Here is a 144,179-nt window from a genome sequence, read left to right as displayed (position 1 = left end):
CAAAGATCATGGCGGGAACACGACCTGCAACATGCCACTCTGTGTCCAACAATTGGGGGCGTAGCAGCATGTACCTGTGATTACACCGGCAACCACGCCCTCCAGACTGGAACACAGTATTGCGACAATGTTGCTTCGCGGCAGAATGAAGCCTGCGGTAGTGCTGTCATAAAAAGCTATACTATCACTATACGAATGGTTCCAAAGGGAGATTTGAATAAATATTCTTCAACGCTCCCCGCTCCGCTCATAGCTCGGGCCACACAAGAGCGGCGGTCAAAGTTGTCTGTCCGTGCTGCTGACAACGGGTCCGCTTTATTACTTCTATCTTTTATCTTTTATCCGACATCGATCGGCTGATAAAGGGAGTCTGTGCGAATTGGAAATCTGTATAGCAAATTACAGACGGTGGGGAAAGGTGTTTTGCGGTCACTTTAGCACTGGGTATTCTGTATTATTTGAGGCAAATGTTTAATTTTGACTGGATATAAAAAACCATATTTTATGTGAATCAAAGTTTACGAAAATTCACTAAAACTAATGATCTCGAGAAAATAGTAGAGTACCCGTATGTAAGTTTGCAACGTTCTGCAAATAGTTCCCTGTCACACAGAACATTTGTCATAAAACCAGTGAAGTGAGAGTTCCACTAGCGGAAGAGGGTTCCTTGGAATTGGGATTTCCTCATTTTTGATTCTTAAATACAAAAGCAGGCGTTGTTTTAAGTTTTGGTAAATCTGGAAAAACCAGACATATCTGTGACAGGATTATCAAAATCATCACTTCAACCGATTGAAGTCCGCTGCTGGAGGTAGGTCTTTTGAATGAAGTGCTAAGGTCCACGGACCTGGGTTGCTTGTTCCTAGCGACTCGTTTAATGTCGTCTGTCCATCTCGTTGGGGGTCGACCTACGCTGCGTTTACCTGTGCGGGTTGACATTCCAGCACGTTGGACATATAAGGCATAATCTATAAATGTATAAATAAATAAACTCGCAATAATCTGTTGTATTTGAATTTGAGCTAAATTATATAATATATAACTGACATTAAACCAACATCGAACGAATTTTAAGGTCTCAGTTTTTCAGTTCCGGCGCGGAACCCTAATAAATACAAACAAATGTCACGAGCGGGATAGATTACTGCGAAAACTTACAAAGTGCGTTCAGACATAATCCATTTTTCATGAGCCAAATTCCGGTTCAAGAACACGCTGTAAATAAATGTGCTGCCCGTGACTTCGCCTAAGTACTTCCAAAACTCTGAAACTTGCTGCGTGAAGAATTGACCATCACATTACAGCATCATGATCAATGTCATCATGAAAAGCCGCGATAGCCCAGTAGGTAGTCGACTCCACTTTGGGCGGCCGAGTTTGAATCCCACGACGCACTTCTATAACTTTTATTTAGTTATTTATTCTCTTTATTTGTACACTACATCAAATTCAGCAAAACAAAAAAAATAATTCAACGGTAAAAGAAAACATCGTGAGGAAAACGGCATGCCTGAGAGTTCTCCATGATGTTCTCAAAGTTGTTTGGAGTCCACCTCACAGGCCAGTGTTGTGGAATTAAGGCCTTAATCCTTTCTCACTGTGGGACACCATGACACGATTTTGCAAACAACCTGTAAACAATTTATTTTTTATAATATCCGTTTAGTTATTTAAATGTACATGTCATAATAAAATTGCGCTCTAGATCTATCTCATGCGAATCGTCCATTTTTCCTGAATTAAAAGTTGACCTATTCCACTCTATGCCGCATAAAGTATTTCTATGTATCCCGTGAAACCATTGCTCTATTATTGCGTGAAAAAAAAATAAAAAACCAACTCTCGCATTTATTAGGCCGTAGTCCACAAGCCAAGGGCAGATAAGTCGACTTCATATATGCTTTATTGAACATTATGTAGAACTCTTAGGCATGTTGGTTTCCACACCATTTTTTGATCACCATTTAAGCAAGTTATATTTAATTATTTAAAACGAATAAACTCCGTAAAGTAAGAGGTACCCCCGAAAAGTAAATTGAAGCTTTGGTCGCTAGGCTATTGTATTTATTAAGGTTAAAAGAACACTTAACAAACAATTTTTTTTTTTAAGCACAACTACTCATTATAAACTAGTTTCACTACACTTTTAATGACAGTCAAATCAAAACTACAGTCAATTCACTATAACTTGTCTCTTAGATGCTCGTAATATCTTAGTGAATGTGGTGTCAAGATGCATAATACGCATACTTATAACGTAGTGTTTACATACTCTTTGTTTTTTTTATTTACGTTTAGTAGGCATGGCCTCTTATCTTAACTATGGATGGAACTACCCGAATTAATAAATATCACATTAAACATTATAAGAGATAATATAATATAGTCTTGTAGTGGAAATGTGAGAAAGAAGACTGAGTGTTTGCATATTCATTGGATTTGCTCTATGATTTTAATCTCGGTCTTGTATCTGACGTTTACACTGCTATCACCGCATATTTAGAACAACAATTTGAAACACAAAGCAATTATTTTCATGCCTTTTCTTTCTGATAACGGATTTTTGGCGGAAAACTTTTTTCCCCAATATCATCAGCTGTATGATTTACACGGGCACGGGGTGAGCCAGCGCCCCCTCGCGGGATCGGGGTGTTGAAACTTTGTTGATGAATTTCACTTTTATGCGTTGATATCAAAAACTTGAGATGCACCCTTTTTTGACAAATTTTTGGCGCAGCGGTGAGCGCTTTGAATTTAAGTGTCCTAGGCACACGATAAAATATTTGATTATTTCAATCAAATTATTAAGCTGGCTAACTATTCCACATGTTTAGGGAAATTATATTTATATTATTTTTTAAGTGTTTCTTTTTTGTTTCAATTTAATTCCAAGTTGTGTACACATACTTTGGGTTGTAGCTTAGAACAAAACTTGTTGTTACTTATATTTAGATGTAATTTTAGTTATTACCTGTTTTGTGTACCTAATAACATTAAATAAACAACAATAGATTTATAATATCTGATTTTCAGGTGGATAGCTTCTGCCGAGGCTAGTTACCATCCTACCGAAAGACATGTGCCGCTAAGCGATTGTACGTCTACTAATCGGTTTCACCTTTTTAAGCATAGCACACACACAAAAACATGGACTGATATGCACGTCAATGACAAGTGCACATAACATTGACGTCATACATGACGTAACATAATTTGACGAAAAATGTAACTGCCGATAAGTGTTCGGTGAGTTTTTTCCTAAAAGCTATTGGTGAGTCACGGAAGATATCGATGCCAGGTATCTTTTTAGATAACTCGTTCCGTCTATCCTGAATGTATCAAAGTATATCAACGGTGTATTTACGTTTATTTATACAAGTTGTAAAACTTTCCGAATTTGGCTCATGAAAAATGTATTACGTCTCAAGTCGACGGCACTTTGTAAGTTTGGCGACAATTTATCTTGCTTCCTGACGGCGCGCTTGTTTCGAAGTGGCACACATACGTGTCGCGTGCCACACATACGTGTCGCGTGCCACACATACGTGCCGCGTGCCGCACATACGTGCCGCGTGCCGCACATACGTGCCGCGTGACACTCGCAGCCAGCGTACACCACATGGAGTCTATTATTATTATAACAACTCATCATCATTATTATTCCACTTTAACTTATTGACGGCCGATTGGCGCAGTTTGCAGCGATGCTGCTTTCTGAGCCCTAGGCCGTTGGTTCGATTCCCACTACTGGAAAATGTTTGTGTGATGAGCATGAATGTTTTTCAATGTCTGGGTGCTACGCTTACTTTGGGGCTAGATGGCGATGTGTGTATTGTCGTAGTATATTTATTTATTTATTTATTGACGTCGTCTACTGCTGGATATATATTTTGTAGAGGCAATAACGCGTTTGAGGTACTGAGTACTACTGAATGAGGCTGAAAGTAACTGTGAATGGTGTAGCCCGTAGTCCACTGCGCTGGCCAAGTGCAGATAGGTAGACTTCTATTAATAATATAATATACTAGCGGACCCGCTCGACTTTGTCCGCGAATGAGTCAACTTCAAAAAGTAGTAGTATGTTGTCGCGGACTGTTTTATAGATTTAAATAAATAATTCCGATATACTTAATACATATTTCCGTCGTTTGGCGTAACGTTTACCGTTCACGCATCGCACGCATCGGAATCTCTCAAAAAAGATATTTTTTGCCGTAGCGTCCAATCCAAAAAAATAATTGAAATCGAAACAGCACTTTCTGAGATTAGCGCGTTCAACCAAACAAACTCAAAAGCTTGATAATATTTTAACTTTGCCTATCTAAAAAAACCTATGAGCTATTCCAGGATGATACGCATGCATTCGATCGTTGTCCCATATTGCCTTGCAACGTGCTGTCATCTGTGAAGAGTTCTGTCCTTTATCTCCGACAATATTTATCGAATCTACATTAAAATTAGACAATACATGCTTCATAGTATACACTTTCAAATAAAAAAAGGTATGTAGTAATATTGATAAAAAATTTCATCCCATTTCCCGGAGGAAACTTGCTGTTTATCGGGATAAAAAGTATCCTATATGTTGACCCGGAATATCAGATATAACTATGCTAAATTTTATTTGAATCCGTTTAATAGTTTTCACGTGATGCTCGGACAGACAGACAGACAAAAATTAAATCAAAATCTGTTTTGGACTCAGTAGCGATTATAAAGCATCCCCCGGTCAAAATTTTCTAAATATATTAAATGTACAGAAATCTTCCAGTAACAGATTTATTATATTCGTAAGTATAGATGTTGTTCTTAACAGCGAAAATGTTCTTCTTGACCATATTTCTGACTAAATGGTGGTAGGTTTTATACGATACAGTTTTGTTGTAATTTCCTCCAAGTGGATATTCAAATCAACAAATAAAAAATAGAAAATAATTGTATAATGAAATTGAAACCGACGCGGTTTTTTTTTAATTTTAATAAATGCTGCGGGAATCTTACATTCTCCCGGGATAAAAGTCAGCCTATGTGTGAATCCAGGATATAATCTATCTGCATTCCAAAATTCAGTCAAATTGGTTCAGTAGGTTTTGCGTGAAAGGGTAACAAACATTCACCCATCCATCCAGCCATCCTTACAAACTTTCTTGTTTATAATATTAGTATGATATGATTTTTTGGAGTGAAGGCTTTAGGGGTAATGTAAGGTAATCAAGTTAGGTGTAGTATATTAATTTTCATTGGGACATTTACAGTCTAGTAATGTGAGAGGAAGTTCTAGAATAAAAACAACGCATAAATAGTGTCACTGACCTCTATAGTCGTAACTAATATTATATATGCGAAAGTGGGATTGTTTATTTGTTTGTACTTTCTTTACGCCTTAACAAAGCAATTAATTAAATTGATTTTATAATTTAATTAGGGTTTTTACCTACACTTGGAGAAATTTTCAATTTTATAAAAAAATCTTAAATGTTATTTTGTTTTAAACGTGTCTCATTGTAATATGGATCTTTGAAAGAGTAGATCGAAACTGCTGTTTCCTACTAGATGGCGCTACAGTCGCTATAAGACTGATGTAAAAGGCATATACTAATTTTGGTATCGACGGTAGGAGAGCCGTAGCTCTATTGGTTAAAGCGCTCAGGCCGCGATTGCCAGATAGTCGCAGGTTCAAATCCTGCCTAAAAATTAATTAACTTGATTTCGAATGGACAAGGAGTACCATAGGCTTTTTATTCCAGGAAGATATACAGTTCCCACGGAATTTGTAAAAACCGTAATAAATTCGGATGAAGAACGCGGGCAATAGCTATTAGTATATAAACTCTGAAAAAATAACACGCCTTTCTGGACAGTCGGGTGTTAAGTATACAGTCGACAACACAGTTTTTATGTTAGCGTTATATGTTCTTTCGATTACAACTTCACTAACAACCTAGAGATCTGTATAATCATAATTCTTAGACAACATTACCAGAGCACAACAATGCAGACATCCGACGTACATTCGCAAAGAGAACCCCACAAAGCGTGGTTCCGCAGCTCAAGACATAGCTTTGTGCAAATCGGCAACTTTGGGCAACTTTAAACTTCGTTATACGGACTCGTGCCATTGTCTGCTGAGATGTTTATGGGCATTACACAAAGTGTTCTGTCTTGTACGTAACTATAACTCTTTCTTCGGTACACAATACTATACCATATTTTTGGTACAAAGATTTTTCAAGTGAGACTTCTAATATGAAAATTAATTTCGACAAGTATTGGACATAGTTAAGCTGAAAGTAAAGAAGGAAGTAAGAGTTTAGTTTTGGTCTTATAAAACCCTTTTGTGACAGAGCTCATCCGGGGAAGTACTTTTGTCATGTTGATTTCTAGACGACCGATTGGCGCAGTTTGCAGCGACCCTGCTTTCTGAGTCCAAGGCCGTGGGTTCGATTCTCACAACTGAAAAATGTTTGTGTGATGAACATGAATGTTTTCCAGTGTCTGGGAGTTTATCTGTATATTTTAAGTATTTATGTATATTATTCATAAAAATATTCATCAGTCATCTCAGTACCCATAACACAAGCTACGCTTACTTTGGGGCTAGATGGCGATGTGTGCGTTTTCTTAGTATATAAATTATTTATTTAATATATAATTTATAAATTATTTCTGCCAATAAGCAACGTTGTTGCAATGCTGTATTCCGGTCTGTAGGGCGTGGTTACCGGCGTCATATCAGTCACATGAGGCTGAACTCCTACGCCTCCAATTGATGGGCACAGGGTGGCATGTTGCAGGACGTGCTCCTTGCATGCCCTGCGAAGTGTTGCTATGTTTATAGGCAATTTTAGTTTTTTAGTTATTGCTTGGTCAGTCAAAGATTACTATATAAACAAAAGAACTTAACCCGCCCTAAGGGATTTTTGAGCAACTAACATTTCAGTATTTAGTCCAGTGGTTGGGACTTCGGATTCACTTTCGGGCGGGGCGAGTTTGAACCCCGGCACGCCTTTAACTTTTCTTAGTTATTGCGTTCTCAGCAATAACTAAGAAAAGTCACTGCCACTTGCTGCAACTTTGATGGAAAACTTCGTGAGGAAACCTGCGTCCCAGAGAGCCCTTCATAATGTTCTCAAAGTCGTTCGTAGTTCACCAATCCGCTCTTGCCCAGCGTGGTGGGCTACGGCCTAAATCTACAGAATTAAGAATATACAGAACCCTCATTCAGTCATTATTACACACAGTGCATTGTGTCTAAAAACAGTGAAAACGCCCCGCGCATATCTTAATTCACACCCGCAGAATGTTGCTAGCTCACAAACTTTTTTCCATTTTCCCATTTTTTGGTAAATGTTTAGAACATTAGAGGTAAAATAATTGTAACCACGTTTTCGAGAAACACACAGTAAAATGGTTTTTGATTCTTCGTGCACGGTTTCTGTAAGTTATTAATAAAAAAAAAAACTAAAAAAAAAAAATTCATTTACTAGCACTTTTGAAACGTTAAGTCAGTCTGTTTGTAGTGACTCTACCACCGGTTCGGAAGGCAGATTCAAAGGCAAGGCAAGAAACTCTGCAAAGATTCTGTGCCAAAACCCTTCAAATTTTGAGAGGAGACTCGTGTCCTGTAGTGGGATGCCATCTTTTCTAAAGATTCAAAATTTATCTATTTCAAGTAGGCATAATATAAGCACTATTGAAACGTCAAGTCAATCTGTTTGTAGTGACTCTACCACATATATATATATAGGAACGCTTATCGAAAGTGTTCGCGATATAAAAAAAAAAAAGTTACAACATTTTTATATACATGAAGGCTTTAGGGGTAATGCAAGGAGGCCAAGTTTGTTGTTAAAATTTTATTAAAATTTTCATTGGGACATAATTATATAATCAGGCGACCCACTTACAGTAGTGGACATACGAAAACTATTTATATAAAAAAAAATACAATAGCATATATTCAAAGAAATACTGAAGAAAAAAAGCGACAAATGAATTTCATACATTACTCTCCGAGCTTTTTATATGCAATCGTAAAGTTATTATTTTATGTCACTTTTTATGAGGCATTTATCGGTTCTTCGATATTTTATTAGTTTTATGGGGATTAATGTTAGACAAGCAGTTTTGAAGAGCTATTTTCAAAGAAGTTGGGAGCAAAATAGACAGTCTAGGATATAATTTAGCGCCAAACCACTGTGGAGCACATAGCAGGTGCGTGGAATACTACCATCTACTACCATCGCTTAAAGCATTAACATTTTAACATTGTAGACGCGTTTCAGAAGTATAGATTATAATTACTCAAATAGTTCCCGTGGTAGGATTAAGAATTGTTAACGAGCGAAGCTTAAGACCCAATTCTGAAGTCTACGCAGACGAAATCGCGGGCAGAAGCTAGTAATATTATAACTGCGAGAGTTTAGAGGGATGTTTGTTATTCGATTACTCCAGAACGGCTTAACGGATCTGGATGAAAATTAGCTCAGAGATAGATTATAGTTACGAATAGTTATATCACTTACTTTATATCTCAGAACACAACGGTCCCCACGGAATTTGTTAAAACACGATGTTTTCCTTCACTGTTTAAGCAAGTGATATTTTAATTGCTTAAAACTCTCCAGATTTTGAGAGATTAAATAAGCGCGGAAAAAGTCGCGTTTAACACAACAGCTAGTAAATAATAAAGTCGAAAAGGTCGTCAAAACTTATTTGCGTCGATATCTTGAAAGAAATACGGCGATATCGGAAAAGAATTTTCGGGGATAAAATTTCTCCGGAAATAACTTATAGGATTACGTACGTTCGCGGCGCGGCCCGGTATTTACGTCGGAGGCGTCTTACGTTTCTTATCATTTCACTTTCCGTGTATTTCTGTTCTTCATATTATTCGAGTACTAAATAATATCTTGTTTTTATTTTCCAGTTGGAATTTAGTTCCAATATTTAGTTAAATATTGGAACTAAATTTTCATATGTTGTTGTGCATTTTTCTACACATTCATGTAAAACGATAATATGACATTCAATGAAGAACATATAGAATCCTCATTCAGTCATTATTGTATGCATTGTGTCCTAAAACCACTCATTTTATACCCGCGGAATTTTGCTAGCTCACAATTTTTTTCCCATTTCCCTATCGGTGTACACTTAGAACATTAGAGGTAAATTAATTACTGTCAACTGCTAAATGGTATGAAGTGACTAACCGTCTGTTCGAGAAACACTACTAAAGTGGAGTGGTATTTGATGCTCCAATATTAGTCGTCTACACGGTTTCCGTATGTTGTTAATTCTGTGGATATATAGTATAGAGATATTGTTTAAGGAGTACTACTAGCTCTTGACTGTAATCTCGTCTGGTTAAGTCCCTCTGCTGGGCATAGACCTACTCAATCATATGAGAGATGGTTAAAAAGCATAGACCCACCATGCTGCTCCAATGCGGGTTTGTGGGAATTTGACGACTGATTTGATTATCGATTTCCAACCATGCTTACGTACTTTTAGTGGAATAAGATATATTTATGTATCTATATTTTGACCTAATTCCATTTAAATGTTTAAACTTTGAAACTTTGAATACCTAGTTAAATAGGTAAACAATGTGTAATCTAATTTCGCGGCCCACTGGGAAAGAAAGTCCCTTTGATAAATGGTGGTCGCCGCAATCTCTCCGGTACATTAATTTTCAAAACCATTATCGTCAGCTACGGCGCTCCTCGCTAATTGTGGTTCTTTATGCTAATTTGATTGGCTGCTGGCTCTGCTGCTTCGGATTTATGAGTCCCTGGTACCTATCTCAATAAATAACTACACATTTAGCAATAAAAACATAAAATAGCAATGCAAAAACTGTGTATCTTACAAAATAAATAAGAAAATTACCCGAATTTCATTACTTGAGTAGGCTTGACTAGTAGAATAATGTACTAATGTACAATCCCTTTCAACCGATTTTCATCAAGCATAGCTAAAACAAATAACAAATGAAAAACAATTCATCCGGGAGCCACGATGCCACAGACCGACTGACACACACTCACACACAGCCACGTATTATTCATGTATTGTTTCATGTAGGTTTATTACAGGCACTTATTAAGCGTTCATACATGTATTATGGTACCATTATTGTTAGGTGATTGTGATCACAACATTCGTTAACTTGAAACCAGAGTTATTACGGTTATAATTGCGTCCCAACCTAAGAAAGAGCCAACAAGAAACTAAGATATATATATATAGAAACTAAGATACATAGTTTGTAGCTATGAAGTTAAAACAATCTATACAAAAGCGTTAAAATAATTTATGCGTATCATATCGGCCCATTGCAGGCACGGGTCCCACAATGAGAACGGGTTAAGGCTGTAGTCCACGCTGGCCCAATGCGAATTGGTGAACTCCACATATCTTTGAGAACATAACGACATTTAACGAACGACACGATGACAGCGGCAAACCCCTCATTTAAGACTTAGAGATACTGAATACTTTTTAGAACTACAACTAAATTTAATGTCACGTCAAAAACAAAATCAAACGCAGACGAAGTCGCAGGCAACAGCTAGTTTGTTATAAAATAATATTCAATTCACGTTGCATGAATTATCATTTAATAACCGTGTGGTGACAGATCAAAATACAGTTGTCACCACCCCTCGTCCAGCGAATCTCGTTTGTGGTGACTATAAGAACATAACGGAGCAGCAGTGTTCTCTGTGCTACTACTGCGATTGTGCACAAACTTGACTATTATAGTAAACTGCACAACAAGTTATATATTGCAAGAACAGCCCTCTTTTGCAGTACGAAAACAGAAGTACCGTTTGCCTGGTACATTTATCTGGTAACATACGGTTTCTACAAAAAGGGCCTACATAACAAAAACATCCGCTTTTATGGGGTGACCGATAGATACCTCACGCCATTGTCCGTTTTTCTATTCCGCAAGCCTATTGTTAGTTTCCCCGAAAGCAAGTAAATGCACAAGTAAAATTAAAAACAGATAATCTTTTCATTACCACAAATAGTTCTGGTGAAATGAGTTTTTATGCCAGGACACTGCTGTCTAAGCACTTCTTAGTTTTATTCACCACAATTGATATTGAACTTAAACTATCAAACAATAAAGTACAATTCCCTTTAACATAGTCTTGGTTTTGTATTGATTTTATAAATTAAAGTCACATGGAAATCGAATCTTATAGTTCAGGTAATAAGGTAGGTTTTTGTGTTAGCGATGTTTATAAGCATTGCGTGCAATATATCACGCTTTAGTGATAAGGAGATGAACATACAGATTAATTTGAGTTACTGTTCCCTCAATTTCAAGCTTTTCACAGGAAAAGTAAACCGGATATGATGAAAATTGCGTGCTTTCTGTAACCGTGGCGATCTACTACGTCTCCATGCCATAACAGGAATCTCTGAGAGCCTAGTGGTTAGAGCTACGGACTCCCTTTCGGGGGACCGAATTCGACCCCCGACAGTACCGCTAGCTTTTCCGAGTTAAGTCCGGGTTACATACATGCAGATAATATGAACAAAATGTATTTTTGTAAAATTTATAGCAGATAAATGAAATGATAATAGCACAAGGTTCTTATCGTTGGATTGGTTTTAACCTTGAAAGTGTCTGACGTCACGAAAATAAAAATATGGCGGATTATAGTCATCACCAACAGATTAACGTCCAATGCTGGAGATAGGTCTTTTGTAGGGATTTCCATAATCCAGGGTTTTGCGCCGCTTACGACTTGCTTTGCGTCGTCTTCCCACCGTGGGGAGCCGACCTTCGCTGCGTTTACCGGTGTGGGGTCGCCATTCCAGCACCTTGGGACCCCAACGTGTGCCCCACTCATTGCCACTTAAGGTTTGCGACTCGCTGAGCTATGACGGTAACTCTAGTTCTTCTACGGATTTCCTCATTTCTGATTTGATCACGTTGAGATACTCCCCTCTTCCTCGCCCTCTGAGTGACTCTGAGCCTTCTTATGAGACCTATAAACAGCGATCACGTTTCGGATCCATAAGTCATCACTGGCAACACGCACTGTTCGAAGACTGTTGTCTTGAGGCACAGAGTTAATTTGGATAAAAAGATGTCACGGAGTTTCTCAAACGCTAACCATCAGAGTTGAATTCGGCGGTTCACCTCTTTCTCAAAATTGGACTTAAGTGCCTAACTGGATCGTGTGACCTAATTACACGTATTCGTCAACAATTCCGAGCGCAGTGCTCTCAACGATTACTGGGTGAAGCGGAACATGAGCATCAATAATCTTCGTCATGTTCATTCGTAGAAACTTCATTGAGCATCGTAATAATGTCATCCAGAATCTCTGCCATTATGACATATAGTCATAATGGCGTCGGCCAACCATACGTCATACGTTACAAAAAAACAACATGGCGGATATTTATACCTTATTCCTCAAGAACATAAAACCTACAAAACTTATTTGGAATAAGTATTTAGTCTTTTTTTTTCATCTATGTTTAAAGCGTATCAAAATTCCTAGTTAAAGTAATAGAATAGTACTTTTGAAACTTCAAGTCTATCTTTTTTGTAGTATTAATTAAAGGGCCAAGCGTTTGGCCCTCCTGAACGTAAGGAAACCCATGGCCTACATTCAGAACACTTCACAGGGCATGCAAAAATGCCCCGTGTCCATAAACCTTCCTTGACATTTGTCCTTGACATTTGCCTTTAACCACACTAGCAACCCAGAACCAAGCATTGCAACCAACATTGTATTACTGCTGTGCTCCACTTTCCAGGAGAAAAAAGCATGACAGCATTACTTGCCCAGGCGAGGCTGTTACAAAAAGCTATTTTTTTTATTCCAATACAAGTTAGCCCTTGACTGCAATAACATCTGATGGTATGCGATGATGCAGTCTCAGATGGTAACGGGCTAAACTGTGATGAAGTATGACGGTTATATAAAACAGTTCCTAATCGGTTTTTACGAGTAGATACTACGTTAAATGGCTTTGTCGGTACTAGCTACGGCTGAAGGCTCCAGACCAGACCAGAGATAATTCAGAAAGTAAGAATTCCCAAAGTACCCCGGGACCTCCAACTTAAAACCATAGTGCTGGCCGCTGCGTCACGGAGGTGGTCTGTCTGCCAATCAATCTGTAAATTATCTCTGTTTGCGGCAAGGATTTCCAAACTCACCTTTCACAGTCGGTTAATGAGGCCCGAGACACTCATATTACAGCAGGCTCCGGGAAAAATGTTATCCGTAATATTTCCCGATAAACCCCGCGCGATAAGCGTATGAAAATGATATTCGCTCGCTCCCGGGGAAGGACAATTTGTAACTTCGCCGAGTTAAAACGAGCTCACGTGGAGCGATTCCGCTACACGCTAATATTTTTTATCTTTGACAAGTTTGGAATTGACTGAATCTCATCACACTTTTTTCTCCTTCGAGAAGGAAAATTGTCTATGGATTCCTTTAGACAAAGTATTTCGAACTAGGACGATGCCAATAACAATACACCTGGTGAAAAGTGACTATGCAGTCTAAATGGTAGTGGACTAACCTGTTAGGGTTAGAGCAGTTATTAGGTCAAAGTCAAAAATATCTTTATTCAAGTAGGCCCATAGATGGCACTTATGATGCGTACATTATATCCAAAATGTCTAGTGAGATGATGGCGATAGCCATATTCGTAAACTTAGAACTAAAGCTACAACGGTTCCACAATACGCTAGAATATTTCTATATGCTTATGAACAAACTTTTTAAGAGACATCTCGAAGATGTCTTTTAAGCAAATTACTAATTTTATGTAGCCCTAGTAACATTGTAGTGCATGTTTATTGTTACTTCTTATATTAACCTCATACCTACCCCTAATCGGTTACTACGAACATCGTACCGGAACTTTGAATCGCTTGGCGGTACGTCTTTGTGGGTGGGGTGGTAAGTAGCCATGGCCGAAGCCTCCCACTAAACCAGACCAGATAAAATTCTGCCGGGAATTGAACTCGGGACCTTCCTGGTATAAGACCAATTCTCGAACCACTGCACCAACCAGTTAGGAAGTCAAAACTCGGTGGCTGATTGAAATAACCTTCCTGTTTTCTTCCAGTCAACGTGGAACCATTTTATGCTGTTTTTGATGAATTAAGAAATCGCTATATTTGGGGGGGCCCCTTTGGGATGAAATGAGCGTCAACTTGTCATGTAATTTAAAAACAAATGATAAGTACACACTGGACATATTTTGTGACAACTATTTCGGCAGGGCCTTTAATTTCGCTTCCCTCAATTTATTACATTGTTTTGTACACCCCCACCCCCTATCACCCCCTAGGTGGGCACACGGAACGTACAATCTGGCTGCAATCCAGAAAGAGTCACAATCTATTTAACTTTTGTTTAATTTCCACTGTCCCGGGCTTTTGTTATATTAGCCGAGCACTTGTATAAATTGTATAGTTCTTACTTGTCTAAATGTCGCAGGGAAGTTAAGGAATCGGGGATTTACTCAAAAGCCTAAAGATATCAGAAATATAGAAGAAGAAATTGCGTAAAACTCCGCAATGAACGCGACTTTGAAATAATGTTTTTTTTTTAGTGGTAATGACCTACTACCAGATAGGAATATCTTTTCGCACTGCTTCCGTCAGCATTCTGAGATGTAGCTGTTATAGTGTTTTTATTATTACGTGGAAAAGGACGAGGTAATGAATTAGGCTAGTTTTTTAAGTGTACTTATATTTGGTCGGCTTGGGTTTGGGTTTGGTGAAGTGAAAAAGTTATTTCGACTTTCAGGCGTTATCCACATCCTACTCTTTTATCTAGACTTGTCAATCTTTTTTTTATATTTATTTTTGACTATTTCAATAAAAGCTTCCATATTTTTGACTATTTAAACAAAAGTTTCCATAAAGCATATTGCCTATTTTATTCTCTTCATATTTAGTTCTGTTTTTCATAGTTATATAATCAACATACACATCAAGATGGCCCGCCTGGTCCATATTTTTGACTATTTAAATAAAAGCATCCATAGAGCATTAGTTAGAAGATTTATTGCCTTCGTCATTTATAGACGGATTTGTATTCTTTTTAGTTCGAAAGGGGTTTATTGCTTCGCTCCCATTTAAATTTAGTTAAAATCAGATGAATAATAAATAATAAACAACGGAACTCTTCAAAAAATTACAGACAAACAACCGCGACTGCTATAAATATGCATTGTTTACGCAATCACATAACATCACGCCTGTAAACTTCAAAGAAAGGTGTAGTCGGTATATCGGGGGGGGGTACACCCACATTTCTTATAAAAAGTTATTAGAGAAAGTAGTTGCATATTTTTTCGCCGATGGAAGCTAGTTGTTGTAAAAAGCTTGATTTATTAAAAAGGTCAATTTTTTTATTAAAAAAATTACGATCTTGTTTTGTAAACTAGATTTGTCTAGAACTCTAGACCCTAAGAATTTGACGAAATCCCTGTTTTCATACTTATCCTGCGACATAAACACTGTCTGAGGAAGCAGCTCAATTTAACTAAATGCACAATTTAAATTATCGTAACATCACTTTAATCAACTCCACTTTAATATTACTCGATGAAATTAAAACAAACTCTTTGTTAAATAATAACTTAGCTATTATCGGTACGAAGTTCAATTAATAACGCATATTCGAAATTACGCCTTAACAATGTACATTAGTTATGAAACCTATTTACATTATGATGTTGAGGTAATTTTGGACAATAGTCGTTCAAGCCCACCAACAGGCATTAGAATAGCGTTGTGTGTCCATTCTCTACGACCGTCTCTCTATTAAAAGAGCAGAGGCGTGTTCTCAGCAATGCAGCGTTAATTGCCAAAACGGCTGGCATGGGCACGAGACAACTATGTCCCCGGGGAAAGGATAAATATTTACCTACTCCCACAGCTTTACCAACTCTCAGAGCATTCGCGCACAAGTGGAAATAAAATCCAAATAATATATGCGGGGTGTATAAACGGGGGTTAATAATAACGTAATAATAACTTAACATTACAATTCCACATGACGATAATCTGGGGAAAGCTGAAAAGGAAAAAGTATCTAAATACTTGGACCTTGCTCACGAGATTACCGCCATATGGAACGTTGAGTCGACAGTTATTGTTCCGATCGTCGTTTCAGTCAATGGTCTTCGCGCGTAAAGCTTCGACCAACATCTCAAGAAGCTTTCGCTTGGATGTTGGATCAAGGGTCGGATACAGAAGGCAGTAGTCCTTGAAACGGCGCGTATTGTGAGGAGGTTCCCACTCTGGAGCCCTGACCGCCGGTTGCTTGGGAATTCAAAAGCCCCGCAAGCGGAGGGTGGATGTGTTTTTTATTTAATTTTTAAGCATTTTTTAAGCATCAAGAAAATGGGGTTAAACTTCTCCAATACCCGTGTTTCCGTGCTTTAGCAGGTGGACACGTTAATTATATCCCCCGTCAGGGGATATAATCGGTGGATATAATTTTCGTCTCCTGCCTGTGCTAGCCCTACTGGGGATGATTAAGAGAGATGTCTTCGAGTCGCGAAGCTGAAGTGGCAATGGGCGGGGGACAAAGCTCGGAAAACTGAAGGACGTTGATGTCCCAAGGTGCTGGAGTGGACCCCGCACTGGATAGTGTACCTAATGTTAGTATATCCCCCACGAGGACAGATGACAAAAAAAGAGTCGTACGGAGTCGCTGGATACAAGTCGCACCAAATTGGTAGTAGCAGTAGAGTTTATTACGACGCAGGACGTGTTCCTTGCATACCCTGCGAAGTACTCTAAATAGAGAAATCATGATAGACCTACGCAATTGCGTAAGTCCAAAATTATAACTTAAAAAAATTTAGTATCTTTAACATGATTTCTAAGGCTTTCTTTGGCCAATACACTGTGACTACGTAATTGATATTTTAATGACATCTTTGTAAACGTGTGTATTGTGCAAAAATAAAGATCTATGTAGCTATGTAAGGTAGTTTTGGACCTACCAATGCATAATTTTAATCAATCTGTTAGTTAAAACACATTTATTACAGCTAGATCCATCTACAATAGATGAATGAAACGTTGCTTGGAAGTATGACGCGCCGCTTTCATCCTTCGCAAGACCGAATAATAAATGTTTATGTTGAAAAAGAGCAAGTTGTTTCGGAGTTCCTTCGCCGGGTTCTTCAGCCTTCTGAACCGGTGGTAAAGTCAATACAAACAGACAGACTTAAGATTATACAACTGTTACGGATCATTTTTAAACCCTAACGCAAAAACGACGGGGTTTCAGAAGTTTGAAATTCAAAAAATTCAAAATTCAAAAAAAAAATTCAAAATTCAAAATTCAAGATGGCCGCCACCGCGAAATAGTGAATTGCATTTTTTCCACATCCGGTATCAAATGAAAAGGCCTCACTAGTAGAATTATGTACAGTAAAGAGGCTGGGTTCAAAATAAAATTTGAATTGTACTAGTTAGAGTCATGGTAAAGAGGGTCTTTTGAACCACGTCTGTTTTGATCCTTGTAACTTTGTGTTAAATAAGAATCCGAATCAGGAATACTTTGTTTGCGCGAAACGTTACAGTTACAAAGTTTGTAATATTCTTACTTACTGCATTGCGATACGCTGCGCATACACATGTCAACTCCGCTTTAAACAAATCTCTCTTATTTTTTTTACCAATGAAGTTTTTGCTTTTACTAACACAGGCAAAACCACGGACAATGCTAGATATGGGATGTTTCATGTATATCTAGATTGTTCAACAAGGAGTAAAGCAATGTCTTACGGGCGCCGGGATAAATCAAAAGCAAACGAGGAAGTTTAGGGTAACTCCCGAGCGTAGCGAGGGTGTTGTACAAAGATTCCTGAGTGTAACGAGGGTTTTAGGGCAGCCAAATTTACGAATATGGTTATCGCCATCATCTCACTACCGTGTAATTCTCATCTAATGTACGCATCAAAAGTGCCACCTATGGGCCTACTTGAATAAAGATATTTTTGACTTCGACGGCAGCTTTCAACTCTACTTTTCACACCTCGCGCTGCAATAAAGTCTTGGAGGGTGTTTTTTACAATCTATACTCTATAGTATGCGTTTCAAAGGCTCCAGTGAGTGACAGAGACGCCATCATAAGTTAGAGCGAGACAGATATATAAGAATGAACAGATTTCATTCCGATACGCCGTGCGCGATGTTCTTTATTCAAATCTTAAGAAGCCTCCTAGGGACTCCAGTAGAACATTACTTACCTGCGAAGCCTATTGGATGTATTGTTGCACTTGACCTAGCCATATTCAGCCATATAGCCTTGTATTTAGGCTATGGAATACGGCATTATCCAGCGAGTGGTTTGAATAATAAACAACACACAAATTTTGTATCATTTATTTATCTGGTATAGGAGTCCTCGTAAACACGTTGCAATGAATACACGGATATACAAAGTAAACGATAAAATGTATATAATTAATAATTAAAATGTAAATATATATGTATGTATTATTATTAATTATGATCTATTATGTATTGGCACCGATGCGACACTTGTAATGTATCGAATAATGGACGCTAATGATAAGGGATGACTTGCCGTAAGCGTGCCGTGTACGGTTCTGTTAGTTTACGGTAACATGCGGCTTGAGCAGTATTTGCCTCGGCGCGCCAGCTCGGGGCGAGGCAGCATACGGCTACGGATAATTACATTTATGTGACCTCATTCAGGTTCAGCTGACAATCAGTCAGTATAAGCAACTTTTGCCTCGGCATATATGTTCGGAGCGAGCCAATTTTTTGTGTGTTTTATGGGCCTCATAAAAAGGCTCAGAGTCACTCAGCGGGCGATGGAGACTTCTGAATCAGAAATGAGGAGATCAGTAGAAGAACCAGAGCAAACAACATAGCTTAAGTCGCCATGGGCGGGGCACCTAGCTCGGAGGACGGATGGACGTTGGGGTCCCAAGGTGCTGTAATGCAGCGTTGGTCGACCACCAACGAAGTTAACAGACGACATTAAGCGCGTCGTGGGGAGCCGCTGGACAAGCGGCAGAAAACCATGAAATTCTGAACTCCCTTCAAAAGATCTATGTCCAGCAGTGGACGTCTATCGGTTATAATGATGATTATGATACGTGTTTCGTCTTTAAATCAACGTCATTCCTTTTATTTGTAAATAAAACACAACGTACCTACTAGTGACATACCCCGAGTCTGTGCGGTTTTACAAATAGACTTAGTGTTTCTACAATAGTAAAAGTCCAGCTTATGTTTTATGTAACAAGCCAGACATAAATATATTCACTTACTACACTTTCTATACTGAAACTACGCTGCCTCACCCCAAGAAGTGGTCGCGATCGTTTGGAATTGCGTGCGGCGCATGCCTCGCTACACATTTTCATGTCACACAAAAAATGCTTATTTATGTAAACGAACGTACGAGTCGTGACATATTTTCTATATATAAAAATGTTTCGAGGTTCGTCCGTGTACACTTTGCAAGCGCGAACAGACGCATGTAACAGACCGTACAAGACACGGTGTCAAATACCAACTCTCTCTATCATGTGCGAAAATCCGATATAGGCAAGATGCAATTGTATGGCCGGCAACTTGCCATATTTATGCGACTAAAAATATCATTGCTTTCGAATATTGCTGGGCTGTAGTTGCCGGCAGATTAATAATAATAACAATACATTTCGGTTATTCCGATCGGACTTTTGCAGACATGTGAGAGAGGTAAATCATCCATAACTTTGCCTTTTGATTAAATTATGAACCATCGACCAATTTAAACCGCTAGCTCTCGGCCTAGAGGTATGCCCGGGCCGATACCCTATTAAGCTAACAGCATAACGATATAGTCCAAGAGATATCCGTATGATTTCCTTTGTAACATGTACTATAAAAAGTTACATAACTTTTCATCTACGAAATTAAACGGTGGACTCTTGTACTACATTGGCCGATGGGTAATTGATACAATAACCGTCTATGTTTACAGTATACACAATTTTATAGAGGCGCGGTGCCGCGGCTGCGTCTAATTTGAAAAGGGGGGGAGGGGGAAAGACACTATCAGGACCCTGGATCACTATGAAATTAAAACTTTAACGAAATTAAAAAATTAACAGTTCATGTATAAAGTGAATTTACGTCACAAAATACTTGCTTTTGTCCTTAGTGAGGGTAAATTGGACACCTGTCGAGAACCGTCAAGATTAAAATGACACTTCGCAATTAAGACTGTGCTGTAATTTGAGTATTTAAATGGCTGAAAAAATACAACTGACGTGAGACGTGTATTTAGAGAATGATTTATCAGTGTTGAAAATATGTTGGCATGTCACTTGTTTTCGATGAGCATTGTTTATCATAACGTTAAACGAACTAAGATGTTGAAATTGACTTCACAACGTATTTCACCAGTTGTCTTAATAAGATTTCGCCGCTAGCTTGAGTCATTTTCGAGTACCGACATGCTATAACGTCAAACTGAAATGGCCCATATGATATTTAGTTTAGAGTTGCATTTCTGTTATTCAGAGATTCTACTCTGAGCGCATAATTGATGTTTAAACATTCTGGGAGTGCATAGCATTTTAAGTTTTAATACATACTTAATATGCAAGGTTCATTTCACTTTAAAATGTGTTTCAAAGCCAAACAAAATCAAAATTCATTTATTTCAAGTAACCCCAGTTTATAAACACTTTTAAAACTTCAAGTCAGTCTGTTAGTAGTGACTGTACCACCGGTTCAGAAGGCCATCACCGAGAAGAGCCGGCAAGAAACTCAGCAGATTGCTCTGAAGTCGCAAAGGACTCATCACTTTATTTTTATTTACAAATGTCAAACTTGACAGATTTGACAAGTGCCAAATTTCCTAGATATGTCATAGCGGCCGAGGGTCCTGATACAGAAAAGTTTACAGTTTGAAGGCAATTTTCAAATCTGTCAATAGTTTTAGATTTATCTATCTATGTCGATCTATTAAAGAAGTGTATGTCTGTCACCATAACGCCTTGTTAAACCAATGTTTGGGTAAAGACTGTTGACTGATCTTAGTTTATTTTCATAGCAAAATGAATAGTAAATTAAATGAAAAAAAAAACAGAAATTAATTATTAATTGGGTGAGTTTAGAAACTCCTTACAATAAGTACGAACGAGATAATGCATCAGGCATTTGGGTAAAATTTTCATTTAAAACTGCCCAGAGATACTTGATTGGAAACACTTAAAGGTTTATAAATGATGATGACGGAAAAACCATATTTATTACTTTTTAGTGTAACTTTAAACTTTTTTTTGTAACTTTTTAATTTTAAAACTTAAAGATTAATAAAAATATTGTGTACATTATACAACAAGTGAGAAAATTGAGTGCATACTGTCATTTTTCACCGAACGGTTTTCCGTCTTTCGTCAAAACTGTTTCCAAGGCGTTACAGCGTTGACAAGGACAAGTGGACAGGACAGGGACCTACGTAGCTCCTTACACTAACTATAAAGTTCCACTCCGCAATGATGGACGGATCGTACTCCAAATCCAGGTACTTTGATAACACAAATTTGTTTGTTCCATTCATACAAGGTGATTGAAAAAGAACATACAAGCGCTTAACAGTGATTTAAAATGCATGGTTTGAAAAACCTCTACAACTTCTCAAGAATGGAGCTATTTTTTTATATTTCTGTGATACATTTTGTTAGCTGTACGATATAGAGATAAAAAATAATTACACATTCTTACCAACTACCAAGTTATTATGTGATAATACTGAAACCAGAAAAAAGGTGGTACAGAAAAAGTCATTGCGTTAAGTTATTTAAAATCACTGTTGAACTCGTGTCATTACTTTATAAAATAACCTTGTATATATTTTGTTACAAATCAACGTCAATTGACCCCAACTTTGTCGAGACGGTACAAAAATACATCTCACTACAATCTAACTTAACTAAACTAACCAGTTTCCTTCATTAAATATCTCTTTTTGATAACATCGTAGATAGGTGTTAGCTCGCGAGCCGCGCGCGCCTCTTTAGATATCACAATTCTTTACGACATTAACGATGATTAAACTTTGAGGCTGAACGACTGCTGGGGGAATGGCTCGACGAGATTAATGTCACAGCTGAATATTCGCGAAAAAAAATTGTAGTTAAACACTTTATTAGCAAACAACCTGTAAACACTACTACTGTTACAATATCAAGTTTATTATATAGGTCTTCATTCTGATCATTCTGAATCTTAATTATTAATTGAACAGTTAAGCGTCGCAGTTGATCGAACGTGTCTACTGTTTCATAACTCAATTTCATTCGTTTTCTTTTTACGTTAAAAACAGTCGCTCCAGTGTTACAAATTGCTAGTTGTGTGTTTCTTAGAGGAGATTCTAGATAACACATGGCGTTGGTAGATACTAGAAACAGTTGGAACGATGGTAGAAGTATATAAATGTGAAGCAGTCTAGTAAAACTACAAAGAAATTGTTTACAATAGAATGGAGAATGAGACAAAAATTCTACTCGTTTAGAAATCAGCGTATCCACATCGCGTGTTTTGCCTTTAGGTTTGAATCTTTAAATTGTTCGTGTGGTCTAAATTCAATTTTATGTATGTGTTATACTTTTATTTCAGATCCTTAAGCTCGCAATCAGTTGATTAGGCTACAAGTATACTTTATAATGCCGGTGTTTCTGTAAGTATTGTTCAGTGAAGCACACTTCTTAGAAATGTTTGTGTTTATATCTAAATTGCTATCTCACGTGCCATTCCCCGCAGCCGCTCAACCTTATAAGAAAGAAAGACAATACACCGCTCGCTAATAAGCGGAAAAGTTGAGCTAAGAAGTGTTGAAGAGAGACAGACAGACAGAAACAAGAACGCAATCTAATCAAACTAACCATCGAACAACAATTCAACATCGAACATCTGATAAAAACTTTTTTTCTCTTACACTTACATTACGTTTTGTGTTAACGATTTGTTGCGATAAGTAGGGAAATATTCAAGTATCTTTAGTCGGTTGTCAACGTTTTAAAAGTATCACTTAAAGAGTTGGTCGCAAGTTAACGTGATTACGCGATAGCCGAGCGAATACGTGATTTTATAGATCAGCGTACGTTTGTGCGACAAGAAGATTCAGTAGCAGTATGGACTTTCGTACTATATAAGGTTTTCACGATCATCAACCGAATCTGTTAGTTCACCAAATCAGGATCATTAAAAGTATTGCGATTTTGTAAAGTTGTCGTAAACCATGATCCCACATATGAATTGATTTTAGGTCAACTGTCTTACTATTTCAAACTGAAGACTCAGTCAAAGTCAAATACTCGAATCAGGTACTCTCAGGCTGACTTTCTCCAGATTTTTTTTTATCTCACGGATTTTCTCTTGAAAAGTTGTGTCAATAGCTCAACAACAACACGCAAAAAGTATCACGCAAAAGTCACACAGTTGACACAATCTACCATTGGGGATTTTGCGTTCACAAAAAAATGCATCGGATCGCATCAAATCGCTTACGCAGAACGAAAGCTTTACGCTATATTTAAGATTGTTGCAAAAATTGTGGTAGCAAATGTTACTCCATACAAAATCGTCCGCACTACGCCGACTTCTAAAATTGACATCGAAATTTACATGATTTTCATTTTTAAGCTATGATACACAATGTATTAAGCATCGAGAACGACATACTAATCTACTTGAGGCGACATTCCATTCCATTTCCATCATAATCCAAGGTTAAATTATATTGTATTGGTTAAAAATCGATTGTTGTACAAAAACCATAGACACATACGTTGATAAAACTTTTGTCAAACACCATCCTTAACTTACCGATGTCGCCACGTTTAACATTTTTGACATTCATGCCTTTTTATGTCATCCTAGTACATTAGTATATCGAAACTTCAATGTGTATAAGTTTAATTATAATTATGAATTTGACATCTATATAAAATATAATGTAGATATATGCCGGTACGGCGTTAATACTTCTAGAAATTTCACACTTTAACCCGTCGCGATTCGAAATTCCGGCCGAAATACTAGATGATACGAGATATATGTACAGATGCATTTTAGTTTTGCGTAAATTCAGAGCGGAATTTCGTACTTATGCAACAACTATAAATGTTCGTGTTAAACTGGAAATCTTTAAAAGTTACCTTAAATACTAACAAATACATATTACTTATAAAATCTAATTTCATTTGGTATTGGTGTTCACATTTCCTCTAAACATTCAGATTTATTTTGTTATTTAAACACTTTATAAGCGAATCGACACAGTGTGATAAATCCAGCTCAACTAGCTCGAATAGAATAGCAATATATGACATTATCAATCGCTCAAAATATTTCTTATTACAATAGGTAAGTATGTTACGATTTTTAATATCATAAAGAGTAGGGATAAATGTCAATTTAATATCATTTTTTTTTGCAATACTTACCTGGTATTTTTAGCAGCTAAATACCGAGACCAAATTTTCATAAACGAAATTCTTAGCATATAAATCGTTCCATAGAGTTATAAATAATTCACACTGTATCAAAACACTCTTTATAAAACAAACAAAAAATATATTAATTCACAATTTAGCCCGTCTTCCATATAAGAAAAATCTATTTATTAAATATAACAACAATTTGGCACATTACTTTCCTGTTTCCAACAGTCACTAAAACTAAAGTAACAATGCAAGAGGAACTAATCGTAAAAAAGTTATTTTAAAATAAAAAAAATTTATAGAGATAAGATAGTACTGGAATCGACAGTACGTTTGTTGCAATGCACCTAGTTCTATTTTTATAAGTTTTGTCCCGACCTTCATATATCTTGTCCTTCACTACTACATTTTTTCTAATAGCTGTATGAAAATTCATTCTGTATAATAAATAAAGTAATTAACTAAGCTATAAATGCAGCAAAAATAAGTTTTAATATCTTAATACATATATATCTTCGTCATAATACGCATCCGAAATATATATGGCTGTTATAAACAAAGAGAAATAACAAGAAATAGAAGTAAAAGTAAAACGTAAAGAGGCGTCAAGAAATTATTACAACTGTACTGAAATAAGAGACTTAATGTCTTTAGATTTGAAACTGTTTTGACAAAAGGACAGCGTCCACAGTCCAAGGTTTATTCAATTTCCTCGAAATGCAACGCTCACAGAGTACATTGCAACGGACGTGCCACGAATCCAAGATGGCGAAAGTTTTGGAGTTAGGAGCGCTATAATACGTAACAAATTATCATTACAGGATCACTACAGTAACTAGAAACGCTAGGATACAACATACATTTCATCTACAGATAGTGCGTGTTGGTTCAGTCTTCGACAGTGCCTTTTGTACCTTTCCTTTCTTTACCTTGGTTAGTTCTTTCATTAGGTATATTCTTTGAGTTCAAACACCACACTTAGATTTTAAATTTAACAAAGCTATGCCATGAAGTATTGCATTTTCCCAATATCAGATCTGCCAATACTTCAGTTCAAATTTGGTACATATAATTGTTCAATTGATGACATGTTTTTGGAAGCAATGGCTCCGCTTTCATCTGCTGAAGATACAATTATGATAAAATGTGCTGATAAAAAAAAATTGTTTAGAAGTTATGAAAGCAACTGTTTAGTTTTAAGCACCTTTTTGAAAATAGATGTTAAATTTCAAACCGGTGATAAAGTCACTCAAAAGAAATACTTGATGATTTAAAGTGCCTGTAAAATAAGAAATAATCGATTCCGTTTTCATTGGCTATAATCGCAGTGTTCGTAAAGCTGGAAGAATGGGTACTGTATGATAAGGGCCCTCGAGGACTAAACCTCACGAAGGCTATTATTTCCGTGTGGAACTACTAATACAATTCTACACAGGACGAAGAGCTTAGTAAATATCATGTAATGTGTTTTACTAAGAGCATAAGGGCATTTACTTAATACAGTATAGTTAGTCATAGTTATAGAAGACCTTAAAATAATTCTTTGGTTAATATTTTATAACTTGCTATGATCAGCTTCTTGATTTATAATAGTAACTTGGTTTTAGGTAACAGTGTTTTAAAATTTTGCCATTCGACTGTCATTTACTAAAGCATTATAAAAATTATGATCTTGAAGTTTAGTTAGTAGTAGAAATCATAGAATTACTTTGACTTACAAAGTTTTGAAAGACAAAATGTCTTAATTTAAATTTTGCTTTTCAGTTGTAGTTTATCCGATAATTATACTATACAAGACGTAGATAATGAAAATAAAATATTTCAAACTACACGATTCTGAGATAAATTACTTCTAGTCTAGCTTTTGGAACAGGAATAGCGAACTCGGTACTAAAACTTTCTCATAAACGAAGAAACTGGTCATATAAGTTGCATCACATCTAACAAATTAATATACTCACACATTCATTATAGCTTGACGTGTTGTCTAAACATTTGGAGAGAACTTATTATTAATTCCATTATTTTCTTTATAAATTACAAAAATAACACATAAACATAACACTGCCCCAATGTTATGTTTTGTTCAGTCAGTTTTTTGTCATTTAAGGAGTCGAGCAGGGCTTTTATAGAATTATTATGGGGATAGTTACTACAATGAAAACTTCTGCTGCGAATTTATTTTTTTCCTTTTTAACAGAATATAACATTCACTATAAATAATTGCTACTTAATTAATATTAAATTGAGCATCAAAAGACTTAGTAGACACATAGTAGAACCATAAATAGGTACAAAAAGCAAACCTTGAGGGACACAACGCCACGTTGTAGAAAGTGATCTGTATTGGGGATGGATGTACTTGCAAACGAACGGAGTCAGAGAACGGCAGATTACTTTATTTACTGCTTTTGCAGCTTTAAATAGATTGTTATGTGAGCACTATTATATCTGTCACAGGCAATATACGCAAAAATGTGTATTTTATAAAACATTTTCAGCACTCGCAGCAGAAGGCCAATCAATTACTAACCAGGGCCCTGTATCTCACGCTAAAACATTTTTCGTGATAGTTGGGTGTCGATTCTCCATGACATTGAAATCGCAATACCAATCGCAATACGAGTTAATTTTATTAACTTACCCAGTTCAAGTATCTAAATAGAAAAACTTGATGTAAGATACAAGAATTAATCTGGAAAGTTAGATACTTAGGGAATAACAATTTTTTTTTTAAATTATGATTCATTTGATTTGTTTAAACATTTCGTGCTTTTTTTGGTGTACTGTTTTCGAATGTCATAGAGAACCAGAATACAGGGCTCAGGTTTAAGAAACTCAAACGAATCCAGCCAAGAGTCCAATCAAAACTGTCATACGAACAGCGCGCACGTGCCCCGCACCGGCCTGCAGAGCGCGCACCGCGTGGCGCGCGGGGGACGGGGACGCCTCCACCGTCCGGCGCGGGAACACCGCCACCGCCCCCCCACTCGACGATACCACTATGCACCACACCTACAGGGAATAAAAGAGTATGACGCAACTGTTTGATGATTTATGGCTCCAAAACGTGGTCGATGCCTGCGTGTCTCTAAAGAAGACTCAGATACTTGGAGTATCTCTACGTGATTGAGCAGAAATGAGGAGATTCGTAGAAGAGGCAGAGTTTCCGAAATAGCTCAACGGGTCATAAAGCTTAAATACGCTGGGGACCATAGCTCGGAGAAATAATGGACGTTGGGGTCCCAACGCGAATGATGACCTCACACCACTACATAGAGTGTTGACAGACCCCCCGCGAGGTGGACGGATGACATCAAACGAGTTGCAGGAAGTCGCTGGTCGCACAAGACGGACAGACGTATTTGGAACTCCCCACAAAAAATATGTCCAGCCGTGGAAGGATGATGGTGACCCAATTATTGCATACAAAACAAACTGAGAATAATTGCTAAGTTACATATATTATTAAGTTATATATATTTATTTCTGGCATGGACCGGTTTTGTTAAATGATTATTTCTAAGTCTGTTAAATTCAAATTCAAATTCAAATCTTTATTTGCGTGATTGCAGGTTAACAAAGGAAGGTGTTCTAGTGGGAGGCTTTAGTCTTCTAAGATTCTGACAGATCACGCACAGGAAGTATTACAAGTATTGATGTATATGTATGGATTGCATTTCATCGTGTTAGCCGCGCCATTTTATTAAAAACCATATTATTAAATATTTAAGTTATGTGATGGTTAACTACGGGCCTTATAAGAAGGCTCAGATTCACTCAGCGGGCGATGGAAAGAACTACGCTACGAGTATCTCTACGTGATCAAATCAGAAATGAAGAGATCCATAGGAGAACTAAAGTTACCGACATAGCTCGGCGAGTCTCGATGCTGAAGTGGCAATGGGCGGGGCGCATAGCTCGGAGAACAGATGAACGTTGATGACAGATGACATCAAGCCAGTCGCTGGAGGCAAGTGGCCCAGGTCCAGCGGTGGACGTCAATTGGTTGAATGATGGTTCCAATCTTGAGTTGCGTGGCTTATACACACATTAAAATAATATAATGCTACCCGTACCTACAATATCACACCGTCATCACACACACAGTATATTTAGATATAAACTGAGGACCATTGAGTCATAACTTTTTTGGGTACATCCATACAAACCTCATCAGGCTCTGGCACCAGTAGTATCGCCTTCCAGCAATGTTGCGCGAGATCCGGCGTCAATATGGCGGGCATCGATTGACCATCGCGTAGCCACATAACGCGCAGGTTTCGGCCACACGCGCCGCACTCCAGCCGCCAGCCACTAGGCGTGTAGTCAGCGCTTATGGCAGTTGCTGTTGCACCACCTAAGTTGAGCTTTTGTAAATAAATTTCGCCGCTATGTCGGACACTTTTTTTTTTTTAATATATAGACAAGTGCTTGACTGCAATCTCACCTGATGGTAAGTGATGATGCAGCCTAAGATGAAGCGCGCTTGCCTAGAAGATGCCAATTCACTCTTGATTTGAAGGTACCCAGATTATAGGTAGCGGGGAAGACGGAAGATAGAAGGATTCCAGGCCTTTGCGGTGCGGATCAGAAAGGAAGAAGCAAAACGCTTCGTACGTGTTGATGGTATTTCAACAACGTAACGGTGCAGATTCTTACTCTGTGGTGTCCAACGTATATGACTCTTTTTAACAATTGTGAGTATTAGAAAAGACAGGCTTAATGTAAGCTTATTTGCGTTAAGAAGTTCAGGGAAAGCTCTAAATTAGTCTACAGAATTTCCTCATTTAAGAAATCATAGTTTTTTTCTCTTTACAAAGCAAGTAATCAATTTTATTCTTGGATTAATTTAGTTGAAAGGACGGAGAGTGAGAGATAAGTTGCTTTAAGTCCTGGAAAAAATCAAATCCCCAAGTGTTGTTCACAGGAGCATTCGTATTTTGACATTTTACATTAGTAATACCACGGGTACAATACATGGGTACTTCTATACACTCGTAGTATAGAAGAAACCAAAATTACATAACTTTGTTAATTTTCAAGTTTTTAAAAGAGAAAAAGAAAGAATATAGTATGTTTTTAAAGAGTCCACCAGCACAACCCGGCAAAAAACAAGACTAACCAAACAGTCTTACGCTAATAAGCTGAAGTTGCTGACGATGATGACGTTTATGTGTTACCTGTCACTCTGAGAGTGACGCGCTTCAGTTCACGAAGTCGCTTCAGATCAGGCGCCCGAGCTCCCACGCAGCGGTACTCGCCTCCTTCCTCGTACATAGCTTCCTTTATACCTGGTCACAGATAACAAAATGTAAACCTCCACTTTGCGAAGTTTACCCCCTGTGATACCAGTTTCGCGATATAATACAGCGACTGACCGCGCGTAACATTTAACAGTATTAATATATATAATAAAATAATAATGTTATTACGTTACAATACGTACATGTCTTTAAGACCATTTCTTATGTGTAACTATATTAAAAACTATCACAAACATACATTATATGTATAAGTGTGTGTATAATCTATATCTATACTAATATATAAATCTATAGAGTTTTTTACGATTGTTCTGTTAGAACTATTAAACTATACATCTGATTGAATTGAAATTTTGCATCCATGTAGAGGATACGTTAAATCTCCAAAGTGTATAGCGAAAATTATTAGAAAAAATCATAAAAAACTAAATTTTGAATTTTAACTCTTTTAGACATGAAATTTGGACAGAATTTTTTTGGGCTATGTTACGAGCAAACAAGAATGTATTGAATGAAGTTTAAATCACAAAATCGGTTACGGGGGTTGCCCAAATGGAATGGAATTTTAGTATAAAATTTTCATTTTAATGAAAAAAAATTAAAATTTTATATTAAAATTCCCACAGACTTAAAATTTAATAAAATTTCATGTTTGTTAAATTAAGGTCACTTACTATCAGATTTCGAAAAATTTTAGCCCTAGAGGAGATTGTGGGGGCGTTAAAGTTATTTATATCATTATAATTATATAATTATATATAGTAATAAATGATGAACCAAGCTGTGGTAACCTAATGGTTAGTGAATAACATAATTTGTTACATAAACAGAGGAACACTTTGAATGCCATGCAAGGAACACTTCCTATGAAATGACACCCTTCGGACTGGAACGCAGCTTAGCAGCTTAAATAGACATGGGGGTAGTAGGGACTTCTCTGGACAAGCTTGGCCACAAAATGCTTTAATAGGTGCTACTAAAACTTTAAGTGCCGAAGAGTCTATGTAAGATTTGCAGTCAATGATTGCAACTATGAATGAATGAATGAATGAATGAATGAATGAATAATATCATCAAGGATTGTTTTTATCTATTTTTCTCAACCAATCAATCACAATGTGCCACAGCGAAGCGTGGCAGGGTACAACTAGTATAACATATAATATTATAGTATACCACCATCCATCTATAGCATTTTCTTTCACGCCATTGGTTTGCTGGGAGAGATCACAATGTAGCGATAAATACAATATTTATTATTTGTGTATTTTCTCTGTGGTTTACAGTAAAAATGTATTCATTCATTGCATGAAGCAGGCTTTCATTAGCCTAGCCTATAACAGCCCACAGCTGGACTTAGGGCCTCTCCCAACGTAACGTTGGGCAGACGGGACCGCAGTAGGTGGTAGTAGTAGCACATAGGACGCTGCTGGCCGTTCTCCGTAATATTCCTTAAGTCAACTCGTACGACGCCCGCGATAAGACGATACAACTGTATTCTGATATGCCGTCACGACAACGCCAGTTAATTCATTAATTCACAGTTTAAAGCTAGGGTAAAGTTTCAGAGTGCATACCCAACACGCCGTGTGCGTGGTGCGAGCCCGCCGGCGCCCACGCGTCGGACGCGTTGCCCACCACGCGCCGCCACCAGCAGCCCACGCTGCCTGCACCACACCACGTGACACCAAATTCAAAATTAAAATATGTTGTATTCATGTGAACCTATCACAGGCACTTATGAAGGTTATACTCACGTAGGTATATTTTTCCATTATCTTGAGGTGATAGTTATATTGTTAAACGAGTATCTACCAATCAGATTTAAACTGAAATAAATATTCAATGTAAAACCTAAAAAAGGGTACTCTTGAATCACATTATTTTTTTAAATAGGCTTGTTACAGCCTAGAATTATTTACGTGCTTCTTTCATTGATTTTGATGGCTTGACTCAAAGCCAAGTTGGCCTTATTACAGACGAATAAAGGGTGATTAGTTATTCAGCGATTTGCTGTCCGTCCGTCAGTCTGTTGTCAGTCATCAGTCATTAGTCATTCAGTCTATCGTCAGTCGTCAGTCGTCAGTTTATGTGGTAACCAGTAGCGTGTACACAGGGTATGTACTAAGCGGCCAAATGATATAAAAAGGAAAAACCCTCCAGTACGAGTTTTAAAAAGGCTACCCTTTATGTTATTGTATTGTTGTAACTCGTAGAGGAGATTTTCTCCATTTTATATCATCTGTCCGCTTAGTGCATGCCGCTGGTGTAAAGTTAGATTCGCAATCTGTTTTACACTGTTAATTAATAAGAAACTAATATTAGCTTCTTATTACGAGTAGATTAACAGACCATTTTTTTTTTTTAAATGTCCGTAAATTTTTTTGTTAAATTTTGTGCCTTATTTCCAAGTATGTATTGGTGCAATGACGTTATTCTGACTTCTTTTTATCTGTTGCCCTCATGGTGAGTTATTGTCAGCAAGCAACAATATATTTTGGCATCTTAATATTTGAGAAATAAATTTGATCAGTGCTGAATTAAAAAACAGAAAAAAATACATTGTTTAAATTACGTTATGATTAAAGTTAAAAGTATAAATTCTCAAATTGTAATACTAACTTAACTTAGTTTAAAGTTAAGATATTCATACACTAAATTGTAAAATGTACCTTCTAGGCTATAACTAGATCTGAATGTACGAGTACCTACATTTAAGTGAATTAATTATTATCTTGTGATGGTAGTCAGCAAGTGTTACTAGGACACCGGCAGCACTCACCCTTGGGACAGTGCAGCTGAACGTTGCCGCCCAGCGGCACCTCCACCTTCTGGTGGTCGGGCTCTTCATCCTTCTCGCCGGGCTCCGTCGCCGACTGCGTGTTCTCGTCCGACGCTGACAATTATCGATAAACATTACGAACATTCCACATCGAGTCAGGAGATCCAGTTCTTAGTGCAATGTCGTAAGCCTTTATAGTTTCAAATTCGAACTAACCTTTCTTAATTAGGGAAACACACTCTCTTTTGAAATGTCTACGTTTGGACATTTGTCAATCACACAAAACGGTCAAACGCGGAGCAAAATGGACGTGAATTATTCGAAAGCCAACGTCAAGATTTACTCTTTTTATCAGTTCAAAGTGGACACTGGTTTTTCAAATCATGTTTCACACAGTTCTCGTTAGCTTCAATGGCTACCGACTGGAGGAGAGGAGGACGAGGAGATTAAACATTAATACTAATTAAGATTATTTTTCATCATGCTTAGACGGTTTTATGTTAGAATGCCTCTGTTGGCTTCTCCTAGCATCCAGCCAATGATGATAGAATCACTATACCATAAGTATTAAATGGATCTAAATTTCCAGGCCTCTAAGTCAATCATACCTTCCATACTGCTAAATTATTGAGAAAAATATGGCAAAGTCCACTAATCCGCACTGGGCCACCGTGCTAAACTAAGGCCTTATCTCCTTGTGGGAAACCCGTGCCCAACAGTGGGCCGGTAATGGGTTGATATGATGATGATGACTTTAGTAAATTGCACCTAATTTTCCAGTCTTTAAAGTCGTTCCTTACATACGGCTGATTATATTTTACAAGCTATGCATAAAGTATAGATATAGTTTAAAGCGTGATAAGAAGGTTCACTTCCGCCCAGCTGTCGTCGAGGCCAGTTTCTTTTTGCCCAGATGATCAACGTTTCAGCAGATGAGCAACGCACCCAGCACGTTGAGGTAGTACCCGATGGACGAGTACTCGATGTCCATCCAGCGCGCCCGGCAGCGGTACCAGCCGGCGTGCGATTCGCTGAGCCGCACCCAGCGCAGCGTGGCCGAGCCCAGCGCGGCCCCGTCCTCCGCACCCGTCTCCAGCGGCGTTGGCGAGCTGGAGACACACTTACAGTTACCATTTTCTTTTTTTTTGGTGATTTTTCTTAACCCGACCTTAACTAACCACTTTTATGTATGTCCGAACATAACTCCGTCATCTATAGACGGATTTGCAAATTGCATTGCATGTAAGATTTTTCGAAATGGCCCCATTTTTTATGACGCTCGATTGGCGCATATGGTAGGCACCCTGCTTTCCAAATCAAAGCTGTAGGTTCGATTCCCACAACTCAAAAATGTTTGTGTTATGAACATGAATGTTTTTCACTGTCTGTGCGTTTATTTGTTGATTATAAATATTTATGTGTATGATTCATAAAGATATTCATCACTCATCTTAGTACCCAAAACACAAGCTACGCTTACTTTGGGGCGATGTGTGTATTGCCGTAGTATATTTATTATTATTATTGTTTATTTAAATATCAATAGATCTGATGATAGGATTCGGAGACGACCGAAGTCTTCAAAAGTTGCAGCAAATCAACCGCGATTTCTGCTAACGCATAAATATGCATTGTTTACGCCATCACCGCAACTGTTTTTACTTACGTTTCATGTGAGTGCTGATAGCCTAGTGATTAGGGATTTCAGGACCCTATTACGTTAACCTACCGTTAACTTTTTAGAGCTCTGTGCGTTCTAAGCAATTAAATACCACGATGGAGAGATATCACGAGGAAACCTGTATATTGTATACTTTGTATACAAAACTACTCTCAGACAAGGCTTGAAACCGATTTCAAAACCACTACTAGTATTTCGTCATTATATTTCCTTAGAGAAACTGCTCTCAAACCGTTTTATTGCACGGATACACGGGTTCAAAGAATTTAAGAAATAACGTCCGAAACTCTATGCTGCGCTACCTGAAAAGGTGAGATCGAATATGAGCGGTCAATCACCCCAGTCAGCACTTAAACAAGTAATTATCTTATTAACTGGTTCATTCATTACGTTCTCAACTATAGACCGGTAAGCAAACCTTTTAACTTACGAAACCGCAATTAATAATAAAACCGCTCATATAAGTATATTTATAAAGCAAACTCCTCAAGCATCGCGAGTTATATTCCCAAAGTTGCAATACCGGGAGCAGGTAATTCTGGCGCGACGCTTCTACTTCCCCACCTAATTAAACTTAATTTCTTAATTACGAATTTTCATAAGAAATAAAATGAAACACGGCGAAAGTTTTCACTTTTAAAACTCCGGCCGAGGGAGATTGTGATAATACTGTGCTTCAACTTATATTTCGATATAACTTTGTTTGGGGACTGCTTACTCGCTCAATTCCTATTATAAATAGCTTTAAAGCGCTCATATTAAGTTCGCCAACCCTTATTTTGCCCTTTTATGGAAATAATTTGTAGCAGATCTCTTCGAGAGCTGTTTATATGCAAAATTTCAATCAAAAATAATTCATAATAATTAAGTTAATTCAATTTAACATTTATACATACATATTAAATTAAAAACAATACAAAATTAGGTAAACATAAGATATTCTCTGGAGCGAGAACCAAACCCGTTTTTATTTGAAAATTTGCCCTATTATTTTCCTATTGTTTTTTATATACAAACAGACATACACCCAAAAAATTATCTAACCATTAGGTAACATTGGATGTCGGTTGCCAAAAGATCATTGGACACGTCATAGTAGATTATGCATCAAGTAATGTTACATTGCATTTTACAGATAATGCGGTACGGTATTACCAAGTTAGGCGCGTGAGCTAAAGGCGAACTCGGTTCAAACCGACACACACACACAGGACTTCCCGGACGGGCTCACCTGGAGACGCGGTCGGTGTCGCGCATCCAGGCGGCGCGCGCGGGCGGGTTGGCGTCCACGTCGCAGCGCAGCGCCGCGGCGCCGCCCGCCCACAGCGACACGCCGAAGCCGGGCCAGCGCGAGATCACGAACGACGGCGGGTCTGCGGGCGGCGCGTGCCGTGAGCGTACGGAGTACCATATATCGAAATCGAATGATCGTTTTGGCATATCAAATTCTGTATCGACGAAATGAAATGGTCGTAATTAAACTCAATTTAGAGTTGCAAATCCTGTAATCTGATTTTTAATTTACAATAGTCCTGTTAAAAGCATGAGCTAATTGATGATATGCATGAGAAAGAGATACCATACTGGGAAACCGCACCATCACTTGGAGTGGTGATAGCTTCTCCATAAGACGGAGCGAGTAGGACCACCAATAAGAAGTTATAACTTTTCGGAGCCATGTACGTTTCAAGCATGGAGAACTTCATGAGGAAACCTGTGTTGTGTACACTCCATTACACCTGACACTATTTTGGTACCCTATAAATCGAATGAATAAGTAAATGAACATCTTCTTCTTAGGGTGCCGTCTCCTTACAAAGGTTGGCAATCATTAGGGCTTGCTCTACTTTGGACACCGCTGCTCTAAATAATGATTTGGTGCTTTTTCCAAACCATTGTCGTAGGTTTTTGAGCCATAATATTCTTCTACGGCCAGGACTTCTGCTGCCTGCCACTTTACCTTGTATGATAAGTTGAAGAAGTTCATGTTTTTTGGCGTTCGTTTACACGTTAGAACGTTTGTAACAAAAATTAAAAGTAAGTACACGATATGCAACTCTGAAACGACTGACATTTAGATAATTTTACTTTTACATTTTACAATTACATGCACTGTATTACTGGCTTCTGTACCCTTAGTACAATAATCAAAAAGGTGCAGAAATGGAACGTATGTTGCCGGTTGCATACTACATTGTGACAGCACTGGTTCTTATTTTGACCGCCAACCGCTACACACATTCCGCTAGCTGCTGGTACCATATACATGCGGGTGCTCACAAGTCACGTGTATCTCCAGCTTGGCCGTGAGCGCGTCGGGCGGGCGAGCCGACGGCGCCGGCGCGTCGGGCCTCCGCTGTCGCGCCGCGCACTGCAGCGTGCCGTTGTGCAGCTCTCGCGCCGCCGTCACCACCGCGCGCGACCACCACACGCCCTCTGGAGATTCCCATACACTATACCAGCCGGCTCCCCGACAGCCACGGTGGACCATCTCGAGAAAGTATTTTGTTTTTTATCGTAATAGTCGACCGACCAAGCAGATAGCCGCAAGGCATGCAAGGAACACGAGACAGCAAATCTTACAAAGCGAAGCCCTGTTTCCATCAATCTGACGCGTAGGTGTTAAGCCTCACTCCTAACTACATGGGAGATATTACAATGCACAAAATATGTGTGCGCAAACACAGGTACACTTTCTCTCATAGTCAATTGAAACCGCAGTTCCAACACAACCAGAAAGAGATCAGGAGCGGTAGCGACAGCTTAACATGCTTTCCAAAGCACGAGGGAGAATACTGCCAATTTCCAAACTCCAGAGATTTCTATTCTATAATATCTTTTAGGAAATATTAGTTCTGCCAAAACCGGGGATCAAACCCCGGACCTCGTGATCTGCAGCTGAACATGCGTACCACTAGACCGACGACACAGTTAAAAACACATCACCAAAGGATGTGGATGAATCCATGTTACCTATGCAGTGACATAGCCGCGGCTCGCGTCAGCAGTTGACCGTCGATATGATTTTGATGCGATGGCGCTTCAAAACTACCCACTTATAATTTACAATTTATTTATTGTGCGCTCGAAGATACAATTTTATATAATTACCCTCTTTTTGTAAATTAGCATGTAAGTTCTATTTAAGTGGAAATTCCTTTATGGAACAATATCTTAAACCAGAAAGGAGTATCCGATGGTAAATAATGGGTATCCAAAATGGCGTCAATTGGAGACAAAAACAAACCGACAGCAATCATTCATCCCCACAATGGTGAAATTGTTTCTTACTTGCTATGAAAACATTCATTAACGAAAAAATCTAAAAAAATATAGTTTTTTTTTTATGGGAATAGGTGGAACAAAGCACACCGTGTCACTTAGTCCTTTATAAATAACTATATAGCATATATAGCATAACTCAAAACCAAGTTTCATGTCAGAGAACGAACTAAGCCAATACCCACGTTATTATATTGAAACTATTTAATTAAATGTTTTTATACATTTTTTTAATAATTAATATTGATATGATTTTTTTAGATTTCGTTACCCAGGAATAATATAATAACTTTTCTTAATCACGAGTCAAACTGTGTTAGTACTTGTGAAATTTTGTTTTTAAAAAATAAATTGGGATTTCTGCTTAAACGTTTGGTACGCTTTTAATTACAGGAATGAATGAATGAATAAACATACATTTATTGCAGATCACAAAAAGTACATAAAAAAAAACTATAACAAAACAACGTATACAATTTGGCGGCCTTTTCGCTTCATAGCGATTTCTTCCAGGCAACCAATGGCGAAGAAAACAAATACAGATAATACAGATAATGGTGCACATACGCATAAATTACATATTCCATTACTTAAATAAATATATATAATATATATAAAACAATATTTGTAGCTTTGTAGCAAGACAAACAAATAAGTAACTACCAATATAAATATGCTTGATGTCGTTCTCACCGACAGAATAATTAGTGTGGTGTATACGCAGGTATGGCCGGTGATCCAGGGCAGGCTCCAGGGCCAGCAGACGCCATGACAGCTCGGGTGGAGGGACGCCACCTGGGAAGATCGGAAGCTTCACAACACTAACTCAAAATAAGCTGTGTTCAAAATAAAATTAGTCTACATCAATTATAACAGAGTACCTACTGTTATTTAAAGTTAAAAGTATAAAGTCATATATTTATATATTAAAATAGAGTACTGCTAATACATAAATACAATTTCTTACGTGCTAGAGGTAGGAATTCGTTATTAAAACTAAACTAAAACTCTTAAACAAAAGCTACGAGTATTTCAAACGCACCCTGTTCTATGCATAGGCTAACAAAAACGTAATCGGACATTATTTTTGTAAGAACCTCTTCACATTGTCAATATAAACTATAAAAAGATCAGATTAGTTAGAAATGAAAAAGCAATTTATTATAAGGGCCTCATGTTCACATTATTGCAGTCACATTTTTTGGGCTCTGAACAAAAATCTCCTTTCAGAGACTTTTTTTATACATGTTACTCGTTTAGTCAGCCTATTATAAACCGATTTTGATGATTCTTTTAAGAGGTGGTCTCATTTTAATTTAGTGAAGTTTTATTGGTGGGATTTTGGAGAAATCGAGAGAACTCTTCAAATATTATAGACACACCTATAGCAATTTGAGTGTTTTTTAAAGGAACTCGTGCATTTTCTTTCGAAACGCACCATAAATCCTCCAGTTGAACTGATAATGAAGGCCATGGATTGTCACCGGAACAATACAATAATAATAATCACACGAGTAGTTTTGATTATGGTATATAGCTGCTAAGCATTTTATGCTCGTCAAAAAAAAAAAGCTGATGGTGAAGTGCTGGGAGACCACCTCAACCATTAAACTCTTGTTATTTAGTTATTTACCGTCGGGTTTGTTTTATAAAAAAAATAATTCAAGAAAGTAATACAGACCTTCCATCGTAGACCAAGGTAACGCAACAAGTAATTAATAATTATAACCGGGTTAAAAGATTATGACCGAGCTGACTACAGACTTCACGATGAAAGATTACCAAACTTGGCCTTAGAACCGAAATATGGCAGATATTCCCCCAACAAAGACATTGCAAAAGAGGTTAGGGTAATGGCAAAACTCTGCCAAAACTAAAACAACAAGCCCGTCTTCGAATCTGAAACAGACATATTTTTCTAGCCCACATGTAGGATAAAGAAGAAGAAGAAGAAGGGACAGTTTTACCTGATGGTCAAATTCGCAAGCCCCGAAGTCGCCCATGTTACATACACTTGGAACAACTAAGATTGACCATCGTAATCAACTCATTTGCTCTGTCCAATTAGGCCGCACCGCTCTTGAAACCAACAACAACTAGTAATTTCATATCCCGAAAATGTTTCCAACGATTTTCATTTGCGGCTTCGCAACGTTGCAATCTGGGTTACGTTTCCGAAAGCTGGCAGCGCGCGAACTTTCAAAAACACTAATGGGGTTTTATAATGGCGTATTTTGAAAGCCCTCCCATCGAAGCTAGTAGATATTCGAGCTGAACGCTATTCACTCAGCACACGATCGGAAACAAATTAAGCGAAATATCGGTCAACCTGGGCTGCGAATTGCATAGGTTTGAATGGGCTAAAGAATTTTAAACGATTCGTGCGGTAAATTCCGACCATATTTTGAACAACCTCTCTGACACTACGGCTGGTTTAATTTTGGAAATTGCATTTTTAGTATGGAGAGGAAACGTGGACACTGGCAGTTTCCCAAAAAGTACGATTACTTATTCATTAATTTCATCCATCCAATCATTTATGTGACATTGGATATATGTATATAGCCAAGTTTTACCACACGTAATGTATTTTATTCATCGTCATTATGTATAGAGTATTAATGTCCCATTACGTAATGTAATATGTAGTAAAAACGTGGACACTGGCAGTTCATCTGTGCCACAAATACGCAGAGCGAGCTATGTTGGGAGTGTTTCTTCGGGAAATAAATCGCTACTAGGAAATCCGTAGGAGAACCAAAGTCGCAGATAAAGACAAAGGATTAGCAAGTTGAGTCACAGTGGGGCAGACGCGTTCTCGAGTGGAGACCACGAATCAGTAAACCTAATTTGGGACCGCCTCCAGCCCGTTGGACGGATGATCGTATGTGAAGGCGCGCTCTTGGCAAGGCCTGTCTTATGCAGTGGACACGAGTAGGCTTTCACTGATGGTGATGTACGCTACACTGTCGGGTACAGCTCTCCTCTCCAATTATTAGGGAAGAAGGAATTTTGGGAGTTTAGACAATACCAACTTCTTCACTCCAAGCTTAACTGATAATGACTAGGGACCCAAACATGCTAACTCCTTGACCTACTTAATTATTTAATTAGTATGTTTAACATACAACAATAATCCAAATATTTTATGTAAACAATAAAACTCATGCAATCGCTAATTATTTATTTTTATTTTTTGTAAGTATATAGACAAGTGCTTGACTGCAATCACACCTGATGGTAAATGATGATGCAGCCTAAGATGAAGCGCGCTTGCCTAGAAGATGCCTATTCACTCTTGATATGAAGGTACCCAGATTATAGGTATTAGGGAAGACGGAAGATGGGAGGGCATTCCAGGCCTTTGCGGTGCGGATCAGAAAGGAAGAAGCAAAACGCTTCGTACGTGTTGATGGTATTTCAACCACGTAACGGTGCAGATTCTTTCGGTGCCTCGCAGTTCGATGGTAGAAAGGAGATGGTTTGACCAAATCGAATAGCTCCTGAGCACACTCTCCGAAATGTATCTTGTAGAAAACGGCCAGACAAGCAACCTTGCGCCGGTGTTCAAGGCTTTGAAGTCTACTGACTACAAGGTCGTTGCCAATGAGTCTCCTAGCACGACGATCCACCGAATCCAAAGCATCGAGCTGGTACTTGGCAGAGCCATCCCATAAATGGCTGCAGTACTCCATGCACGACCGAACCTGAGCTTGGTGCAGGGTAAGAAGCTGTTCTGGCGTGAAGTAGCGCTTAACTTTGTTGAGGATGCCAAGTTTTTTGCCAGCAGTTTTAGCTTTGGACTCGATGCATTGTCCAAAGCTTAGATTGGACGAAATGCTGATACCTAGGAGCTCAATACTATTCGTGATTGGCACAGATACATTTCGGAAAGTCGGAGTTAGGGGGAACGGACTCCGTTTGGCGGAAAACAAACACGCTTGGGTTTTGGAAGCATTAAACTGTACCAGATTAGTGTCACCCCAATCGGACACCTCGCTTAAGGCCAGATTAACGCGTTCCACCAAGGCTTCTCTGAACACAAGAGTTTCGTCTCTACTAGCTCGTGGACTGGACATGTATCTAACCGTCACAGTGCTGTCATCTGCATACCCAAAGATGCCGGGTTTTAACAGATCATTTATATGCAGCAGGAAGAGCGTAGCGGAAAGAACCGATCCCTGAGGGACACCAGCGTTGATGGCCATTAGGTCAGACGAGGACCCATCGACGACAACCCGAAAAAATCGTCCACTCAAGAAATCAGCGATCCAGTTGCAAAAACTAATGGGTAACCCGTAGGCTGGAAGCTTGTGCAGAAGACTTTCATGCCAGACTCGGTCAAAAGCTTTCGATACATCGAGTGAAACAGCGAGCGCTTCACCGTGCTTATCCATGGCTTCACCCCAGATGTGCGTGGCATACACTAAAAGATCCCCTGTTGACCGATTTCGTCGAAAATTAAATTTCCTGTTCAAATATTCACACATTGTAAAAATCAATATATTAAATCGTTGGTCAAAAAACTTATATAACATATAATAGTCTGCGTTCCAGTAAGTTCAAAGGTTTTGCAAGTTCACGTTGTTCGCGGACCACAGTCAAATATGGGCAGTGAATTGTTATATTCTATTACTTTGTAATAGCTGTTGATTAGCGGTCCATCGAATTTAACGGTTAACCGTTTAATGTTATTAACTTACCTTCAGCAACGCATCTCACTTCAAGGACAGTCTTGTCTCTGACAGGCACCCAGGTGTTCCCCGCGTCCAGGCGTCTTCCGTCCACCGCTAGATACACTGACCGAACTGGCTCTGGTAACCAAATATCTAATTTAAGTAATGATCTACATAAATTCAATAATATAAACGATGCTTTGGATTTTAATCCATAACAAAGTAAACATGAGAATTTTGAGAAAGTCTTGGATATTTTTTTTAGTAGACCCCTGACAGTGGGTAGGTAACCCACAGTGGGTTAAGGGTCAAGGGTCTAATGATAGTTTACATACATTTATCATATCAGCTATACGGTAATTTCGTTTCTCCGGTTAATATCCGTCTGACAGCCGGTTGGCGCAGTGGGCGGCGACCCTGCCTTCTGAGTCCAAGGCTGAGGGTTCGATTCCCACAGTTGGACAAAGTTTGTGTGATGAACATGAATGATTTTCAGTGTCTAGGTGTTTATCTGTATATTATTAGTATTTATGTGTATTATATTCATAAAGATATTCCACAGCTATCTTAGTACCCATAACACAAGCTTCGCTTACCTTGGGGCTAGATGGCGATGTGTGTATTGTCGTAGTATATTTATTTATAAAAAAAATATATGGCAGATGTAAATCAAACATAGATTGAGAAACAATATTTCGAAGTAACTTTACAGTAATCAATTTAATTAATTTTTTATACCAACATTAAGTATAGTGGCAGGCGTATTAACTTTTCATAACTATGTATACGTCACTAAAGTACCAACTTATAACAATTTTTTCTGCACAAGCTTCATTTTCCTATCCCACAATTAAATTTGTCCGGTATGAAACCTGAGATTAGTCCTTATCGTGCTTTTTGTAATTTGGTGTACCTACTTGGGCGCATAGGCAAAAACTGCATTTGCATCATATGGTATTTTTTCTCTCTTTTCAGAGACAGTAGCTGATAACCATCTAAAGGGTTGCAACAGCGTCACTGGGGAGATGGAAAACTCATCAAAAGAAGATGCCTAGAGCTCAACGACACTGGAGGACCGACAATAGAGACTCAGACCACGGCTCGGGTGGACGTTTCGGAATGGGTGGGCTCTGGACAAGGGTTTACTCATAAGCATCACATGGTGCACCTACTCACCGTATATAAGCAGTCTGGTGGGCTCGCCGGTAACCGTGCGGCCGGCTTTGTCGCGGCCTGAGCAGCGCCAGCGGGCAGCGTGGCCACGGGATGCGCGTGCGATCTCTACGGCGTCTCCCTGACGCCACGCCGACTCCCCACCGCCGGGAGATGACGGCAGGTTAACTTGCTAGATACAAAATACATATAATATCAATCAAAGAACTCAAACGTTTAAGATATTGTGTTAACTTCTAAGCTGTTGTGAAGAAGAAGACGTCATCCCTTCCAGCAACACTGCGACCAAGCTCTAAGAGTATCTAGAATGTGTTAGTGAGAAAGCTAGATTCACTGCTTCTTATTAGCTTATTTAGTGATTACAGAATAGAAAATTTATGAATTACGTTATACACAACTATACTTTACTACTATACTACTCCTATACTGTATTACTTTTGATGGCTGAGTAATCTGTTTCTACAAGTTTGGAGAGCTGGTTTTATATTATTTGATAAGACTGGTAACTATTATCACTAACATGTTATATAGTTCGTTATAGTTATTTCTTTATGACCCTTGTCTCACGAATGTCCTCACCTCACTGTCCTTGTACCAGCGCAGGTTGGTGACGTTGACGAGGTCACACACGATGCGCGCGTGCGCGTGCGGCTCCACTAAGAGCTCTTTCTCCTGCTTCTGAGGCTGCACAGGAGCAAGAATATAAAGCTAAATTAATTTATTGCTAACATCATGCTGGGGGAAAACTGGACGGATGAGATATTCATCTACGACTTTTTGGATCTCAATTTATTATGTGCTATGCATCGGTTGACCTACAGTCCGCACATATTTAGGCTAATGAGGTGTCTAAACATTAATCAAAAACAACAGCTTTATTTGACTACAATACCTATATCTTCACTTATGTACCACATCTGCAGGAAATTTACTGTACCTACTTAAAAGGTACTTGACCTTGACCAGGCAATTTACATTTTTTCTAATAAAAACTTATTACAAATCACTCCTTAGAATTTTTTTAAATATATTACGATGAAATAAAACGAGTGTTTTAGCACGTACCGCTTCACAATAATTGCTAATGCTCTAATTTCGCAAGAGTTGTTGCTATTACTTTTTAACAGGCATTTTTAGTATTCCAAAACAATGTTGCATGATACAAACTGTTTTTACTTTGTAAACGTACACCTGATCTTAGCAATAGATTCATTACAAAAATTCAAGAAATGCATTGAAGAACGTCAAATAAATGTCTTACACTAGTTCACTGAAATCAGCTTTAAATACTATTAGAGTTGAAAATGAATTTGCACAAACATATTTGCCTAAATACGTAATTATGTCTCACCGCTACGCTGCAAACAACTCCGGCGCGGTAGCCCTCGACTCAGTCGCGATGTCAACGTTATAACAAACCCAATTAGCTACCCGGCAGGGCTGCCAGCTCTCAAACAACCTAATGAGCTCAGAATGGAAAGAAACACTTTAAAGGTAGTGTTTTTTCCTTTATACAGTTTAAAGAAAACTATATTTAAAAACCACTAAGTTGCCCGCCAAACTACACAGCAGGTGGTGGATCTGGGCACAGACCACCTCCCATAGATGCAAACACTCCCTACGGTGCTCTAATACGGATTTACGGGGTTTTAGTTTTATAACGACGTTGAAGTTCGACGGTTAATTTTGCTCTCCGAGGTACGGGGTAGACGCTGGATGCTAATAACCTAATTTCGGGCGGGTAGCTGAGAAGACACTTACAGAAAAATCTAATACAAAATTTTGGCGCACCACGTAACATTCTATCCCCAAGACCAACACAGCTGTTTGTATTATGTTCGCACATAAAGTTAATTTAACGAGAAACAATCCTAACAAACAAACAATTTATTATAGGCCAGTATAATCCCACAGCCTGGCACAGATTCTTTCAAAGTATAAATGAAAGCCAAACTCATATATATCCTGAATCATATAGTAGACATACTATTTTAAAGATAATAGTGAGATTATGGTGATAACTAACTAATAAATAAATAAATTCGTAAACATAAACCGAAAGCTGCGAGGGTTCCAATCTCGCCGAGAAGCAGCTCACAATAAACTTATCTGCATGATTAGGACAGAGGGATTTAGAACATAAACCCAACACGCTTCTCCAATTGCGGTCAGTGAAACATTTTGTTTTTTTTTTACACTAAAAATTTATAAAGTAGGTAAATAATTAAACTTTTGATACTTATAATTCACATTTGCCAGATATGAATTTATAAGTATTGAATAGTTAATAGATAGTTGTCAAGAAACAATTAAAATTATATTTGATAAACAACCAATGTTTATGACATTATTTAAATAGTCTAGTATTTTTAAATAGTCTTAAATCTGCACAATTAAAATAAAGTTAAGAGCAGAGGTGGCAGCCCGGGCCCGCCACGCGCGTCTGTTACGTAATATTATATTTTAATTCAGAGCCTCCTTTTTCTTACGCGGCGAAATTATTTTGAATTTTCCTTGGTAAATACAGTACACAGTTTAGAAAGAGCACAGTTGGCAACTGAGAAAAACAACACAGGCCCGATATGCAACAGTATACGTTCATTTGAATTTATTAATGAATGAATATACTTTTATTGAACACCACAAAAAGTAAGCATAAAACAAAGAAGCAATAATAAAACATAGTATATAATTTAAGTACCAAGTTTACCGCTATATAGTGATGTAAATTCATTTGTACCTAAAAACCGAGTGGACAACCGATCCCGTAGGAGGTATGATAAAAAACGCTGAAGAGATGATGCGAAGTGGATGGTTTAGATAAGTTGGAGAAGCAAATATAACATACGAAACAGGATAATATAATATATAAATAATGCTTAATAACCCATAAAAATCTTCAAGAATTGAGCTTTTAAATTGAAAAATGGTTTGTGTAATCCAACTAAAAAACAAACTATTCATAATAACAAACTATTCATCGTACTAGCGGTTCTTTGCGATTCTATCATTATTACAACTTCTGATAAATACTTTTTTTTATGGGAATAATTGCGGTTCCAAGCAGATGGGCCACCTAATTGTGAATGCAACATCGCCTATAAATAGAGCAACACTTCACAAGGGATGAAAAAAACACATCCTGCAAAGTGCTACCCTATGTACTTGACGGCCGATTGGCGCAGTGGGCAGCGACCCTGCTTTCTGAGTCCAAGGCCGTGGGTTCGATTCCCACAACTGGAAAATGTTTGTGTGAAGAACATGAATGTTTTTCAGTGTCTGGGTGGTTTATATGTATATTACAAGTATTTATGTATATTATTCATAAAAATATGCATCAGTTATTTTAGTACCCATAACGCAAGCTACGCTTACTTTAGGGCTAGATGGCGATGTGTGTATTGTCATAGTATATTTATTATTATTTATAATTCATTAAATTCCCATGTAAACTCATCTGCTTCATCAACATTTTCAGAACCTGCACAGCATTCTGAACACGGGTTTTCCTAGGTTTAGGGAGTATTAAAAGTATAACCCCTCCACGCTGCTTCAATACGAGGTTAAAAGCAAATGCGAGGCACAGCCAACTGTATGATTGCTAACCTGCGCTATAGCCTATATGTATAGAAGCGGCGGATTTAATTATGCCTCTTCTTGTCGCTTCTGCGGCCGCGGAGCGCTTCTGAGAGGATTCATTGTTTGCGGAACAAATTGTTTTGTTGTTCAATCTCGCACATTTTGAAATTTCTATTTCAAATATATCCTGTGTCTATATTAAATTTGATTCATCTTGGAATTTCTGATTAGTTGTCTCAGCTACTCTAAGAGTGCCGGTTTATCATACCATCTTCATAGCTGTTCACCCGCTTTTTACTCGAAAAAGGTCGTAACGTATTGCCCACTTCTTAAATCTGCTTTTGTAGCTTAACTATTATTGTGGCATTATCTATTATGGTGGCAAAAATATAATATCTCGGCGGAGTTTTTGTAGTTAATAATGAGTTCCTAGAAGCTCTTATCGAATTCGCTATTCATAGATACCTGAGGTGGCGGTGAAGCTACGCGATCCCTCCTCGCTTCCCTCATCTGTTCCCTTGGCTCGTCCCTCATCACCGGCGCTGGCCTGATGACGAAGGCGTCGACCCTCGAAGATGCTCTCATGCCAGGAGCCGCCCCTGCGTCTCCGATAGCATCCCGCACAGCTCCACGTATGTTTAGGATCGTATCACCAGTTTTGACTCGACGTGACTGTGGAAATTTATGAACGATGTAGCATGACAAATCTATGTATCTATATATCAAATACCCTAAAACGAGCAATTCTTCTATATAATCTCAATCTCGAAAACGGCTCTGATGATTTTTGGGAGCAACAAATCGATCTAACTAGGTATAATTTTTTTACAAAAAGTAGTTTTATTCGTGTTTTCAGGCAAAAAAAAACTGCTAAAAAATCATTAGGATACGAAAGTAAACATCGCCATCATCTACAAGGTTATCATTGATCAGGTGGCAAGTCACGTGGTCCTAAAACCAGGACATCCCGGGTCGAATCAGAAGATTCTGTTTTTTCCTTTTTTTAACCAAACCAGAAACCTAGGTTCGAGTTCATATGAATTTTTTCCCCTTAACCATCAGTAAATGTTTTAAATAATATAATATCATAATGAAAAAAATACTTTAGATTACCTTTGTCGGTTTCTCCCAATCCGTACTGCTTCTTTTCTTGCGTTCAAAGTTTTCTTCCGTAACAAAAGCTTCACTCGAATCATCTTCTGCCACAGACGCTTTAGTAACATTCCCCGTGGTAGATTCAGAATCACCTGATAACTTTTTGTTTTCGGCATCAACTCTTGCTTCTTCAGCCATCAGAATTCTATTCAATTCATCGATATTCGATCCCGGGGCTACTATGAAACCGCTATCGGATGCATTCAAATCTTCGCTTTCCAACATTTCATTAGTATTTTTAATATTATCTAAAGGCTTTTCATTATTTTCTTGGTTTATAGTTTCCAAAACTTGAGGTACATTTTGTATATCATTGTAATCTTCAGGCGTTATATTGCTTTTACTTATGATATTTGTTTCAAATATATTTTCTTCATTAACATTTATAGTTTCATCTTTTGTAATACTAGTGGCTTGGACAGTTTCATCAAAATCCGTGACTTTACCTTTAGAATCGTTCAAAATTTCAAATATATTATTATGAGATTGAAGAACATTGTCGTCTGGCGTTACTAGTATGCTGCTATCCTCGATACTGGTTTCTGTTTCATCATAATTGACACCAGTTAGTTCGTTGACGTCTGTATTATCTATTGAATCTTCATCAAACTCGTTAGTATCGAAAAAAGGTTGGAAATTTTTGCTAAAAGGGCTTAAGTCACTTGTTTTGTCGTTGTTTTCTTCGTTGAGAGTTTCGGGGGTTTCATCTAGAGTTCTAGAGTTGTCGCGTAGAGGGGGGTAGAGGGGGGCGTCTCGGAGGAGTTCTGCCGCGTCGAGGGGGGAGTGCTCGGAGCTACTTCTCTCGGAGCGAGCGGGGAGGAAGCCTGAGGACAAATACTTTAATTAGATATAGATAGAGATTAAAGTAATCTATTTTTTAAACATATAGGGCCTGCATTCTGGATGTAGACATAAGATGATATATATACCACACTTGAAGAATCAAAAAAATTGTATATTATTGCTACCTATGCATGGCTTCAAAGTTAGAAGGACTTTTACCCACAGATTTTTAAATGCCTAGAAAAATAACAGAACTTGCTGGATTTGAACCCGCGTCTCCCTCGCGATATTAAATATAAAAATGCATCTGTCAATGTGTCTGTGTCTATCGTTTAAAGCACCTGATTTCACCTTTCAGCTGATACAGTCACTATGAAACTGATAAAAACGGCATCTTATAAGTTCACATTGGTGGCTTGATTGGCAATGCAGTGGGAGAAACGCAGGTTCTATGCCGGTTCCGGCATTTTAAAGTGCATTTTATACATTTGATGTTTCCACCAAGGATTAGTATACGCTAATAAAAATGGTACTAGAATGTACCATTTTGGAGCCGTGTAAGCTCTCCCCGCCACGTTGCCATTAAATGCGTTAACAAACACTAATAGCTCTCAACTATAAATAGAAATGGAAATATAACGCTTAAAAGGTTTTAACTTTTTCCTTACAACCAGTCCGTAGGTCAAGGTGACCCACTAGTTTGAAGTAGAAGCTATTTCTTTAGCTGAGTCAGCGCAATCATCCAAATGAATCAAACCATTACTTCAAAGGGGCGTAATAAAGGGACTGCGAGTAAGTCGGTAAGCTACTTATAGGCACCGGAAAGCTGCGCGGATGAACGACTTCCAAGCTCCTAAGATCACCTGCAAACTAAACTATCAAATGCAATTTTTTTTTTTTATTTAGACCAATCACAAGCTCTGATCAAGTGTAATTTTAGATGATGGTGTTAACAACATTCGTTAACTTTAAACTTAAGATACGAGGGGAAGAACACGCCTGGTCTTAGAAGAGCCCACAACAAATTAAGCCAGGGTTTTTTTTGTTATCACCATCTCACAGTCAAATTAATTTTCATGTAAATTGATGAATCCATAATATTCTAATATGATTTTTCTGTATGCTTAAAATACTTCATCTCGTAATTTGTTATAAAATGATATACAATTACCCTTGAATTAATAACTTTTTTTTTCATTCCACTATGTGCAAGTTAGCCCTTGACTGCAATCTCACCTGGTGGTAAGTGATGATGCAGTTTAAGATGCTAACAGGCTAATTTGTTTGGGCATATGATAGTCACACCCCTAATCGGTTTCTAAGCGACATCGCACCGCAATTCGAAGTCGCTTAGCGGTACGTTTTTGTCCAAGACCAGAGAAAATTCGGAAATTATACATTCCCATTAAATAAAAAAAATTGAAATGTTTCAAAACGAAGGTAAAAAAGTCTGCAAGGGCCCTAAATCCTTCTCAAATAAAGTACCGGCGATTTTAAAATCCTTCCGACCTCTTCCCGCTCCCACGGAGCGCCGTTACTCATAAAAGTGTCTTTGAAACCTCTTAATCTTGAGGACGTGGAATTATTTATAAGAGGGATTAGCCTCTTCGTACGATAAGTTGAGGATAAAAGTCTTTGGCTTCGGCGCTGATGAATAATATCGTTATTTAAAGTTCTATCGAACGTTAAATTATACGACGCGCACCGCCTGATCATTTTTGCCAACTAATTTCCACGCGATGCTATTATTTTTTAACATGCGTTCTAATTTTTATGTTTTGAATGTTTTATTTTTATTTTGACTACACAGTTTTTCTTAAGATTCGCATGTCATCAGAAATTATATACTAGTCAAACAGTTCAAACGCAAAACACGTTCAGTTTTATATTAAATTTTCTAAATTATTAGTGTCTATAGATCATCTCAGATTACCTACTGTTTATAATTTTATGCACAGGATGAAACCTAAGACCTTCCGAGTTTTAGTCCACCCCTAAGTCGTTGAGTTATATTTGAAACTTTTTAGAAACTAAATATTGAGACAAAAGAAATAATTAAATCAGTCAAACTTCGGAGTTCTAGCGACATGAACGAATTAATTATTTAAAATCTTGCGAAATCCATCTGTTTCCCTGAAGGTCGCATTCCTATGCAATTTGTGTCCTTAAAATCTGTTGATTGCTTGAACAACGGGATATTCCAAATGTATATATATTATATGGACAGTACAAGGCTTTATGCGTACGACTATAATATCGTAGGGTGTAAAGCCGGTCTTATTTATAAGTGTCGTTAGTCTCGCAATGAGCGGCGGCCCGCGCTGAAATATTAATGAGACCGCGACTCTGCTTGTAGTTAGGGCTCGGTTAAAGTGGCTTTATTTTTGTCCCGTTTTACACAATTTATAGCTCGAGACAATAGGCAGGTTGTGCGGGCCAGGTTCCGCGGGGAAGCGACTCCGTAGACTTTGTTTATTCTTTATAGTTATAACTAGCGTTTGCCCGCGTTCCCGTCCGTGTTTCTTAGGCAATTTCACAAAAACCTTTGTTTCCCTGGGATAAAAAGAAGCCTATGTTACTCTCCAGATTCTACCTTGAAGCTGTCAAGAAACTCGGCAGATGCTTCTTTCGAATGATATAGCCCTTGTTTAGACTTTAACCTAAAAATGGGGAAAGGTTACTTTTTCATCCCGGAAAAGCATCCGTGAAACATGCCCGGGGAATTTAAAAAGATGCCTTAAATTAGCAAACTTTTCCTTGGCTTCATTCGGACAGCAGACTCTTAAGTTTTGGATATTCGTCAACAGACAACGTTAGTGAAAAGGGTAATCTCGCTAAGGGCGCTGATAAGGGTTAGCGACTGTCGAGTCGAAACGGAATTTCCAATAAAAGTTTTCTTTAGCATTTGAATGGCGCGCAAATTGTTAAATCACAATTTCGGGAGTAACTTTTTGTTCATTAAGGGCGCAGATCTATTCAAAGCCCACGTTAGTGATAGATAGGACAAAGCCGTTATATAAGATATTCACCATTGCACATCCGTCGTCAGTATGCAACATACCATCGTATATATAAACAGCCTATGACAGTCCACTACTGGACTGTGATAGGCTGTTGACCACGCCGATATGTTATACCTGCCACGCTGGGCAGTCGTTTTGGTAATCGCAGTAGATGGTATTGGTTGCACAGAGCACGCTGCTGCTCGAAGAGTGGTGGTGACCACTTTATTCTGATCTGCCGTCACCACTCGAGATACATATGTCTGTGCCTAATTTCATCACGATCATTGCAGGTGCATTTGAGCAATTGAGACTGATAGAAACAGTTTTTTAGAAAAAAAGTTAGAAAACAAGGTTAAAAAAGCAAAGGTGAATCGAGCCGATCACATTTTCACATTTACTTATTACTAGCACGCGAATACTCCGACTTTATTTAATATCTCGCGAGACCTGTCGGTTTTCCTGGAATTAAAAGCACCCTAAGACGTTTAGAAGCCGTACATATTGTGCAAGTTGTGTTTTGTGAATCCCGCGGAAACGTTTCTTGGTTGCTTTTCCGGGGTGACCAGTCACTTATGTGCATCGTCAGGATAAAAGCCACATATGTGTCATTTAATCAAGATCAGTGCAACACTTGAGCGAAACAATTAAGTTAACAAACAAACAGATACACTTCCGTATTTCTAATATTAACATCGAAGATAGATTTGGGCTCCAGTTATACACAATAAGCCCAGTTTTCGATTATAACAAACGAATCGAGTCGTCGAGTGTTCTTATTAAAACGCTTCGAGTTATAACCACAATGCAGCGAGTGTCCAGTGGTAGCACCTGTAGCTTTTCGAAGTTAGGAGCGTTTTTAAGTTTAACCAAGCTGTGGTAACCTAATGGTTAGTGAATAACCATAATTTGTTACATAAACAGAGGAACACTTTGAATGCCATGCAAGGAACACTTCCTATGAAATGACACCCTTTGGACTGGAACGCAGCTTAGCAGCTTAAATAGGCATGGGGGTAGTAGGGACTTCCCTGGACAAGCTTGGCCACAAAATGCTTTAATAGGTGCTACTAAAACTTTAAGTGCGAAAGAGTCTATGTAAGATTTGCAGTCAATGATTGCAACTATCTATAATTTCCAAATAATACTGGTGGCCTCTGGAAGTAGGAGCGACATCTTTAGTACTAAAACACTTATCTATATATAAAACTGTTATGTTGGTTTGTGTACGCTTCAAAAACTCAAAAAGTTCTGCAATGATCGGGCTGAAATTTTAGCATGATATATAAAACGCATCAAGGATTGTTTTTTTCTATTTGTCTCAACCATTCAATCACAATGTGCCACAGCGAAGCGTGGCAGGGTACAACTAGTGGGTTAATAATGTCAATGAGTGAGTGACTCCTGGTCGACTGAATACATTCAGGAATACTCAACACTTTTGCAGCAATAGAATAGTGATGTAAGCTGCCAGACCAACCATCATCTTATGAAACTGTTGTCATTAGCCTCTCTGAACATTTTGGTAAATATCTTTGCTGGAAGGCGTCTAAAGCATTTTGTTGGCAGTTCGAAGAAGAAGCTTGATTACAATTTAACACTTTCTACTTTCAAAGGGCTTCGCTATTTTAGGAGGGAATTCAATTTGATATACAATAAGATACCCTGAGGAGGGTACAGCGAATATATTAGCGTTTGATCTGATGTCTGTGATATTCATCACAATGTAATGTAATAAGATAATGTAATCTTAACTCATCACTTTCAGTGGGAATACCTAACTTATATCTACCGTAAATTCACTCTCAGTGGAACTGTATTCCACTGAGAGTGAATTTACGGTAGTGATGAGTTAAGATTACATTATCTTAATATATTCTATATCTTATTATAGTCAAGATAAATAAATAATAATATATACTACCCACATCGTCATCTAGCCCCAAAATAAGCGTATACTTATTGTTTTATGGGTACTAAGATGACTGATGAATATTTTTATGAATAATATACATAAATACTTATTATATAGATATAAACACCCAGACACTGAAAAACATTAATGTTCGTCACACAAACATTTTCCAGTTGTGGGAATCGAACCCACGGCTTTAGACACAGAATGTAGGGTCGCGGCCCACTGCGCCAATCGGCCGTTTGAAAAACATCGTAAAATTTACTGTTAATTTATATTTAATACAACTAAGCAAAAAAATATATTTTAATCCACTTCTAATTACCCCCTACACTGCCATCTCATCTGTTGGTACGTAGATGCAGCTCAACATGTTATCGAGCTAACCTTTGAAATTTTGGCTGGTATAAAATTCAAAATTCAAAATTCAAAATTCATTTATTTCAAGTAGGCCTAATATAAGCACTTTGGAAACGTCAAGTCTGTCTGTGTGTAGTGACTCTACCACCGGTTCGGAAGGCAGATTCTACCGAGAAGAAGCCGGCAAGAAACTCAGCAGTTGCTCTTTTCCAACATTAACAATTTACATTTTACATTTCAAAATTCATTTTTCTATCTTGTGAGAGATGAAAGCGGAGCCGGATGCTTCCAAGCAACCTTGTCATTAAGAAATTCATCAATTGTATAATAACCTCGCTGTAATAAATGTGTTTTAACACATTCTTTAAACTTATGCATTGGTAGGTCCAAAATTACCTTAGGAATCATATTATAAAAGCGTAAACTCAGTCCCACAAATGAGTTCTGCACCTTTCGCAGACGATATGCAGATGTCACTAATTTATGACCATTCCTTGTAAGTCGACTGTTTATATCCACTTTTTGTTTATATAGACTAATATGTTGTCTGTCTGTATACTGAACCCAAACGCTTAATCTCTTAGCGGTACATAAGCCTAGACCAGAAAACCTGCCGGGGATCGTACCTTAGACCTTCCACTTAAAACCACATCGGAAGGTTCAAGTAGGCTTACTTTAGAAGCACAAATGGGGTGTCAAAAAGACAGACTTGACGTGACTCTACGGTCTACCACCGATTCAGAAGGAAAATTTAAAAAAATTTAATCCTTCTTTTCCTTTTTGGCCTCTATATGACATATAGGTATGTATTGTATATATTCTATTATATATATTTTTTTTATGGAGTATGTATATTTTTGTAATTTATGTTTATCATTCAAGTTTTACTTTGTGCACACCTTAACCCTTCTTCACAACTTCATGTATTCAATTTGATTTCGTAGGTTCCCTGGTAGAGATCGCTTTTAATGATAAGGCCGCCTATTGTATGTACCTTTTCTCCTTTTTTATCTAATGCTTTTTTTTTAATTTGGTGTACAACAAAGTGTATTTAATTTCATTCAAAATTCTACCGAGAATTAGCTGGCGAACTCAGGACAAACTCTTAAATAAAATGCTAATTCCGTATTAAAAGAATCATCGTATTTCCTAATTAACTTTGCATCAAACTTCCGCCTCAATATTATTACAAATTATAACGTAGCTTTTATCCATATTTACTAATATTAAACATGCAAAAGTATGTATCTTTGATCGTCTGTTTCATATGTTCCTACCACAGGATTTATAATATTAAAAAAAATGGCGGACAACACACGTGGGCAACATCTAATAAATAATATTTAAAGACAGAGTTCGTAGCTAAGCCCACCAATATTCATAAGAATGGTGTACTGGGTTGCAGCTGTCTTTTATATGAGAGGAAACTTACAGAGTGACGATAATTTGCATACAATTCTAAATTACGCCAATCGCAAGATGACGGTTGGTACCCTTTTAAGTGTCACCTACTATACTATAATAACTTCAGCCTTGAATCTAGTTAAGACTTACAATTTAAGCTTTAATTACGCGCAAGATTTCACAAATTAGTTTAAGACATCAAAAAGGGGGAACATAAAAGCCCGGGCAAGGTCCGTAAGTCTCTGGTTCGGGGAACCCGTAAAATAGCAACATGATTTTATGTTCAAAGCTATAACAATAGCAGTGAGACCCTTGTCTTAATTAATCTATCTACGCCCTACAACGTACGTAACCGAGGTTTACCTACTTGTATTACAATACAAGCGTTTCCCCGCCACATCGACGGTGCACAGCTCTGCTCTCTGCATCAAAGACCGTGGGTTCGATTCTCATAATAATGAGATAATGATGAACATACATTTTATTGTGTACATAGTGTCTGGGTGTTTTTCTGTTTATTATAAGTATTTATGTGTATTATATTTATTCATTTATTTATTTATTTGTTGGTGCGTGAAGGAAGGCCAAACAAACAAACTTTCGCGTTTATATTAAAGTATGGATGATATTAATAAAGGAAAATCAGTCATATCTCACAATTATTGTAACATTATAATAAAAATAAATAGTTGTTCTTGCCCTTATCCCATGTTTTGTTTGCCGGCACGGCGGGAAGACAGGCTTATTGTTTTGATTTTGGCATATTTTCTAAGACCGAACTCCTGCCTGACGTCAACTCTTCTTGGCTAAGAAAAAATGATAAAATACACGCCACCTTCCGGTTCAAACAGGGTAGTTTGTAAACTACTATCAATCGGAAAGTAAGTCTACGTGAGCATCCATAAGACTTTGAAAATTAATCACAAACATGTTCAATGAAAGCTTGTTGAAGAACTAAAACCGAACTAAACTCTGGATACGCAAACTCTAAAAGGTTGATTAAAAATGCATCACGTTCCTAATGAAGCACAACATTGCATCAACTGCCAGTTACTTCGACGTCTGCTGTTGCCAAGTCGCGGTTTGTTTGGAGGGCACTTACAAAGTGCTGCATTCGACGAACTTTGTAACATAGCGGCCTACATCACGGGAGGTCATCCGTTATTTTGTCAAGTAATCCACCTAAGCTACGTTTACGTATAGGGTCGCGTGAACACTAACTAAAAAATTAATAAAATTAAAAAATTAACATTCTTTTATTTCAGATAGACCATCTGAAATAAAAGAATGTTAATTTTTTAATTTTATATGCACTTTTGTGACGTCAAATTAGTCTGTTTGTAGTGACTCTATTACCGGAAATCAGATTCAACCAATAAAAGCTGGCTAAATCTCAGCAGATTGCTTTTTTCAACTTATTTTTACAGTTTTTGAAGTAAAACTTCTTTAGGCGCGACTAGGGAGTAACTCAGATTTTTTGTAGAACTTGTCCTAGATAGTACAAAAATTATTGGTATCGAAAAGGCACCATCTACTGACAGTACAGTATCCCAGCTTTGTCACTAGGTGGCACTCCTACGGAGCCATATAAATCGTATATAACTTTGACGCGATCGAATAAGCAAACGTAAGCAGAAAATTTCAAAGTGGAAAAGGATGAGAGAATAAAATTGGAAGTAAGGCGTTCATTGAAAATTAGTAGAATTTTTCGCGTGTAGAGACGGGGTCAAGAAAGTGTCACGAAGTTTGTAATTTATTTTTCTATAAATCTTTGTTTGTAAATCTCTATTGTACCTTTGCCACATAAAGACGTCTATTTTAAGCATCTGGAAAATTTCTATCTCGCAAAAGTATTACGTTCGGGCCGAAAGAACTGTTATGTAAGTACACGGGATTTGTAACGAAATAGTTATTTTTGAAAGAGGGGCTAAGACCTTAAGCCTTTACTTACTGGAGTCTCTCTCACGTCTCTCCGTACCTTCGCGAGAGCACGTGGCATTATGACTGAAACGTGCTATATATTTAAACGTTTGCCGCCAAGATAAAAAAAATAACCACTAATTTTCTTCAAAGTATACTACTAAGATGATCTTAATCATTTTTTTTTCTAGATTTAAAAAGAGCGCGAGTTAGTGAGTTGAGTGACTAGCTAAATAAAGGATATTATATGCTTTTTATGTAAGCGGTGACATCCTAGCCGGTTAGTCTTCAGCTTCCCTTTTGCAATTAAATATAGCTGGCTTCGGGGGAGAAGTAAAACATCGCAAGGAAACCTGCTTGCCCCAGAGTTGTCAATATGTTATCAAAGGCATGTAAAGTAGATCCACACTACGGCCTAAAACACTTCTTATTCGACGAAGAGCCCCGCAGTGGGCCGGTAGAGGTAATGGGACGATGGTGAAATTTTTTATTAGGGATTTTTTTCAGCAGGATGAAAAAGAGATTTATAGCCATATAGGTAGTAGCTGAACCAATCTTGATGAAATTTGGCATTAAGACATCCTGCATCGTGCAGACACACGTAGGATATTTCTATGTCACGAAAAATAAGCGGAGATAATTTAAAACAACCGGAACAGACGCTAACGAAATCGCAGGCTAGAGCTTTACATATTTAGTCGTTGAAAGTTTAAAAATAGTATGTAAAAAAAACAGAAGTCCAGTCGGTCTCAAAGTGAGGACTCTGCAGGTTTCGTGCCAAGATTCTCGACATTATCATGTCTGTTGCGGAGGATAACGCTACGGGATGTTTTCTCTCTAAACTGTATCGATTATTCGCTATCTCTCCAGCCTACCTGATGCTAAAAGAGCTCTGTATATTTGTACGGGCGAAGTGCTTTTAGGTACATTATTTCCCTCAACACGTTCACTATATAGAAAATGCAATACCTGACTTTAGCCTGACCTGTGAATCGAAAAATGGCCTCGTGATCTGTAGTCCAACTCTAAACCCCACCGACACAGCCGCTTAAAGCTCGCTTTTTTTACAAAAGAAGAACTCTCGAAGCGGTGATTGCCAAAGGTATAGGTACATTTTCGGAGTTAGGTGCGTTTAAACAATTATCATTTGCTTGAAAAGGGAAGGAAACATCGCGAGGAAACCTGCAAGCCTGTGAGTATTCCATAATATTCTCAAAGGCATGTGCAGTCTACTCCGGACAGGACCAGCGTGGTGGACTACGGCCTAAGCCGTCCTCATTCTGAGAGAAGTCCCGTGTCCTCTGGGTGTTGCGCTGATGATCGAAAGTGTTTCTGTGACCAAGTCTCCAATGGGTGAACTGGAAAACCGTGGGGTTTCATTCGGTAGACGTCCGATATAACCTCCCCGTGGCGTGGCCAGATATCAACGATAAAATATCGCAAGAATAAAGGGTCGGCATACTATCTAATCTCCTTAGTACACCAATCCGCACTGGGCCAGCGTGGTGGACTACGGCCTTAACCCCTTCTGATTGTGGAAAAAGACACGTGCACTGGAATGGGTCGGTAATGTGTTGATTAGATGATGATGATGATCTAACCTTGCCAAATGCATCAAAGCCAGGTCTGCTATTGGAATTGTCTCCACGGTCCAACAATGACGTCAAAGAATGAAAAATAGTTAAAGAAAATAAATTGTGTGCAAAAAATAGCAAAAGAAGTTTGCTAGCAATCAGCAGTGCATGCATTTTTCTTAAATAGTTCATTGTGCGAAAAGTTAGTGCAACCGAGCGAAATATAAACGCAACAGAAATATAAGATACAGGTTTTCCTAGTACGGTTACCAACCGAACGGATTTTTTTTTAAACAGTTTTTCTTAAATAAATATAATATTGGATAGAGGCAGGCGTAACTTTGTGGAAATCCATGATATATTATGAAAATTAAGCTTTATTGCCGGCCGCATCCTCAGGAGATGTTGACTTACTGGTTTCGGAGCGAAAGGTGCGTAGAGGGTACATTGCAAAATATCTGTTCGCTGTCGAGTATAAGGATTGGAGCAATTATAAATTACACCATACAGATTCTCCTGATTTTCGCGGAGTATAGCAAATTATCATCTGAGATAATCGGTTTGGTAGGTATTTGTAGAGCTTTTTGTGGCCGAAGGTCTGTAGGGCGTGGGTTCTTAACACCGCCGCATCAAATTGATAGACACATGCATGCCCTGTGAAGTATTCAGACCTGAGTCAATGGAAATTAATATTAGTCTTCACCATACTATGTTCATTGCTTTGTCCTTTTTTTACGGGCGGCCTTAATATTTTTTAATGAGTGAAATTTATTTTTTAAATCCCGAGGGAACAGTTTTTTTCTGGAATAAAAATTATCCTATGCTACTATTCGTCCCTTCGACTAACTCTCTGCCAAAAATCAAGTTAATTGGTTGTTAGGGCGTGGAGGAAGGACAAATAAACAAACTCACTTTCGCGTTCATACTTCATAATATTGGTAATGATTATATTATAATTCTTTAGTCTAAATTCGCAAAACAACTTACGCAACGACAAAAGTATATTCGTATTTAGAGAGCCCTTATTTAGAGAGAGGCTTCAAGATGTGAGGAGCGCCTTCTTTGAGTCCTTCAGTTAAATATTAATGAGCGAGGAGTTTACGAGAGATGCTTATGTTTCATTTGAGGTTTCACTGAGTACAACTTATCTATACACACAAAGGAATTTCGTGTGAAAGGCTTTGCCATTAAAACCATTGTCATATTTCAGTTTATCTATCCTTAATAACTTTTTAATCCTAACTAACTATAATTCTCGTAATTTCGTCAATGTTTGTTTCGGCGATGTCATTATAATGTACGATGTGTGAGCATTGCATTTTGCAATTTGCATTTTGTAGACTTTTCTGTGTGACGCACTAGAAAAGTGAATTCATTTATTCCCACATCGTGTAGCAAGCGAGCTTTCTCCATCAAATATTTAGCCATGATCGATTTAGGTGGGAATCAATAAATTAAAGATAATATCAAAATTAACGGCCGATTGGCGCAGTGGGCAGCGACCCTACTTTCAGAGTCCAAGGCCGTAGGTTCGATTCCCATAACTGTAATTTCTTTTGTGATGAACGTAAACGTTTTTCAGTCCCTGGGTGTTTATCTGTATATTATAAGTATTTTCGTATATTATTCATTAAAATATTCATCAGTCCTCTAAGTACCCATAACACAAGATGCGCTTACATTGGGGCTAGATGGTGATGTGTGTATATTGTCGTAGTATATTTATTTATTTAATGAAAAAAAGGTAGTTTTCACAGGCGATTTATCGGAATAACAAGATGTCCATGAATCTACAGCCAACAATCTAAACCAAATATGCTGAGATAAGCTATATAGCTTGAATACTTGTGATGGACAAAGGATACATTTTATCCCCAAAGAAATAACCGGATAATATTTCCGTGGTATTTGGAAGAATAGCGGTTTTTACTTATGCAAGATGTTACAGGTAAATCTTGACCCAGTTGCGCATTAAGTTATTTTGCTTCCTGAAGACGAAGAGCCAAAGATACTAACAGTTCGCGTGGAATAAAAAAAAACTGATACATACGTTTCAAGCAGAAGTGAATTTTTTTGGGACAGAGCTATTATTATTTATTTTCGCCTCCAAGTAGCATTGCTGTGTTCCGATCTGAGGGGTCTGATTGCTGGTGTGACTGCAGGCTTTTGTGGCTTAACACCTACGCTTCAGGGGGTCACTTTGCAGGACGCGTTCCTGCCTTGCCCTGAGAAGTGTTGCTCGTTTGTTGGCGTGGTCGTCCGCTTAATCCGTATTATTTATTACAATACAAAAAAATCGGGACTAAGCAAGTATAATATAATACAGCTAAGATATGGCGTTCCAAGAAAAGAAATCTGCAGCGATAGAACTTCATGTGGGTCGTCCGTCCGAACTACAAAGTTGCGGTTTGTGTGTAGCGCGGGGAAGTGCAAATCAAGTGCTTTCGCGAAACTTTCTAGTTTTGGCTTTAAAATGTCTTGAAATACAACTTCGGAACTTAAATTTTTCCTTACAAAGATCCCGGTCGGAGAAAACTGAATTTTATGTCAACTTTTATTTTCTGTTGCGGAGTTTTTAAAAGATTTAAAATAAATCTTCCGCGAATCCTATTTTTTGATTGGCGTACTTTTAAATTCCCGTACTAACTTTACAAATGTGAATTGAGAATGCATTTGCTTATTTGTCTACCGCATTAGGGGATAAAAGGAACTTAGTCTGTAAGGAATTTCTATAATACCGTGAAATTATCATTATCAGAAAGAAAGAAAATACCAAAATGGATACAATTACAACGGTTTCACACTTTTCAACATTGTGTTACGTAATTTTTTACCTAAAGCTTAAATACCAAGCTTGATGGATTTAAATTGACAAATAGACAGACTTTCTTAAAACTCTTAAGGGAAGAATAATAAAAAATCCCATCTTATAAAAAGTCCCGGTAAGTACTTTTCGGAGTTATGTGTGTTTTTAATTTAAGCAATTAAATATCACTTGTTTTAACGTAACCAAAAAGGTAAGGAAACCTGTATGCGTGAGAGTTCTGCATAATGTGTTCACAGGCAAGAAGTTTACCAGTCTGCATTTGGCCAGCGTGATGGGCTACGGCCTAAACCGATCTCATACTGAGCGGAGAGCGCTCTGTGAGAGCATGCTAAACCGTCGAAACCACTTATTATTATAAACCTTTTTATCACGTTTTAGCGCGACGTGGTAGGTCCATGTTCTAAAACCATATCTTCTATGATGGAGGATAAAAGCAGTAGGACGATAAAAAGCCGAGTATCATAAAGAATATATACATTATACACTGATAAAAAACTAAACAATGAATCTTACAAACGAATATCAAGCAAAGGCAAAGCAGTAACGCCCCTATTAGTAGTACAATAAGGACCATTAACAATATCCGTTGGGAACATGAATAATTCATGCGCAAATGAGCTCTATCATAAAGGCAATAAAGCTTATATTGATGAGGTCAAGCACGCGGGTGCTAATGGCGCAGAAATCAAGAAAACTGACTCGAGAATTGGTGAAACTCTGGGGGAGGTGTGTTGACATCATTCACCCTATGTTATACCATGATTACTAAATTTATAGTCCATGCTTATGTGTCCATGCTTTAATTATTATTTGGTTTAACCAATGCACAAATTTTGATGTTTAGGATATTTACAACGTGTAAATGAAAACAGATATTTTACTTCACAGACTTTAGAAGCACATTTTTTACTGTCTCTGAGACTTCTTTGTGAAGCCGAAACTCTATTAAAAAGGTAGGCCTGTCGCGTAGCGTAGGTACGATGCGCGTTTCGGTCTAAGTAAAAACTAAAAAGGTTTAGTTTGTATGAAAAAATAAATTTGCTGCTAATGTTTTTACCGGGTGATTCTTTATAAAATATACTTATGCATCTTTCAACGGTATTTCCTCATACGGTTACATTTTGTAAAGCTTGCACCGTTACATTGAAATAGGATACTTCTTATCCCGGAAAAACTAACGGTTCGCGCAGGTTAAAAAAAAAACAAAATAAGCACGTAATAAGTCACAGGCAGAAGTTTTGAGAGAATATCCTTTGTGTCCGAAGTGTTACATACTTTTTTTTTTTCATTTTTTGCACTGTGAAACTCAATACTTAACTATTTGTGAGACCCTGGTATCAAACCCGTGATCTGTAATCGAACCAAAAAGTAAATAAATTTTTACATAAATCAAGTTTGAATACCATGTGCTAGCTAACGTTACTAGCTTCGTTCAGGATGAATTTAGAATGTAGAATGCATCTTTATGTTATGTAGTGCAGGTAATTGCGTAAACAATGCATATTGATGCAATAACAGCATTCGCGGTTGTTTTGCTGTAATTTGTTGAGGAGTTCCGTTGTCTGTAAAAAAATAAAAAATTAACCCAAACTAAAACAAACCAAAACCTAATAATAAATGAAAAAACATGTAGATTGATAATCTCCTCCTTGAAGGAAGTCGGTTAAAATCAACACGTTTACTTCTAATCACATTGAAAACTAAAACTCTCGTTAAGTTATGAAGCTCAGCTGAAGATGAAGTTGGAAGACATCATTAAGTCGCACTCAGACGCAGTGAGTCCGGGGACATTTTTGCAAATCTGTTCCCATCCACCACGTAACTTCTGAACGGCAAATGTCCGCCCCCTGACTCGTGCCGGAGTGTCGTGGCGCGGTAATCGCCGGACATTAGCATCAGGTCTCCACGTACCGACAATTTGCGGTACGACCTTATCATTTCAAGCTCCTTTATTGTCTTTGTCATAGAGTTCATGATAGCTGAAATTTGTCAGGTTTATATCTGTAGTTACCTTTATTGTGTCAGGTGAAGGTATCATAATTACTCGCTTTTCTTCTGCTGGTAGTTTTCAGCCATCAAGGTTGCGTTATGGATCCTATTTTATGACTGCGTTTTACAGGTTTACGTGTCTGCCTGTGGGTGTTTGTGTGTGTCTTTGTCTGTGGCATCATAGCTGTCAAAAGGAAGCACCGATTTAGATTTGTTTTGTTTAAAAGGTGAATTAGTTGGGAGTGTTCTTAGCTTTGTTTGACGAAAATCGGTCCAAGATGAACGCCGGCACAAAATGGCGAAATACACTTTTCACAATTTCCTCAGTGAAAGGGCTTGACTGGTATAGTGCGGATTGGTGGACTCCAAACACCTTTCAGAAGATGATGTAGAACTCTCAGGCATGCAGGTTTCCTCACAATGTTTTCCTTCACCGTTGGATCAAGTGATATTTTAATTGCTTAAAATGCACATACTTGTAACTTAAAAAAGTCAGAGGTGCTGGGATTCGAACTCGGCCCCGAAGGAGCCAAGTCAACTCGAGGCTTCGGAGTCCAAGTTCCACCCACAGGGCTAACACCGCTTTTGTACTCTATTCGTATATAACTTTAAATTGGATATTGAATAGGAAAAACCATAAAACATACGTCCATAAAACAAACGTGAACATCGCATCTTTTTAATTTTTGTGAAAATTTATCACTTCTTAGTAGTTGGGACTGAAACATCCATCCTTTTATATAATATTTGCCATCCCTGCATACCCCATGCTGTAGACATTGTATTATATCTATATACTTATACGTGTCTGGATATGACTGAGTTTGCTTCCTGGATCTTATAGGACGTCCTGTCAAGAGCTATTGTTGGCTACGGAACGTCATGGGACGTCCATTGTTCAGAAATCGATGGACTAGAAATTCTATATCAAATTCTTTTGTTCTGTGAAGTAACACTCGACTTAAGATATTTTAACCGACTGCAGAGAGGAGCTTCTTTATTCTTTCGGTATAATCTTCCCACAAAGAAGTAAAGAGCGAGCGAGCCAGCTTTCAATGTTAAAATAAATAAATTTCAACTAATTTGAAAATTTCTTACACTAGTAGCGAAATGGAGCTTATACATGGTGTATGCAGATAGTGATTCATGAATGATAATACTAATAAATAATAAATACACTACGACAATACAAACATCGCCATCTAGCAAAAAGTAAGCGTGTTATGGGTACTAAGATGACTGATAAATATTTAGTATGAATAATATATATAAATATTTATAATATACATATAAACACTGAAAAACATTCGTGCTCATCACATGAAACATTTTCCAGTTGTGGGAATCCAACTCCGCAAGCAGGTTCAGTGACCACTGCGCCAATGGGCCGTCAAATGATAATCCTTACTTCCTCATTCATATTATAAATGCGAAAGTCTGTTTGTCTGTTTGTGTTTTTTGTCGCTACTTTACGCACAAACTCCGCCATTAATTAATTTGATATTTGCCATTTTTTATTTAAAAAGGCGGAGTGTATTAGCTTACTAAAGCTATACTTTTTATCCCGGAAAAACCAACGGTTCCCACGGGAATTTTAAAATACACTTAATATAAATAATACTTGTTCTATCGAAATGGAAATATAACTCTCATGTAATCTACTTATACTGAAGATACTTTTCAAATATCATCTGTGCGCTGCAAATGTACGCTGTATAGTTGGCACTACCAGGACGATTGAAAAAACTTTAAGTTTAGTATAAGCAACAGTACGCTGCGTCCCGCTATATATTAATACATATTTTATTATTTATTTGTTATCCTTGTGAATATATAAATAAATATATATATATAATTAATATATATATATATATATATTAATTATTATATATATATATATATATATATAATCCAAAACATTTAGTCAAAATCCTTTTTGGGGCTCAAAAAGCAACACGAAATGTCCCTCCAAAATTAATGTAAATCCCCGAAAGGGGTTCAGCCTAACAAACGTATTTTTTATGCCATCCCGACCCTTATTACAAACGCTTTAAATACCAATTTGGCTGAATTGAATGACCTAATTACTTCGCCTTTGAACTGCTGTTATTATTTTCTAGTTGGTTTAACTGAGCCCTGTTTACTGTTGCAGGCCGCGCTGTGAACACACAAATGTAAATAGCAATAAATTCAATTCATTCTTACAAACACGACTTTTATTCCCAAAATATGGTGTTACGTTTTTTTTTAAAAGTTGTTTTCAATTGAAACGTTTGTCTATTTTCGATAGCCAGTTTGCATTTATTAAAGCCGAATCTGCCCCGGGAATATATGCTTGTGATTTTATTACAAATTACTTTTACAAAACTCAATACCTAATAATTTGATGGCTGATTGGCGCAGTGAGCAGTGCATTCTGAGTCCAAGGATGTGGGTTCGATTCCTACAACTGGAAAATAAATATTGTGTGATGAACATGAATGTTTATCAGTAGCTGGATGATATCTGTATATTAAAAGTATTAATGTATATTATTCATACAAATTATTCATCAGTTATCTTAGTAAATGGCAACGTGTGTATAGTCTTAATATTCATTTATTTTTATTTCTGCCCCGACCCGGAACTCGAAACCACTATCTAATACTAGACCAACGAGGTGGTTCAGCAAAAATTTAAGCAAACCAATTCACATTAGAGAAGTAGGTAGAAGCCCTAAAATTCTTCTCTCGAATGAGAAAGGCATGTCCCGCAGCAATAGAACATGACTGCCATCTCACCAGGTTGTCTATTAAACCCATTTGAAGCGGTTATAGCCTAATGGTTAGAATTTCGGCCAAACTAATGGGGTGGCCGAGTTCAATCCCCGGAGTTACGGAATTACCGGAGTTTTGTGTGTTTTAAGGATCACTTGCTTTGATGGTAAAGGAAAAAACCGTGGAGAAAGCTGGATGTCTGAGTGTTCTGCACAATGTTCACAAAGGAATTCTACCACTCCGCACATGGCCAGCATGGTGGACTACAACCCCTATCATTTGGCAACCTCCATGTCACAGCGGTGAGCGCTGTTGCTTTATACATGGGAGGTCCCAGGTTCGACTCCCGGCAAAGGCAATTTGAAATTTATAATTTTTGTATTTTCTCTGGTCTAGTCAGGTGCCAGTCGTACCTACCGTGGCTAGTTACTACCTTCCCGACAAACACGTGTGCCGCTTTTGGCTTTTGCTAGAAATCGATTCGGAGTGTTGGTTAAATATAATTGCCGTACCCCTAACAGGTAAGCCCGTTAACATATTAAACTGCATCATTACTTACATCACTTCAGATTTCAGTTAAAGGCTAACTTGTAGTGGAGGAAAAAAAAGAAGAAAACTCGCGAGACCCCTGTAGTGGGCCGATAATGGGTTGATAGAAATGACGAATACAGAAAGTTAGAATGCAATGTAGCCCAAAGCCAGTAGTTATATGGATCGCTGTAAATCGAACGTCAACAATCAACATTTGCATCACAAACACGGCGCAACAACAGTCGCTCGTAAATCACGAGCAAACAATGTCGCTACAATTTATATTATTTACTCGGTTTTCCAACAACACGGGTGACGGAGACCAGAGATGTGGTCGCTAAAAACGGTTAAATACTTTAACTATTGGACTTAAAAAAATTGAATAAGTCTCTCTGCACGGCTAGCATGGGCAGAGGACAATAGAGTTCAAAAATGTTTTGCTGTACAATTTAAAAAGCCTTTTTTTCACACCTCTTCCGGTTTTGATAATGATCTTTATAGATAATTGATCTCGTATGTGTTAATGGGTTTGTTTAACTTTTTTTTACCGAGTTATTGTTCGTTTAGTTTGGTTTGTTTGTTATTGTATAGTCACGATTGTTAATAATAATAATAATAATCTCTTTATTAAGACAACTAAGGTCCACCTTTGTTAGTAATACAACTTAAACGACTATGTTAGTATTAATTAATTATATTATATTATAGAATTATATTATATTATAGGGTAAATTCAATACAATTTTCTTCACCGTACAAGCACTGACATGAAGTGTTGCAAGATAGGTGAATCAAACTTTCCCGCTAACATATTCAAACAAATTAACGCACGATTGTATTTATAATAATACTAGCGGTTGCCCGCGCTCTACGTTTATTACGTTTAATGTCCCGTTTGTGAGTGTTTAACCGTTTATTTTCCTTTATTAAGCTAACTCTATTCCAAAATTCAAGTCGATTGATGACTTAGTTAGGGCCTTAAGGAAGGAAAAGCAAATAAATAAATAAACAAAAAACACACCTTCGCTTTTATTGTATAAAGTTAATTCAAATTCAAATTCAAATTCACTTATTGCATATGACAGGTCAGGTTGGATAGAATTATAAGTATGAAGTCCCAATGTATATTGCCTCTTTGGGCGTGCAACAATTACAGTGTAGGTATTATATTTTACAGACTAAAGTTAATTACTTAGAACTAGTACATTAAATGTCATATTTAAACTAATTATAAAATTCATTAATATTATAAAATGTATTGTTAACTAAAAATTTAAAACACTCTTTTTTAAAATTAATTAAATTATTTTCCCTAACGATCTTTGGTAACTTATTATATATTTGTATAGCCATCACACAGACACTTTTGTTAAAGAACGCGGTTTTGTGAGGGGGAAACCTACTTATCCCTATAGCGTTCTCGTTTATGCCGCTCAAATAAATTCTCATTGTTTCTTAGAAATAAAGCAAGTTCAAATATGTATAAGGATGGGACAGTGAGAATATTAAGTTTTTTGAAGAATGGCTTGCAGCTTTCTCTTTTTTTGATTCCGCATATCGCTCTTATGCACCTTTTCTGCGCAACAAACACACTGTTAATATTTGTTGCGTTTCCCCAAAAAACTATGCCATACCTAAGAATTGAAACTACTTATTATAAGCGACTGTAGTTTATCTGTAAAGATATATAGATAGTATTATATAAATCGCTCTCTGGCGCGGCGGAGCGGCGGGAGGGTCGCTTTCAGGATGATCCCCTCTTTATGGAGTCTTAACTCGATTGAGCCTCGTGAAACGTATTACGTAGACCCGCGTAGCGCCGCGTAGCAGTGCCGTAGCTTACAATGGGAACTTCGTTTTTATACAGCTAAAAGTTACACTACAGGGTAAGAGGCCTTCTTAGAATGAGAAGGGACTAGGCCGTAGTCTACCACGCTGCCAAGTGCGGATTGGTGGACTTCACACGCCTTCAAGAACATTATGGAGAACTCTGAGGCATGCAGGTTTCCTCACGATGTTTACCATCACCGTTTACAGCAAGTGATATTTCAATTGCTTAAATTAAAAACGCACATACCAATCCGCACTAGACCAGCGTGTTGGACACGGTCTTAACCCGATCTCATTGTGGGAGGAGACTCATAGAGATATGATGATACCTCTTAAAAGTCGGTGGTGCGTGTCGGAGCTTGACACGGTCTCCACGAAAGGAAAGCCGATGCCTTACCCACTAAGCTATCACCGCTTAGCGGCGCTGACCTGATGGTATAATGCGTGATGTGGTAGCGGGCTAACCTGTCGGTATGGTACTATAAGTTGAGCCCAAATCGTATCAAAAAGCTTGATGAACACTCATGAAACTTTGATGCATTAACTTAACACTAAATCTACGAGGGTTTCAAACCCAGGTTTAAGATGCAGCGCATAACAAACTGAGATGGGTTTTTCTGCTGCCAACACCTTATAGTCAATTTATACTTAGCTATAAAGATAGAGCAATTCAAACTTTATTTGAGTGGGTAGGATTATAACTAGCCACGGTCAAAACTATAGCTGTACTATCGGTTTTCAAATAGTTAGAGTCGAGCTACGATAAAACACACATCGCCATCTAGTCCCAAAGTAAGCGTAGCATGTGTTATGGTTACTTAGATGACTGATGAATCTTTTAATATATAAACGATTAACACACAGACACTGAAAAATATTCATGCTCATGACACATACATTTATATATGTTATGTTTAATATGTACTATGTTTTATGTTTATTTAATGTTAATTTAGTTTAAAATCCTAATATTTCACTAATGTTTGTTGTACCACCTACTAATTTCGTATAGCATTTTCTTGTATGCCTTTGGTTGCCTGGAAGAGATCGCTATTTAGCAATAAGGCCGCCAAATTGTACGTTCTACCTTATTGTGCTGTTGTATTTGTATCTCTGTAAATTTTCTCTGTGGTGTACTATAAAAGTGTATTCATTCATTCACATTTTTTGTGACAGAGCTCGTCTGTGCTAGGAGTACAACCATGCTTTTTTCGGCCTCCAAGCAGCATTCCTTTATTCCGAAAGGGCGTGGTCGCCTGTCTCATTACAGGGACATGAGACTTAACACCTACGCAAATGACGGCAGGATGTTTTTCTGGAATTTCCTGCAACGCGTAGCTTTGATGGCGCTGGTTTTCCACTAACAAGCTGGTGTCCCATCAATTTCGCGCATCGGTTTTTTTTATTCCTCTACAAGTTAGCTCTTGACTGCAATCTCACCTGGTGGTAAATGATGATGCAGTCTAAGTTAATAGCGAGCTAACCTGTGTAGCGTATGGTAGTCATACCCCTAATCGGTTTCTACGCGACATCGCACCGGAACACTAAATCGCTAAGCGGCCCGTCTTTGTCGGTAGGAAAGTAACTCGCCACGGCCAAAGCCTCCCAGACCAGATCAGAGTAAATTCAGAAATTTTAAGTACCAATTTGCCCCTGCCGGGAAACGAACCCGGAACCCTTGCTTAAATTCAACGTTGCACCAGGGAGGTCGTCAGAGTTATTACGTTAAAAGAAACTATTATTTTAAAATACGCCCGTGAATACAAATGGTTCGTTGGCATTATATTCAGTCTCTTATACTCGTATGTCCAGCAGACGTCCGTGTGTAGAGACGACATCGAATTGTCTTTGTTTGCGGGACGAATGTTTTTACCTGATTATGTAAATGTCGCGGGGGATGGAAATAAGCTCGCGCTCTTAGCGGCGGAAATAGCCGCCTCGCTAATGACGGCAAAACAACTCGTAGCCTTTTGACGATTGTATTTTTAACGTATTTCGTGTTTTTGGAGGCTGCGATAAAAATACAGCCTGGTGTGTAATCTATTTAAAACGTATCAATTTTATTATCATTACAATCGGGCTGTCTTTATATATACTACCTGTTGCCCGCAACTTCATTCGCCTTTGTTTAGTTTTTAGGAACATTTAGTTTTAGGAGACGAAGGAACATTTCAGTTCAGTATGTGAGAGACGTGTAGAATTCAATTTAGGTGCGAATCTACACATACTTTCAAGCAGTGTATTTTTGTAAAAAAAGGAGTGTGATTTTTAAAAATATCTTTGAAAAATAAAAAAAAAACTAAATTTTCTCTTTATAATATTCGAGACGAGAAGCCTTGAGTCCAGCAGTGGACTGTGACAGGCTGTTGATGATCTATAGCATCCACATGATTACGAAGATTCGTAATGAAAGAAAACTTGCATTTTAACATCCAATTATGAATATGTTTTTTCACTTTCAAATTCAACGTAGAATATTAAAGGTACATCTATAAAATGTTAATTGTGAACGACACAACAAAGCAGTCGAGAAATAAAGCAAACCTCAATGTAAAGCAAATGTTACTCGGTAATTACATTCTTTGCCCTGTGACTGTCTGCTTGTTATGCACCCCTGGTACGCCGCCATGAATACATAAAGAGATAATTTGTGTTGCAGACGATGGGTGAAGCCATCGGCCACTTTTTGACCGAAAATGTCTAAATTCGGGCCCCTCTTTTGAATAATTTCAACAAAAATTACACGGAATTCAAAAGAAATATTTTCGAAGCTGTTGTCGTCAAGTAAATACCTTAAAGCATTAAACGACTACAAATAGAAGAAAAATAGTACTCAAGCATTTCAAATTACGACGCTTAATTCGGTACCTCTATGTTTTAAGATATACACATCAAGTTGTACTTAGTTGAACAATAAAAAAATTACATCAGATACATTTTTTTTTTTTTTTTTTTTTAAGTATATAGACAAGTGCTTGACTGCAATCACACCTGATGGTAAATGATGATGCAGCCTAAGATTAAGCGCGCTTGCCTAGAAGATGCCTATTCACTCTTGATTTGAAGGTACCCAGATTAAAGGTATCAGGGAAGACGGAAGATGGGAGGGCATTCTAGGCCTTTGCGGTACGGATCAGAAAGGAAGAAGCAAAACGCTTCGTACGTGTTGATGGTATTTCAACCACGTAACGGTGCAGATTCTTTCGGTGCCTCGCAGTTCGATGGTAGAAAGGAGATGGTTTGACCAAATCGAATAGCTCCTGAGCACACTCTCCGAAATGTATCTTGTAGAAAACAGCCAGACAAGCAACCTTGCGCCGGTGTTCAAGGCTTTGAAGTCTACTGACTACAAGGTCGTTGCCAATGTGTCTCCTAGCACGACGATCCACCGAATCCAAAGCATCGAGCTGGTACTTGGCAGAGCCATCCCATAAATGGCTGCAGTACTCCATGCACGACCGAACCTGAGCTTGGTACAGGGTAAGAAGCTGTTCTGGCGTGAAGTAGCGCTTAACTTTGTTGAGGATGCCAAGTTTTTTGCCAGCAGTTTTAGCTTTGGACTCGATGCATTGTCCAAAGCTTAGATTGGACGAAATGCTGATACCTAGGAGCTCAATACTATTCGTGATTGGCACAGATACATTTCGGAAAGTCGGAGTTAGGGGGAACGGACTCCGTTTGGCGGAAAACAAACGCGCTTGGGTTTTGGAAGCATTAAACTGTACCAGATTAGTGTCACCCCAATCGGACACCTCGCTTAAGGCCAGATTAACGCGTTCCACCAAGGCCTCTCTGAGCACAAGAGTTTCGTCTCCACTAGCTCGTGGATTGGACATGTATCTAACCGTCACAGTGCTGTCATCTGCATACCCAAAGATGCCGGGTTTTAACAGATCATTTATATGCAGCAGGAAGACCGTAGCGGAAAGAACCGATCCCTGAGGGACACCAGCGTTGATGGCCATTAGGTCAGACGAGGACCCATCGACGACAACCCGAAAAAATCGTCCACTCAAGAAATCAGCGATCCAGTTGCAAAAACTAATGGGTAACCCGTAGGCTGGAAGCTTGTGCAGAAGACTTTCATGCCAGACTCGGTCAAAAGCTTTCGATACATCGAGTGAAACGGCGAGCGCTTCACCGTGCTTATCCATGGCTTCACCCCAGATGTGCGTGGCATACACTAAAAGATCCCCAGTTGACCGATTTCGTCGAAAACCGTACTGACGGTCTGACAGGAGTTCGTTGTTTTCTAGGTATGCCAGAAGTCTGTTATTAAGTACACGCTCCAGACTTTTACATAATAAAGAGGTGATAGCAATTGGTCTGTAGTTAGATGGGTCGGCACGGCTACCCTTTTTTGGAACAGGTTGCACGTTGGCAATCTTCCAAGCTTTCGGGACCTGAGTGGTTTTAAGGGAGAGGCGGTATAAACGTGTTAGAATAGGAGACAATCGGGAGCACAGGTTTTAAGAACCACTGCTGGAATTCCGTCTGGACCACTGGCTTTATTCACATCCAGATTGCGGAGCACTTTTAAAACCTCACACTGTCGAATGCGTATCTCTGGCATGACAGAGTCACAAAAAGGTATGGTTGGTGGTGAGGCACTTCCTGAATCTAGCTGTGAATTAGCTGCAAACAGAGATCCTTAGAGGTTAGCTTTATCTGTTGCAGTAAAAGCCATAGATACTGATTATTATATGACTAACATGTTAAAGTAATTATACTTTAATTGTCTAAAATCATAATACATACAATCAATACTCTATGCTATAATACATAGTTATGGACCTACAGCCTGCCTCAACGGGAGGGTTTGCCCACAATCAGGGCATCTGCCTAGCGTGTTGATCTGGGTTGATCTGGGTTAAACCCATCTGGGTTGGTGATCGCAGTAGATAGTGATGGTAGTAGCACAGAGAAAGTCGATAAAGCGTATAAAATTGAGTGTCTTAGCGTTGAGAGTTAATGATATGAAAACTATGACTTCCTGGGTTATTCATCAAAACCAATGACCGAATATACAAAATGGAGTGCTTCCTCGTTTCAGGAATAGATCGGAAAGTTATTTGACGTCGCGTCGAAGTAAATCTCGTTTGGAATTCAAAACTTTTGAAAAATACGACCTTGTTTGTTTCCATTGTGGAGAGAAAGATGACTTCCGTTTGTCGTTTCAATTGCACGATATTTTGCAGCGAGTGTCGCGCAAATAGCTGAAGAAATTTGTACTTTATCTCTATTTTCTTTCGGTTTAATATAACTTGTGTGGCTCGAGTGCCATTGACAGAGCATAGAAGAATCGAGGCGCCATTGAAATTTGAACTTTGCCGGTTGCTTTTAAAGTTTTTTTTTATATAAAACTACTGAAATAAAAATAAAGCCGTACACCGCTAAAGGAAGTTAGCACTTAAGTTAACTGACTTTAGGATTCCAATTGGCTCGTGGGCTCGAGTTATAATATAAATTAACTTGTAGTTGCAAGTTGTTATTATTCAGGTTAAGTTTACGTCTGGGGATGTTGTGACCGATGCTTGGTGGGCCGGGAACTGTAACATCCAGTATGTTTCTCTAACAACACGCCTTCGTGAAGCTAAATATTATGTTTATGTCGGATAGTTGATAACTTTACAATAACAGGAAAATCGCCAAGTATTTGGAAGCTTCCTGGCGTGTGATTTTAAATTGGAGGACCCTGATCCCAATTTGGGCATTTATAATTTAATTTATCTCTGGTTGGGTCTGGTGAGAAGCCGTAGCTAGTTTTTTTTTACAGTGATAGTTGACGGACCAAGCAGATGGCCAACCAGATGGGAAGTGAAAAACCACAAACAAGGCAATAAATACTAAACAGAGCATGCAAGGAACTCGTCCTGAAACATGCCTTAGGTGATAAGGCCAGTAAATAGTATTGGGTTTATTCTACAATGCCGGAGTTAGGAAATCGGCGGTGATCCACGCCCGTGCCTCGGAAAGCACGTTAAGTTGTCCTGCGCCTTATCTCTTTCCGGTCGTGTCTTATTGAACTATGAGAGTGCACCTGCGGTTGCGCATACCTGTGCACTATATCTCCTGTGTAGTTTTAAAACCTCGCTGTGGCCGAAATCGGTAAGGAAAAACTAAACTTTTCTTAGTTAGGTTGCCTAAGACACTCTAAACACTTTTGAAACTTAAAAGTCTGTCTGTTTTTCGTGACTGGTTCAAAAGGCAAAAACGGCCAAAAACTCAACAGTTGCTCTTTTACAGCATCAATAATTTATACATTTTAATATTCATTTTTCTCTCTTGTGAGATAAAAGCGAAGCCGGATGCTTCCCGGCAACCTTGTTATTAAGAAATTCATATCTTTTATAGAAAACTCGCTGAAATAAATATTAGTTTTAACTTACATTGATAGATCTCAAATTTTCTTACGAATCGTGTTTCTGTACTTTTTGCATGCGATCTACCGAGTTACTATTTTAGGTCCATAAGTTGGTTCTTTATTAAAAGTAAAACGCCAACAAATGTTAGCTGTATTTAGTAGAAGGACGACTGTCACACATTGGGCCAAGGTGCTACGTACACGTTGGGCCAAAATGATGGATCGTAAAGGTCGATGTCTACACTTGATTCTGGCGCGTCCGTAAAGATGTAAAATTGGAAAATGTGTTTGTTCGTTTGTTCAGCCTTTACGTCCTAACTGAGTAACCAATAAACTTGATTTTTGGCATAGAGCTAGATAAAGGTCAGGGAGTAACGTAGGATACTTTTCATTACCGGACAACAAAGGGTTCCTACGGGATTTGTAAAAAGCCGTAATAAAGACTCAGGCCGCGGGCAATATCATCATCGCCATTGTAACCTGGAAACGTAGATTTGACTCACGAGCAACACCACTCTTTGTTGGCGAATAACAACGAGTTGAACAGGACGTCACTGTGTGAGAACTGTTTGCGGAGCGCGTCCGCATCCTTTGATGTGTCCACGGAAAATAGAGTCGACGACGCCGATTCGTTCGCCGGCTAATGTTGTTGCCAACTACCCACATACAGACAGCCAAGTAGATATTGACACATTGGCCCAACAGACTGGCCCACCCTCTTTGTCGAATGTCCACCACCGTAATAATCACGAGTCAATATACCCACTTGTTTACCACACACACGCGGCTCTCTTCGTGCGACGTTGTCAGAGGGCGATCATTTCCCAGAACGTATTAATCTCACAGATAATTACAACGTCCGGTCACCCGCACCCATTGTGTGTACACGTCTAGGCGTCCATTCCGTGTCGGGTAACAGGTATCTCATGCCCATACAATGGCAATAAACAAGCTTGTGTGTGAACAAAACAAGTGAAAAAATATACCGCCGACATATTTTCAGCAAATAAAGCTAACACTCCAGACGAATTCACCTTTTAAACAATGAAAACAAAATCAAAATCGGTTCATCGTCCGGGAAATTTGATGCTACAGCCAGACACAGACACACAAATGAACACAAACACCCACTCAACCATTTTGGGATTTTCAGCATTTACTCACATTCGAGTTCTTTTGGAGAGAAGAAAAAGGTCAAAACGTGCACAACTTATCACTAAAAGAAGTGATAAGTTCTTTTCTTTTTCATGTTAATTTTAGTCCTTGGTTCAAAATAAATAAATAAAACTACCGATCTGATTGTGATCCGGACAATTGAGAACATTATGGGGAACTCTCAGGCACGTAGGTATCCTCACGCCGTTTTCGTTCACCGTTGAGGCAAGTGATATTTTAATTGCTTAAAACGCACATAACTAGAAAGCTAGGTTTCCGACTCGGCCCCGAGAAAGTGGAGTCCAAGTCCAAGTCGTCGTTATTTAGTTTTTTATAATAATATTTCGGCTACTGAAATTATTTTAGAAGAAAGACATCGTTTATGAGATCAAATGTATATAAAATAATACATAATACATAATTTTAAAACCCCGCGTCTTCTGAGTAATATTGATTTGTATGTCACAGGTTAAATTCTAGACGTAGGACAAGGTCATATTCGACGAATAACTTTTTACCTCAAAATTGCAAAACGAACATTTTTCACGTCCTCATTTTATAAGCTCTGAGGTAAGTATTTTGATGTTATCGTTTATGTGATAGAAAAATGTCATAAATCTTATGTGGAAAAGTACTGTTTGTGTCTAATAAATTTATAATAAATAAGTTCTATTGAATAATAAACTTAGTTTATAACATCACATTCCGTATTCACATTAGACGCGGGCAAAATCTCACGGCTTAATCTGTATAGGAATAAAGTGTAGAAACCTAACCTATTTTCCACATATCGCTGTTCTGTTTCCAAATATTTTTTTACCTTTCGCTTTAAAGTTTGACGTGTGTACAATCGTTGGATAACAATGCTTGCGCTGCTGGCGAGTTTGGGGCCATGCTAGGTGAGCGAAGTGTCCGAGGTGTGCGGTGTGAGAGGTGTGAGGCGAGTGAGGTGAGAGCGACGAGCGGTCGCTCGTTCTCACCACAAAGGCGTGATTGGTGTTCACTGATTCATCGGCGATTGGCGCTACAAAGCCAGTTGCACGTTTGTTACCGCTACCATTATTGGAAACTCGTGGAAACCGTTACGTGGAAAATTAAATTGGTCTTTGATCATACGAGACAGACTGAAAAGGGGGTAGTAAGTCGGTGGGGTTTTCCAGTTGCTATACTAATAGTATGTGTTGGTTTGTTATTACAGTTTCCATACCACCGACTATTAATACTTCTTCTTCTTCTTCTTTGAGTTAATGGCTTTTTGTCATGCCGGAACGGCACAGTTTACTTCGCCAATGACGGGTGGGTAGCTTGAAGAAAACACAAAGGAGGATGGTGAAAATGTCTTGAGACTATTTTAGTTCGCAAAACAATAGCAGGGTAGCGTTTTAGTAACTGTTAATATCTAACATTACAATATACTATAGATATTTATATATATATATATATTTTTTTTTTTTTTTTCTTTTTTTTTAAATTATAGACAAAAAATATATGTGTTGTTATGCATAAAATGTACTGAATGTAATAGATTAGTGTATTTACAGTTTAATGTTGTTACGTTTAATGTATCTGCATAAGAATTTAACATGCGGACTAAACACAAGGATTAATAGACATTGTACACTTATAGGACGAGGGATCTTGGGGGGAAGAACATCATAAAGTGTATGTAGGAGTTTAGGGCAAGAGAAGAGTATATGAGAGGTTGAACCTTCATCCAGACCGCATTCACACATTGAGTGATCTCTAATTCTTAATTTAGCTAAGTGTACTGGAGTGCAAGCGTGTCCGATCCGCAGACGAGTTATAGTTGAGGCAACCCACCGAACCATATTTCGGTGATAGAAAAACCAGGGTCGACGGGGGATTTCCGGTTGCAACGTAGCGTAGTATTTACCTTTGACCGAATTTGATAGGTTCCAACTTGATTTCCAAGAGTCAGAAAGATAAATTTTAGCAAGAGCGCAAAGATCTTGGGTGTGGTTCTTAAATTGGGTTAGGGAGCCTGACTCAATAGCAAGTTTTGCGAAAGCGTCCGCTCTTTCATTTCCTTTAATTCCAGTGTGACCGGGGATCCAAGCCAATTTGATAGAGAGTCCTTTTTTATGGCAAAGGAATAAGGTTTCCCGGATTTTGAAGACTGAAGAAACAAGTGCTCTACTACGGAAAGGATTTCCTTTGAGTGCTTGAAGGCAACTTAAGGAGTCAGTCAATATAATGGAGTTTTGTATATTGTGGGACTCTATAAAAAGGATGGCTTCCAAAATAGCAATAGATTCTCCAGTGAATACCGATGTTTCTGGGGGGCACTTGTATTGTAGACATATTTTATACTTTGGGATCCAGCATGCTATACCAACAAAACCGTTAATAGACAATTTTGAAGCATCTGTGAATATCGCCAAACAATCAGACCAATTATTTTGGAAAATTTCGTTAAACTTAGCATCAGCTTCGACCGTATCTTTACTTAATCCTAAACTTTCAATCTGTGGAACGTAGGTCAGCCCTGGGAAGGGGGTTGAGTATAATGGAAGCTTAGGAGAAGAGTGGAATGGATGTGGTAAACGAGTGAACTTACGGTAACTCATTAGAAGACAGGGGAGATTTTGATCGGATCTTAGGACAGAAGACAGTTTTTGTAGGCAATCAAGGAGAGGATGGGAGGAGAGTTGCAAAGTCCTGCAAATAAAACGATCACTGAGATATTGCGTACGTATAAGAATAGGTGGGTCAACACATTCAACCTGTAGTACATTGGTGGGAGAAGATTTCATTGCACCGAGGATAATCCTCAGGCATTTAAATTGTAATTTGTTGAGTTTTTCTGTGGCAGATTTATTTAAGGGACCTAATATAAACAGCCCGTAGTCCATATGGCTGCGGACTATAGCATTATATAAGAGCTTTAGCGTATAAGGATGACCACCCCACCAGACTCCTGATAGAGCTCTAAGGATGTTTAGGGAGCTTTCACACTTACGGATAATATGTTCAGAGTGAGCTACGCCATTGAGTCTAGAGTCAAAAATTACTCCGAGAAATTTGGTTTTGTGAGCAAGTGCAATGCGATGATCATCAAAGAAGATATTTGGAACTGGAATTTGTCTTTTTCTAGTAAAAATGACGGTCTTGCACTTATCGATAGATAATGAAAGCCCATGATCTGACAACCACTGACTTAGATAATGCAAAGCCGAATTCAAGCGAGGAGAAATTTCATCCACGGATGAGCCGTTGGCGTAAATAGCAATGTCATCAGCATATTGCAAGACTTTGCAAAAACTCTCCACTGACAGTTCGAGATCGACGGTATAGATATTGTAGAGAAGAGGGCTCAGAACCGAACCCTGAGGTAAGCCTTTCCAAACAACTCTAGGGGAAAGATTTAGGGAATGTGTTCGTACCAGAATAGTTCTGGATGAAAGCAGATTAAATATGATCTGTGTCAGTCTCGGCGGGATGCTCAGCTGTTGCAATTTTTGCCTGAGTATCGGGAGAAGAACGTTATCGTAAGCTGCTGAAATATCCAGGAATACACCCACAAGGTACTCTCGCTTAGATAGGGCTAATTGAATATCTGTAGAGAGGATACCAAGGCTGTCGGTTGTGCCAAGGCCCTTGCGAAAACCAAACTGGGATTTGGCAAGCAACCCTTTGCTTTCCAAAATCCAATCAAGACGGTTTTTTATCAAATGCTCCATAATTTTAGTCAAAGAGGAGGAAAGAGCGATGGGGCGATACGAATTAGGATCTAACGGGTCTTTACCGGGTTTCCTTATGGGAATTATTATTTGAGTTTTCCAAGGTCCTGGGATGATTCCTGTATTTAGAAACCAGTTTAACATGTTGAGAAAGCAGATTTTTGCTTTATCATTAAGCTTAACAATGAAAGAATATGGGATCCCATCTTCCCCTGGGGAAGAGTCCTTCAGGTCTGAAAGAGCACACTGTAGCTCGGAGAAACTAAATGGAGCATCCATAGGATCTGAAGAAGTCAGTGAACTAGGATAAGAATGAATGTTTTCACAAGGAACAAAGGGAGGGGCAAGTTTATCTGCAAAGGCCTCTAGCCAAACGGCAGGGTTGTTTGAAGTTGGGTCGTTGGAGGATACCGATTGCCGGAATCTTTTCATTCTATCCCATACCAGGGTAGATGGGGATCGAGGATCCAAAGATTCACAAAAAGTTGTCCACCCTGTTTTTTTCTTTTTGGAAGTCACCCTTTTGACCTTAGCATCTGCTCGTTGGTATTCCAGGAAATTTTCGTGTGTCATCGAGATCTTATAAGACATTTCTGCATCTTTACGTTTATGTATTATGTTGGTACACTCCTCGTCCCACCAAGGAGGGGATAATATAAAATCACGTTTAGCCCTTTTGAGAGGTATGTGGACGTCGGCTGTATCTTTTAAAATTTTTATAAAGTTCTCATAATAAAACACTATATTCTCTTCGTCTACAGATTCTGTTAAACTATCAATTTTAATATCAACCGATGCTGCGAATGAAGACCAGTTCGCTCTGTTAAGTTTGTGTTTGAGGAGCGGATTGGGGTTGAACAGAGGAATAGTTTTTTGGGCTATAGATATTGTTACTGGGAAATGATCACTTCCATGGCAACTTGGGATCCAATCCAATCCAATGGACGTTGGGGTCCCAAGATGCTTGAATTGATTTAGATTATGATTTAGTCTTTTTTTTTTGTTGACGGTGGGAAAACGACTTAAAAGATATCCGATTCTCTGCGGGAGAAGTTGAGTTATGTGGGATTTCTATCCACTAAAACCTCCTCGGTAGTCAGCGTCAGTACATATTAGGTGGCTCCGGTATCTCTCTGGCACAACGCTGGTTGAGCTCGTCCCGGGAGGATTCATGATCTCCGACCTCATGCACGTACCTCGCTGATTGCTTTGCTTTAGCATGCAGCCGACTTCCCGGGGTCGAAAGTAGAGGAAGCTAAACTATTAAAGGTTTTATCTATATGGACAACCTACAGCCAAAACGACTGAAACGATATTTTTTTACTCTGAGAGAATATTCTTCGATTTTCTAAATCTGTTCGTAAGTTATATCGCATGTATTTGTAGTTTTATTTGCTTTCAACTTTACCTGCAATTTGCTTTTAATAAACGGAGTACCGTAACGTAATATGGAAAGCAATAAAGTGAGTTTCGTACGTTCTCTAGTTAGGAAGAGGCGTTGCTGCGTCGATTACTCTCCGTTACGCTGACGTGCGGAATATTGCTTACAATGCAAATATGAACTGCATTTCTACAAGTATATTCTTGAGAAGTTTGTTTGAAAACATTTTAAAACTAGCGTTTGCTGCGCTGTTCGTCTTCATTTATTGCGGTTATTTACAAATCCAATGAGAACCTTTGGTTTTTTTTCTGGGTAAAAAAAAGTAGCCTTTGTTACATTCGGTCCTAGCAACTTACTCTGTGCCAAAAATGTAGGTGATTGGTTGGTGTGTTAGGGCGTGAAGGAAGGACAAAAGGTTTTCTTCTTTTCTTTATTTTTCAAATAAACAAACACACTTTCGCATTTGTAGTTAAAACAACGAATATTCTTAACGAACAACCTCCTGGTCGTGGTTGAAATGATCGACTACAAACTACAAGATCTCCTGGCTGGTCTCATATCAGGAAGATAAATTTTGGGTGCTTGGTTTTTCTGTTAAGAAATTCTCTATATTAATCCGTAGTCGTAAATGTAATCGGCGGAGTCAATACTAGTGCCTCAGAAAGCACACTTTAGGTTATTATTATTATTTGAGCCTGCCACCCAGCGTTGAAACAGCTTAGTGGGTTCGCGCACTAAAATCCTCTCTGCTAATGAGGAGGCAGCCAGCAGTAAGATGAATTAAAATACTGCTCAATAAGGTTACTGTTTAAATGAAGTTACTTTTTATGTAATTTCAAAAGTCGTTTAGTTTAATACGCACTTTTGAAACGTACGTATTAAACTAAACGACGTCTGTTTGTTTACAGCGACTCAACCACCGGTTTAGAAAGCATATTCTCCCGAGAAGAAGCCAACAAGTCTCTTCAGTCGATGTTGGAAGAGATTCCAACATCGACATTTTCCAATTTTACAATCACTATTCTGTCTTACAAAAAATTTAAATAATTAAATATGAAATATTTGTGTGCTTTTAAACAACTTTGTCATTATTATCTTATCGTAAAATCGGTACCTACGAAATCATTTAAATAATTTATAAATTTAATAAATGAGACAACAAATAAGTTTCAGAATAAATAACTTCAAGAATCTCGTTGTTGAATCAAAACAAACTCAATAACTTTTTCGATACATCGTTCAATATTGACTGAACATCTTATCGTATGGATCGTTTCACATTTTTATTGTTTAACTATAAAAATGTGAAAGTATAACTGAATATTTGTTTTTTTCTTAAGTTTGGCATAATTACTGCACTAATCTAAATGAAATTGGACGAGGTCGCTTATAAAGTTTTTTTTATTCCACTATAAGTTAGCCCTTGACTGCAAGCTCATCTCAAGTAATAACGCTCAATATGATGATAGAGGGCTAATCTATTAGGGTTATGTAAGGACTTGTTATAACGGCCATATTTCTAAAATACGATTATATTTGATGATCACCCTGGCGTAGTGGCACTGGGGTTTTATTTGTGTGAGTTCCCAGGTTCGAATAATGGCAGGCAGGCATTTCCCTCAGGCACAAGGAATTTGTAATAAGTAATTTCTGAATTTAGATCGACTTTACATCAAAGTTAGCGTGTTTAAATCAGATCTCGATAGAAGAACCAGAATTACCGACGTAGCTCAACGAGCCGCAAAGCTGAAGTCGCAATGGATGGGGCACATAGCTCGGATATCCGATGGATGTTGGGGTCCCAAGGTGCTGGAATAGCGACCTAGCACCGGTAAACGCAGCGTTGGTAGACCTCCGACGAGATGGACTGATGCCATCAAACGAGTCGCAGGGAGCTGTTGGACTTAAGCGACACAAGACCGTGGTATTTGGAACTCTCTACTAAAGGCCTTTACCCAGCAGTGGAAGTTAATCGGTTGATATGATGACGATGTTGATGACTATAGCCTTCGAGGCTTCGGTCGTGTCTAGTTACAACCCTATATTTCTACTACATTTTTTTTTATGTCACTACAAGGTATTACTGTCTTAAATGGTAGCTAGTCTGTTCGGTCTATAGCGGTTTTTTAATACCCTTACTTATGATCGGTTTCTACGCGGCCTCGGCTTGCACCAAGGTTTGGTGGTAGAACAATTAGCCCCAACCGAAGCCTGCTAACAGACACAGATTAAACAGTTATTTCTCAATAAGTGATGATCCAAGGACACAGTTAAGTAACAAAAGTTTTTCATCACTAGCATCTCCCGTAGCCTTGGATCTTATAGATGGCTATACGTTACTTTTTATGAATGTTAGAAAATTAACAAATTATTAAATTACATCATAATTACTCGGGATGGTTATGAATGGGATGAGCAGAACACCGTAACCTAATTCAATATAATACCGGAAAGTACATTGGAGGACGGAGGAGTTCAGTCCGCTGCTCACGAATTAGTGAAGTCGGGTATACCAGTTGATGATATCCGCAAGGATTTACTTCCTCCTAATAAAGGAAAGAATACTTTTTGCCGGAAAAGTATTTAGAAACTATTGTTATTTAAACAAAATAGCTTATACTGATCACGGATGATCTGGATTTTTGCATAGGGATATCTTGGTGAATACTTTTGACCCCTGGGAAACCAGAGTAACTTGGAATTTTAAAATAATTGAAAAAAAATAAAACCGTTTAAAAATTGGACGAAGTCGTTTGCAACAGCTAGTTATTCATAAAATGCAACATGCAAAGTGGTTGCCCTAACAAAGCCTTTGTTCGCGCTACATTAATTAGTTTCCGAAGCACTTGCGAGTTGCACTTTTGTAATACTTTGAACTGTTTCAAAGGCTCCCTTCTATATTACAGGAAATGGGCTTCCTTTGAGAGCTATTGTGATATTGGAAATAACATTAATTTGTGATATTGGAAATTACATTAAATCAAATAAAGGATCCGACGATAAAAAAAAATAATATCGAAATATAACGGAGGCACATATTATAAGTACACTGCCTAGCTGATCAAGTAGTTACAAGTGGATCACAGATTTGTGGGGTTCGATTCCCGGGTCATGGCATTGGAATTAGGTATTGACAGTGGTTTGTCTGTCAACAATTGATTGTCATTCAGTTAAAACATCTATTGTAAGGGAGGTGGATAATATTGTCTATAACAGTAATATCAGCTATATAAATATATAATATCAACAGATTTCTTTGACCACACACTCACTTGTTTTTTCGCACGGGCGAAGGTTGGATGGTTATAAAATAAATATACTACGACAATACGCACATCGCCATCTAGCCCCAAAGTAAGCGTAGCTTGTGTTATGTGTACTAAGATGACTGATGAATAATTTTATGAATAATATAAACAAATACTTTTAATACACAGATAAACACCCAGACACTGAAAGATATTCATGCTCATCACATATACATTTTTTGTGACAGAGCTCGTCTGGGCTAGGAGTACAACCATGCTTTTTTCGGCCTCCAAGCAGCATTCCTTTATTCCGGAAGGGCGTGGTCGCCTGTCTCATTACAGGCACATGAGACTTAACACCTACGCATGAAATACAGACTAGCACCCAGACACTGAAAAACATTCATGTTCATAAACATAAACATTTTCCAGTCGTGGGAATCGAACCCACGGGCTTGGGCTCAGAAAGCAGGGTCGCTGCTCACTGCGCCAATCGACCGTCAATTAAACCTTTGATAGCTATAACTGGATAAGTGCCTTCTATAATATTTTCTAACTTATTTAGCATTTTGACGAATGTGTTAATAAATCTTATTTACTCGTAATTAATTAATAGTTTCCAAGAAATAAATCCAATGTTCATGACGATGTTTTAATAAAAACTGGTGCTTTTAGGATACACATCAGTCATGTATAAGACTCAGAAAATGCAAAGATACCACCCGGTGACTTAGTCGTTATCAATTAAGTCCGCTTTTGTAGAGGTTTTATACATTTAAAATGCATATTATAACTTTATCGAAACCGACAGGATATGAACCTGCGACTCTCTGGCAATCGCGGCCTGAGCGCTTTAACTAATTAAGCTACGGCTCTCCTACTGTCGGTGCCGTAATTAGTATATGCCTTTTACATAAATTAAAAGTCCATATTACAATAAAACACGTTTGAATCAAGAGATGACATATTGCTTTTTTTAATTCTATAATTTCTATTAGTGTTTTATCTACACCTGGAGTAATTGTCAGTTTTATAAATTTAAAATACATAAAAAAGTGGTTTCAAAAAAAACAGTCCGAATGAATAAGCCTTAACCAATATACATTGTCTGTGCAAACTATTTTAATAAACTTTTTGTGTCCACGGTATATGTAAGGTTTATTTTGCAAGTCGCGATATAATTTAAATAAACGTAACTGTAACAAAATAAGAAAGTACCAGAAAAGAATTTAAAAATCCCCATGCCGCAAAAAGTACTTTAACCTGTCTGTCTCGGTTATTATCTTTAAGATGCGATCGTCAAAGTCTGCCAGATTGTATTGGAGCAGCAGATGAGATAAAAGGAGCCTGGCACATTAATGGGATCAATCTCCAGGTCCTGGTCTATCTTTTATTTTTGTGTCGTCTTTTATGTGTTTTATATAGGCAACAAGCACGATGCAAAATAATAAATCTTTAATGATTTTATTAATGCGAAAGTGTGTTTGTTTGCATGTCCTTCCTTCACGCCTTAAACCGATTTTTGGCATAAAGTTAGTTGAAAGGCCGAAGAGTAACATAGGCTAATTTAAGCCCAGGAAAGCAAACGGTCGCCTAGGGATTTATAAAAAACCACACCCGCCAAAAGATTCCCACTTGTTGAGAAATTAGTTGCTATAATCTGCGAAGAGCGGAAGAATCAGGAGCTATTCGATTTGGTTAAACCATCTCCTTTCTACCATCGGAATGCGCGGCACCGAAAGAGTCTGCACCATTACGTTGTTGAAATACCATCAACACGTACGAAGCGTTTTGCTTCTTCGTTTCTGATGTTGACTTTCAATGAATAAATGTCTATCCAATATTTTACAGAACACCAAACCATCCATTATCCAGATATAATGTTTGTAGAATGTCTCTCAATGAAGTTGCCAGTCGATGAAACGATTCTCCATTATACATTTTGAGTGGCGCGCGACTGTTAGATATCGCAATGAGTCACGGAATATTAACGAAGCGTCCTCCTCGAGCTAATACAAGCAATCCGGCTTGAATAGCCTAATGAAGTGGAAACTCAAAGCGAGTCGTTGTGACCACTCCGGCATTAGAGCACCTTTGACTGGGTGGCAATTCGGCTGCTCCACCAATGAGCTGCCATTATATTACGCCATTACTTGTTGAGTCTGAATAGACGCTATTTATCACATGACCAAGCGTTTGTTTGGATTACCCTCTATTATGCTCAGGTTCGGTCGCCCATAGAGTTCAAGTACCAATTGGCCTCTTTGGATGCTGTGGATCGCCGAGCGAGGAGACTTATTGGCGGGGATTCACGCCTTTTGGCTAAACTTTAAAGTCTTTATCATCGTAGTAGTTATATTTAACCGGTATTGGTTTAATTGACGGACGATTGGGGCAGTGGCAACGACCCTGCTTTCTGAGTCCCACAATTGGAACATGTTTGTGGGATGAACATGAATATTTTTGCGTGTTGTGTTCATCTGTGTATTATAACTAATTATGTATACAATTAATAAAATTATTCATCATTCTTAGTACCTATAAAAAGCTACGCTTACTTTAAGGCTAAATGGCGATGCGTTTATTCTACCTATGCATATTTTTACATTATATAAACCTTGCCGTTTTCTACGCGGCTTCGTACCGGAACGCTAGATCGCTAGAGTGGTAAGTGGTCACAACCAAAGCTCACCAGACCAGAACAGAGAAATACGTCATTATCATTATCATTAACCCATAACCAGGCGCGGGGCGCGGGGAGAGTCCACCACGCCGGCCGAGAGCGGTTTTGTAGACTTCGAACGCCTTTGAGTATAGTATGGAGAACTCGCAGGCATGCTGCCTACCACACAATATTTTTTATCGCTGCTAGAGCAAATGACGTATGCTATTGTTTTGCATGGAAACGATCGCAAAGTAGCAAGGAGGCCGCGTGCCACACTATGTTGCTTTTAATTTTATTATATTTCTCTGTACTTTTGTGAGGTGTTCTATAGTTTAGTATGTTCGTTCATTTACTCAGTCTTTCATTCATAAATGAGTTGTCAATGAGCTCGTTCAATCAGTGGGCCGCGCAACGCCAGTTCGGTAATCTCTCCCGGAGGCGCTGATAATTGCTGCAGCGAACCGAGCCGTGGCTCAGCTGACTCCCCCGGGATTACCCCCCGGGAGGGGATCAAATATTTCTGTGCGAATAACTCCCGAAAGATATTTCCTTCTTTCGAGAAGGCATTTAGAGGAATACATAACTCAATAGCTTAAAAGTTTACGGGTGGGGTTAAATCCGCAAGGTCGCTTATCTTGTGCAGCAGTTTATATAATTTCGCATTCGCAATTTGTGAAGCGATGGTTGGCGATCACTTTCGCAATGTAAAACAATTTTACAATTTCGAAAACAAATAAAGAGTTAGTTACTTGGTACAAATAGAGTTTTGGATAGAAGTAGGCGTAACTTTGCTGAATTCGCAGCTATATACCATGAAAATTGAGCTTATTGCTCTACTCGGCGATAAGCAGGGGAACCTGTTGCATTCTATTATTTCTTCGACCTTTATACTTCACACCTGACATATCTTCAGAAAGGGCATCCTGAGAAATAATTGCTAAGTGAGATTTCTCAGGAGATGTTAAGTTAACAAGAATTAATTATAAATTTAACCGTGCAGATTTTTCTGCTTTTCGAGGAGTATAGCAAATTAAGCTTCATTTTCATTATACAAATAAAGTAGATGTGACCTTAAAAGTCGGAACACTCAAGCCTCATAAAAAAGCCACATTAGGTAAAATAAAGGCGGTTGGCGGGACTCCTTGATGAGGGATTCCTGAGTGGTAAGCCCGCACCGAAAGCAAGTAAAAGAAATGAATGAATCGATGTGATAGGAAACTAAGTAAATCTCTATATTAATAATATAGCTGAAGAGTTATTTCTTCTGTTTAAACGCTTAACTGAGGAAAAGTCAGTCAGATTTACAAAACACTTTGCGGTAGGTTTGGGTAGGATAGTGATATGTGAAACAGAAGACGTACGAATACGAAGTCGCGGGGCACCGCTACAAATTAATTAATATTATGTTAATTTAATATATTATGTACCCAGAATACCTACTCGGTATGTAAATGAGAAAACACGAATAATACAATAGGTAACTGAGCTAAATAGTAAGTACCGACGGACCACCAACTTAATGAAATTTAACATATTTTGCATCCGTACATATTCTAAACCGTGTCTGTTTGTCTATCTGGGCGCCAAAAACTCAAATGGACAAAGTGATTAGTGAGGAAGGTTTTAGTGTATAATTTTTATATTTTTCTGTAAATTGTCAGAAATATAACGATAATTGTTAAAGAAGTCGGAGAAAATTATTAATGATACATAAAAATAATGGACTATACGTTTAAAGTAATAATTGCCGCCAACAAAACATTCCGGAAGTTTATAAGTCTAACTATTATAGTTAAGTCACAATTACCGTTTTTGTTCAAATCGTCAATCAGAACACGGGTACAATCGAAAGATGATGACATTCCTATCATGATATAAATCCTTATCCGAATAATTTATTTGATAATAAAGATTGATCATGTACCTGTAAATTCCTATTTTAAACAAAAAGTATAAGAAAGCTAAAAGTAGGAAAAATGCCGCGATGTGCCGATCAGACCAACGCACAACCTTACATATTATACAATTGAATTCGAATTCATTGTGGTATTAAATGAGGCTATCGTTAACTGCATTTTATTTTAATGATTAAAACAACAAACTAACGAGCTATGTGATTGAGTGGGTTCCTGGATAGTTTGGATTCACAGTTACAGTAGTGGCGCTACAATTGGGTTCTAGGTATGTTTTTTAGATTTCTGCTCGTACAAACTTATGTCTTTTCGGTGGGTCCCTACAATACTTACTCGTAAGTTTGGAAATAAAACTGGACTCGGTAGGTGGCGCTGCAAATAGGTTCTAAGTTTTTTTAAGATATTTAAAACCGGTAATAACCGATATAGATCTTGGTGGTTTTCAAATCGACTACATTGATAGGGAATATTCCGTATTCTTTTTCAATATAGTGTACATTATTGTACTAGTCAAGCCCTTTCATTTAATGCACATATCTTGGACAGGTTTTCATCAAAAATAGCTAAGATCACACCCGGGTTATTCATCTGTGGAACAAAAAAAAAGAGCATTTCGATGCCACACACACACATACAGGATTAACTTAGAACACCCCGTCGTCTTTAGGTCGCGGTTTAAAAATTGGTACTGGTAACATTTTAATGATGGATCAAATAAATTTTATTATATCTATATCCCTACAGCCTGTGGCCGGCACTGTCTGTCGGTTGAAACAATGATGGCGAGACATTTTAAAACGCCAAGCGCTAAGAAGCTCGTATAAGATATCACGAGCGGGCGAGTCGGGCCGGGCTAGCACCGTAATGAAGATTCGGGCGCATCGGATGTTAATGAATGCAACGATAACAAAGCCTTCGCAGGAATACATTAGCATGATTACATTCAACTTTGTTGGCAACTTGCGATTTATGAATTGCAAATTAATAAATATTCATTGCACGCGCCGTGCAAATTATATTATATTAGAAGTGCCAGCGACTTCTCGTGTGCTTTGGTACAAGATTTGTTCGCTCGCAATTGAGGAGTCATTTTCGTATATCAAACTCTGCATTGTCAATGTTAAATGGGCCTAATGGCACTCTCTTTAGAGTCGCAAATTATATACTTCTGATTTTTGTTTTGCAAACGTTCTGTCAAAAGCCCGTGCTAAATACTGTAGGCAAATTTGAGCTTTAATTCAACGAAAAAAGATACAATTTACTCCATTTTTCAAGTATATACTTATGAGTACGACTGTTTTATGCCCGTTTTCACTAACGACGAAGAAGGTAATGACTAAATAAGTAACGCCAAATTTGAGGAGATTCCAAGGCATACATCGACCATTCACCAATAATTATCACCTAAGAGTTGGTGAAAACGTGCGTATTCCTAGACTTTAACACGCCTTTGAGAACTTGGAGAACTCTGTTGAGAAAGAATGTTTTCTACAATCAAGCATATACAAATATGGTGGAAAACATTAGTAATTTTCGACATTGAACAGTGCGTGACAGCATTCATATTTTTAACAAATAATTCAACATAAATTTATACGAGAACGTAAAGAACCGCAAGAATTTAATATCCCTTCATAAAAGAAAAGCATTGAAATCTGAAGTGAAGAGATATTATTTATTCAAAGGCGAACCAGAGTCAGCTACAAAAGAAGAGAGAAAGAAGCAATAACCAATAATGAATAATTACAAGTTTAATATCGGAGGGATCGCCGCTGCTTAGTCTCGACCCATGAATATATTAAACAGCTCATCCGGCGGCGCTGCGGAGATCACAGTTAACTTTAAACTTTACGCTCGAGACGAGATAAAGGATGAAAGTATAAAGCTTACTACACATCGCCGACTCGAGGTACCGCGCGAGATTAGTGGCTTTCCCTATTATTTAGTCTATTTACACCTTAACAAATAATATAGACGCCCTCTTTAACTCAGTAATAAGCTACGTAGTCTAAGTGGAAGATGAATTTTCTCTGGTCTGATTTAGAGGGAGACTTTTGCCATGGCCAGTTACTATCCTACCAACAACGCGATTTAGTATTCCTACCGATATTACTATAACTGGTACATAACTAGATACTAGATATATACAGTAATATACCAGTTATATTAATTGACGTCCGAGTTAGATATCTCCTTAAGACTTCATCGTTGCGACCTCAGCCGAGGGCCGAGACCATCTTTGTCAACTTTATTTGTTACAGATCGTCGCGTCATTGATATCTAGGAATCATTAAAAATTAAATTTACAAATGCTGTCGATCCAACGGGTTGGTACTGTTCCTCTGCTTCTCTTACCCTCCACGCAACCACACAGAAAAAAACAGTGATCGCATTGGTTTCTCTTTTGTCTTGCGGTAGATGTTCTGATTCCTCCAGATCTTTTCGAGACGCTTAGCTACTACTTTCGCCATTTGCCCCCTTCTAACCACCTCTTTTTCGCAATCACTGGTGTCGGCGAGTGAGTGAGGTATCTTTTATACGGGGGAACAATAATACAGTATTCCGTTCATGGTTCATCAACAACTTGGAGGTTGGTCGGGAAATTTAAACTTATGTACCAAATCATACAATTAGCTAATTTCTAAAACTTACCCACAACTTTAATTCTGCGTTCTTACTCTATTTCCAAAAAGGACAAGGGCCATCACGACTCCCACCTAATTGCAAGATCGGTACATAAATATTAGTTCTGGCATTGCGATTATATATCATTATCTCCGCATTGACTCAAGGACACGACCTGTTTGTTAGAGTTTTTGAAGAGCAGCTTTTTAATGGTGTTTTCTGGAGACCAACGCTGGATCGATTCCAAAATTTCACGTTTCATATTAATATAACAATACAAAGTCAAAGTCGCTCGCCTTTATAGTTGCTGAATTAGGGAATTTTTGATTTGCTCAAGTTAACATGACGTTCATCTCATAAGTACTTGTTGTGGCCACTGCTCACAACTACTTTATTAATTCAGAGCGACAAAAAACGCACAAAAAACAAGAAAAGGACTCCATGCGCGTGATCCTACCTGAAATAAGCGCCGGTAAAAGTTGAGTGTCTGACAGGTGTCAGTTGACAGTTACGGCATAGCCGAGTTCCAAAAACGTCACAGACCATAAATTTATAGATAATTTAAACTATGGTTTCTGGCCAAAACGGTACTTAAATACGACTAATACCAATACTCCACTAATAAGAAAGATAACATCAAGCGAGTATCAGGGCAACTGAACCGAAGCGGCTCAAGACCATGGTATTTGTAACTCCCTACAAAATACCTATGCCCAAAAGACGATATACAGACCAGACCCACCACACTGTCGCAGTGCGATTTGGCGAGTAAAATAAATGTTCTTAATGTAATGGAGCACTCCAAACCCCATAAAAACATGAAGGATAATGGGATACACTTGCAATATGAAAGGGAAGCAATTGAGTTTATTTTTAATACGAGTTGAGACGCTCTCAGTGTAATGACTTTCAAAAGAGGGGAGCTTGCCGCTTAGCGGGCTATGTGACCCTGGTACTTGCTTTTATATCACCAGTGGTTATATGAAAGGAAAATATTAAGTTTTTACTTAAATTAGACGCGACCTCTATGACACAGTACAAGTCACCTGCTGTGAAAGTTCCGGGTTCTAATCCCAACTAGAAATGAATACTGCTTACCAAGCGTCAAAGCAAGCTACATTCTTTGACGTGCCTCGTTTTACTTAAGTTGGCAAACATTGGAGTCTCAACTAGGAACCGCATATGCAAGTAATCGTGATCTGCTCAAATTAATGGTGTAAGTTTTGAACTTATACTGTTCTGTACTATGCATCGTGTCAGAAAGATTACAGTATCAATGTAAATTCCTATTAGATATATCGCACATTGATATGCCGTTTAAAAACTCCAAGATATTCTTATTCTATGAACGAATAGTCCACAGCTTCTATTGCAGCAACACTCTTCTGTAACAGTATCTAAACTTCGAGAGCAGCATATATGCTTCTATAGCAATATTCACGCTTCTTTAGCAGCAAACAAACTTCTATAGCAGTATAGAAGATTCTATAGAAGCATACGCGCTTCTATATTAGCATCTAAGCTTCTATCTAAAAACATCAATCATCATTAAAGAACTGTGCTTAACTTTCGCAAACACTTTTTAAACACCAGAATAGACTTTTTGACAACCTCTCTAGCGCAGTGATGAGCGCTATGGTTTTAAGTTGGACGTTCGATTTGCGGCCGGGCTGATTTGGCAATTTATAATTCCTAAACTAATTGCCATACTTCCTAACGGATTAGCCCGCCACCACCTAAGTATGAATCATCAGTTACCGGCAGGAGAGATTGCAGTCAAGGGCTAACTTGTGGAATAAAAAAAAAAAAAATTGCTGGCTTGCTCTTACCACAAGCTACATTCTGTAAATTTGTACAAGCAATATTATGTAACTTCGGCTACTTGTACGTGTCTTTAGGGGCTTTAATGGAACAGCAACGTATCGTCCGCAGACAAGGCTGCAACTAATGTATCTGCGTTGCGACAGGGCGGGTCCGACATAGACTAATTAATTCATACAGTGAGCTCCTTTTACTAATATACATAAGTACCTACCTACCTACTGTGAACAATGCGACTGGTAGATTCCTTCACCTTAAGTGGCACACCTCACCAAAAGGTAGCCGCGAAAAAAATAAACTTGTGTTCTTTATATTGAGGATTCCGTACCCATACGGGAAAATGGGACCCTATTACTAAGATTCCGCGGTCCGTGTGTCTGTCTGTTATCAAGCTGTATCTCACAAACCGTGATAGTAAAACATTTGGAACCTTCACGGATGATGTATTTCTGCCGCTATAACAACAAATACCAAAAACGGAATCAAATAAATATTCAAGGAGGTTCCAAGCAACAAGCGTGTTTTTTTTGTGCGACATTGATAACGGCAACAGGAAGACGCTTCAACTATTCACAGAATATTCAGTTTCGAAATCACTTAATAATAAAATAAAATTTCGTAAGAAAATAAAATAAAACTTAATTCCCATATCAACGACGTGATTTCATAGATACCCTGCGTGCGCGAGTCTGACTCGCACCGAGTTTAACTATAGTAAAAACAAAGCAAAACCATGCTTGCCTATTTTTGAAAATGTTAACAAATGCAAAGGCATATAACTCATAAGTAGTCAAAACATTGTAGCGTCGGTGGGAAGAAAAAATCGCACAATCGGTATCTCACCTGAAAAACAAGTAAAGCGGAAAGATTAAGCGACACAATTACAGTTAACTGTTAGCGATAAGAGAACCCATCGCCACAACCCCCCTCCCCCGGGCACTGCGGAACGGGGGGGAGGTTGGGAAGCGAACGCGAATTTAGTCAACATTCATAAGATGGAATTACAGATATTCAACAATGCGTATCTGCCACATTTATTTTATTCTATGCCTTGAAATGGATAGGGTTGCTAGATACCAAGGATTCGTTCAGATCGTTCAAATTTTTATAGGTGATATACCAGATACGAGGTAATTGTATTAAAATATGAGTAAATATATATATCCAAATTAGGTCATAGCATACTATAGCAACATAGAAAAAAAAATGAAGCGAACTGCGAACATGATTAATGCGTATGAGTAATAGTCTAGGTTAGGAATTCGGCTTCACTTTCGAGGGCCGAGGCCGAATCCCAGCACGACGCACCACTAACGTTTCTAAGCTATGTGCGTTTTAAGCAATTAAAATATCACTTGCTTTAACGTTGAAGGAAACATCAGAAACATCATCGTCAACAACATTGATTAAACTATTTCAATAATAACTACGATTTTAAGATATAAACTCAGTTCGAATATTGTTGATTTCGCCAAGCTATTGCAGTAAAATTACATTACGCGCTAGTAATAGTTAAAAGGAAAATTGTGTAAGCATGACGGGGCGATAGCGCTGTAAAAGCACGCTTCGTCCCATTATAGCTATTATACTAACACTTTTTGTTAACTTTTCGAGTTAATTACTTGCACAAATTTTCTTACTGAGCTTATGTATCAGCAATACAAAAGCTCATTTCACATCCAATCTGTCTGTTTGTCAACACTTCAAATACCAGAAATCAGAATCTCCTAAAGAGAAGCACACATGAAACTTTAGCACCTGCTCTTTTTAAAAGTCAAATATTTATGAACTCATATTCTACCCGTCGTTATAATAATGTCTCTATAATGCAAAACCCGATAATAACCAAATAGTGACTACAGTGCACCTATCTTGACACTAAGGTACTTGACTAGCACTCTCAGTTTAGTAACTCCCGTTTATAATTTGAAAGTCAGTCGAGTGGCAACCCTGAGTCGAGCGTATAGAATTCTGTTGATTGTGCGGATTAGACGGTATTGTTGGTGGCGAGCGAGTTTCAAATCAAATCCCCCGGGATACGGTCGCAATTTATTTGTATGTGCGCGGGGATACGATTTCCGATAATAAAATAGAGGACAGAGAGGATAGGGGACGTCTTCGAGGCCGTCGTGGAGATTGCGAGGCTGCGGGTAGTGCCGGTTGTTTTTCCGAATGCAAATGGCGATTGAGTAGGCGCTACACTCTGAGGGGCTCACTACGATGTATATTACTTGGATTTTGGAATTTAGTAAGCAAACCTTGGATTGTAAGCCCATACATAGGCACTAGCGGGCAAGCTGAGCTAAGCCTACGCAGTTAGCAAACTTATATAGGCCTGTATATTTTCCGTACTTTTATAGTGTCATGTGTTACGGGATCTGGTTGGAGAAAGCTGTAGTGTTATGAAAATTAAGCTTAATTTTCTATTATCCGCGAAAAGCAGGAGAATCTGTAGGGTGTAATTTATAATTTCTTCAATCCTTATATTCCACACCAGACAGATCTTCTCCGATGTACCTTCTACGCACGTTTCGCTCCGACACCGGAGCATCCTCAGGAGATGTTGACTTTACAATGAATAATTGTTAAAGCAGTTGTGTTTTTCGCGTTTATTAAATATCCTGTTGGAACTGTGTGTTTTCCTGAGGTAATCAATAAAGCCTATGATACTCTCCGTACTTTCAACTAACTCTGAAAACAAAATCAAGTTTATCGGTTGCTTAGTTACGGCGTGAAGGAAGGACAAACAACACACACCGCATAATATAAATTATTAGTATGGATTGTGTTTTTATTTATACTGATGCAGAAGAGACTAGATGGAACGAGGGTTCAATCTAGGAGTAGGTATTTATTGATAGAATCAATATTAAACTTGCGGAATCCACTTGAGGCTTGCAAGCGTGTACTCTTACCGAGATAGCGGGGAGTTAGCCGGATCTAGTTATAAATTTATCAGCATAAAGCATCAGATCTCTGCTAACATTATAAATGCGATATTATATTTGTTGTTTTGTCCTCATTTCACGCAGTGACGAAAGACAGCTTCTGGTTTGTAGTTTCTCGGTATTTTAACATTGAAGTAGGCACGTAGAGTATCAGTGGCTCTGTTTGTCTATTCTTTTATACCTATGTTCGGCCTAATTATTGCACCGATCACGATGAAATTTCGCAAATCGATAGCTTTTATCCTGGATACGGATATAGAGTACATTTAAACTCACGAAATCAGTTGGTTCACGCCAGATATACGAGTACTAGACGGGCTATAGCACGAACGCAATTCTCTGGAAGAAATCGTTAAGTAGTTGGAAAACCTTTCAAAGATAGAGGCTCTTTCCGTCCAAAATACGGTGTATTTTTTGTGGCTGCCTTTTTGTTCCAGTTATCAGTATGCCTATAAATAACGAGGTTTTGAGTTCGATTCCTGGGTCAGCACGAAATTTAATAAATACTTGGTCTGTCCTGGTTATTATAAATATCGTATAATAGAAATTAAATACCCACCAACTCGCGTTCAAAGAGCGTAATGGGTTCCAAATCTCCGTTTGTTATCAGAGCCGGCTCGTGCCCAGCTGTGGGACTGTCGGATATTAAAAGACTATGGTGATACTTTAAAAACACTTTAGCGAGCAAAACATCAACAAATCACAAACGCTTTCTACCTAAAAGTGGCGTCGGGAAAAACTCAATCCCCGCTGATCCATTTTCCCTCAATGTAAATTAAGCTCATAAATCACTGTACAGTCATCCCTTAAACCGCAGAAGTACGCCCCAAAACACCCCTTAATGCGTAAAGCAATAACACTAAAATCGCGTGGATGGAATTACGTTTATATGCATTGTGTGGAATTAGGTACTGTGTATTGTTCTATTCTGCGTAATCTGAAGTCCATTTGGGTTGCGCGGTCACAATTCCCTTACGTTTAGTTTCCTCTTAAATATCTATTTGAGTTGAATGTATTCATCTCTTAAACACATATATGCTCGGTGGGAGATCGCGGAGGGTTTTAATTAAAATATATCCGAACTTCTGTGTTATAAATACGAATGTGCGTTTGTTGGTTCAGTGTTCTTACACGCATCAACGGACCAGGAAATTGACGTGATTTTTGCATCAAAATAGTGTATGTGCTGGACATGATACAGGCTATATTTAAGTTTTTGGTGCGCATTTGTATTCGAGAGCAATAAAATATAAAAAAATACACAGGGTACTTTTTCACTGGAAAAGAAGTAATAATCCTATTGATTTTATAATTTTTATTACAATTACTACAAACACTTGGAGGAATTATTAATTTTATAAATAGAAGATGCATACAAAAACTTTCGGAACCGACAGAATTTGGACTGTATTGCAATCGCGGCCTGAGCGCTTTAACCGAGCCGCCATTAGTATATGCCTTTTACTGCGATGTCGGCGATAGTTTCTCCCGAGCGATCACAGGGTCATTATGTTAATGACGTAACGTACTTGTAAGTACTTTATTAATAAAAACTTCATTACAAAGGTTTGTAATAGTTACGTATGACGCAATAAAACCAGGCAGTGGATAACAGACTGATTTAATATGCGACCAAATGTAGGTACACACATAATTACTTATGGAACTGGAACCCAACAGTAATGAATAAATTTCATACCTAAACTCAAAGATAACTAATAAAGAAGCGAATGTGGAAATGTGAACATTTTAGAGTAGTTAGTTAAGTTGCAGGAAGTGCGAGGTACAACTGAGTTGCACTAAAGTACCAGGAGCGCACAGTTGTAAAGAGCCCGCTCTAAGATATCAAGTGTTCCTGTTCGCATTGAATTAACATACATGATTCACCGCTCTCAGTTTAAGCGGGGCTGTGCGACCTCGCACTACATCGGCCAGCGGTTTTGGCCGCGCGGAATATTATTGTGAGCTGTCCGTACCTACCTCTTGTTCTTGCCCTGTTCCCATTGTTGTTATGTCTATAAACCCACGGTATGTCGTAACCTTACGGCTCTATCTAATCCATCACTTCACCGATATCGGCATCTGCGTCCCTCAAATTTGCCCTCCATCAACTTCTTGGGGACTGACCTAGTTAACAGTTTAATGGTTTTAAAAAAAACTCATAAGTTGTTTTAATTTTAGCACAATTTATACCGACTGACGCCTGTCTGACTAAACCTTCCTGGAAATGTTTTTGGTGGTTCTCTTTCAAAGAACGTCATCTTCGCATCACAGTCAATTGTAATTAGACACTCTTCGTCGACTTACCTACTACTTGCATTCTTAAGACATACAAAGGATATTTTGTTACCAGCCCACTATAGGTGAAGGGTCTTACAATGAGAAGGGATTTTAGGCCGTAGTCCGGCACGCTGCATGGAGGATGTGGATTGGGGGACTTCCGTCATTGACAGCCATGCAAGTTTCTTCACGATGTTTTCCTTCACCGTTGAGGCAAGTGATATTTTAATTACTTAAAACGCACATAACTTAGACTAATAGAAACGTTATGCATACTGGGATTCGAACTCGGCCCCCGAAAGTGAAGTCGAATTCCTACACAAAACACACATACAAAGCATAAAAACAACGCGTGTGTGAGATCTGTTGGAAGTATGGCACTTATTAGTCACACCTCTAATCGGTTTCCACGCGAAATCGTATTGTAACGCTAAATCGCTTGGCGACACATCTTTGTCGGTCGGGTGGTGACCACGGCCTACGAGAATCGCACCAGATCAGACCAGACAAGATTCAGGAATAATAAATTCCCAAATTGCTACAGATACGTTGCAAACCCGGGACCTCTCACTTATGAGACCTAGGCGCCCGCCACTGTGCCAGGTCGTCATATTATTATATAAAGTCGAGCTAAGGACCTAGTCAATATATTATTACGTAAATAATTCCGATTATTTATGAAAATGCCCGGAATAGTTTGGGAGTTATGCAAGAAATTATGAACAACCGAACATACAAAAAGGACTCAAAGGAATTATTACCAAATTAAAGTTGTATGAGCGAGTTGCGAGTTGATTGCAGTTATTTACACAACAAAGCAGTTGGAGTAAGCAACTATTGAAATTTCCAACAATGAGCAATTTACTTACTATAAAACCTCCTTCAGATTCCAGCTCGTAATAATTACTGCGATACAAGTGCAGTGAGTAATACAAGTAGTCTTGAATGTCTGTATGTATGAATGAATGAATGAATGAATGAATGAACACACTTTTATTGTACACCACAGAGAAAATTTACAGAGATACAAATACAACAGCACAATAAGGTAGAACGTACAATTTGGCGGCCTTATCGCTAAATAGCAATGTATCATATAATCTGTTATTTATATTCTGAATATTATCGAAATGGTAAATAAATACTTTAGTTCTTTTTCCTAGAATTGTATCCACTTATTCAATAATTCTAATACTCGTTTTCAAACGATGAACAGGGTAATGCCTGAATAAGTAACGCCAAATCTAAGGAGGCATAAATCAGGCGTTCACCAATAGTTATCACCTAAGAGTTGGCGGAGCATTTTTTTTCTTTAGATATCGCCTAAATCGTTAAGAATTCGATTTAAGCGATGCCTTGGTTTAGTGAAAACGGGCAGAGGCTCTGTAGGATATTAGAGCGGTAAGTAGAGCATAGACCCAACACGCTGCATAGGGCTGCAACAATTTATAATAATAACATCTATGAGATGCTATTATTATAAATTCAAAATTCATTTCAAGTAGGCCTATATTAAAAGCACTTTTAAAGCGTCAAGTTGGTCTGTTTGTAGTAACTCTACCACCTATCATAGTATCATACTATAATCCATACTGATATTATATATATGAGTGTGTCTATATGTTTGTTTGTTTGTTACCTAAGTTTAGCGAAACCACAGATCTTTAGGAAATTTTATATATATTTGGTATTTTATATATATATATATATGGTCTAGTAACAGAATATTCTTCTTTAATACCAACGTAACTCAGCTTGAAACCTAACGCAGCCGTCGGGGTAAGCGGCCCGTCATCTGCTAAGTTATAGGCCGTGTAATAAGTATTGACATTGTGCCCGCCGTATCTCCACATCGATCCACTTACTCGTTACGTGCGTCGCTGAGCACGTGCGCCATTTTCCTAGCGTCTTTCGAATATGGGGAGCAATATTTCAGAGAACACGACACATTGGTAAGGCTATAGCAGTTATGTTTAACCGTTGTACCTAAAGTGCGGTTTACAGTCACATAAATAAATAAATAGTTTATTTTTTTTTCCAAATTTTTACAGTTTTAACAAGATTGCAAGTTTGGAACCTTCTTTTAGATGTAGTAGTACTACACCTGTATCAGAAGACTCCGCTCTTCCATAACAATATCCGTTGTATGCGTAAAAGAAGTAAGTTGCGTTTTAAAATATTAAAATATTATATATTTAGGCAAATTAACGTTGTGCGTGTGTGCGCGTGTGTATGTGATATGTGGGTGAGTGTGTGTGTGTGTGAGTGAGTGTGTGTGTGTGTGTTTGTGTGTGTGTAATGAGTGAGAGTGTGAATGTGTATAATACGAATAATAGATGTGCTTCAAGTGATTATATAATCCGCTTTAAAAGGTTTTCCACATCTTCGTAACTAAGAGATGAGAGGTACTCAACAAGAATTTTTCTGCAGGCATGTACGTTTAAGGGATTTATATTGAGTTTCTTATTAATCAAATTATACAAATAATGAGATTGCCGTTGGAATTGATTACGGGCAAATTTAGTCCTGGCAGGATGTGTTTTGGCTACAATATCTTTACGACGTTTACGAAGACTGTCAATTGAGTGTGGCAGGGTTTTGTGCGTTTTTAGAACTGTGCGCAAAATGTACAGGCTTCTTACTGAAAGCAGCCCAGATAAGCTGTACAGCTGTGTTGTGGGAAACATATAATTTTTAAAAAGCATTACTTTGAGGAGAGAACGTTGAGCTCTCTCTAGATCTAAAAACCTTGTTTTTAGATCTAGAGAGAGCAACATTTTAGTGAAATGTGTGTTTTCTATCTTTCTTTTCTTTTATATCAATCAATCAATTAATTTTTCTATTCCTTTGTTTCTTTTAAGTAGCGCTAGAGGTTTTTGCATTAACCTGCTATGACAGCAAATTTTAATTTTTAATTAGGTTAGTAGCACAGTAAGTGTGACTTGTACCTACACCGTACCGCCCCACTGCGCCTTACTAGATTATTTGGATAGTGTTGTAATTTGTAATTGTTTTCTGTCCCAAATAAATAAAATAGAATAAAATATTTTCTTAAATACATACCTATTTAAACGGATGACGGAGTGTTTCGATGGAATGCTAAAGAATAGCTTCATGGGTGAGTTCGCGTGACGCCGCGCACAGTTATTAATTAACACTAATATTTTGTACGATCTGGACAAAATATATAAATGTTTCCCATTTATTTCTTATCATATATTTCATCAACAAAAGAGCAGAGCAGTGATTCGGTAAATAAAGGAAAACATAGATTAGGGGTAGGTATGGCTTTTAAATGCCATACCCCTAACTAGTTAGCCCGCTACCATCACTTTTCGATTGACAAAAAAGAGAAACAGACTGAGGTTAGGGAATTTTTGACATCGCTTTTTACTGAAGCAGTAATAATAAAGGTATAACCGGATATAATATTGTAGGACTAGTATTTCATATCTGCTCTATTTCTATTTCATAATATTCTCTTAATCCCATAAAATAAAACTGAATGTATAAAGAATAATATTATGTTAGCGAAAAACAAAAATAGTCACAGATATTAAAACCTTTTTATTCAGACAAATAGCGAAAATCCTCACATGTGATTACATGTTGTCTCAAGCCATTAGTCAATATTGTTGTTCTTCGCACAGAAGATATAGCTGTTTGTTATTTACAGCAAATAAACATATCGTCAGCACTAATCATGAGAATGGCCTGACCATGGTAATATAACCGTCCAATATTCTTATTATTGTTTTGGTTTCCCAATCAAATGTACCAGATCGTTATGAGACTGTACATGCTAGTTTATGCGGTTAAGGAAAACATCGTGATTAAACCTGCATGCCTGTGTTAAAAAATATAGAAATGGATGACCAGGTATTCAGATATTAACTATAATACTAACAATGTTGAGGAGGGCACCATATATGATACCTAAATGACCCAAATGAAAGAGATATACTTATCTGATGCAACATCAGGTACCAACATAGTACCAACAACTTACCTCAATTTTCAACTCCATCACCAGTACATACGACTCTTGTTTCGTCACAACAATATTTCCTTAAGTATATCGTTTCCATTATAAATCATCAATTCCCAATTTGTAACGTTCTATCCACAATACTTTACTTAATCTCCTTTTCTCAATTCATTAATGTAAATCCGTGCTAACTTTTCTTTCCCGCCAATCTATCTTGTCAAACTCGCGTCACCCGCCATAGATCCTGTACTTTTCTTTGACAGTCTACTAAAGGCCATTATTCTATTTTTAATACACTATCAATGAGTATACAAACTATGATTTGTTGATATATTTATTTTAATTATCGGGTTTATCATAGATAAAGTGCTGTAATTCCCTATTTCCTAACACCTGCATAATGTTCTCAAAAGAGTGTGGAGTCCAATCCGCAATGGGCCAGCGTGGTTGACTACGGCCTGAACCCCTTCTCATTGTAGAAGGAGACCCGATAATTGATATGATGATGATGATGACATGCTAGCCTGCTAGGGTTCAAATATTTGGAATAAGACCTGATGCCTCCTGTCACACTTTAATCAGCTCTTCAATTCAAAGTTGCAGAACACACTTCCTCAGCGCAGATACAAAGTAACTTCCCGAGTATTATTTCAAGAATTAAAATTTAAATACCTCCATCGAAATCCGTTAAGTCATTAAGGCAAGATATTAAACATAAAACAGACTCTCGCTCTAGCTCTGTCCGCAGCAGCTTCAAATATTGTGGCAAATAAATCGCTCCGCTCATGCTAAAGTGATGCAACCTCAAAATGGAAGTCGGATGATTGAAACGGACGTCGCATTGACAGATTACTGCCGCTGCTAGGGGGGAGGGGCCGCGGGTTGTCGGGAGGGGGGAGTTGTGTAATGTGTTGTAAACGCGCAAGTTTCTCGAGTTGCTCGCACATTTGGGAATGAGATGTCTCCACATTCCTCAAGTCTTTGGACCTAGGACAACAAAATTTTCAGAAGTCCCGCTACTTCAAGACAGGTCAGGTCGGACCATTCGTCAAGTTATAAGAGTTTTTGGTAGGTGGGTCGAGCTAGTGGCTAGTTCCCACCCTACTGACAAAGACGTGCTCATGATTCAGCGGTCGGCGCGGCCGCTAGGATCGATTAGTGGGTCTGAAAACCTCAGCATCATGCAAATAATATAACAGAATATGTTTATTTTTTTAACATGAGTTGAATAGTAAAATTTAAATCAAGAATTTCAAACGCAATAAATTAAATATAACAAATATAATTTTGTAGCAATAAATCTTTAAGATCATAAATTTTTTTATTACAATTATTTTATTAGTTAGTTTTAGTAATTGTAATTTGATATTTATTTAAATTTTGATATTGATTTTTTTTGTATTAGTTGCAGTTTTAATTTCATTTAAGTTATATTATCGTAGTCTGTATTTGCTTATCTTTTCAATATGTTTTGTTTTAACTTTTGTCATATGGGTATTTGACCTGAATTAAAATCATTTATTATTATTAATGCGTAACATTTGTCTTTAACACAGGTTGGGTGTGAGTACGGCCGGTGTGCGTTTAACTTTAGGCGGTAAGACAAATATTTGAGTCCTCAAGTTACGAAAAGTATGAAATGTCGCTCATAAAAATGTTGTGGGGGGAGACTGTGAGTAATTGGTTTATTTTTCCGTCCTTCTGTTTGTAAATCCGCTACCCCCTACCTCTTTGTTTTGGCGGCACCGAATAGGTGTCTTCGTCTTTAGGATGAGGAAGATTCTAGAATTACCAAAAGGGTATGTTATTCTTGAAGATATTCCAGTTCCATCGCACTAGTGTGGCCACTTACCGACAAGAGTGGAGCAGTAGACCGCGAGCGCGGCCAGCAGGGCGGGGCGCGGCATGGCGGGGCGGGGGGGGAGGCAGCGAGCGGCCACGCGGGCTCATCTCCGGGGGCGCAGCATCTGAAAACCGACACGCTCAGAACCGCGAGGTGGTGGGCTCAGCACCAGAAACAGACCCCTTGACGCACCAATAATGGCTTAACACCGACGCCTCAGGTTCATGGGCCCGGGGCGGCATGTCGCGGGACGTGCTCCTGGCATGCCCTGCGAAGTGTTGCCTTGGATATAGGCGATGGTTTCAACTTACCATCAGGTGGGCTGTCAGCTTAAAAACAAAAAACAAAACCAAATGGCCCGTCCGATTGATTATAAGTCTTTGTCACTATAAATGGGAATCAATTGAAATCCATCGCCTATAGACAAAGCAACACTTCGCAAAGCGAGGGACGCAGCGAGGTGCCGCTGTGTGCATCACCCTGAGCCATATGTGTACACCGGCACGTCACGCCGGGACACCGACATGCTGCGTGGCGGCGGAAATAAGCATGCAGTTAGTACTTGACCCGACGAGCTCTATCACAAAAACTTCTACTAAAACTTTTAAGTTAAATCTCCTAATAAGTCATAATACAGGTATAAGTCATGTAGAGGATTCACCTTAAAACTGCAGTCAAATATTTCTTAATCAAATAAGTCCCTTAAATCACAAACAAATTATGTACATGTGAGTGAGATGATGGAGATAACTATATTCGGTAACTTAAGACTAAAGCTAAAGACAGATTTATTGAAGCAGCATGGGGGATAAATGACGCAACCCTGTCTCCTATGACAAAGGAGCCCTGTGCCGGGGCCCAGCTGTGGGACATTAATAGGCTGGAATAATAAATAAAATAAATATACTACGACATATAATTTAGTATGACTACATATGTTACAAACGCGCCCTCTACGAAGCCCTTAACATACATAGAGCGTATAACATACAACATAGCATACAATAAAAAAGCACCTGGCGCTCTCCTTGTTATCAGCATCTCACATTGTCACTTAAAATTGTTCTGCGAGCGGCGTACTTGGCAATTACTCATACCCAAGGTTTTCTATCGTTTACGTAATCCTTTATACTATAACACAACTTCGATGCTTACACATGTTAGCAGTTTTTAAATAACATTTCATAAACGAATTTTTTCCTTTATGTAGTATTGAAATTTTATTTTTGCTTCTGACGTTATTGCAGTCATTTTTTTTTTAATTCATACCCTTAATCGTCTGCTACGCCGCATCGTACCGGAACGCTAAATCGATTAGTGACACGTTTATGTCAGTAGGGTTACTGGCCACGTTCGAACACTAGACTAGAGTAAATACAGAAATGATAAATCCCCAAATAACTCTTTTTGGGCATTTATTCCAAGTAGGCCTAATATACTTTTGAAACGTCAAGTATGTCTGTATGCAGTGACCGTACCACCGGTTCGGAAGCAGATTCTACCGAGAAGAAGCTGGCAAGAAACTCAGTAGTTGTCCTTTTCCAACATCAACAATTTTATATTCTAACATTCATTCTTCTGTCTCGTGAGAGATGAAAGCGCTTCTAAGCAACCTTGTCATTGTGATCCAACCTGGGACCTAGCACAGAGTATGCTACTCGCCCGCTCTCCGTTATATTCCCTCGGTCGCCTCGTGCGACACCCGCCGTCACCACGCGGCCAACCAATGCGCAATCGCGTTTTCATTTTAAAGTTCGGACCCTTAAAACTTATTCAAATCGTACGTCGCAGACACAAGGACATATATACAAAGCAATCAAGCTGATAACATCCCTCTTTTTGCGTCTAGGTAAAAAATTAATCGGCACTTTCCTAAGACAAATGCATACTACGATTAAATTTGTACTTTAACACGTAGTGCAAAAATCGCTTTTCGTCCAGCAATAAAGTTAAAAAGGCCATATACATTGGAAAATCATCTTTATTGGATATCATTTAAGGTCGTTTATTGCTTGTAAAGAACTAAGCTAGGAGTTAGGGGGGATATTGTACCGTGGAAGGAAGCGTTTAGAGCACTTCCTGAGCAATATAAAGTCGAGAAGTTTCTATCGAATTTATATGTGTGTGTGTGTGTGTGTAGAGAATATCGATAGGGGTTCGATGGGTTTAACCGAGACAGTTAAGCGTTGAGATTAGACTCAAATTAAAAATGTTCTTCTTCTAAATCGATGGTAAAGGATGGAGGTTTTTACATAACAGCCCATATAACCCGCAGCTTGTCAGAAAATCTCTCATGTGGCAGGGATATAGAGCTTAAACCCACCACGCAGCTCTTTAGTAACGGGTTGCTTGGCACCACCCCCAACGTATCAAAGTGCAACTTCACAGACTGCTGCTTTTATAAAATCTCTCATTTGAGAGACGCGGCCTACATTAGTGATAGAGATTTTAGAGCAAGGGTTTTAGAGCATAGCGGATTTTGTCCGTTAGAAAAACTCTTAACACAGCCCGTTGGCATCACGTAATGATCCGTCGCGAGTAAGGCGCAGGCGGTGCCTTCCCCGTACTTCGAAGTGCACTTTAAGCCATCACTCTCCGATATTATCAATATCTCGTGAAAACATTCGTTGGCGAATTAACCCCTTCTCACTGTGGGAGAATTCCCGTGCCCTGTAGTGGTAAAGGGTTGATATGATGACGATGATAAGCAAAAGTGCTAATCAAAACCAAACTATAGGAAGCCAGACCAAAATATTTTGGTTTTTGCGGCAGCCTTTTGCAACCACTAATCAGAAGTGATGCAAAAAAGCACTCTAAAACAACACGGATAGAGCTGTTACTCCTTTAGTGGCAGCTCCCCCCTTTGTCAACAGCATGATTGTGGTGTGAAGAGCGATAAATCAGGGATTGATTGAAAGCTTTCCGAGCGAGGGTTAGTGGAGTGGCGAGTGGAGTGTGGTAGATGACGGTGCGGCCGCGCGGCGATGTTTGCGCTGTTGGCTGCTTACCAGAACTTAGGACTCGAAATGCTGGGTCGGCTGATTTGCGCAATGATGAGTAATCCTGCTTTCTGAGTCCAAGGCTGTGAGTTCGGTTTACAGTGTCTTGGGTTCTATCTGTATATTTTACGTATTTATGTTTAATATCCATAAAAATATTCAGCGGATTGTGCGTATATGCTTTTATAACATGATACCAAAGGTATTATTAGATCTACCTTTACCTAAGTTTAAACAATGTATTAAAACACATTTAACCACTACTACAAGATTCATGAATTCCTTAACGACAAGGCTGCTTGGAAGCAGGCCGCTCCGCTCTCATCTCTCACAAAACAGAAAAATTCTAACGATTGTCGAACTATAAAATGATGTTAAAAAAGAGCAATCTGCTGAGTTTCTTCTCAGTGCAATCTGCCTTCCGAACCGGTGGTAGAGTCACGACAAACAGACTGACTTGACGTTTCAAAAGTGCTTATAAACTAGGCTTACTTGAAATAAATGAATTTTGAATTTTCAGCAGTCGTCTTAGTACCCATCACACAAGCTTACTTTGGGATTAGATAGCGATGTGTGTATATTTATTTATTTCAAGTAGACTTACAAAATAAGCACTTTTGAAACGTCAATTATTCCGTAGTAACTCTACCAACGCGAACGGTTTGGAAGACAGATTTTCCCCCAAGAAGCCATCAAAAATAGGTCACTCACTAGACAGACTACAAAAGTATTTTTTTAACTTTGGAACACTTCTAAGTACGACTTGCAATGTTTCCCTCAATAGAGAGTTCGCAACTGTTCACAAGCACTCGGCGTCGCGCAGAGCACGGCTGCTCGTCAGTCGAGGAGGCCGCCGCGAGCTCTTAGCAATCGTCAAAATGATGCTTCACTATGAAATGTTGAATGTGCAAGCACGATGATCTCTTTACATTCTACACTTTTGTTTTAAATGACCATACATAGTAGCTTTCCATAACTATGCTAAAAAACATGAAATCTCTCTGAAGACAGACACGAAACGCGGGGGGCAAAAAGAAAACGGCAATGCATATATATCATTCAAAATCCAATACAGATGACCCCAAATTATAACGGATCAATATTTTTAGCACCTTCATAATATGAAATGAAAGTTTAGTCGAAATATTCGATAGTCGTCTCTAAATTATTGCGTAATTATTTCACCGCCAAAAATAGATAGGAATTAACGGAGCTGATCGCCAACCTTCGCTAGTCGGAGAGGCATCGCATGAAGAAGAATGAGTTACCTTCTTGGCCTTTAGTCGTTGTTTATCCATAGTTGAGAGTGAAAGTCAACAGATATACTCAAATGTGGGAAAAGAAGAAAGCTGTAGATCTGGGGAATAATATAGTATAAAGGGCAAATGAAGGCCGGTCTAAAAAGTCTGTACCAATGGATTTATATGAGTACGAAGTCATTGTTAAGAACAGCGCTTAGTAAGTAGTAACATAGACGGCACTTAAACAACAGGAAGATGACATAGAGCAGTCGTATTCTCAAATTCACGGGAAAAAACAGGCTCGATTCCCCAATCTATCGCGCCATTGTCTCGGATAAGATTGCTCCGTCATCTCGCTTTCAGCCCCGGGGGAGAGTAAGGGACTATAGCCAGTGTGTAGTGCCTTTAGTATAAGATGAGCAGTCTCAACCGTGGAGTCTATATCATTTACTTGTGTCTGTACATGTGAACATAATATTTTCATGAAAACTCATGCGTACAGAAATTTTAATTATTGATCTCAGTCTTGTCGCAGAATGTTTGCCTTTCATTATACCGGCAATCACGCCTTTCATACACAGCAATGGTATTTGGCAGCAGGTTTGGTGACCGAGTTCTGTAACTAAAATCTCTACTACTACTGAATTGTGATAGAGTGTCAAAAAATTGTGATAAATTCGATAAAGTTTGAGTAAGTACACATCAGTACGTAACATAACCAAAGTCTCCGGAGACGGCCGGGCTTGCGATTGGAGAGAGATAATGAAACGGCAAGCATTGTAAGCAATCGCACGGAAAAGGTCACGATCTCATTTTGTGCGGCGTTTTGCGTACTCTACATCGCTACATTGCCTAAGCTTTTTAGCTTCTACTTCCATATTACTGATATGTAGGAATGTATGCATTCAACCGTTCACTGAGTTCAGCGCCTAACACTGTATTCAGCAACTTTATCCGCAAGGATTCCTGGATTCCTGCGGCTGTGAAAACTTTTAGCCGGCTTCAGTTCGTAGGAAAAGTTTTTCGAATTAATGAATCGATTATCCTTTGCGAAAAATCCTTGCCCGTGGTTTTTGACATTAAAAACTCCTACGTGCCTGTCATATTTGCTTTCATCCGAGAGCTCCATTGTGTCGGCCGAGATGTGGTGATTAGCATTTAATTTAATAGAGCTAGTAGTAGTAGAGATTTTTATGGCAGAGCTCGTCTGGGGAAGTACCTATAGTACTCCTCAAAATGGCTTATATCTGCCGCTAAGCAGCATTGCTGCAATGCTGTGTTCCGCAGGGTGATTACGTATCTCGCGACAGGCTTACGGGCATAAGCGATGGTTCCACTAACTTTAAGAGAAGCCATCTGATTCATTCATCAATTATTACTAAAAAAACCTCAACAGCAATCGCGTAGCAATAAATGGCTAAATAATTTACTATCAAGTCAATCCTATTTAATTCGTTAAAGACCAAAAATTTGCTATTTGTTGTGTTGCGAAATTGAGACTCATCTCTTTTTAAATGTTGACAGGCAAGAACTCGTAAGTAACATTTGTATTTAGACTTGTGTAAACAATGCTCGAGCAGGAATCGCCAATGTCGTTTCTAGCGAGATTCTAGCTAATCATTCCGCGCCGTTTTTGCAAGAGTGACTTGCCATTTGTGGTAAAGTACAATCAAATAGCGAGACTAGCAATTGTCCCTCTGAATGACCAAGTAGAGTAAAGGGGGCAATCATTACTTTAGAATCACGGATCTCCCACCATTCTACAGTGGGGTGCCCGTATCGAGACACTAGCGGGTAAGCTCAGCTCAGATGTTGAAACTGCTAGGCTTGTTTATTTTGCATACTTCCATAGTGTAATGTCGTATGGAATCTTGTTATGGGACAGACCTGCTGATACAGAAACTATATTTATACTACAAAAAAGAGCTGTGCGAATCCTTTCGTGCCAAATTTAAAGAAATAGGTATACTAACAGTAGCCTCGCAATACTCGTATATTAATAAACGTTTTAGAGGAGGGTATTTTAGAGGACTTGTGTGGTGTAAACAATATATAAATTGCACCATACCAACAAAATTATTCGCTTCTTCCTCTGGGTGTCGTACGAGGCGACTCAGGGAATATAACGTACTACTACCATCTACTGCGATTACCAACGCGTCTGATCAGCGTGGTGGTTACAGGCAAACCCTTACGTTGGGAGAGGCCTCTAGTCCAGCAGTGGACTGTTACAGGCTATTGATAGATTTGTTTGGTACAGGTATTAAGGTAAAGCCCCTTCAGAATAAAATGTTGTTCAATTTTCATTTTTAGTCAGCTATACTGTTAAAAAGCAACTCCCTTATTCCTTAGGGACGTAAACAGGAACATCTTATCTTAAAACATAATAAAGGGGAACAAAAATGCGGAACAGAATAATGCTATTATTTTTTATTCCGAAGCAGTGGCTATTTCGGTGAAGAGTACGTTCGAGGAACGTCTGGAGAGCAGTTCAGTTTAAAGCGCACCAATTTAGATAGCGGGAAATGACTCCCCGAAAGCCTCAAGAGGCCAATTAATGCGACCGCGGCGGCAGTGGGGCAGCCGACTCCACAACAAAAAGTCACTCACTCACTTGAAACTTTAGTTAGTTTCTGCTACGACGTTTTATTGTATGACAGTAGCCATAGCCACAAACAAGAGCACTGACGAAACGCTGCAGTAAACTTTAATGATAATTCTGATAAAGAAGCAGTACGCTAATTTATTTTATTCACTAAACATTAATAGTCTGGGGATGATATTTGTGATTAGACGAACAGACGGTTGGAAGCACCAAGCACACGCGAAGTGATAAAACCTTTGCATGCTGAATTTGGTTAAGCTATAATTCTAAGCTATCCATTACATTTACGACCTATAAACTAACACAAAGTCGCAAAAAAAATCGTAAATAGAACCATAATTTTTTTACACCGTTTATTGTACCCATAAACACGCTTTCAAAATATATTTTTAAAATTGCCGCTTAATCGGTCTCATCAAACTGCGTAATGTTATCTGTGTGTACATAATGCGATCGAGTGAAGATTGCTTTTTAAATCTTCTAAATCATGGAAATGGATCCAAAATCATATCGCTGGTGATTAACAAAAAAAAACGCCTAAACTTGGCAAGATGACGTAGCAATGGGATGACTGCAATTTGACCGATTAATTTGTGAGGATCATTTAGTTTTTAAATCTATTACTATCTTTCAATTCAATCAAAGAACGCTGTCGGTAATGTTTAATTAAAGCAAGTGTTAAAAGTATAATTTGAAGCTCAACCAATCAGATGATTAAATGTTGACGTGATACGTACTGCCCATAGCTCACAGCAATATTAGAAACGCGGCCGTGTCGAGGCAGATACAGCACAACATATTATATTTTTAATCTGAGCAGAAGTGTCGGCGCCTGCGGAATGTCTCCGGGAACAATAAAATGAATTCCGAACATCAGTGGAAATGTCCCTCAACTTGTTATTGCGTGAATTTTTCCCCGAGGTATTTGTCGCCTCGCGGATCCGCCCTAGAGGCGCCAGATTAAAGACATTCGCCGGATAGTCCCGGGTCATAGAAATCTTAATAACAAGTCACTACAAATTTTGTGTAAGCGTCACGTTGTCGCCGCTGATAAGGCCGCTGGGAGCCTCCGTTCGGCGACTAGTCTTTTGTATACTGAAATTCTTCTTCTTAGGGTGTCTCGCCGACAAGCAAAAATTGGCATAAAATCATGTCTATTCTACACGAGGTGAAAAAATTCAGCTGCATTACGATTCCGCCAGGACTCTTTCTGCGACCAACGCCTCTTCTTCAGGCGATGGTTTTCATCATGATAAGTTGTAGGAGCTCATCATGTGCCCTAGCACTTGCTGCAGATATACAACTTTTAATGTTGTGCAAGTTAGCCCTTGACTGCAATCTCACCTGGTGGCAAGTGATGATATCTAAGGTGGTACCGGGCTAACCTGTTCGGGAGTATCATACCCTTAATTGGTTTATTCATTATTTCCTAACTTATTTTTTCCTGTACTTTTATGTGGTGACATTATTTTTGCAAAGAACCATGGCCACCCTAAGCAAGACTGCCAATTGTCCAGCCGCGGTTTAGAATATGAGTTTGCCGTCATTACACAGATGGCCTCGAAGTTCTCCCGCAGGAACGCTCACACTTTGCCATTTCCTACACATAACATCTCCATTTCGCTTCACCTGCTTGACATTTTTGCAACAATAATGTCGTTTTCAGAAAGTACCGTGGGTGTTATACTTAAAGTCTTAGTCTTGAGCATAATGGAGGAGCTGGCTTCCTCTTTCCCCAATTGAAAGTAATTATATCTATCTAACCATTTCTATGTACCTACTTCTATCACTAAGCCTGAAGAGTTTTTATAGTTGTTTTCTTTTTTAGTTATCATCTTTCTTCATCTAATTTAAAACAAATTTAGGATCTAATCTAGTCAATATCGCTGCTAAACGTTAAGGCAGCCTTTTGTATCCTAATATTTAAGTTTCAACTTTGTTGTAGACTTGCGTTGTACAAATAAAGGGTATAAATAAATAAAATTCAAGTAATTAATAAGAAAACTGGAGTTTATGTTACTACGCGACACTCTCTTTAACTACCATATCTATATTCTACTTGAAAAATCTTTCTTACATTTGATTGTTTAACTTTAACTTTATTCATTTCAAAGACCCATACTGTTCAAGTAACATCACTGCAATTTAGGTAGATTTGTTGAACATGGGATGAAAGTTGATTTATCAGAATGCGCTAAACTATTAGCTCATGCTAGTGACAACTGTACCACTTAGTAATTGCAAGCATAATTAATTTAAGAGTAGGTATTTAAAACTTCCATATAACATATAGGTTTAAAGACTTGAGTCTCTCTAGGACATATTTGATATTACGAAAATACCCACATCACCATCTAGTCCCGAAGTGAGCGCAGCTTGTGTCATGGGTACTAAGATGACTGATAATATTTTATGAATAATATACATAAGTACTATACAATATACAAATAAACACACAGACACGGAAAAACATTCATGTTCATCACACAAACATTTTCCAGTGGCAATCGAACCTACAGCCTGGGAATCAGATAGCAGGGTCACTGCCCACTGCGCCAATGAGCCGTAAAGTATACTATTCATTTGCAAGAGAACTTAAAACTATATTATTTTTACTCATCAAATAAATAAATAAATATACCTACTACGGCAATACTCACATCGCCATCTAGCCCCAAAGTAAGCGTAGCTTGTGTTATGAATATTTATTTTTGAATAATATTCATAAATACTTATAATATACGTACAAACACCCAATTAGCTAGTGTTGCCCAAATTCAGTCTTGGTCTTGCAGTCTTGGTCTTGTTCTTGCGTTTTTGCAAGACCAAGACCAAGAACAAGACCGCGTATTTTTAGCAAGACCAAGACCAAGACTGACCGTGCAAGACTTGAGCAAGAACAAGACATAGCCTGCAAGACTCTTGCGTCTTGCAGCTAGGACTTAGCGCTATTTCACGGAGTAGTTAGGTGTAACAGTTCGGTGTATAGGTAGGTAGGTACGCTTAGGAATTCTATGAGACGCAAAAAACTATATCAAAGAATATGAAAAACTGGACCTATGCGCATTACGACTAATACCATAAACATAGCGAATAAAAAAATATCTATTAAAATCAAACTGAGTGCATGCATAGTTATGTTTTAACCATCGGCACTTTGATAATGCGGCATCAAAGGTTTTGTACTTACTTCTCAAAGAAATTTGCCGCTTTTCGGAAGTACATGGTTATGATACACGCGCCGGCGGCTTCTTTTGAAATCTAAAACAATCGTTGCCGCCGCGCCGAAATCATAACATTTGACACTATTCATGCAAAATAATTTCGAATTTTAAGAGTACCTACCTACAGGTGTTCCAAAGAATAAATAAGTTTCAGAGTGCTTAGAATGAAAATGAATACATTATACTGATCACGCAAGTAGTATTATGATTAGGATAAAATGGTGAGGATAGGTAGTAGATGTCATAATAATTCATTCTAGTAAGTAATTATAATATTGATTACTTATATGGTTTTAAACTAATTACTTAGGTACTATTATTGTACATTTAGTCATTATATTTCTTAAGTTTTTACAAGAAAAAATAGCAAAAAAGTGTTCGAATATCTCTGAGAGAGATGATGAGAGTAAGTATTTACTAGCTGTGCCCGCGACTTCGTCCACGAGGAATAACTTTGAAGGTAACTTTGGAGGTATAGTGACGTTCAGGATTTATTTATTTATTTTAAAACTTCTGTCATCAAACATACAAACGAACTCTTCAGCTTTATTCAAATAAATGATAAATCGTAAAACTCTTTTATTAAATTTCTTATAAGTTGAGGGTTCAATCTCTTTCTAGACAGATAAGTATTGTTCTTTAAAATACAGTCAAGTTATTGTAATTAATTTGTTTTTTTACATGTTTTAGCAAATGTAAGCTTATAAATCATAAATGTTTATAAAGAAACAGTTACTTCCATGGAAAACGACATATAGGTCAGTTGATTTTTCGAATTTCTTATCAAATCTTCAGTTATTTATTAATCTGCTTGATCTTTACTATGGCTATGTTAATTCAAGCTCACAATGTTCCAATTCTAATACGTTTTTCTAAGATTTAAAGTAAACTTTAATAAATAGTAATAGACTAATAGGTAATTGCAAGACTTGCAAGACTCTTGCTGCAAGACCAAGACCAAGACCAAGACTGGGAGCGCAAGACCAAGACCAAGACCAAGACCAGGTGTATTGGCGCAAGACCAAGACCAAGACTGGCTAAGTCTCGTCTTGTTCTTGCATTTGGGCAACACTACAATTAGCTGACAAATTTTGAAACTGATTTGTTTAATTTTTTCTTGAATCTGTACAATGAATATTCCAAAAAAATCTCTTTTGTTAAAGTATTATATAGTTGCACTCTCTAAATCACCAATCCAATCAAATTTGACCAATAATAATTGTTTGAGCTACTTTTATTTCGTTGTCCTTGCGTGTTAGTTGTGAAATTCTTCCGAATAGTGATCAAATAGACAAGCAGTAAAGCGAGTCGTCGATAGCGGCGTCAGTTCCCGAATAATTGGATTTGCTGACCCGCCGCCGGCTGCTGATCAATAACCTCACGCGACCGTATTTCTGCCCCTCCGGCAGCACCTCGCGCGAGTGTGGGTGCGAAGATCGCGGCATCCGTGCGCTCCAAACAATGAATATTTATCAGCAACCACAGCATTGGGAAAATATGTAGGAACATCGTAAATCGATACTTTGACGACCTCCCTGGCGCGGCGGTGAGCGCTTTGATTTTTAATGGGAGGTCCCGAGTTCACACTCCGCAGCGGCTGTTGCGGGAATTAATAATTTCTGAATTTTGTATGGTCTGATCTGGTGGGAGGCTTTGGCCGTAGCTATTTTTTATCCTACTGCCAAAAAGATTTTTCAAATACGTTGAAACATTTAAAAAAAATCTTCGTATTTGTAGGCTGTCCGAGAATTAGTTTCGCGGACTTCCAATTCCTTCCTAACACAGGATTAAATGCGTGTTTTTAATCAATTCAATTGTTTTAAAAGTGAAAAAAGTCAGTGAGCGATTAAACGTTGATTTCTCTCTATCTCACATAAAGATAGTTAGTTTATCTGAGTCTGAGATCTCATTAATAAACAACAATTGTTTGTATCGGCCATCTTAAAATCTAAAACTTACTACATGGAGGATATAAACATATTTAGTTTGGTGAAAAAATGAAAGAAATGAACAGAAATAAGACTCTGTTCTAACTGCCGGACCGACAACCTAAACCCTAAACAACTGAACGTAACCGTTTGAAACCCGTCAAGCTTTTTAAATGTTGAGATAATAAATGTACACTAGAGGTGTAACACAAAGAAAGGATTTTTTTAATTCCACCTTTAAGAGAACTAGGCAGGGGAAGTTTGATTCCAGAAGATTTTAGCCCGGAAGGGGAAAATTTTGTAGAAATGATTTTGTTTTTTCCAGATTATCGATAAATATGGTGTTTCCAGTTTTATTTGCTTTTCCTTCACGTGTAGCTTGCTTTCTGTATACGGGCCAAGACACCGCGGGAATTTTCTATAAGGCAATGCTTGTCAGAAATTGTACACAGACGAAATTACAAAATTACTGACATCATCTAGTTTTTATAACCACAGATAAATAATGTTTATAATCCGAGGCAACCTTCAGGTGTTAGTTTTAGGAACAATGTATATAAGACCATTAGACTCGGCAGAGGTCGTCCTGCCCGGGATCAATTGTGTTTACAAACTATCCGGGAACCCATTGAAATATACACACAAAATCACATCAAAAACGGTCCAGATTTTTAGGAGGACTTAGAGAAGAATTATTAATATATTATTGTCGTCAAACCTTCCCTAGACTCCCACAAATATTTCAAGACATAAATTGGCCAAATCGGGCAATCCGTTCTCGAGGTTTGTGAGACTAACGAGCAGAAATTAATTTTTATATATATAGATTCAATGGATACAACACAGACCACGGAGTATCATAAGGAGTTGTTGAGTTTACAAAGCATTTTTAGGCACTGTTTTATAATAATTAATAAACTACCGACTGACATCTTGTACCTTCATTGTACCCCCTTGCTCTTATGTGTTTGTCTCCGTAACTTTCGCCTTTCTCCGTAACTTTCGCCTTTCTCCGTAAATCGCCTAATAAGTTCAAAGTTTTATAAAACTTAAACCTACAGAACACTAACAAAGGTAAGGTATGAATTGTTCTAACTATAAAGCTAATCAGCTTTATGTGACAGATGTGAGACGATAATGTAAACAATGCCCGACTCAATTTGTTTTGGACTTCTTCTGGATACGTTCGGATCTCTCGTAGCTTCAGTTTTAAGCTTACGTTATGAGCATCACCAAATAGCAATAAATAAATGTTTATTAGGTATGAACGATTATACATGAAACAAGTGTCTTTTTTGACTCATTATATAGAATCATAATATTATATTTTCGTTAAACTAGCTCATCCTCGGAGCTTTCGTTAAATGAACCACTAATTATCACCATCACCTAACAATAATCATAAATGCTTATGAATGAAACTAGTGTTAATTTTAGGCTTATTTTGATATGGAATCATAAAATTAGATTTTGGTTTAACTAGCTTTAAAATCCTCTTGTTTCGTAATACTCACCGTAATACGATTGGAGGGGTAAACACAAGCACTACACACGTCCGCGCGCTTCGACCGTCGCGCCACTACTGAAGTGTTCCGCCGGAGCGTGGCTGAAGCCTGCACGCACTCCGCACCCCTCGCCCTCCTATCCTCCCGCACCCTTGGCGAAATTTCCGGGAGCGGGGACGTGACGACTTCGTGAAAGTATCGTAGTATCAAGCAGGGATCGCCTGTCGTCGCCTATAGTGTTTTTATCAGCGCCATCTTTTATTGGTTCACTGAAACTAAATTTATAATGTTTGAGTTAACGTCCGATTGATGTCGCTGTACAATGTACAGTATTGGCTAGTTCGCGATCGAGGGGTCGTTTTAGTCCTAACATTCATATTTGTGATAAGTCTACTACTGTCTACGATTCTACCAAGAGGCCAGTAAGAAAAGCAAGTTGGAAGTAGCCCTTTTTTTGTTTTATCAAGCCTTTACAATTTGCTTTTGCTTTTGCAATTTGATAAAAGCAAGTATAACTTTGCGGAATTGCGAAAACGAACTACTATAAGGGTATATCATTCATGATATACCCTTATAGTAGTTAATTTATTTTGGTTTAATTTTCCAAATTACAATCTCTACGTTAACACACGTTTCATTCCGCTTCGTAAATTATCTTCTAGTAACCTTATAATTGTATGGTAACCTCGCCTTACATTTCACATATAATAATTCGCATTATAGAAGAAGAATTGTCACAAGAACGTGAATACGGTGACAGCCTCGCATTAGCTTCGCTTCGCACTCACGACGCGCGCACTAACTAGAGCAAGGTAACTGAAGAGTAAAGCTTAAACAATATTGCAGTTATTGTCTTCAAAATTTATTAAAGTCACGCCACATGAAAAGAGAGCTAACAACCGAACAGGCTGTATATCCAAACTTTATTAGTTTTGTTCAGTGTGCATACACTTTGTCATTAAAATATGTACGGTCTAACGCAAAAAGAGTGAATAACCTTTATTGTACAGCACAGAGAAAATACAATAGAGTAGAAGGAAGATAAAGTAGACGGTACAATTTTGTGACCTTATCATTGAAAGAAAATGCTATAAATTAATATAAAATTTATATATATACCACTACGACAATGAACACAACGCTGTCTAGCCCCAAAGTAAGCGTAGCTTGTGTTATGGGTACTAAGATAACTGATGAATATTTTTGTGATTAATATACATAATATAGATATAAACACCCACACACTGAAAAACATAAATGTTTATCACAGAAACATTTTGCAGTTGTGGGAATAGATCCCACTGCTTTAGACCCAGAAAGCAGGGTCGCTGCCCACTGCGCTAATCGGCCGACAGTTTTAGGTGGCACAATCTTTATATATATATTTCTTGTGTCACGCACACAAGAAATATATATATAATGTATGTCACTGAAATCCTCCGACCGGACCGATTTGAATGATTTTTTTGGTATGCGTTTAGATTCACAAAACAGTCCGACAGATGGCGATGGGGTCCGCTAATATATTATACATATGTTATTTATACACACATATTTTATTATTTATTTTACATTTTATTAGTAGGGCAGAGCCACTCACACGATAAATTTCATCATGATCAATGCAATTGGTGAATCGAACGTAGTGAACAAACAAACAAACAATGAAACAGACAAATTTTTGCATTTTTGCATAATTATGGACAAAAATTACTATAAAAAAGTTTACAAGACGTCGTTGTTTTGACATGACGCGTGCAACTCGTATAAGACTGTATTAAATGCAATACATAATAATATAAAAGGCCTACCGCATGTTAGCTACTATCACTTTAACTGCTTTTAGGCTATTACGAAGCTGACGTAACGTTGCGGAAGTGCATAATTTACACTGGTTTAGTATGTTTTTTTTGCGGAGTTTCCTGGTTCGATTAAGACAGCGGACAATTTGGAAATTTATAATTTCAGATTTTTCTATGGCTCGGGCCGCGGCCAGTTACCACCCTACCGACAAAAGGATTGCCTCGGTTTAACGTGCCTCTAAACAATTTAGCATTTTGGTACGATATTGGTTTAATATAACTGCCATATTCTCTAACAGGTTAGCCTGCTACCATCTTAAACTGCATCGTCACTTACCAACAGGTGAGATTGCTGTCAAGGGCTAACTTGTGGTGGAATAAAAATTACTAAAGGTATCTACCGGTGGCTGTTGTCCAAGCAATAGCAGCCAACGTGTGGTCTGCCTTATGATACGCGCAGACAATACCAATTGTCGGCAAGTCATATAAAAGGCTGTTGCAAGTTCGATCGTACAAGTCGTCTCGGAGCTCGCACGGAGTCGTGAACATGTCGTCGCCGCATCGTCTCGTGTCAAGGCTCCCTCCCCTCATATTATTAGTGGCAATTTTACTGATGGTAAGAGATCACAGATGTAGCATTGCGAGTTTGTACATCCAGATGCAAGCTTCAATTATTTCATCTTTAGTACTTAAGTACTTCGTGTTATAAATGCGAAGGTGTGTTTGTTTGTTTGTCCTTCCTTCTCGCCCGAACTAAGCAACCAATCGACTTGACCTTTGGCAAAGGGTTAGTTGAAAGGACCGAGAGTATCATGGACTACTTTTTATACCAGGAAATCGCACACAGGATTATACAAACAAACAAAGCAACACACACTTTCGCAATTATAATATTTGCTAACGAAGTTTATTTTTATATTCCTGCGGGAACTTTAACAAATTGTTTACAGAATAAAAAGTTTCCGAAGTCAACATCTCTTGGGGATATCATGACACTATCCTACAGATATTGCACGATTGCTGTGCCGAGTTATGTTAATGAATTCAAATTCAAATTCAAAATTCATATTAAAAAATGTTTTATTCATGTAGACCTTATCACAGGCACTTATGCGTTCATACATTCAATAATATTTAACTGATAACTGCATTCGTTAACTTAAAACTAAGGCTAGGAGGGTTCCAAACGCGCCCTGCTCTAAGAAGAGCCCACAACAAACTTAGCCAGGTTTTTTTGTTATTACCATCTCACAGTCTAGTTAATGTTAAGCTATGAAGTTAGAGCAATTCATACCCAAGCTTTTTTATCATACATGTAATCCTTAATATAATAACAGGAATAATATTAGTAGAAATTATATTATTAAATAATTGTCCTGTTTATTCTTGTCATATATTTGAATAGCCCATTTTGCAAAACATTGTCCTGTTTCTCCCAAAATTTGACCAAAACACACAGAAACAAAAAAAAAGACTAAAAATTTTAAATTGTTTTCTTCACTGTGCCCGCTGCCTCTATGGGTGAGACAATATCATAAAAACTAGCTATGGGTGTTGAGGTAGAAATATAATTCCATTCAGTATACATATACTGAGAGGGAAAATCGAATTATATTTATGTGAAAAACAATGACGATTTCTGATTTAAATATAAGTGTCACATAGAAAATTATGCTATGAATAAAATATACTTTAAATGTCAAATAAATCATTATTCTACTCTACAAACTACAAAGTAAATAAAATAAAATTATTCTGACTTTTTAATTTTTCTTTCAGATAATTTCCTGTGTCCAGTGTCAAGTGTAAGTTTTTTTTATTCCTCTACAAGTTAGTCCTTGACTGCAATCTCACTGGTGGTAAGTGATGCAGTCTAAGATGGTAGCGGGCTAACCTGTTAGGAGTATGGCAGTCGGAACCCTAATCACCGTTACACTAAATCGCTTAGTGGTACGTCTTCACCTGTTGGGTGGTAACTAGCCACGGCCGAAGCCTCCCACCATACCAGAGCAAAGTAAAATTTATAAATTTCAAAATCGAACCCGGTACCTCCAACTTAAAATCACCGCGCTCACCGCTGCGCCAGGAAGGTCGTCAAAAAGTTATGACATTCAGAGCTCTTCACTGAAAAGAGATAGATATAGTATTCGCTGTACTGCGAATACTATATCTACTGAGTATACTGCACTATACTTCTCAATTATTCAATCAATTAAAACAAGACATAAACACAATTACAACATTGTCATATGTTATAACGCTAGGCCCGTCGATACAAGATATATAAGACATGCCAAACATAACTACTATGATCACTTATGACATCAGGAGTTTTGGAACAAGTTGTTTGTATAGAGCAGCCTCTGCTACTTAAACTTTCTGTGTAAAATAATGCTAGGGCTACATATATGATACCTAAATAACCCAAAGGATGAGATATACTTATCTGATGCAACATCAGGTACAACCATAGTACCAACAACTTTTAACAACTTATCTCAACACCATCACCAGTATATACGACTCTTGTTCCGCCACAACAATATTTCGTTAAGTATATCGTTTCCATTATAAATCATCTATTCCCAATTTTTAACGTTCTACCCACAATACTTTACTTAATCTCCTTTTCTCAATTCAATAATTTAAATCGGTGCTAACTTTTCTTTCCCGCCAATCTATCTTGTCAAACTCGCGTCACCCGCCATAGATATAGGATCTATGGCGGGCTTTTCTTTGACAGTCTACTAAAGGCCATTATTCTATTTTCAAAACACTATCAATGAGTATACATACTATCGTTTGTTGATATATTTAATATAATCATCGGGTTTATCATAGCAGTACGCTGTCAATTTGTCATTGATATTCAAATGACATGAATGAGAAAATGACGTTTTTATTATACAAATAAACATCTATTCTATTCTATTCTAGTCTTAAGTTGTTTTGGCAAAATAAACATATTCGACTGTGATGCAAAAACGTTAGTTACGTTTTGATATCGTTTTTTTTTTTGTTTGAAAGGTGAATTAGTTTGGCATGTTCTATGTTTAATGAAAATCGGTCCAAAATGGACGCCGCTACAAAATGGCGGATTACATTTTTCTCACAACTCCCTCAATGTTGGTATGAAATGAAAGCCTTTGTCCGATAGAATAATGTCACTGATATGATTTTTTTTATTTTTTCTTTTATTGTTGTCTGCGGTCCGCAGGGGCGAGAATGACATCATCGGCGCGCTGATCATCAACAAGGTGGAGCGCTGCATCGACAAGCTCAACGCCATCGTGGACATCGTGTCGCTGCTGTCGGGCGGGGTGCGTGCAGGCTGGCTACTTCCGATACTAACTCTATAGAAGCTCTGCGCCCCTAGTACATTATTTCCATCACCGAGCCGTTGTTTTGTTGCTGCGTGAAAGACGGACAACGCAGTAGTAAAACTTGCATTATTAGTATGCTATCTGCTTTCGGATCATAGTACAGTCGCTACCACCGCTTCTTCCCGCGGGTGTCGTGCGAGGCTTTTAAGGGAATATAACGGAGAGCGGGCAAGCGGCGTCCGTGCTATCACCCACTCGTCTGCCCAACGTGGTAGTTACGTGCAAACCCTCCGGTTGGGAGAGGCTTTTAATCCAGCACTGGACTGTTTGGGAGGTCGGCAAAAACAATAATATAACTTAATAAATAGTAATAATGGAACTCCTAACGCAATTGTCTGCTTCGCAGGTGTAATCATCTTCAGAAACTGCGCCGGTTGCGGAGAACGATACGCTTTAAGATAAGAAAAACAAAAGAAAACAATTTTTAAATCGAATCAAGTTTAATCATGTTTCATTATACTGAATCCGATTTAAAAATCGTTATAGACATACGTATGTAATTTAACTGTATAATATACATTAAATCGAACGTTCGAACGCACTTAAAGGTTTTGTAGAACTATATAAGTATGAAGACGAATGTTCGAACATACAAATTGTATGTAATTGTTTCAAAGAGGATGTCGCGCCACTGCTGTTGGTAATTAATGCATTCAAATTATAAATTGTTTCAATAAACATTGTCACAAGCTTTTATTTGACTTCCTTTACCCCTCCGTCTTTCCAAGCAAGCAATTTCATATTGTCGAGTAAATTGGCAGATTGGTCGCGGCGGAAGTACAATACTTAAGGCATCAAAATATTTTTTAACGCAAATTGCTCACTAGCTTAGGGTATCCACGATACCGTATCGTTGGAAAGAACGCTCTAAGAAGATTTAAAATCAATTCTTATTTTAAATCTATCTCGAAAATTGACTATTTCATAGGTTATCAACTTAGCTGATTTAAGAGGCACTTGTCCCGTGGTCTATATTACAAACGGCTTTATTTCAAACGCTGCAACTTAATACTTCAAATGCTGCTTTATAAATCTAGATGTGTCCTGCGGAATTGCCCGCGTAAATTACAGGGAAACGCATTACTACGTAGTCTAATCCTACCTCAATAAATCAGATGCAAAACGTAAAGTTTTCCAATCGTATTGGAAGTGCCAAAAATTCAATCCTATGGTATTAAGTACATATAGTATTTCTACGTATTTAAACAAACGACTGAGTTGTGGGCGAATAAAAAGTGTGTTCTTGCTCTTGGAGCTTTAATCATGCACTATTTGAAACCTTCAATCACGTAAACATTGCCGATCGCTAATGCCCGTGCCCAGGACCTACTCTCGTTTCGCTTTATTTGAATTACCTAAAATAAACGACTGCATTACTAATGTGTGGCTTGAAAACATACATACTTACACGCTGGGTAAGCAACGTTTATCCAAGACAGTAAATGGATGGGTGCCCGTCATTAGCAGTTTGAAAGATAATTTGGTATCCATCACTCTCAGCTAGCATCACTAATAAATAATAGTGAACGTTAGTTGACTTCTAACATTGCTCTTAACATTCAGTCCGAGCCCTGAAGTCTTCATAAATGTGGCAACACTTTATGTATTCAGTATCGTTAAGCGTTAAGTGAGGGATTTTCTGTTGTCCGCTGAGGAGTTCTGTCTCGTATCTCCAATTATATTCATCAGATCTACACGAAATTTGAGTAAAACTAAACTGATAGTATAACTTATTCAGTACAAAAATAAATATTCAAACACTTTTAATTTCGGAATAAAAAGTATCCTATGTACCATACCTACCATACCTTGTAGTATGAATTTGAGTTCATTTCAAATTCAAAATTCAAATTCAAATTCTTTTATTTGCATAAAACATTGAAGGTATACATGTTTAGCCATAACAAACTTATTTATGTAATAACTAAAAAAAACATCAAAATAAACAAAATGAAAATAATCAAAATAGTCGGCTGAATATAATAAAATTTCATTAATTTTATTGTATGTAAATAAACATGGAATGTTACGTCGACCGTTGTTGTTCCGATCGTCGTTTCAGTCAATGGTCTTTCGCTTGGTTGTTGGATCAAGAAGATAGGTACAGAAGAAGTCCTTGAAATGGCGCGTATTGTGAGGAGGTTCCTCACTCTGGAGGTGACCTCCCTCCCTGACCACCGGTTGCTTGGGCATTCAATTATTTTTTTTTTTAATTTTTAATAGTGTTTTTTAATTTATTTTTAAGCATTGTTAATAATTAAAAAAAAAAGAAAAATAATAAATGATAGTGTATAACATGGAATGTCAATTAAAAAATAACTTAACTAATAATTATATTTTATTATCCATTTATCAACCAACCAGTCACGTAATTTTGCCTTGAATTTCAAAAATAGCTAATCTTTAATAGCTATAGACAATTTGTTGTAAACCGAACCGAGTGCTGTTTTACTCACACTGTTTTCACGCTGTTTTCACCATTTTGGGAAGAATATTTTATTTCAGTAACGGGTATTGAGAGGTACAATATTCAAACTTATTACTCAAATCGTGCGAAGTTTATGATACGACTTACCGAAAATGTACAGAATTTTGATCCGTTACCATTTTATTTAAGTATAGGCAGTTAATATATTTATTATTTATGTAAGAATTAAAAAAAACAATTTACTCTAAAAACTAATTATTTGAAAAGTTATTATTAAAGGCCCACCTACTCAATAAAAAATAAAACCGCTATGTTCGTTCGACAAAATAAAGCTACATTTTGTTACTCTCTATGTATGTAATATCCACTTCATGTCGTAGCTGTAGGACCTTGCGACGGTAGGATTTATTTCTATAAAAATAACATATGTACCTATATATGGATTCACAGCCACAGCCACTATTTAGAGCAAAAATTAAAAGAGTTTGGCTGGGAGGTACTTATGCATCCGCCTTATAACGTTGACATTCAGATTTTCCCCTGGTTCGGTCTTCAGAATATTCTATGCAGTGTGAGATTAACAACAGTTAGGAGCCTGCTAAAACTACTTTTTTATCGAAATATCTAAAGTAATAGGATCTTAAAGAAGGCAAAAAGTCACATAAAAAAAGTAAATAAACTTTGAAAAAAAAATGTACTGAGTTTTCATATAAAATGCGAAAAAAACTTTCCCCGCCTATTATTATGAAAGAACTATCCTTCGAAAAAAAAGTTTGTTTTATAATAAGTAAATATGTTCTCAAATCGGTTGATTTTTTTTGTATGTTTGTTAGCTCAGAACTCTGTGATTTATGAACAGATTTCAAAACATATATTTTTGTTGGAGACGGTATACTTCCCGTGTAGTTTTCAATAATCAAGATTATGATTATTGACATTCAGCTATTATTACTTAGATATGATCGCAAACCTACCAAAAAGTGTGAAAAAATATTTTTTGGAAAATAAGAAGCGACTTTTTATTTTAATAAATGCTTTCTACAACATATTTTTAAGTCGTTGCCAAGTAAAATGTAGAAACAATTGGCATTTTTCTTGCTTTGAAATAAGAAGGTATACGAAGTATATGATTTATAAATAGTAACGTTCTACATTTTACTTGGCACCGACTTAAAATGTTGTAGAAAGCATTTATTTTTAGTTAAGCAGTCGCTTTTGAGTTTTATAACAAAGTCGGTTCTAGTTTGTCGTAATTTTTTTATAACAGCGTGATCTGTATCCAACCATCACACAGCTTCCTAGAACTTAGCCGTCGAAGGGCAGACGGACGCAGCTAACCTATAAGGGACCCTTGTTCACAATGAGAGCCTCTAAAATAAGGCTTGATGTTAATACTATAATCCATAATTATATCATAATATTGCCTTTCTTTTCGGGGGACCGAGTTCGATCCCGGCACGAACCTCCAACTTTTCAGAGTCATGTGCGTTTTTTAATTTAAACAATTTAAATATCAATTATTAATAATCGATTATATTTTAGGCATAGAGTTAGTTGAAAGGATAGAGAGTAAAATAGGTTACTTTCGATCCTTAAAATAACATAAAATTCCTTCTTTAAGATGGAACCTTCTGTTAGTAGCTGTAAGTTTTACCAATACAAATTAAATACAATGTATATGCCTACTCTAGGCTGCACCCATCCTGCCTTGTGTTAGAGCGAAGTCCCCCGCGACAACCTCACAAACTCTGCTTATAATATTAATGCAGATAATGTATTACGTACAAAGGAGGCTTCTTCAATTGTAAAGCCCGTTATGTGAACTAGCTCAAGGGCCGACGTCGCACATGTTATGCTAATACAAATTTCATATTAATCTATATATTAATAAAATAAAGAGGAAAGATTTTGGTTTGTTGGTTTATTTGTCCTAAATAAGCTTCGAACTGGACCGATTTGAACCATATCTTGAGTATTTTATTCAGAAGTAACATAAGCTATGCTTAATTGAAGTAAAATACGATTGTTATGCCTCTTTTATAAATTTACCCCGCCGGGAATCAAACTCGGGATCTCCCACCTAAATCCACAGCGCTCACCACTGCGCCCGGGAGGTCGCCTGTGAGTAAGGTATCTGCTTAGCCACTACTACATTTCTCTACGACCCACATCACAGTGTGTGAAACCGCGGGGAACAGCTAGTAGAGAATATAACAAACAATGTTCCAATACAATTAACATCTGTATGAAAGATGGCGTATAAAACGAGCGACGCCGCGCTCTGTCCAGCAGAAGACAACAGCATCAGCTCTCAAAATGTCGTGTCGTACTCTATCTTGTTTTACTGCAGTCGCCTTTCTGGTTTTATTGGTAAGACAATTAAAACCTATCTGATATTTATATGTCATTAGCTTCTGCTCGCGACTTCGTCTGCGTGGACTTCAGAATTGAGTAATAAAGATCGGAATAAAATTTACAACCGTGTTATCGCTTGCGGTCTAATAGAGAAAAAGAACTGCAGTTTTGCGTTTTAGCTATTACGTATTTAATATGGTAGAATTGCAATATTTATATATAAGTATTTCGGTTAACACGCTCTAAACGTGTTTTCCCGTAGGAAAAAGATGTTTGCAGAAAAGTGGCATAGGCTACTTATCCCAAAATAAAGGTTTGTTATTTTACATGTCAAAGACCAGCCAAATCCGTTCGTTCAGACGTTTTTGCGTGATTGAGTAACAAACATCCACACTTACATATTGAGTAGGATATTAATGCATTGAAGCGGTGAACTTACTCAGCCTTACTTTCGGGGGGCCATGTTCAGTTCTCCATAATGTTCTCAAAGGGGTGTGAAGCCAAACCGCACTGGGCCAGTGAGGTGGACTACTAGACTACATAAGGGGCTGGCTGAAAACCAGTGCTGCGCTTTTTTTTTAGTATGCAGCTATACTGAGCCAGCTCCATTTCCACACATTTTTACTTTAACAAATGAAATATTTCTTTCTACTACCGAAACCCCTTTTACTGTGGGAGGAGACCCGTGCCCTGCAGTCGGCCGGTAGTGGGTTCATGATGATGGTAGATTCGAACCCGCATCCCTCCGGCTATCGCGGCCTTACCGTATTACTAACTAAACCACGGCACTCGTGTCCAATGTATCGAGTAAAACACAGTATCCAAGAAGAAGATGGATCCTATTTCTAAAATCCTTGGCTAACATATTGTTTTTTGTGTGCATATATAAAGTTACGAGTACTTTGTCGTCTGTTTTTGGCCATAACCTGAGGTTTATTATTATTTAATTCCGATAATTTTTCTGTTTTTCTAGATAAGTTGCAGTGTAACATGCCAACTACCGATACCGTAAGTTTTTTTTCCTATATATTGGTATATAAAAATAGTTAAAATTATCAAATTTTTTCGGTCGTTGAGTATTCGGACCGTGATTGCTAAGATTTCTATTTACAGGATATAAGTGACACGCTACCTAAAACTATGTGAAGAAGTTACGCTTATTCCTACCGCAAAGATACAAATACCATTTACGTCGGAAATAATGGGTAACCGACTACGTAATTTTTGAGTACGCAGTGTATCGCGATCATTGAAATTACAGCGAGACAGAGATAGCAATAAATACGAAGAGATCGCTCGCCACGTTATCGCGTTAGTTAGATAAAAATTCAAATTAATGAAAAGGCTCACCAAGAATTCCATCGCTGGGTAACTCTCAGAAGCATGTGCTGAATCCTTGGTTCTAGTTTTCGGTGCAATTTATAATTTCTTTATACTCAACACCCTCTGAGCACGTTCCGCTCCGACACCGGCGCATCCTCAGATCTTGATTTTAACATTTTCTTGATCATTATGAAGTCATCGCGAAAATCTCCCGAGGATGCTCAAGTAGAAGGATTTTTGAAATTATAAAGTAAACCGTACAGATTCTCCTCCTTTTCGCGGAATATAGCAATTTAAGCATTATGTTCATCGTAAAGAGTCTCAAAAACGAATAAAGCAAATATGAATGCTAGTTTTGAGACGCTTAAGTTTGTTTAAAGACTGCAACTTATTTTTTTCTGTGATCGTGATTGATTGTTTCGCGCAGCGAGGTGAGCAACTCGTCGCTGATCTCCAGCCTGTTCCTCAACCACGTGGAGCACACGCTGGACCGCCTCACCGCGCTCAGTGAAGTCGCCAATCTACTTACAGGCGGAATGGCGGGTAATACAATAATAATAATAATTTCCTCAGGTTTGAAAATAAATGGTTAAAATAAATAATGAATGCCCTACCCTCTGCGGAAAAAAACCTGTGGCACAAACTATGCAAACCTAGCTAGTTAATTTTAAACCAAGGTTTCGACTCATCTACAAATTAAAAACTGTAAAAGAAAAAAGTATGGAAAAAATTAAATAAATAATTTTCTTTGTATGTGTGTGTTTGCATGTGAGACCGCAAGTTTCTGTTGTGTGCGCCAGTGTGTGTGCAGTGTGATTTTGTAAATGAGAGGTACATAGATTATTTCATTTTTTGCACGCTACATACGCTGACGCTTTTTTTTGGAATGCTTGTTTTATCCCGACTTTGAGGTACTCAAGTCATGTTTTTAAAAGAAAACATTTCACAAACTTTGTGATTCTTTTTGAAAACGTATATTAGTGGTACGGTCACAACAAATGATGTTCCAAAACTGCTTATAAACCTCTTTGAAACAACAGAATTTTATATTTGAACTTGATTTTTTTAAAAGAAGGATATAAGTTTTCTGCAAGTAGAATGAGGTATTTCATTGTTCTGAAAACTCAATTTATGAATAGATAATGAATATCGCAAGCAAATCCTGTTGACCCCTAGCTTCTAAACTGCCGTCCACACATTATACAATTTGTCATAGCAATGGGACGGTACTCCTGAAAGACAAATATAATAGAAGGCTGCACAGCAAGAATCTGGAAATAAAAAATGCTCTTAGATAACAACGTTCTTATAAGAAAGGTGTAAACTAATTGGTGATCTGTTGTTGCAGGTCTCGGCTAGATGATGATTGAAGACTGTATTTTGTTATTATTTCAGATTGATATTCCTCATTTATACAGTTATTTTGTTTTTGGAGAATAATAAATTATTTGTCACAATTTAGTGTCTTTCTTTTTATTCATCGATCACGAGAGAAGTATTAGATAAAGCGAGAGTTACTAAAAATATTTCAAACCTGTGCGAATATTTGTAATAACTAGATAAACCAACCCAGGTCGAAACCGGTGGGTTGTCACTAGAAATTCTTCAAAACCACCGCAGTGAGGCAGGCACCTAAGCTGCTGGCTAGGATCACCAGGAGACTCGTTTACCTTTTTAACAATTCTATAAAAAGAGCTCAATATCCCTGTCACGTTCCCGAAACACTGCACTGTGATCTTCTAGTCTCATAACAAGGTCACGTTCAACGCCACTCGATGCTTGCTTACTTCTCTTAAGATGTCGTGGGTGCTGTGGCCAAGGTTGGTGTCTCCAGAACAGAAATCAGGCAGGACGCGGGGGGCCTAGGAACAGTGTGGCTGCGTTGCACAGTTGCAGCATCCAAGAAAGTGCTTGAGTGTTGCTGTTGTGGCTAAGCCATATTACGTCCTCTCGGGCAGTGAACGGGTGGGGGATCTGCCTTTATAAATGCTATCGATTGGCCCGCGAGTGGGCAAGGTTTGGTTACTCAGGAAAAGAGAAATCCATTTTTCATGCGTAACGAAAGACCAAAGCGACCTAGATTAGGTCCGCTTCGGTTGGGTTAGGTTATGTTAGGTTGAGGTTACCAGCGGTTGTGAACTATATTTAAGGTACAGACATGGATTGACATTAGGCACATTAAGGCTGTATGTACATTTATTGTGCTGGATCTTAAATTGTTAAAACCGGTTGGTTTTTCAAAGGCCCTTTTCAGGGCCAGTGGTAGTGGCAGTGGCTGTTGTTGTTGTTTGTTGTTGTCAGTGGTTGTTGTTATCGTTATTATTATTGTTATTGTAGTTTTAAGTCTTTTTTAGGTTGGATTGCGGTTGTTTTTTGTGGGTGGTGGCTTTTGTTTGTTATTGTTATTGTTATTGTAGTTTTAACAGGGATAGGGGGATTGTCAAAGGGCCCTTTTAAGGGCCACAGGTTGTTATTTCTTATCTTGTTTTGTTGACTGTTGGCTGTTGTTATTGTTTTTCTCACTTGCTGTTGATAATTGTTAAGTTTGGCTGTCCCTGACTGTTGGCCTGTCTGGCTTTACAGACAGGTGGACCGTCGGAGATGGCGGATGAATTGTCATCGGGGAGGGATGGCGCTCCAGGACCGCAGACGCGTTCACGCCGGAGCAATAGGGCGGTTGCAGTAAGGGGCGGAGCTTCGGCCCGTACCCCTGTTGTTGCGAGGTACTCGCGCCGGGATGATTCCGTTTCGCCGAGCTCCCGGAACTCGTCGATGTCGCGGTGCTCGACGCCGGCATCAAGGGGGAACTATGGCGTGAGAAGCGCCATGACTGAACTCAGGGTGGCGGCTGAGGAACAAAAGGAGGCTGCCTTCAATCGGTTCCTTCAGGACCGCATAGTAGGACAGGAGGCTCGAACCGCAGTTCTGGATGCGGAGGAGGAACCGGCGAGCGAAGAGTCTTGCCGGGAGGACCCCACCAAGCTCGGGGTGCAAGAGCTGCGTGCCTGGGCCGGAAGGAGCACGGCGTCCCTTATTCAGATGGCTAGTAAGTCCAGCAATCTGAAAGGGACGTACGTCAAAAAATTCAAGGAGGCTGCCTCGGAGTTGCAAGCCATAGTGGAGGCCCTCAGCTCACGGACTGAGGCTGAAGAAACCCGCCGCTTGCGGGCAGACAACGCCCGCCTCCGCTCTGAGCTTGACCTGATAAGGACGGAGCAGAAGGCGTATCGGCGGGACTTCGCGGAGATGAAGACCGCGATGGCCAAAGAGGCGGCAAGGGCGGCGACGAGAGGGGCAGGAGCGTCCGTGCCACCTGCAGCGGTCTTGGATGTAGACGTCTTGGAGGAGCTGAAAGCCTCCATAGTGGCCTCAGTCGGGACGATGCTAGACGCCCGTTTCGCGGGAATCGAGGAGCGTCTCCTCCCAGAAAAGGTGACTCGCCCACCGCTCTCCTCGGATAGAAGAGGGCCGCCACCGCCGCGCTCCGCCGGGACCCCACAGGCGGCTGCGGCTCGATCGGGGGGCCTCAGAACGAACGTGGCTCCAGCGACTCCTGAGGAGCCTCCAGCGAGGGCAGGCTCAAGCCGGACAGCACCCGAGGCTGAAGCTTGGTCGGAAGTGGTGGGTCGAAAGACCAGGGGCAAAAATGCCCCAGGCGCCAATCCCGCGACGTCAACGCCGAGGCCCCCGACCGCAGCGGCCCCTAAGCGGAAGCCCAGCCTGGCTCCCCCTAAGACGGCCGCCGTCATCATAACTCTGGCTCCCGAGGCGGTCAGTAGAGGTGTGACCTACGCTCAGGTCTTAGAGCAGGCTGAGCAAAGGGTCAACTTGGGAGAGATTGGCATAGGCGCGGGGATGCGGATTCGCCGCTCTGCGACAGGGGCTAGGCTCTTGGAGCTGCCAAAGGAGAACACCCAGGATCAGGCGGAGTTATTGGCAGATCACCTTCGCAAAGCGTTGGAGGGGGTAGCGGAGGTTGTTCGCCCTACAAAAACGGCGATGGGTGACCGGAGCAAGATTTATTTATTTATTTATTTATTTATTTATTTATTTATTTATTTATTTATTTATTTATTTATTTATTTATTTATTTATTTATTTATTTATTTATTTATTTATTTATTTATTTATTTATTTATTTATTTATTTATTTATTTATTTATTTCCAACTTACGACTAGTTTACAGGAATTTCCTAATGCACTAGCGTAGATACTACCTACACACTAAACTTTACAAGAGTAGCAAATGCACCACAAAGCAACCTTTGTGAGTTCAGTCAGAGTACAACAAAACAGATCCGTTCTCTCAGCTATGTCGTTTAGGGTGCGAATCGCGCGCGTCAGCGGCGCCTTGTTGAGCAAGTTGGTTCGTCCGCGCGGCACCGCCAGCAGGGGCGGCCTGCGCCTGCGCCACACGAACCGGTCCGGGGCACAGAGATTAATCTGACCTAAAACGTCCGCATTATGCAACTTCCCCCTAATTATTTTAAACATATACAATATAAGTGTTAGCTCCCTCCTAACTTTTAGCTCGTTATACCCTACCATACCCAGAACAAATAGTGTTGGGTACATTAAGGGATAGTATGGGTATACCCCATAAAGCCTCATGTACAGGTACCTAACGAATTTATTTTGCACTCGCTCCAACATAAGGCTATATTTAACCTCATGTGGAGCCCAAATGACTGAGTTACTTTCCAATTGGCTCCTAACCAGAGCATTGTACAATGCTATCACCGCTTTTATGTTATTGAATCCCCTAACTGTACGAAGTAGGAATCCTAAATTTTTGAAAGCTTTCTTACAGCATTTTATAATGTGATTTCCAAAAGTAAGCTCCGAGTTCAAACCAACCCCCAAGTCCCTCACCTCTGAAACTCTTGTCATTGACACCCCATCGATATTGTAATCATACCGGATGGGTGACCGTTTCTTAGAGAATGTGATTGTAGCACATTTTGAAGTGTTAAATTGTAAGTGATTGTCCTTACTCCATTTGACTACTCTATCAATGTCTTGCTGCATCCTCGTACAGTCATTCCCGTCATCCACAGTCCGAGAGAGCTTGAGGTCGTCCGCAAAAAACCCAACACTTACAATCCTGGATCACCTGTGGCAGGTCGTTTATCATTAATATAAACTGCAAGGGTCCCAGGTTGCTGCCCTGACTCACACCGGATCTAGTGTAATACGGTTCTGACCTATGACCCCTATATTCTACGTATTGTTGCCTATCTTTTAAGTAACTCGCAAAAAAATTCAGTAGATGCGGAGTGAACCCAACTGCTGCTAATTTTTTGAGCAACACATCGTTATCCACTAAATCGAATGCCTTACTAAAGTCAAAATATGCTGCATCAGTCTGGCCCCCGTTGTCAATTGTTGGACCAATCACAGACATATAAGAGAGAAGGTTGCTCGTAGTACTCCTCCCTGGCCGAAATCCGTGCTGAGCGTCCGAGAGTTGCGCGCTCACCTGGTTGTAAATTATTTTATGAATAGCCGACTCTAACACTTTTGCTGCTGTGGACAGTACCGCTACCGGCCTGTACCCCTCCAACTGTGTTCCTGATCTACCTTTTGGTACCGGGATGACTCGAGTTAATTTCCACATTCCTGGAAACACAGCTTCCTTCAGGCACTGATTGTATATGTGAAGCAACGGTTCTGCTAAAACGAATCGACAGTCTTTGAATAGGTAAGGTGGAATGCCATCTGGTCCCGCTGACTTTTTCGGCTTAAGATGTTTGAGTGCCTGCCTTACTTCATACAAGGTCAATCGGTCCATATGTACCCGCGCCGCTCCGTTCTCTCCACCCGCTGCTGCTATGGCCGCGCTAACATTTAATTCGGCTGGCTCTGAGTTATATACGGAAAAAAAATAGTGAGCAAACTCTTTAACGCATTGCTCCGCAGTCAACGTTAACCCGTTCTTCAAAATTTTTTGTGGACCCCTACTACTTCTTTTTGATTTGGTAAAGCTCCAAAACGATAATGGATCCTTGAGGAGTTGATCCTGAACCCGGCGCCTATAGTGTTCGTGAGCTATTTTTATCATCATTTTTACCCTTGTCCTACACTGAGAAAACGCGTCGTAATCAGCTCTTGAGTTACTAGCTTTATACCGTCTATGAAGATTCGCTTTTAATTTTATGTTGCGAATTATTTCAACCGTGTACCACTCGGGATAATTATATCCCGGTGCTACAGGGCTTCGCTTTTTTCTCGGGACCCAGTCATCAATAGTTGACGTAAGAATTTCATAAAATAATTTCAAACTTTCCTCCAACTGTAACGCCGCATACACAGGAGTCCAGTCTGCTGCCGCAATTGCTGAGTACAGTGATACAAAATCAGCCTTATAAAAGTTCCAGCCGATAGGTGCGTGCGGGCTCGCTTCAGGTAATAATGCGTCAGACTGACGTGAACGCAACGTCACTGCGATCTCGAGTGGCGGATGATGCGCATCAACCGGCACAAGCGGCGCCGCGACCGCGCGCACTTTCACACTCCCGTCCGCCGATAACGCACTCAGAACAAGATCCAAACATCTGTCATTACAATTAGCTATTGTGTTACTCTGAGTAAACTCACAATAAGTTTGAAAATATTCAAAATAATTATTTATATTTACCGAACACGAATACAAGTTAAAGTCTCCTACTACTACTACCTCGCTATAATGATTACAATGTTCCTCAATTATTCTAAACAATACCATGTATTCACTCTCACAACTATTTGGTGGTATGTATGCCACGCATAGCAAAAACAAAAACCGCTCGCGCCTGTGCACCGTTGCAGAAACCAGTTCGAATGAATGTGCGTCGATGTTGATGTCGCATTGTACTCGACGTAGTTCCAAGCGCGGTGCGGCCACGAGAAACGCGCCGCCTTGTTTGCGCCCGTCTGCTCTGTCACATCTTAAAATCGTGTAACCTGGTGGAATTAATTCCGCGTCATGGATGGACTCATTGCAACCGGTTTCTGTTACTGCGAACAAATCTGCGGTAGAGGAGGCCACCCCCGCGTAAAATTCATCTAGTTTAGTTCGCAGTCCCCGTACGTTTTGGTAATATAATTCCAAACATTTATTATGACTATTTGTCCTCCGATCTTGGGTGATTGGCTGTCCTACGAAACCAAACCCATTCACAGAATTCGACATTTACCGGCCAAATTTCTGATTGACACAACTGATCATATTTAGTCTCTGGTACCCCTATTATAAATGATGCATAATCTCGCTCAGTCTTGTGTTTTATTTTCTCAATTTTGACTGGTACCTCTTTTATTTTATCTCGAATAAAATTTTCCAAATTTTCCTCAGTAGTGTCCTTCTGAAGTCGCCAGACATGTAAAAATTTTTTCTTTTCGTTTCCTTTTATTTCAGTTGACTGTGTACTACCTCCTCTTTTTACTTCACTATTAGGATATCTGCTTTTCTTCCTCTTCACTACCGTCCAGGATCCATTCTTTTCATCACCTGCTCTTTGAGATCTTTCTTCCCCCGTTGGTTTCGCGGCCCCACGATTTAGTGCATCTCCCTGCATTTTCCCAGTCTGCTTAAGGGCGTTTGCAAAAGATCGCAAGGTTCTCTCCTCCTCAACGTAAGCACCCGGAGGTTTCATGGCCCCACACTTTTGTGCAACTACCTGCGTATTTTGATTATCCCGTATCTCACCGGCATTAATAAAAGATCGCTTGGACTCTCCATGTACTTGAGACAGTTCCTTAGGCACCTGACTTTGCACCGAGCTTCTAATAGCACTAAGTGCAGTTTCAAGGCACTCATTCTTTTCCAACAATGATTTGACTTTAGATTCTGATAAATCTACTTTGTTAGCTTTTTGTAAGACTACCTGCATCGACTGCTTTATCACGCGCAACTCTGATTCCACCATCGAAAATCTATCTAAAAGAAGTGTGTATTCCTTCTTTTGCTCTTCCAACCGAGATTTCATTTCGAGACGAAATTCCCGCATCTCCTCAAGTATTCTATCTTCGGCCTCCATCCTAGTTTCATCCAGAACGACCCGATTACCACGTACCGTGTTCACGTTGCAGCTGCTTGGAGTAAAAGTCTTGTTTAAGGTGATACCTCGAACTGGAGTATCCGCGTTATTCCCTTTCGGGACGGCTCGCATGCACTCTGGGCATCTCCAACTTGCTTTGTAATCCTCTGTCATTTCTTCAAACTGCTCCTGCGATACCGCTAAACAGTTTAGGTGGTATATCTTCCTGCATTTTTCATATGCACATTCCATATATAATATATCGTATATCACAGCACTGCATCCATTACATTTAGTACTCATTATTTAAGTCTTATTCAATCAAACACGTCCGCACCTAAGCGCGTACTTGCGCGATAAGATGTGCTACCGGTGCGGAGAAGAGGGACACAGGCACTCAGGGTGTGAGAGGCCCATACGCTGCGCCGTCTGCGCGGACGCCTCTCAGCCGTCGGGGCACATCATGGGGGAGAAGAGCTGCCACCCCCCTCAAGGGAAGGCCCGAGTTGTCTCCTCTCAGAGCAACCGAAGTGGCCCAGCGCAGACCGAAGACACTGATATGCCGTCAAATGAATAGACGGCATATCAGTGTACTTCAGGCGAACTTAAACCACTCTGCGGGGGCTCAGGACCTCCTACTGCAGTCCGCCGCAGAGTGGTCTATCGACATAGTCGTGGCTTGCGAGCCATATTATGTCCCCACCCAGGAACGCTGGGTTGGGGACATGTGTGACTCGGTAGTCGTTGTTTCGGCGGGCGGCGCGGGCCCTCCCCTCTCACCTCTCGAGAAGGGTCCCGGGTTTGTGGTTGCGGGATGGGGACAGTACACCATTGTCGGCCTGTACTTTTCCCCTAACCGCACGCTGGCAGAATTTGAGGATTTCCTCGACTCTGTCAGCGAAGCCGTCCGCCGGCACAACGGAGGGCATACCCTGGTTCTTGGAGACTTCAATGCCAAGAGCCAGGCGTGGGGGAGTCCCACCTCGGACGGCAGAGGCAGGGCTGTGCTGGTGTGGGCTGTGCACCTCGGGCTCTCCCTACTCAACAGGGGGACAGTCCACACCTGCGTCCGCGCGCAGGGTGGCTCCATCGTGGACCTGTCGTTTGCCTCCCCCTCGGTTGCCGACAGAGTCGCCAACTGGAGGGTAGAGGACGGGGTGGAGACCCTATCGGACCACAACTATGTCCGATTTGAGGTCTCTACATCCCCGGTGGTCGCGATGGCACCTCCCCAGGGTCCAAATCGCCTCCCACGTTGGTGCCTCACCCAAATGGACCGGGAGTTGGTCAAAGAGGCCTCCATTATTGTACGGTGGGCCTCTTCCGGAGATGAGAGGGACACCAGTGTGGGAGAACGGGCGGAGCAGCTGCGCGCGGACCTCACTGAGGTATGCGACTCTGCAATGCCGAGGGCGCGTGGATGGCGCCGCCGTAAACGGGTGTACTGGTGGTCGGACGAGATCGCGGTCCTACGTATCGCCAGTCACCGAGCCCGCAGGGACTATGTCCGGTGCCGTAGGCGGAACGGACTGGACGTAGTTCTGGAGGAGCAACTGCGGGAGGTTTACGGCCAGGCCAAGAGGGCCCTTCAGCTGGCCATAAGCTGCGCCAAGGAGCGTGCACGGGAGGAACTGCTGGAGGGCCTGAGTAGGGACCCCTGGGGACGCCCTTATCGTGGCGAGAAGGAAGCTCCGTAACCAGGGACCCCCAGTAACCCAGACCCTCCAGCCGGAGCTCTTGCGGAGCGTCGTCGAGGGACTCTTCCCGGACTCCCAGGGACATGTCCCTCCATCGATGTCCTCCCCGGTACCCCAGGCCGGAAGGGGCTCCACCCCCCTGGCTGATAGCGATTCTGCTCCGCTGATCACCGGGGAGGAGATGGACGTAGCCCTTGGCCGCCTCCGGACCAAGAAGACGGCACCTGGACCGGACGGTATCCCGGGTCGGGTCATATTCACGACCAGGGAGTACTTTGAGGCAAGACTCCGGGAGCTGTTCAACCAGTGTATACTGGCTGGACAGTTCCCCAAGTCTTGGAAGGAGGGACTGCTGTGCCTTATCCGCAAAGCAGGGCGACCGTTGGACGCTCCGTCGGCGTACAGACCGATAGTCTTGCTCAACGAGGTCGGGAAGGTCTTTGAGAAGATCCTTGCAGACCGACTAGTTGGGCATCTGGAAACTGTCGGTCCAGGGCTATCGGCGGAGCAGTACGGCTTTAGGGCTCTTCTTCTTTCTTCTTCGGTACCATGAAGTGCCTCCGTATCTCAGGTGGAACAGGTGGCAGGAGGCGCAGATATGCGCACCTAATGCCACCTCCGTAGACACCATTGCGTGCCTCCGACGAGTGCGCCGGGGCGTCAAAGTTGCATGCGACCGCGATCCTTTGACGCTCCAACTTGGGCGCGGGCGGCTCCGCTGGGTTTTAGTGGGTATTCTGGCTGATACATCATCGGCCAGCGAGTCCCACATACCCTGCTGGAGGCTGCACAGTTTTGGCTGCGCAGCCTCCAGGAGGGATGCCTAAACGCATTTCCCAGCGACAAAAAAAAAAAAAAAAAAAAAAAAAAGGTTAGGTTAGGTTAGGTTAGGTTAGGTTAGGTAAGGTTCCCGTGTGGGGTTGCTAGTCCCCCATCGGGCGCGTCCCCGGGTGGTGGATAGGGGAACGCCTCCCAGATATGGGGGGTACCGGGGAAACCCGGCGCGTACCAAAACTAGCACGAGGCGGGGTGGGGCGCTTCTGTGCGCTGCCACTGAGGGTGGGGCCTTACAGGCCGCGAGGAAGGACAACCTCGGTAAAAAATCACCGGTGTGGGTGGAAACGCCCAGCGCGGCGGGCTCTCCGGTCTTCATGGCCGGTGAGCGCTGGCTTCGGCCACCGTCGGGCAACCCGTAATCCGCACTGAGCGGAACCGGGGGTCCCGCGCACTGAGCGTGGGGCTGCGAGGAAGACAACCTCTATAAAAAATTACCCCAATCCTAAGGTTTGATGCCCGCCGATGGGATGCATGGTTGCTGGGAGTGCAGCCACTAGGGTGTCTGGGCAGGGTCCCCATTAGGCCCAAAAACAAAAATGGAAGTACGAACTGGAAATAAATCTACCCGGGAGGGTCCCCGCGAGGGGGAATCCCTTGGTGCGTCACTAGTGGCGCATCGGCCCCATGTATACGGGGGGGCCACCATTCGTAAGGAAGAGGAGAGGCTTGTGGGGGGTTTAGGGATAGGGATAGATGGAAACGTGCAAGGGGGGAAAGAATTGGTAGTTGCCTTAGAGAGGTGCGAACTCCTAGCTGAAAAGCACGAAAGAGATATGCGAAAGGAGGAAGAGTTAGGATTGGGGGGGAAATTTTGGATGGATGTAGGAGAAGGGGGGAGGAAGAAGAGGAGTGGAACTGAAGAGGCGGCGTCGGAATCCGACTGCAGCCTTATAACCGTCGAGAGCAGGCCCAGATCGGGCTCAGGCTCGTCGGCGGTGTTTTCAGTGTCCGGTATGACAGGAGTTAAGCGCCCACGCCTCAGTGAGGGCGATGATATGTCGACTGACGAGGAAAGGCCGGGGACACCAGTCCCTGTAAGAGGTAGAGGGCGTCCACCTACCCATGGGCGTTATGTCGGCATTGGCAAGGCCAGGGAGGCCCTTAATTTGGAGAAAAGAGCCGAGGTGAAAGCCCAGGCCAAACAAAAGGCGGAGAATGACCTCCTCAAGGAGGCTGCTGTCGCCCGTTTCCGGCGGGAGACGCGTAAAGAAGAGCTACCAGTTGGGCAGCGCGTGGACGAGAAGACCGCAGCCCGGCTGCAGGACCAGGTCTGGGAAGACTTGGACCTCATCAGAAAGGTGGCTACTAAGTCTGCCCACTTGAAGGGCACCTTCGTGCGTGACCTGAAAGACGCTGCGGCTTCCATCAAGGAGACAGTAGAAGTTCTCGGGTCGCGCACCGTTTCGGATGAGACGCGGCGACTGCAGGCGGACAACACACGCCTGCAAGCCGAGATGGCTAGCCTCCGCAGAGAGCTGGCCCAATTACGGACAGAGATGGAGGGTATGCGGAAGCAGGGATCCGATCACTCTTCCCCGGACAAGATAGAGGAGGCGCCCCCTGCAATGCGTCCTCCTCAACAAGGCAAAACTGGCCGCCCTGGTGTTACCCCAGCTGCGCCTTCATTGGAGGAGATTTGTCACACGGTGATGGTCCAGGTCGGAGGAATGTTGAATGCCCGCCTGGAGTCACTAGAGGACAGACTCCTTCCGGAGAGGAACCTCCGGCCGCCTTTGGCGACCGACAAAAGGCGAGACGGGCGCACATATGCTGCTGCGGCTTCGGGATCTCCATCTCCAGGCACCGCAAAACCGCCTACTGAAAGCGCACCTAAGGGACCCGCCCGATCTGGACACAGCGGGCACGCAGGACAGGCGCCCTCGGTACCACCTCAGCGCCCCGCTGGATCCACGTCGAGTCAGACACGATCGCGGAGGGCACCAGACCCTTCTGCTTCCTCTTCTACCCCCCCTTCCGCGGGGAAGAAGAGAAAGAAGAAGAATAAACGGAGAAAGAAAGGGGGTCAGGAGTCCGGCCCACACCAGGGAAAGAGCCAGTCAACGGAATGGACGAAGGTGGGTCCTAAGACACGGCCTGAAGTAAAAAGTCGCGCCAGCAAACTCCGCACACCTCGGTCATCAGCAGTAGTATTGACGCTGCAACCGGGGGCGGAAGAAAGAGGCGCGACTTATGCAAAAGTCATTGCCGCTGCGAAAGCGAATATAAACGCAGCAGACATTGGTGCTCAAGGAGTCAGACTTCGTAAGGCGGCGACAGGAGGCCGCCTGTTCGAATTCCCTGGGGCCTCCAGTGCTGAGAAGGCGGACTCCTTGGCTAAAAAGCTCAGAGAGGTCTTGGGTGACGAGGTCGTTCGGATATCTAGGCCTTCGAAGTCTGTTGACCTGCGGATCACAGGCCTGGACGACTCCATCACCAGCGCCGAGGTTATCGCTGCGGTGGCAACGGTAGGAGGATGTCCCGTCGAGCAAGTGCGGGCTGGCGAAGTTGTTTGTGGCTACGACGGGCTAGGGGCAGTGTTAGTGCACTGTCCCGTTGCAGCTGCCAAGAAGGTGGTAGCAGGAGGAAGGCTCCTCGTGGGATGGGTGTCTGCGCAAGTGAAGTTGCTGGACGCCCGGCCCTTGATGTGCTATCGGTGCCTGGCACCGGGGCACATGGGTGCCCAGTGCAAGGCAGGAGTCGACCGCAGTGCTTTGTGCTATCGCTGCGGCCGACCAGGTCATAAGGCCCGTGAATGCTCCGCTTCACCACATTGCGTGGTCTGTGCGGCGGATGGCAGACCGGCGGAGCATCGCGTGGGCAGCAAGTCCTGCGTATCCCCACAGAAGGGCAAGAAGAAGAGAGGGAAGGCAGGCCAGGCTACTGAGCAGTCTTCTTGCTCACCTCAGCAAGCGGAAACGCACAGGGGACTGAGGAGGTTCCAATGGCCGAGGACTAATAATGGACCTGAACCTCCTCCAGGCGAATATCAACCACTGCGCCAGAGCTCAGGACCTCCTTTTCCAGAGCATGGCGCAGTGGTCGATCCACGTAGCCGTGGTAGCTGAGCCCTACCGCGTCCCTTCTGGGGATAATTGGGTGGGAGATACGGACGGAGTTGTAGCCATGACGTCCCGGTCCATAGTGGGCTCCCCGGCCTTCGTTAATGTAGTGCGAGGTCGGGGATACGTCTCGGCCTTTATTGACGACGTAATGGTGGTTGGAGTGTACTTCTCGCCGAATAAGAGTCTCGCTGACTTCGAGCAATTTCTTGCTGAAGTCGGCGTCCTTATAAACAGAAGACGCTCCGGCCGCGTTCTTGTCGCTGGGGACCTTAATGCTAAATCTGTGGCATGGGGGTGTCCAGCGACAGATCCGCGTGGACGAGAGCTGGAGGAATGGGCGACAGCGACTGGCCTCACGATCTTAAACCGAGGGTCGGTCAACACATGCGTGCGGCAACAGGGTGGCTCCATTGTGGACGTCACTTTTGCAGATGCTGCCCTGGCGCGCCGTGTTCGGGGCTGGGAGGTACTTGAAAACGTGGAGACGTTGTCGGACCACCGATACGTGAGGTTCGACATCTCCGCGAGTTCAAGTATCCCGAGCGCTCCAACCCGAGAGGACGGTCCTCGTTGGTCGCTGTCTCGCATGGACCGGGACTTTTTGGTCGAGGTTGCCCTCGTCGAGGCGTGGTTTTCCGCACCTCGAGAGGGCAACTTGGTAGAAGTTGAAGGGGAAGTGGCACGTCTCGGCGTGGCAATGTCACATATCTGCGACGGGGCCATGCCGAGAGTACACTCTGTCCCCTCGAAGCGAGCGGTGTATTGGTGGTCTGAAGAGCTCACGTTGCTGCGCAGATCTTGCGTGGCGGCGAGACGCCAATACACCCGTTGCCGCCGGCGGAGAAGACGCAACCTGAT

At 39.4% G+C, this 144,179-nt stretch overlaps 3 protein-coding genes and 1 long non-coding RNA gene across 4 annotated transcripts; 3 read left to right on the top strand and 1 right to left on the bottom strand.

The window, feature by feature from the left end:
- Positions 1–26,880: 26,880 nt before the first annotated feature.
- Positions 26,881–118,486, bottom strand: LOC120634715. The gene is made up of 16 exons (XM_039905488.1): positions 118,425–118,486; positions 104,923–105,037; positions 48,049–48,914; positions 47,401–47,607; positions 43,936–44,040; positions 43,360–43,528; positions 42,211–42,321; positions 38,201–38,302; positions 36,506–36,661; positions 35,457–35,598; positions 33,490–33,653; positions 32,545–32,658; positions 31,340–31,429; positions 29,679–29,789; positions 28,668–28,855; positions 26,881–27,510 (listed from the first exon to the last, which is right to left on the bottom strand). Exons 2-16 carry the CDS (start codon positions 104,975–104,977, stop codon positions 27,334–27,336), a joined length of 2,757 nt encoding a protein of 918 aa, XP_039761422.1. The 5' UTR covers positions 104,978–105,037; positions 118,425–118,486; the 3' UTR covers positions 26,881–27,333.
- A 10,870-nt stretch (positions 118,487–129,356) lies between these two features.
- Positions 129,357–131,112, top strand: LOC120634968. The gene is made up of 3 exons (XR_005659266.1): positions 129,357–129,391; positions 130,134–130,249; positions 131,055–131,112. It is a non-coding gene; the product is annotated as an uncharacterized LOC120634968 (long non-coding RNA).
- A 1,195-nt stretch (positions 131,113–132,307) lies between these two features.
- LOC120634713 lies at positions 132,308–134,154 on the top strand. The gene is made up of 2 exons (XM_039905487.1): positions 132,308–133,709; positions 134,018–134,154. Exons 1-2 carry the CDS (start codon positions 132,308–132,310, stop codon positions 134,152–134,154), a joined length of 1,539 nt encoding a protein of 512 aa, XP_039761421.1.
- Positions 134,155–141,032: 6,878 nt separating this feature from the next.
- On the top strand, positions 141,033–143,002 carry LOC120634712. The gene is made up of 3 exons (XM_039905486.1): positions 141,033–141,716; positions 141,918–142,912; positions 142,996–143,002. Exons 1-3 carry the CDS (start codon positions 141,033–141,035, stop codon positions 143,000–143,002), a joined length of 1,686 nt encoding a protein of 561 aa, XP_039761420.1.
- Positions 143,003–144,179: the final 1,177 nt, after the last annotated feature.

Source organism: Pararge aegeria, chromosome 25, assembly GCF_905163445.1.
Source record: "Pararge aegeria chromosome 25, ilParAegt1.1, whole genome shotgun sequence".
Classification (NCBI taxonomy): Eukaryota; Metazoa; Arthropoda; class Insecta; order Lepidoptera; family Nymphalidae; genus Pararge; species Pararge aegeria.
Note: the sequence above shows the minus strand (reverse complement) of the source record. Positions and strands in the feature narration are given on the sequence as shown.

What these genes read in the sequence shown, in the direction of transcription:
- LOC120634715 (XM_039905488.1), bottom strand. Translation starts at nt 104,977, where the DNA reads ATGCCGCGCCCCGCCCTGCTGGCCGCGCTCGCGGTCTACTGCTCCACT. An exon ending in TAGCTTCACCGCCACCTCAG is followed by an intron (nt 44,041 to 47,400) that starts GTATCTATGAAT and finishes GCTCCTGTGCAG; the next exon opens with CCTCAGAAGCAGGAGAAAGA. An exon ending in CCACACTAATTATTCTGTCG is followed by an intron (nt 36,662 to 38,200) that starts GTGAGAACGACA and finishes GGGAATCTCCAG; the next exon opens with AGGGCGTGTGGTGGTCGCGC.
- LOC120634712 (XM_039905486.1), top strand. Translation starts at nt 141,033, where the DNA reads ATGCGAAAGGAGGAAGAGTTAGGATTGGGGGGGAAATTTTGGATGGAT. An exon ending in CACGCCTGCAAGCCGAGATG is followed by an intron (nt 141,717 to 141,917) that starts GCTAGCCTCCGC and finishes GTGATGGTCCAG; the next exon opens with GTCGGAGGAATGTTGAATGC.
- LOC120634713 (XM_039905487.1), top strand. Translation starts at nt 132,308, where the DNA reads ATGGCGGATGAATTGTCATCGGGGAGGGATGGCGCTCCAGGACCGCAG. An exon ending in CCCTACAAAAACGGCGATGG is followed by an intron (nt 133,710 to 134,017) that starts GTGACCGGAGCA and finishes CCGTTCTCTCAG; the next exon opens with CTATGTCGTTTAGGGTGCGA.